This window comes from Leucopleurus acutus, assembly GCF_964270905.1.
Source record: "Leucopleurus acutus genome assembly, chromosome: 2".
Taxonomy (NCBI): domain Eukaryota; kingdom Metazoa; phylum Chordata; class Mammalia; order Artiodactyla; family Delphinidae; genus Leucopleurus; species Leucopleurus acutus.
In genome coordinates, this window is record NC_139143.1 from 95632616 (window position 1) to 95765380 (window position 132765).

The following is a 132765-nucleotide window of genomic DNA, read 5'->3' on the forward strand; positions in this document are numbered from 1 at the left end:
AATTCATTTGAGTTCTCTGAAGTTCTTTTCTTGAAATGACCTGTGCTAGGCAGTTATCAGCTTCTCCCTTTCAAGGTCACTTTCCTCTCCTGTTATTTTTGGAAAGAGGGAGTTTGTGTCTAGCCCATGCTGATGTGGATTCCAGTGTCCATTATGTGCTTCCCTCTCTGCCATGAACAACTGCTGACTTCACTGTTGGTCAGAGCCAGAATCTCCTCTAAGAGAAGTTTTCCATACTCCCCAAGGGGCCTGAGGGAAGGAGGAGGGTCTTGTGCCTTCCAATTATATTCCCTACTTTGTAAAGTCTTAGTTGTCTCTGAAAAAACACCCCCACCTATTCTCTCCATAAGAAGTGGTGGAGGGGAAGACAAAATCATTATTTTTTGTGTTACCTGCAAACTTCTAGGTCTCCTCCAGAAACACCAGTTCCTATACGACACACTGCAGTCCACCTACAGAGTATTTTCCTGGGCATGATTGACCCTCATAGTCAATATGGACACAGGACCAATTTCTAGCCCCCCTTTTCTGGGAAACAGTGATGCTAGTGAGTGTCAGATCTACCACCAATATTACCTTTTCTTTTGCAAGTGCAGCCTCCAAGACTTTAAGATAAGGGTCTCATTAAAATACCTGTGGGAGCAGGCACCTATCATAAGTGATTAAAGCAGGTGTAGTCTGTATCCACACATGTGTGGGCACATGTTCCCTGGACCATGTTGCCACACCATAAATCCCAAATCAGTTAAGCTCAAAACTTAGTGGCTTACAAAACAGCTATTTATTTAGCTCATAGATCTTAAATTTGGTAATTTAGGCTGTGTTCAACTAGGTGGGTTTTTTTTTTTTTTGGAAGAATTATTACTTTTTTTTAAATTGAAAAACCACGTTGTTTTTATGGTCTGAACTGGTCTTGGCTGGAATGGCTCAGGCATCTTCAGTCAGCTAGTGGGTTGGGTTGGGGTGGACTGGTTTGTCATGGCCTCAGCTTGGCTGACTGAGGTCTCTTTGCATGAGAACTTGCATTCTTCAACTGGCTAGTTTACATGGTTGTGGTCTCATTGTTACTAGAAAGCAAGAGAGAAATCTCCAATAGACACTTTTTAAGTCTCTGCTTGAATCTTATTTACTGTTGTTCCATTGGCCTAAGCAAGTCAAATGACCAAACCCAGAGTTAGAATGGTAGGGAATTATCCAAGTGGATACAGGGAGGCAAAAATAAACTGGAGGATATTACCGCAATAACCTACCATACAAGCTCAATATTCCTGTGTTTAAGAGAAGCTAAACTTACAGGTGTGTGTATGTGTGTGTGTGTGTGTGCACGTGCTTTGATAGCACAATTGGATCAAAGGGTTCCATGTTCGTATTAAGGTTTGATGGAATAGAGGTGGGTTGTCATTTCATTCTGGACACCGGACTATCTTGTTTCTTCTTCTACTTTTTGTATAAACACTATACTCATCTCCTTAAAGGTTAGGGCTTATATATTTAATTGGTCTTTCTTATAGTATAGAAAAGAGATAGAGGTGGAGCTTTTTCCGCTAGCTCCTATATGGACAATAAATATTTCTGGTGAATCTTTGTGATTTTTTTTTTCTGTCCCCTTTTCTACATGTGCTTTATTCAAGGGTAATTTGGCCGTTTCTATTTATCTCTATATTTTAAAAATCTTACTTATAAGCTTCTGGGAACTTATCTTTTAGCTGTAAATTGGTTGGAACTTCCAACTTCATCATCTCTTTCAAAACATAGATCAGTGGGCAGTCAAGGTTCTACCCTGTATTGATCGCAAGTAAAGGGGAAGCGGGGAGTTCAATGTTGAGGTCACACATTCTCTTGTGAACTTGTTCTGAAAGTGAACTCATTCTGCAATGAAACCTGACAAATACTGGTTTTATTCTGGTAGGCCATGGACTCAGGTAAATACTAGGATTTTTATACTATGACATATATAAAAGTAAGGACAGATATTGGGGGTAAATAGCAGTCTTTGCCATACATCTGCCCTTTTGGCCATTCAAATATCTGTGCAAACCCTTCTTTTATGTTTAGAACCACTTATTATCTTCCTGGAAATTGACTCCAAAGTCCCTTCAATTACTGCCTGCAGCTCAAAGGCCAAGGTTTTTGGGTGGTACACAGTCCTCGTGATTATGCCCTAAGTTGACCCCCATGGCCTGATAACCTATAAACTACAAGGCAAGTTATTTTCATCTCCCCCAGTAAAAATTCCCTTTGGAAAAATAAAAGAATGGGAAACATTACAAAGTTCATATCCTGTTGACTATGAATTACAGACTCCCTCCTTGGCAGGGTGTGAGTTCTTTGGTTAGTTCACCTGCCAGCCCCTAGTTCTCTCTGATAGGAATCTCTTGTCCATTTCAGAGAAGAAGCAGAGTGTGTGGTTAATGTGTGTATCCAGACCAGACCGTGTTTATTCTGATCTTTGCTTTTTTGTGACCTTGGGTAGGTTACTTACCTTCTTCAGGCTTCAGTTGCCTTGTTGGTAAATGTGAGGACTCAGTGTGTGAATTGATATGCTTAAAACACTTAGAAGAGTGCCTGGCCCATGATATGCATGCCATATTCCTGACTGCTGTCTCGGAGCCTTCTCTTGCCCATTTCCTTCATGACCGCGTCTGAAGCAGGCTGTGGAGAGTCTACACTTCCAGTGGGCTGTGCAGTATTTGTAGCTTTTTTTTTTTAACGTGTACAGCATTATTATTTCTACTTCTGTATACACTACAGTGTGCTTACCACCAAAAGTTTAGTTTCCATCCATCACCATGTAGCTTGTTTCTTGATGGTGCACTTTTGGGGGGTGAGGAGTTGTTTTAAGATTTGAAAAATCACAGAATTTTCAGGCTGAGCTAGAGTGCTTTAGAAATACAAATTCCCCAAAGCATGGCAGGGATAGAAATATATGAACAGAATCCAAATTTAAAGTAAGATGATGCTAATAATTGTCAGGCTGAGAAATCACACAACCCAAGAAGATGATGTTCATTTTCTGTTTTACCCCACTGTACCTGCTCTGGGGTGGTCAGTGGAGTTGGATCTCTCTCTCTCTCCTCTCTCCTCTCTCTCTTACACACACACACACACACACACACACACACACACACACACAATCTCTGCCTGCTTTTATTTGCCTTAATTTTGCAGACAATCTTCTTCATCTGATCAAGTCGATTTCTGCTGGAATCCCCAAAGTAATATCTTCCCAGTGGAAGGAATACTTATCTCACATGATAACTCTATGTCAATTGCAAGAAAGACCCTCGTGGCCTCATGAGGGTCATGTGCTAATCCTGGTATCAGTCATTGTTTCTAGGGAATGAGGCTCCAAAATTTTTCTGGGCCTAAATAATGTACCCATCACTGAGACCAGAAGTGGGAGAGGGAGCACTAACAAGGTTTGCCTCTCTTGAAGGAAGTGGAGGTAGGGGAAGGGTGAATTCCTAGGGAAGGAGTTTGGAGCTGAAAAAATCTAATATAACTCATGATATTGTTGTGAATGCTTGTTGAACTATAGTATATAAATACTATATATAAAACGAAAACAAAAACACTAATTTGAAAAGATACATGCACTCCAGTGTTCATAGCAGCATTATTTACTATTGCCAAGATATGGAAACAACCTAAGTGTCCATCAACAGATGAATGGATAAAGAAGATGTGGTATATATATACACAATGGAATACGTAATAAAGAATAAAATTTTGCCATTTGCAGCAACATGGATGGACTTGGAGGGCATTATGCTATGTGAAATAAGTCCAACAGAGAAAGGCAAATACTGTATGATATCACTTATTATATGTGGAATCTAAAAAATGCAACAAACTAGTGGATATAACAAAAAAGAAGTGGACTCACAATTATAGAGAACAAACTAATGCTTACCAGTTGGGGGTGAGGGAACAAAAAAGGGGTAGGAGAGTGGAGATACAAACTATTGGCTTAAGGATATATTGTGCAACACAGGAAATATAGCCAATATTTCACAACTGTAAATGGAAACCTTTAAACATTATATTAAAAAATTAAAAATATTTTAAAAATTTAAAAAGTAAAGAATTATGGAGAGCAATCAATGAAATACCTTCTAACTACACTTAATATATGCAAAAAATAAAAATTATAAAAATACAAAGCCTATAAGTTATATAATCATGCTGGTCTATAAAGTTAATTAATATAGTCTATCCAATTATAAATAAAAATGTACCTCTAGAATTCTGAAAGTAAGCACGTATTTTAGCTGTTCCTCCAGAGGGTCATTTGTTCATTTATTAACAGCAGAGTCAATAACACAATGCTTTAAATAAACATGTATCAATAGGCCTTACAATCATGCTTATATTGGTATCAAGTACCGTAGTCCAGTAGTGCCACACATGGTGCTCTGGTGTGGTAAGGCATGTCATAAATAATTTGACAGAATAATAGTTAAAATACTGAAGGTAGTGACTATGTACTGCTTTAATATAATTGAAGACTCAAGAGTTTTCCTATTTTACCCTTATAGTCCTTTTCATTTCAAATGTTTTCTTGAGCAGAAAATAATTTTCATAGCTACAATTAGCATGATGAGAATTGTGCAGATCCAGTGCAGGTCCTTTGGTTGTGTCTTGGATGGTGAAGAACCATGTTGAGAATTGCCCTTCTGGCTACATTCATTCATCATAATGGTCTTTGAACTCATCACACAACTTACTTTCCTCTTTTATGCTATTGCTCAAGCTTTTCTTCTGCCTCCAATGGCTCTTCCACTTCCCTTACTTCCTCATCTAGCTTCCTGTAGGATTGTTACTCAAATGTTACCTCTTCTGTGAAGCCTTTTTATCCCACCAGGAGCTATCACTTCCTCTCTGCTTGCTTTATGAATACTCTTAATTTCACTCTCATTCATTCAACATCCATTTGAATGCCTAGAGTGATATTCAAGCCACATAGACTCATAATTTGAATATGTTTCAGTCATTCCAGCAGGAATGCAGAGGTTTACATACAAGGACCATTTCTTAATTATCTTTGTACTCCCAGAACTTAGTGCAGAGGTGAGCACAGAGTAGGCATTCAATAAATTCATGAACTAAAAAAAAAAAGAACATAGTGTGTCATGGACTATGAGAATCATATATGAAGGCTATAGGTGAGACTAATCAAAGCAAGAAGGAGGAAAAGGAGAAGCAGTAGAGAGTACACTGTAAATCTCAAAAAAGCACATACCTTCTGGAGCCAAAGAGCAAATTGTTCCATTGTTCTGGCATAAGTTGCCAGCAGCCATTTCCCAGTAGACAAGGGTGCCAGGATCCTTTGTCCCCAATGCATTTTACATTAGTTATCACATCCTAATCTTTAGTTTCCATCAGTAAAGCCATTAACTGCTTTTAAAATTGGCTACAAAGTGGATATTAAAGCCCGTGCACCACAATGAAGAGTAGGCCCCGCTCGCTGCAACTAGAGAAAGCAACGAAGACCCAACGCAGCCAAAACTAAATAAAAAATAAATAAATTTATAAACAAAAAAACATGCAGCAGTGTTAATTATATTTATCATGTTGTTACATGATATTTTTATCATTATATTACATCCCTAGTACTTATTTATCTTGTAACTGAAAGTGTATCTTTTGACCACCTTCATCGAATTCCCGCATCCCCCTACCCCTTACCTCTGGTAACCATAAATCTGACCTCTATTTCTATGAGTTTTTTATTTGTTCATTTATTTTTGAAGTATAATTGACCTACAACACTATGTTAGTTCCTGGTGCACAACATAGTGATTTGATATTTCTATATATTACAAAATGACCAGCAACGATAAATCTAGTTACCATGTTTCACCACACAAAAATATTACATTATTATTGACAATATTTCTCACTCTGTACATTTCATCCTTGTGACTCATTTATTTTGTAACTAGAAGTTTGTACCTCTTAATCTTCCTTACATTTTTCACTCATTCCCCTATCCCCCTCCCCTCTGGCAAACACCTATTTGTTCTCTGTACCTATGACTCTGTTTCTATTTTGTTATGTTTGTTCATTTCTTTTGTTTTATAGATTACACATATAAATGAAATAATATTATATTTGTCTTTCTCTGACTTATTTCACTTAGCATAATACCCTCTAGGTCCTTCCATGTTGTTGCAAATAGCAAGATTTCATTGTTTTTTATGGCTGAGTAATATTCCATTTTTTATATATATATATATATATATATATATATATATATAAAATATTTTCTTTATTCTTTCATCTATCAGTGGATACTTAGGTTGCTTCAACATCTTGGCTATTGTAAATAATGCTGCAATGAACATGGGGTACATATATCTTTTTGAATTAGTGTTATTGTTTTCTTTGGATAAATACCCAGGAGTGGAATTGCTGGATCATAAGGAAGTTCTAATTTTAATTTTTTGAGGAACGTCCATACTGTTTTCTATAGTGGCTGCACCAATTTACATTCCCACCAACAGTGCACAGGGTTCCCTTTTCTCCATATCCTCTCCAACACTTGTTATTTGTTGCCTTTTTTATAATAGGCATTCTGACAGGTGTGAGGTGATATCTCATTGTGGTTTTCATTTGCATTTCCCCGACGATTAGTGATGTTGAGCACATTTTCATGTGTCTATTGACCATCTGTACATCTTTTGGAAAAATGTCTATTCAGGTCCTCTGCCCATTTTAAAAATCGAGTTGTTTGTTTTCTGATGTTGAGTTCTATGAGTTCTTTGTATATTTTGGATTTTAACTCCTTACCAAATATATGGTTTGCAAATATCTTCTCCCATTTAGTAGGTGGCTCTTTTGTTTTGTTGATAGTTTCCTTTGCTGTGTAAAAACTTTTCAGTTTAACGTAGTCCTATTTTTTTGGTTTGTTTTTGTTTTTGTTTCCCTTGCCTGAGGAGACATATCTGAATAAATACTGCTAAGAACAATGTCAAACATCATACTGCCTATGTTTTCTTCTAGTAGCTTTATGGTTTCAGGTCTTACATTAAGTCTTTAATCCATTTTGAGTTTATATTTATATATGGTATGAGAAAGTAGTCCAGTTTGATTCCTTTGTACATAGCTGTCTATTTTTCCCAGCACCATTAATTGAAGAGCCTGTTTTTTCTCCACTGTATAATCTTGCCTCCTTGTCATAGATTAAGTGACCATAAAAGTGCGGGTTTATTTTTGAGTGCTCTATTCTGTTCCATTGATCAATGTGTCTGTTTTTGTGCCAATACCATCAAACGATTACTGTAGCTTTGTAGTATAGTTTGAAATCAGGGTGCATGATATCTTCAGCTTTGTTGTTCTTTCTCCAGATTGTTTTGGTTATTTGGGGTCTTTTGTGTTTCCACACAAATTTTAGAATTATTTTTTCTAGTTCTTTGAAAAATGCCATTGGTATTTTGATAAGGATTGCATCGAATCTCTAGATAGTCTTGGGTAGTGTGGTCTTTTTAACAATACTGATTCTTCCAGTCCATGACCTCGGTATACCTTTACCTTTGTTTGTGTTGCCTTCAATTTCTTTCATCAGTGTCATACAGTTCTCTGAGTACAGATCTTTTACCTCCTTGGTTAGATTTATTCCTAGGTATTTTTTCTTCTTGATGCAATTGTAAATGGGATTGATTCTTAATTTCTCTTTCTGATACTTTGTTGTTAGTGTATAGAAATGCTACAGATTTCTGTATATTAAATTTGTATCCCGCTACTTTACTGAATTTATTTATTGGTTCTAATGATTTTTTAATGGCATTGTTGGGATTTTCTATATATGGTATCATGTCATCTGTAAACAGGGACAGTTTTATTTTTTCCTTTGCAATTTGGACTCTTTTTATTTATTCTTCTAATATGATTGCTGGGGCTAGGACTTCCAATACTATGCTGAATCAAGATGGTGAGTAGAGGCACCCTTGTCTTGTTCATTTTAGAGGAAAAGATTTCAGCTTTTCCTGATTGAGTATGATATTGGCTGAAGATTTGTCATAAATGGCCTTTATTATGTTGAGGTATGTTCCTTCTATATCCACTTGGTTGAGAGTTTTTAATCATAAATGGATGTTGAATTTTGTCAAAATCTTTTTCTGCATCTATTGAGATGAACATATGATCTTTATTCTTCAATTTGTCAATGTGGTGTATCACACTGACTGAGTTGCAAATATTGAACCATACTTGCATCCATGGAATAAATCCCACTTGGTCATAGTGGATGATTCTTTTAATTTATTGTTGGATTTGGTTTGCTAATATTTTGTTGAGGAGTTTTGCATCTCTGTTCATCAATGATATTGGCCTGTAACTTTCTTTTTTTGTGGCATCTTTGTCTGGTTTAGGATCAGGTGATGCTTGCCGCATGGAATGAGTTTGGAAGCATACTTTCAGCTTCAGTTTTTAAAAAGAGTTTGACAAGGGTAGGCATTAACTCTTCTTTAAATGGTTGGAAGAATTCACCTGTGAAGCCAACTGGTCCTGGACTTGTGTCTGTTTGAAAAATTTTTTTCTTATTCAATTTTCATACAGGTAATTGGTATTTCTTTCTGATTCAGTTTTAGGAGATTGTATGTTTCTAGGAATTTATCCATTTTTTCTAGGTTTGTCCATTTTATTGATATATAATTGTTTATAGAAATCTCTTATGATCCTTTGTTTTCCTGTGGTGTCAGTTGTAACTTTTCATCTTTTGTTTCTAATTTCTTTTATTTAGTTCCTGTCTCTTTTTTTCTTGTTGAATCTGGCTAAAGGTTTATAAATTTTGTTTAACTTTTCAAAGAACCAGCTCTTAGTTTTATTGATTGTTTCTATTGTTTTTTGTCTTTATTTCATTTATTTCTGCTTTTATCTTTATTATTTATGTCCTTCTACTAACTTTGGGTTTGGTTGTTCTTCTTTCTCTAGTTCCTTTAGGTGTAGGGTTAGATTTTCCTTGTTTTCTAAGGTAAGCTCATATTGGTATAAACTTCCCTCTTAGAGATGTTTTTGCTGCATCCCATGGATTTAGGATCATTGTGTTTCTGTTTTCCTTTGTTCTCTAGATATTTTTTGATTTCCTCTTTGATTTCTTCAGTGACCCACTGGTTGTTTAGTAGTATATTGTTTAGTCTCTCTGCGTTTGTGTTTTATGCAGTTTTTTTTTCTCATAGGTGATTCCTAGTTTCATTTTGTTGTGGTCAGAAAAGATACTTGATATGATTTCAATTTTAAGTTTATTGAGACTTATTTTGTAGCCTAGCATGTGATCTATCCTGGAGAATGTTCATGTGCACTTGAAAAGAATGTGTATTCTGTTTCATATGGATTGAATATCTGTCTATCTATCTATCTATCTATCTACCTACCTATCTCTCTATCTATCTACCTATCTTATATATATATCTATTATATATATAAAAATTCATCTGATCTAATGTGTTGTTTAAGGCCAGTGTTTCCTCATTGAATCTGTCTGGATGATCTTGACATTGATGTAAGTCAGGTGTTGCAGTCCCCTTCTATGATTGTGTTACTGTCAATTTCTCCCTTTATATTTGTTAATATTTGCTGTATGTATTTAGGTGCTCCAATGTTGGGTGCATATATATTTATAATTGTTATATCTTCTTCCTGGATTGATCTTCTCATCATTATGTAATGTCCTTCTTTGTTATCATCTTCATTTTAAAGTCTATTTTGTCTGATATAAGTACTGATACTCCAGCTTTCTTTTCATTTCCATTTGCATGGAATCTTTTTCCATCCCATCACTTTCATTTTGTATGTGTCTTTAGATCTGAAGTGAGTCTCTTGTAGGCCACATATGTATGGGTCTTGTTTTTGTATCCATTCAGTCACTCTATGTCTTTTGATTAGAGCATTTAGTGCATTTACATTAGAAGAAATTATTGATATGTATGTATTTATTGCCATTTTGTTAATTGTTTTGGGGTTGTTTTTGTAGTTCTTGTTCCTTTCTTTTTCTTTTGCTCTCTTCCCTTGTGATTTGATAACTACCTTTAAGTTATGTTTGGATTTCTTTCTTTTTGTGTGTATGTGTATCTATTATAGACCTTCAGATTTTGGATTGTGGTACCAATGGATTGTGGTACCAAAGTAATTTATATATATATATATATAATAATTTATATATATATATATATGTAACATATATATAATATATATATTTGTAATATATATATAACATCTATGGAAAAAACCAAATGAACTTTTTGACCAGCCATATATATATATATATTTTTTATATATATAAAACAACCCTATATATATAAAACATAAGTAATATATATTATATATAAACATAAGTTATATGTATAAAACAACCCTATATATGATATATATAAAACATAAGTAATATATATTCTCTCTCTATATATGTATGCAATTATTTTAAGTTAACGATCTCTTTTTTTTTTTAATTTTTGGCTGCATTGGGTCTTTGTTGCTGTGCATGGGCTTTCTCTAGTTGTGGCAAGCAGGGGCTAGTCTTCATTGCAGTGCTCAGGCTTCTCATTGTGGTGGCTTCTCTTGTTGAGGAGCACGAGCTCTAGGCATGCAGGCTTGGTCCTGGGACCAAAGCTAGCCCACTGGTAGCTGCAGCCAAGTCCTTGTGCAGCTGGCTGCAGGGCCTGGGTGTTATGGATCTAGTGGCAGCCACTGCTGGGTAGTTATGGGTTCTGGGGCAGCTTTATGGGGAGCCTGGGGGAGCTCAGGGCTGGTGCTGGTCTGCTGGTGTGTGGGGCTGAGTTCCCACGTGGCTGGCTCCTCAGCCTGTGTGGTTCTGGGACTGGTATCCACTGGCTAGTGGGCAGGTAAGCCCCTGGCACTAATTGGCTAGAGGAAGAACTCCAAAGCTAGTACCAGTGTCCTCATGGTAGAAGGAGCTCCACCAAATGGCTGCTGCTAGTGTCTGTGTCCACAGGGGGAGTCCCAGTTCGCTCCTGCCTCCCCAGGAGGCTCTCCAAGATCAACAAGTGGGTCAGACCCAGAATCCTTTCTAATTACTGTCTCTGCAGTGGGTCTCAGAGTGTGTGAGATTTTGCATGTGTTTTATAAGAGTGGAGTCTCTGCTTCCTACAGTCCTCTGATTCTCCTGTAAGCAAGTCCCACTGGCCTTCAAAGCCAGACATTCCGAGGGCTTGGCTTCCTGGTTACAGGATCCCCAGTCTGGGGAGCTCAATGTGGGCCTCGAACCCCTCACTTTTTGGGGGAGAATCTCTACAGTTGTGATTATCTTCCTGTTTGTGGGTCACCTTCATGGGTGTGTGAGTCTTGACTATACCACATCTCTGCTCCTCCTACCCATCTCATTGTGGTTCCTTCTTTATATTGTTAAATGTGGAAAATCTTTGCAACTAGTTTTCAGGTCATTCTCATCAATAGTTACTCTGTAAATAATTGTAATTTTGGTGTGCTCATGGGATGAGGTGAGCTCAGACTCAGAGTAGAGCTCCTACTCTACCATCTTAGCCACTCCCCCAATAGAGGATTTTACTTTTGAGCACTTTTCCTGTTTGAAGTAAGCCCAATAGCTGAATTTGCAACACACTGTTATCAGTAATCATCTGGAACAGGTTCTTCCCATGCAGAAATGCTGCCTCCAGGGAATTAAAAACTGTTATTGCTCTGGGACCTCAAAACTTCAACCAATATAATTAGGACATATCTGGAAAGAAAGATGCAAAGCATTATCAATTCAGATGTATGTGGGTTGGTAGTGGTGGATGTAGGTATGTATTTTTCTATGTCGTTTCATCAGCGGTCTCTACTAACACATAGTGCATTGATTTTATTGAACTGAGTTGTCTCTGCACTTGAGTCATTCCTTCTTTCTTTTCTGCTGCATTTGTCTAATGGAAGAAATAGATTATTTTTGTCAAAGGGAAGGGAGTTGCAGGTTAACCCCAATTCACCTCCATCCTCATCCCCTGCCTTGTCAGCCACTGTTCCTGCCTCAGTATCACTTCTATTCATGTTCTGGCCTTTGATCTCAACTATTCAAAGCAAAGATCTTGAGTTAGAGATATAATTTCTGGAAAGTTCTCAATACTGAGATACAACAAAATGCAAGTTATCTTGAATCACCTGAAATTCATCAGCAGGAATCAGCCTGCTGGAACAACATATGAGGTATTGGTAAAGCCAGAGCTAGAAAATTCTATCTGCTCCTGGATTCTAGAAAATAACACCCAACAGAAACTACTCCACAAGTTAAAGTCTGTTCTGCCTTGACTATCACTGTGGAATGGGGACATGATTTATTAATATGTGACTGTTCCCTCACCTTTTACTGGCACCCCTCTGTCTCTACTACCCTAAATAAAGATCTTACCTGCCCATTTATCATATCTTCTGTGACAGAGAATTGGAGGACTGGGAAGAGAAGGAGAGAGAGAACAAGTCCAGAAAGGTAGGAAGATAGATGATAGTATTTAGATAGAAAGAGCTGGGAGGTAACATGGAAGTGAGAAGGGATAGTAACTGTGGAGGGTGGAGGTGAAGATAGAGCTCTGTCGAGGAAGATGTTCCAGAGCAACATCCCTGGAGGGGAACGTATGATGGAGATTTTGAGAAATGTTACCTACGCTTACAAATTCTAATTTTTAATGTTCTTCAAGAGCTATAAGTAGAGATTGGAATTCCCCTTTATTTATCATTGGCAGCTGTAATGTGCTTTTTTTTCATTTTTAAAAATTTTACTGAAGTATAGTTAATTTACAATGTTGTATTAATTTGTTTTGTACAGCAAAGTGACTCAGTTATACACACACACACACACACACACACACACACACACACACATATATATCCTTTTTCATATTCTTTTCCATTATGGTTTATCACAGGGTACTGAATATAGTTCCCTGTGCTATATAGTAGGACATTGTTGTTTATCCATCCTATATATCACAGTTTGCATCTGCTAATCCCAAACTCCCAATCCATCCATCCCCCAACCCCTTCTCCTCCTTGGCAACCACAAGTCTGTTCTCTATATCTGTGAGTCTGTTTCTGTTTCATAGATAAGTTCATTTGTGTTATATTTTAGATTCCACATATAAGTGATATCATATGGTATTTGTCTTTCTCTTTCTGACTTACTTCACTTAGTATGATAATCTCTAGGTCCATCCATGTTGCTGCAAATGGCGTTATTTCATTATTTTTATGGCTGAGTAATATTTCATTTTGTATATATACACCACATCTTCTTTATCCATTCATCTGTCAATGGACATTTAGGTTGTTTTCATGTCTTGGCTATTGTAAATAGTGCTGCTATGAACATAGGGGTGCATGTATCTTTTCAAGTTATAGTTTTGTCTGGATATATGCCCAGGAGTGGGATTGCTGGATCATATGGCAACTTTATTTTTAGTTTTTTGAGGAACCTCCATACTGTTCTCCATATAGCTGCACCAATTTACATTCCTACCAACAGTGTAAGAGGGTTCCCTTTTCTCCACACCCTCTCCAGCAAATTGTCTTCATTTTTTCCCTCAAAATACAAAAGTAACACACTAAAAGCATAACATAAATATTCCGTAATGTGGCCGATAGAATTTGCTATAGTTTCTGTCCACTGATTCTAAAGTCAGCAAACACTGCTTGGACCCAGAGATGTGCCAGACAGAGAAGAACCCAGAAATAAAGCACATGGCCCTGGTAAAAACTGAATTCATGAAGACAATGGCCACTTGGGATGCTAGCTTATATTTTGGTTACACTTGTTATACTTAAAACAGGTTCTAGATATTTCTTTCTATTTAACTATTCCTCACGATGTCATCTCTGGTCAAATATCACTAATTCATAAATATTGATCAAAATCTCAGTTTATGTAAATAAAATTTTCCCTGATCTCTGACATTTTTCTCCCTTTCCTGTGCCTACTGTCCCACTCCCTATGAAGAGGTACAGCACTTGGTATCTCTGATAATGCATTACACAGTGCATTGGATTTTATCCATTTGCATGTATATCTCCACAACTAGATTATGATCTCCTAGAGGAAAGAGGCTGTGTTATTTTTCTCTTTAAATCACCAGATCTTAGGTGTCTTGCAGATAAGTACTTAGCAGACATCTGTTGTACTGCCAAATTAATGAAAATACAAGTGAGATAAATGCTGTTACAGTGAATTCTGCCTGAGAGTTTCAGGAAAGAAGAAAGTATCACAGAGGAAATTAACTTTGGGCCTTGAAGTATAAGTAGGAACTCATCAGGTAGGGAAAGTAAAAAGGCATCTCATGCAGAAAAACAGCATAAGAACAACACAGAGGCTTGGAAGAGTTTGTGCCATTGTAGATCAGTGGGGACTCTGAATTGGCTGGAGCACACAGTACCTGGAAAGGATAGCAGGGAATGAGACTGCCAGGTGGGTTGGATCAGATGGGCAGGGCCTTGCTAAAAGTCTGGACTTTATTATCTAATCGATGGGAAACACAGTGGGTTTAGAAGAAGAGAGAGAATGATCAGAACATTGTTTGAGGAAGAGAGGTCTGCTGGCAGGGCCCCTCTGCTCCACAGCCCTCAGTTGGGGTTCCTCAGGTTCCCGTACCTGGTGGAGACACAACTCCAGAGAGATGCATTCTTCATTCCTGGTAGAGCTTCTGCCTTAGGACCCTAGCCATTTTCCTAGCTCATGGTCATGGCTGAGAGACCTAAACAGAAGTGAAAGACCCCAAAGCCCAGAATTTAGAGCCAACCCAAATCAGGGAGCTCTCAGCTTCCCTATTTCTTAGTTCCACTGTGACTCTTCACTTTACTATCCAAAAGTCACAGGAACCACAAAAACAGCTCCCCACAGTCCTGTTGGCATGTTGACCAAGGCCTCCTTCCCTGTCCCTCTCACAGTCAAAGACATGGCAAAAGGATTTTATCTTCTTGAGTTTTGACACATAATGAGTTCTCTGAACTTGGCCACAGCTGGTGAGGGGTTGACAACACAATAGGCTGCCCAGGGACCTTGGGAATGGGACAAGTGTGGAGCTGGATGCAGGCTCTGCAGCTGGATTCTGGTACAATGCCTTGTGCAGCTGTTCTACTGTCACAGGGATAACGAGACCCCTCTCAGCTCAGATCTTACACAGAGTGACGGGCCCCAGGTCTTTGTGTGGGGACTGTATTAGAGATGGGGAGGATGCTGCTTTGGGCTGGTAAGTAACACAGACCCACTCCCCTCTTCTCCTCTAAATCCAGAGAATCCTCTTCATCAAGGCATCAGAAAGCAGGGATCCAGCCCCTAGCTTCAATACAAAAAGGCTCTGTTTGGATTTTTCTATTGTCATTTCTCTCTTGTCCTGGCATGTGCCATCTCATCAAGCCCCTGCTTTGTTAGGCTATGGCTTTCTCTCTCTCTTGCGTATGCTCAGGGCCCAGAATGAAAAGAGTGACATCCTCTGTGCATTGATAGAAAGTGCTAAAGCAGCAAAGAACTGCATTTCAAAGTCTAAGCAGGTGTGTCCCAGAAAGTCATCCATTCCCTGCATGTCTCTGGCTCCCCTGGGTGAAATGATTGTGCCTCAGAGCCATCCCTACGGACATATTGGGTGTTTCTTCCATTTTCTTTCCTCTTTCCTTCTCTCTTTCATCCCATTAATGATGTGCCACTTTGTTGCCTAAGTACAAGGAGGAGGCGAGTAGGGAGGGGGAAATATGGCTCCAAGGGAGTAGGAGATATCTGGAATGAGATTGGGGGATCTAGGTCAGGGCAGATTCATATTCCTATTCTAATCACACCACTCATTCAATCAATAAGTATTTATTAAGAAGTTACTATAGGACAGGTACTGGGCCATTTTTTAACCAAAAAGCAAATCTCAATATTATCAGACAGTATTTGACTCCCGTTCAATCCCTTGTGTTTTTAGAGCTCTTTCACATTCATTAATTTTATGGCATGAAAACCTAGAGTTGACAAAGGTCACAGTATTACTCCGTCTCTGACAAGGGAGTGAAGACTTAGTCCAGGGTAGTGAATCTACTTGCCTGAGTGCTTGCCCTGAGCCCAAGCCCAAGCAGGGCCTGCATAATGGTCTCCTAGAGACAGGGCATCTAAGCCAAGGCACTGCTTCTATAGCTTCCAATCCAAGTCCCATTTCCTCTCTCTCTCCAATATTTTACTTAATAGAATAATTTTTACAACTCCTAGTCTCCTTCATCCATCACCTCTCTCACCACCCATTTGTTGCCCAATGAGCCCTTCTGTAAAGGAAGAACTAATGCTACCCTCAGTGCTCAGATCCATGAGCTGGCACCATCCCACTCCCAAAGAGCCTTGGAAGGCTGTGGTCCATGAACACCTGAGGATGCTGAACACCACCAGGGGGAACAGTTCATCCAACAGGATCTGGGGTGTCCTGGGCATCAGTGAGAATGCAGAGCTGTTCAGCTGTTGCCCTCACTGAACATTCAGCTGAGTTAAGACAAGAGCAGAGGGCTTCCCTGGTGGCGCAGGGTTGAGAGTCCGCCTGCTGTTGCAGGGGACACGGGTTCATGCCGCAGTCTGGGAAGATCCCACATGCTGCAGAGCAGCTGGGCCCGTGAGCCATGGCCGCTGAGCCTGCGCGTCCGGAGCCTGTGCTCCGCAATGGGAGAGGCCACAACAGTGAGAGGCCCGCGTACTGAATAAAAAAAAAAAAAGAAAGAAAGACAAGAGCAGATAAGTTGGATCTTGGCTTAAGGTCATTGTCGAAAGGTGAGAATCCAGTCCATTGGAACCTTGATGAATACGCCAGGTAGATGGGCTAATGGTTTAATTAACACGCATTGGGAGAGACCTTCAAGTTGGTGGAAGAATAAGACGTGGAGATCACCTTCCTCCCCACAAATACATCAGAAATACATCTACGTGTGGAACAACTCCTACAGAACACCTACTGAATGCTGGCAGAAGACCTCAGACTTCCCAAAAGGCAAGAAACTCCCCACGTACCTGGGTAGGCCAAAAGAAAAAACAAAGACAAAAGAATAGTAACGGGACCTGCACCACTGGGAGGGAACTGTGAAGGAGGAAAAGTTTCCACACACTAGGAAGCCCCTTCACTGGCAGACACGGTGGGTGGCTGGGGGTAAGCTTCGGAGCCATGGAGGAAAGTGCAGCAACAGGGGTGCAGAGGGCAAAGCGGAGAGATTCCTGAACAGAGGATCAGTGCTGACCAACACTCACCAGCCTGAGAGGCTTATCTGCTCACCCACCAGGGCTGGTAGGGGCTGGGAACTGAGGCTCTGGCTTCGGAGGTCAGATCCCAAGGAGAGGGCTGAAGCTGGCTGCATGAGGACAGCCTGAAGGGGGCTAATGCACCACTGCTAGCTGGGAGGGAGTCCGGGAAAAAGTCCACCTCTGGACCTGCCTCAGAGGCAAGGGACCATGGTTTCAGGGTGTGCAAGGAGAGGGGATTCAGAGGATCGCCTAAACGAGCTTCAGAGACGGGCGTGAGCTGTAGCTATCAGCACGGACACTAGAGACAGACATGAAACACTAAGGCTGCTGCTTCAGCCACCAAGAAGCCTGTGCGCAAGCATGGGTCACTATCCACACCTCCCCTCCCGGGAACCTGTGTAGCCCACCACTGCCAGGGTCCCGTGATCCAGGGACTACTTCCCCAGGAAACACACAGCTCACCTCAGGCTGTTGCAACGTCATGCTGGCCTCTGCTGTCGCAGGCTTGCCCCGCATTCCATAACCCTCCCTACCCCCAGCCTGAGTGAGCCAGAGCCCCCTAATCAGCTGCTACTTTAACCCATCCTGTCTGAGTGAAGAACAGACGCCCTCAGGTGACCTACACAAAGAGGTGGGGTCAAAGCCAATGCTGGACCCCAGAAGCTGTGCAAACAAAGAAGAGAAAGGGAAATCTCTCCCAGCAGCCTCAGAAGCAGAGGCTTAAATCTCCGTAATCAACTTGATGTACCCTGCATCTGTGGAATACCTGAATAGACAACGAATCATCCCAAAATTGAGGCAGTGGACTTTGGGAGCAACAATATATATATATTATTCCTTTTTCTCTTTTTGTGAGTGTGTATGTGCATGCTTCTTTGTGTGATTTTGTCTGTATAGCTTTGCTTTTACCATTTTTCCTAGGTTTCTGTCTTTTTTTTTTTTTAATATAGTTTTTAACGCTTGTTATCATTGGTGGATTTGTTTCTAGGTTACGTTGCTCTCTTCTCTCTTTCATTTTTTTTTCTTTTTTAAATTACTTTTTAATTTAATTGTTTCAATTTTTAATAATTATTTTTTATTTTAATTATTTTATTTTTTCATTCTTTCTTTTTTTCTTCTGAGCCATTTGGCTGACAGTGTCTTGGTGCTCTGGCTGGGTGTCAGGCCTGTGCCTCTGAGGTGGGAGAGCTGAGTTCAAGACACTAGAGAACTCCCAGCTCCATCTAATATCAAATGGTGAAGGCTCTCCCAGAGATCTCCGTCTCAACGCTAAGATCCAGCACCACTCAATGACCAGCAAACTACAGTGCTGGACACCCTATGCCAAACAACTAGCAAGACAGGAACACAACCCCACTCATTAGCAGAGAGGTGGCCTAAAATCATAATAAGGTCACAGGCACCCCAAAACACACCACCAGGCATGGTCCTGCCCACCAGAAAGACAAGATCCAGCCTCATACACTAGAACACAGGCACTAGTCCCCTCCACCAGGAAACCTACACAACCCACTGAACCAACCTTAGCCGCTGGGGGCAGACACTAAAAGCAACAGGAACTATGAACATGCAGCCTGTGAAAAAGAGACCCCAAATACAGTAAGTTAACCAAAAGGAGAAGACAGAGAAACACACAGCAGATGAAGGAACAAGGTAAAAAGCTACAAGACCAAACATATGAAGAGGAAATAGGCAGTCTATCTGAAAAAGAATTCAGAGTAATGATAGTAAAGATGATCCAAAATCTTGGAAATAGAATGGAGAAAATAAAAGAAACGTTTAACAAGGACCTAGAAGAACTAAAGAGCAAACAAACAATGATGAACAATATGATAAATGAACTTAAAAATTCTCTAGAAGGAATCAGTAGCAGAATAACTGAGGCAGAAGAATGGATAAGTGACCTGGAAGATAAAATAGTGGAAATAACTACCACAGAGAAGAATAAAGAAAAAACAATGAAAAGAATTTATGACGGTCTCAGAGACCTCTGAGAAAACATTAAACTCACCAACATTTGAATTATAGGGGTCCCAGAAGAAGAGAAAAATAAAGGGACTGAGAAAATATTTGAAGAGATTATAGTTGAAAACTTCCCTAATATGGGAAAAGAAATAGTCAATCAAGTCCAGGAAGAACAGAGAGTCCCATACAGGATAAATCCAAGGAGAAACACAGCAACACACATATTAATCAAACTATCAAAAATTAAATAAAAACAGGGATTCCCTGGTGGTGCAGTGGTTGAGAGTCTGCCTACCGATGCAGGGGACATGGGTTCGTGCCCGCTCTGGGAAGATCCCACATGTCACGGAGTGGCTGGGCCCATGAGCCATGGCCGCTGAGCCTGTGCTCCACAACAGGAGAGGCCACAACAGTGAGAAGCCCGTGTACTGCAAAAAAAAAAAAAAAAAAATTAAATAAAAACAAAAAATATTAAAAGCAGCAAGGGAAAAACAACAAGTAACATACAAGGGAATGCCTATAAGGTTAACAGCTGGTCTTTCAGCAGAAATTCTACAAGCCAGAAAGGAGTGGCAGGACATATTTAAAGCGATGAAAGGGAAAAACTTACAACCAAGATTACTCTACCCAGCAAGGATCTCATTCAGATTCAATGGAGAAATTAAAACCTTTACAGAAAAGCAAAAGCTAAGGGAATACAGCACCACCAAACCTGCTTTACAACCAATGCTAAAGGAACTTCCCTAGGCAGGAAACACAAGAGAAGGAAAACACCTACAATAACAAACCCAAAACAATTAATAAAGTGATAATAGGAACATATATAATGATAATTGCCTTAAATGTAAATGGATTAAATGCTCCAACCAAAAGACCTAGAGTGGCTGAATGGATACAAAAACAAGATGCATGTATATGCTGTCTACAGGAGACCAGCTTCAGACCTGGGGACACATACAGACTGAAAATGAGGGGATGGAAAAAGATATTTCATGCAAATGGAAATTAAAAGAAAGCTGGAGTAACAATTCTCATATCAGACAAAATAGACTTTAAAATAAAGACTATTACAAGAGACAAAGAAGGAAACTACATAATAATCAAGGGATCAATCCAAGAAGAAGATATAATGATTGTAAATATTTATGCACCCCACATAGGAGCACCTCAATACATAAGGCAAATGCTAACAGCCATAAAAGGGGAAATTGACAGTAACACAATCATAGTAGGTGACTTTAACATCACACTTTCACCAATGGACAGATCATCCAAAATGAAAATAAATAAGGAAACACAAGCTTTAAATGATACATTAAACAAGATGGACTTAATTGATATTTATAGGACATTCCATCCAAAAACAACAAAATACACTTTCTTCTCAAATGCTAATGGAACATTCTCCAGGATAGATCATATCTTCGTTCACAAATCAAGCCTTGTTAAATTTAAGAGAATTGAAATTGTATCAAGTATCTTTCCGACCACAATGCTATGAGACTAGATATCAATTACTGAAAAAAGATCTGTAAAAAATACAAACACATGGAGGCTAAACAATACCCTACTTAATAACCAAGAGATCACTGAAGAAATCAAAGAGGAAATCAAAAAATACCTAGAAACAAATGACAATGAAAACACAATGACCCAAAACCTATGGGATGCAGAAAAAGCAGCTCTAAGAGGGAAGTTTATAGCAATATTTTCCTACTTCAAGAAAGAAGAAGCATCTCAAATAAACAACCAAACCTTACACCTAAAGTAATTAGAGAAAGAAGAAGAAAAAAACCCCAAAGTTAGCAGAAGGAAAGGAATCATAAAGATCAGATGAGAAATAAATGCAAAAGAAATGAAGGAAACAGTAGCAAAGATCAATAAAACTAGAAGCTGGTTTTTTGAGAAGATAAAATTGATAAACCATTAGCCAGACTCATCAAGAAAAAAGGGAGAAGACTCAAATCAATAGAATTAGAAATGAAAAAGGAGAAGTAACAACTGAAACTGCAGAAATACAAACGATCATGAGAGATTAATACAAGCAACTGTATGCCAATAAAATGGACAACCTGGAAGAAATGGACAAATTCTTAGAAAAGTACAACCTTCCAAGACTGAACCAGGAAGAAATAGAAAATATAAACAGACCAATCACAGGCACTGAAATTGAGACTGTGATTAAAAATCTTCCAACAAACAAAAGCCTAGGACCAGATGGCTTCATAGGCAACTTCTATCAAACATTTAGAGAAGAGATAACACCTATCCTTCTCAAACTCTTCCAAAATATAGCAGAGGGAGGAGCACTACAAAACTCATTCTATGTGGCCACCATCACCCTGATACCAAAACCAGACAAAGATGTCACAAAGAAAGAAAACTAGAAGCCAATATCACTGATGAACATAGATGCAAAACTTCTCAACAAAACACTAGCAAATAGAATCCAACAGCACATTAAAAGGATCATACACCATGATCAGTTGGGGTTTATCCCAGGAATGCAAAGATTCTTCAATATACACAAATCAATCAATGTGATACACCGTATTAACAAATTGTAGGATAAAAACCATATTGATCATCTCAACAGATGAAGAAAATGCTTTCAACAAAATTCAACACCTATTTATGATAAAAACACTCCAGAAAGTAGGCACAGGGAAATTACCTCGACATAATAAAGGCCATATATGACAAACCCACAGCCAACATCATGCTCAATGGTGAAAAACTGAAACCATTTCCACTAAGATGAGGAACAAGACAAGGTTGCCCACTCTCACCACTATTATTCAACATAGTTTTGGAAGTTTTAGCCACAGCAATCAGAGAAGAAAAAGAAATAAAAAGAATCCAAATTGGAAAAGAAGAAGTAAAACTGTCACTGTTTGCAGATGACATGATACTATACATAGAGAATCCTAAAGATGCTACCAGAAAACTACTAGAGCTAATCAATGAATTTGGTAAAGTTGCAGGATACAAAATTAATGCACAGAAATCTCTTGCATTCCTATATACTAATGATGAAAAATCTGAAAGAGAAATTAAGGAAACACTCACATTTACCATTGTAACAAAAAGAATAAAATACCTAGGAATAAACCTATCTAGGGAGACAAAAGACCTGTATCCAGAAAACTATAACACTCTGATGAAAGTAATTAAAGATGATACAAAAAGATGGAGAGATATACCATGTTCATGGATTGGAAGAATCAACATTGTGAAAATAACTATACTACCCAAAGCAATCTACAGATTCAATGCAATCACTATCAAACCACCAATGGCATTTTTCATAGAACTAGAACAAAAAATTTCACAAATTGCTAGGAAACATAAAAGCCCCTGAATAGCCAAAGCAATCTTGACAAAGAAAAATGGAGCTGGAGGAATCAGGCTCCCTGACTTCAGACTATACTACAAAGCTATAGTAATCAAGACAGTATGGTACTGGCCAGAAACAGAAATATAGATCAATGCAACAGGGTAGAAAGCCCAGAGATAAACCCACACACATATGGTCACCTTATCTTTGATAAAGGAGGCAAGAATATACAGTGGAGAAAAGACAGCCTCTTCAATAAGTGGTGCTGGGAAAACTGAACAGCTACATGTTAAAGAATGAAATTAGAACATTCCCTAACACCATACGCAAAAATAAACTGAAAATGGATTGAAGTCCTAAATGTAAGGCCAGACACTATAAAAGTCTTAGAGGAAAACATAGGCAGAACACTCTATGACAAAAATCACAGCAAGATCCTTTTTGACCCACCTCCTAGAGAAATGGAAATAAAAACAGAAATAAACAAATGGGACCTAATGAAACTTAAAAGCTTTTGCACAGCAAAGGAAACCATAAACAAGATGAAAATACAACCCTCAGAGTGGGAGAAAATATTTGCAAATGAAGCAACTGACAAAAGGTTAATCTCCAAAGTTTACAAGCAGCTCATGCAGCTCAATATCACAAAAACATACAACCCAATCCAAAAATGGGCAGAAGACCTAAATAAACATTTCTCCAAAGAAGATATACAGATTGCCAACAAACAGATGAAAGAATGCTCAACATCATTAATCATTAGAGAAATGCAAATTAACACTACAATGTGATATCTCTTACCAGTCAGAGTGGCCATCATCAAAAAATCTAGAAACAATAAATGCTGGAGAGGGTGTGGAGAAAAGGGAACCCTCTTGCACTGTTGGTGGGAATGTAAATTGATACAGCCACTGTAGAGAACATTATGGAGGTTCCTTAGAAAACTAAAAATAGAACAACCATATGACCCAGCAATCCCACTACTGGCCATATACCCTGAGAAAACCATAATTCAAAAAGAGTCATGTACCACAATGTTCATTGGAGCTCTATTTACATTAGCCAGGACATGGAAGCAACCTAAGTGTCCATAGACAGATGAATGGATAAAGAAGATATGGCACATATATACAATGGAATATTACTCAGCCATAAAAGGATACGAAATTGAGTTTTTTGTAGTGAGGTAGATGGAACTAGAGCCTGTCATACAGAGTGATGTAAATCAGAGAGAGAAAAACAAATACTGTATATGCTAACACATATATATGGAATCTAAAAAAAAAATGGTTCTGAAGAACCTAGGGGCATGACATGAATAAAGACACAGACGTAGAGAATGGACTTGAGGACACGGGGAGGGGGAAGGGTAAGGTGGGACGAAATGAGAGAGTGACATGGACATATATACACTACCAGATATAAAATCGATAGCTAGTGGGAAGCAGATGCATAGCACAGTGAGATCTGCTCTGTGCTTTTGACCACCTAGAGGGGTGGGATAGGGAGAGTGAGAGGGAGAGGCAACAGGGAGGAGATATGGTGATATATGTATATGTATAGCTGATTCACTTTGTTATACAGCAAAAACTAACACACCATTGTAAAGCAATTATACTCCAATAAAGATGTTAAGAAAAAAAACAACAATAAACATTTATTTGATTCTCACTATAATGTCACTTCTGTAATGTTAGATAATGTCACTTCAGTTATCTAATACTCACAATATATTTTGAAGTGGGTTTTAATCTCCGCATTTCTGTCCATAAGCAAATTGATATTAGGAGTCGTGTGACAAGGTATCCAGCATCCTGCAGCTGGAAGGAGAAGAGCCAGGCTTCAAGCACAGCAGTATCTGCTCAGAGCCCATGCTCTTTCCACTCACCACTCACTAGGTAGTGGGGAACCCAGGTCCAGGATCCCCTCCTCCCCAGGGTGGCTTAGGCACATGTTGTGAAGAAGAAGATCTGTGCAGGACTCACCAGGAGCTGACTGTTCATTGTTAGTTACCCAGCAGGGCAACAGGTCTGTAGCTTCCCCGGGAAGCCCGGAGCTGAGTCATGTATTTATTGCCTTTTTACAGGTCTGGCTGTGTTGCTGCAGCTGCAGCTTGGTAAGCATCATGAGTGTCTTTCCTTTTGACAGAGGAGTTTCCACCATCGGCAAACTTACATATTTGAAAATCTGAGAGAGCTGGAATCTCCACCTCCTATAAGACACTTAAAATTGTTACAAAGAAGAAAGAGAGAAAGGAAAGAAGGAAGGAAGGAAGGAAGAAAAAAAGAGAGAGCTTCCTCAACTCTACCTCCTACACCCCCGTATCCACATTCCTATGAACTAGAGATGGGAATGAGAGTGCTGAGGCTCACGATGACCCTTGTCAGGGTAAGGAATTAAGAGAGCAGTACAATGGGTTAGTTTAGAGTGGACCAGTCTTCAACTCCATAGAAATTAGAACTCTTCAAGGAAGGTGGTCCACTTTATCCTGTATTTGTTCTGACTCCATTCCCAGGCCTTTGAGAGGGGAATTTTAGCTTGTAGTCTTACCTCAGCAATCTGGGCCTTTCTCATGTCTTCCTCACACCCCCAGTGTACACAGCTCATCTATGTCTTCACCACTATGGTGTTGGGGCCCAGGGCAGGCCACCCCAAAACATGCCTCAATGGCATATTGACTATTTTGAATTAAATTTGCTTAAGAAATGGCTGCTGCAAGAGGAACACTTTGACCCTCCTTTCTGTCTCCCTGAAAGCAGGAAATAAATCTCTCATGTGAAAGGGCCACTCTCTGCATCTGGAGGTAGAAGGACACCCTTATCCCCAGAGACAAGGAATTCAGGACCAAGAAGTCTGCATGAACAAATTTTGTTACTTCTTCATTAGTCTGCTACCCCAAGTGCTCACCCCTTTGTTTTTTTAAATCTTCACAAGTAAATGTTTCTTTGTTTAAAAATGATATATAAACAGTCTTATTTGGTCACTTTGGGGGTCTGATTTCTTTGAAACCTCCATGTTTATGAATTAATTTTTTTGTTTACTCCTGTTAATATGTAGTCTGTCAATTTAATTATTAGACCAGCCAAAAGAATTCAAGAGGGGTAAAGGGGAAATTTCCCTTCTCCAAGAATGGTTCAAGATCAAGATGTCTCCCAGTGGAGTGATGATGCCATTTACCCTGTGTTCCAGGCCCTCAAGCAGCAGTGAGTACCTTGTCCTGGAATATCTGGGAGAGTCCTAGGACAGACATTCTGGGTGGACTTGAAACTCAAAGCTAGTTTTGGGAGCCATCTCCCAACTCAGGGCTAAATTATGCAATACGGACAGGGTGGCTCTGGTGGAGACAGGAATGAAAATGACAAGCCACTGTGACACAAATCAAAATGACTTCCCTTTCCTCAGCAGTAATTTTGCATGCCACAATAACTGGCTTCATTGCTCTAATCTTCTCTTTCCCTTTCCTTAACCTTACTTCTGTGAAAATTAATAAAGACAAACTTCTTTTAAAATGGAATTGAGATGCCAGAAGGGGGAGTTCTCACACAGTACCCCTCAAGGTCAATAACAGGAAGGACAGTCGCTTAGAGACCCCAACAGGAAGAATCATCATCAGGAAAGAATCGTCAGTTATAGGACTCAACAGGAAAGATGTACTTGCATCTCCTACAGGAAATGGACTACCCCAGCTACCTGGCCTATGAGAACCCATCATCTCTCTGAACTCCCACTTTCCTCCTTTCCTTCAAAACAACCCCTCCCAACTTCCTCCTTTTTACTCTGTAAAATAACTTTCCTCTCCTTTGTTTGTTAGATTTCCCTTGGCTTTTGCTATAGCCTGCATATCCAAAATTGTAATTCTTTGCTGTTCCTGAATAAACCCATTTTGCTTGGAAAGTAACTGGCTGTTTTATTTTTTAAGTTCACACCTGTAAATTAGAAGGCCCTGTAGTGCTCCATCACGTGTCCCTGTGAAGCTACTTAGCTGAAGGCAGTGAGCAAGGGAAAGTCCAGAATTTCCAGAGGGAATTAACAGGAAAGTAATCTCAGAGACTGATTGAAATTACCCTCAGTTAAAGAACTTTCTAAGTGAATTACCTTCCTACTGACATCAGGATGAGAGGAGTCAACCCAGTTTGGAAGATCCTCATTTTTTTCTGTTTTCAAATTGGTGAAGCAATTGATAATTTTGTGTGGTGATGTGGTAGTGGTGAGGATAACCTCTAGAGTCTCAGGGGTGCCTTTGGATAAATAGAGTTTATCCAGATCTAGGATAATAGGATGAAGAAAGGCAGAGAACTAGAGAAAGAGAACCAGCATGAAGGGTTACGCTGTGGAAGGAATCTGTCATATGACATACATATAGTATAAGTTTATTTGCAGTGCTTCCATTTATTTCAATAAGTATTTACTGAGTCCGTTATTATGTGCTTAGTACCATGATAGGTACTAAGGATAAGATAGATGCAAGATATCCAAGGAAGAAGGAGCTATAAGAGAAGATATCTTAATACAATGTCTCCTACTATGTCAACTAGAGCAAAGAAGATAAATAGGGGGATATTGCCAGCCTGGGGAATGCATGAAGGATATTAAATATTGTTGGGATAACCCAAGGATATTAGATATCTGTTAATTAGCATAGAGCCAGAGCCTTTCAAGACACTATAGGAGAGAAAACGTGAATGAAGCTTTTTGTCTGGTGGAGAAACAAACATGTATACACCCAGCTGAAAACTGCAATGGAGTGCCATGATGGAATACGTAAAATGTCGTCAGAAAATGATGAGAAAGCAATGGTAACTTCTGCTTGGGTGAAGGATTTAACGGTAGGTAACATTTAAAAAAGGCAGTGAATAATAAGTAGAAATTTGTCAGAGAAGAATGGGAAGGACATTGCAAGAGAATGGAACTCCTCGAGCAAAGGAATAGAGGTGCGAGTGTATAAAATGAGTGTTTGGGTGAACTCTGAGCAATCGAGTAGCTGTAAAACCATATCCTAAAGAGAGGAAAAGAGAAAGAGGGAGGGAAGAGTGATAATGAATATTTTGTGAAGGGAGATGTCATTTTTCTTTCCCTACTGCTGTATTATGATGCTCTTGCTGAAGGGATTTGGGAGTTAATGAGAGGACATGGAGTGTGACTGGTAAGTGGCTTCAAGAAGACCCTAAAGTTACTAAGGGATTGTTCATCTGCAAGCACCAAAAGGCCAGGTTAGCTATATTGACTGCCTTATAGGCTCTATAGGAGGATTTTTTTTTTTTGGTATCCCTTCATCTATCGCTACTATAGGAGGATTTTTATGATATCAGACTACCAGGAGCAGATGCTGGAGATGAAGATGGATTGCTCAGGACAGGGCTGCATGGGCTGGTGATGATTCCTCTGATATTTCTTGGAGCTTGGACTAGATCAAATCCATATGAGTGAAAGAAGGAAAGGGAACAGGTGATGGCATCTGAGTGCCACTCAAGATCATGCCTTCCCCAGGTTCACCTCCATGGTGGCCAAGACTGGCAACTGTAAGGTATTCATTGACTCAGTGATCACATACATCTGACTGGATGAGTTTGATGGCATTGACCTTGACTTTGAGTACCTGGGCCCCCAGAGCAGGGGAAAATATTCCAGACACTTTGGTTTCAAGCCTTAACTCATTCACATACACACACACACACACACACACACACACACACACACACACATACCTGGTAAACATACATTCCAGTCCACACAGGGAGATTTTTTCCCTACCAAATATTGTTATATTTTATATATATAAAGTTTTATTTTATATAAATTTATATTTATTTATGTATTTATATTTATTTATACTTGTATTTATATAAATTTATATTTAAATATAAAATTTTATATATTTAACTTAAAATTTGGTTCATGTATGAATACTATATCTTCCCTAAAATTATTATTATTGTAATCACCAATACTGTCCTATCTTTTCCAACAGGAAATGTTATCAGCTTCTTTTTTTAACAACTTTATTGGAGTATAATTGCTTTACAATGGTGTGTTAGTTTCTGCTTTATAACAAAGTGAATCAGCTATATATATACGTATATCCCCATATCTCCTCCCTCTTACGTCTCCCTCCCACGGTCCCTATCCCACCCCTCTAGGTGGTCACAAAGCACAGAGCTAATCTCCCTGTGCTATGTGGCTGCTTCCTACTAGCTATCTATTTTACATTTGGCAGTATATATAATACAATGGAATATTAGCCATAAAAAGAAACGAAATTGAGTTATTTGTAGTGAGGTGGATGGACCTAGAGTCTGTCATACAGAGTGAAGTAAGTCAGAAAGAGAAAAACAAATACTGTATGCTAACACATATATATGGAATCTAAAAAAAAAAAAGCTTCTGAAAAACATAGGGGCAGAACAGGAATAAAGATGCAGACCTACTAGAGAATGAACTTGAGGACACGGGGAAGGGGACGGGGAAGCTGGGATGAAGTGAGAGAGTGGCATGGACTTATATATACTGCCAAATGTTATCAGCTTTTGAGGCTGAGGCTCAAGCCATCCCTGTCTAATGATCTTGGCAGTTATGTCTGCAGGCAAAGGAGCTGTTGTTTTGTGTTATGAAATGGCCAAGATCAGAGCGTGAGTCAGGTAGCAATACCCGAAGACCTGAACAGCAAGTCTCATTCCAGGATGAAATTTAAACCTGAGGGACCCATGGATCTGCAATCAGACTAAACTTAACATAGTCTGTACATCTTTGCCTGGTGTTTGTGGGGTTCCCCTCCCCTTTCTCTTCCTCAAGTCTCTTGCCTGACAGCTGCTGTATGCTAACGACTCTTGTCTCCTGCTTAGGGCCTAGAGAGTGTTCCATGTGTCCTACATGACTTGAGGCTCTCCATGGGCTTGCATGAATGCATGTGGCCCAGCTACTGTACTGATCCAGGGAGAGGAAGGCTTGTTGCATCCACTGAAGGCATGCCACTAGTGAGAGCAGAAGAGGAGAGTTAGAGAAAGTTCTTTATTCTGAGTGCAATCAAGCTTACTGTCAATGCCCGCCTGAACAGTGATGGGGCAAGTTAGGTGTGTTGATAATTCCTCTGCTTGTATTTTCCCTAGGACCGTTCTGGGAAAATTTTTTTTACATTATAGCCTGACACTAGGCATGAAGAGGTGAAAGGGGTCTGGCTCCAGGGTATTCTTCCCAAGACTCCAGCAATAGCTAGTTCATCAGCCCCCTGATCTATCCACTGCATGAGAAACCAGAGGGGTCTCTGAGGTCATGGAGCATCATTATCTAGAGCTGAAGGAAGCCTACTTGGAATGGACCTGAATGGCACACTAGTTCATTGGAGATTTAAAGGAATAGAGAAGTTTTTTTCCTGGAAGAAATTCTGAGATCCAAGTTGACAGATAATCAAAGTGCTTTGCAGAGTGACTGTAGTTAATACAGTGTTGCATATTTTTAAGAGTTGCTAAGAGAGTAGATCTTAAAAGTTCTTATGGGACTTCCCTGGTGGAGCAGTGGTTAAGAATCTGCTGCCAATGCAGGGGACATGGGTTCAAGCTCTGGTCCAGGAAGATCTCACATGCCACAGAGCAAGTAAACCTGTGTGCCACAGCTACTGAGCCAGCACTCCAGAGCCTGTGAGCCACAACTACTGAAGCCCGTGAGCCTAGAGCCCATACTCCACAACAAAGAGTAGCCCCCACTCACTGCAACTAGAGAGAAAGCCTGCGTGCAGCAAGGAAGACCCAATACAGCCAAAAGTAAATAAATAATAAATTTTTTAAAATAATAATAACAGTTTGGTAATGATGTATAATAAAGTTAATCTAAAAAAATTAAAGTTCTCATCACAAGGAAAAAAATTGTAATGATGTAAGGTGATGGATATTAATGAAACTTACTTTGGAAATCATTTCATAGTGAATGCAAATATTGAATCATGTTGTATACCTGAAACGAATATAACATTCCATGTCAATTATTTTTTAAAATAAACTACTGAGTATTTTGTTGTTGTTGTTGTTGTTGTATGCGGGCCTCTCCCTGTTGTGGCCTCTCCCGTTGCGGAGCACAGGCTCCGGACTCGCAGGCTCAGCGGCCATGGCTCACAGGCCAAGCCGCTCCGCGGCATGTGGGATCTTCCCGGATCGGGACACGAACCTGTGTCCCCTGCATCAGCAGGCGGACTCTCAACCACTGCGCTACCAGGGAAGCCCTGCTGAGTATTTTTTTTAATTAATGAAACTACCATATGATCCAGCAAAAAAAAACCCCCAACAAAACAAAAATAAAGTGGGGTAGGGGAATCATGTACAATTACATCTGAGAGCACAGACTTGTTTTGTTGGTCCTGAATGAAAAGCTAGTGCCAACAGGAAGAAATTACAGGGAATCATTTTGCAGATCAATAAAACAATTAACTTTCTAGGGCCAGTTGTTAGATTGAGAGCCACATCATAATGGTATCAAATGCCTGATTAGGTGGTTAGCTCAAAAGTGTCCAGCAAAGGCTAAATGAACTTTTTAATGCTCTGGTGGGAACTTACATCAAACCAGTGGCTTTAAAACTTTTGAAAAAGCATTGTAACTCCTTCTCAAATGAAATATTTGTCAGATCTCTAATCAGAAAAGATATAAAATTGAAGGGATTCTGGTTGACATGGTTCATGCATCCTTGTCCAGGTTTCTAGGATTCTGTGGATCACCACTGGAAAACAAAACAAAAACCCACACCTCCAGATAATCCACTGGGTCCCTGAGAAACATCTCAGCTGCAGGGTCCCTGAGAAATGTCTCAGCTGCAGGTATAGCCATGGCCATGGCCCCTGTCTCAGCCATCATGACAATGACAGCTTCAGCGAACAACCCTTTTATGCCATTTCCCTCCTAGGCTCCTGGGCTTCATCATGTGATGACCTATGTTGTTCATGGAGGTTGGGACACTGGCACAGGACAAAACAGCCCCCTGCACAAGGATTCCACTGACCATGGAAATTTTGTCTATTTCAACACTGTAAAGTAGGAGCCATTGGTTAGGACTGGGAAGCAGAAATGGGGAAGAAGGTAGACAGGAACTGGATTTGAGCCTTAAGCTGAATATTCCCCCAGGAACTTGCCACAAGAATATTGGTGAGATGATGGAGTTCCTGATGAGAATCTCATTATGGGGTTCCCCACGTATGGACAGACCAAACACCTTACTTCTTCAAATGGTGGGCAGCACCCACCTCAGGACAGGGTCAATTGGGACCCACACCCAGGAGGCTGGCTTCCGATCTACCATGAGGTAACTCCTCCCAGGAGAGACTGCAGTGGAAACTCTGGTCAGTTAGGGAGTGAGATTAGATAAATTTGGGATCCTTTTGTTAATAAAATAACTCTTGTTGCATAATTGCTTATGTCTCTCCATATACCCCTATTGGAGATGAAAAACATTCCCCAGGAAGAGATGAATCACCTTGGAAATTGAAGTGGTCTTCCTATGTATAAGATAACCTTAGTTTGACTTATAGGAGTGGTAAGCTCATTTTAATAGTAAGAGTTTAAACCCAAGTAAAAATGCAAAGTTTTTTAATTTTTAGAATACAAAAGCTTTCAGGGAAATAACTCTTTTGTAAGCTCAATGTAATACTCAAGCTACTTCTGTTTAATAAGTATGTCTAAGATAACTTATTGGGCGCTTATATATATCAGGCAGTGTGCTGGACATTGGGAATATAGTTAAGACATAGTTTCTGCTCTCATGGAGCTCATAGTCCAAGTATAGGAAGCAAAAACACAAAGGAATAATTACAATAAAGTGTGATTTGTGCAACAGTAGAATTGTTCGCATGTGAACATCTAAGAAAAATATTCACCTTTCCTATTGACAACCCCATCACAATGATTTTGCTCACTTGGGTACCTCTGATTAGATATGCACATTTCTTTTTACCTCAAGCCACCATCTCATGGATTAAAGACCAGAAGCCCCCTTAAGACTACAAAGGAATGCATAGATTTGGTTTGACAATACTGAAAGCTATGGGCATAAGGTAAGTTTCAGCCCATGGACTTTAAGACTATTAACATTATCTCTGCCCTTGAAAAATTCACTTAGTGGGAAGAGCCCTAGTTAAGGTGACAGGAAATAACAATTACAGTTACAGCTTTGTTATGGTCTCACTGTGATGTTAAGCCAATAATTCCCATTATTAAGCCTGTTTCCTAATTTTTAAAACAAGGCCACTGGAATGGATAATTTCTGACTGCCTTTCCTATGTTCTTGGAACATAGGAAAGGCAGCTCAGAAACCAATGATTGAGATAGCCTTATACACCAGAGGGCAGACAGCAGAAACAAGAAAAACTACAGTCCTGCAGCCTGTGGAACAAAAACCACATTCACAGAAAGATAGACAAGATGAAAAGGCAGAAGGCTATGTACCAGATGAAGGAACAAGATAAACCCCCAGAAAAAACAACTAAATGAAGTGAAGATAGGCAACATTCCAGAAAAAGAATTCAGAATAATGATAGTGAAGATTATCCAGGACCTGGGAAAGAGAATGGAGGCAAAGATCGAGAAGATGTAAGAAATGTTTAACAAAGACCTAGAAGAATTAAAGAACAAACACCTAGAAGATTTAAAGAACAAACAAACAGAGATGAACAATAAAATAACTGAAATGAAAACTACACTAGAAGGAATCAATAGCAGAATAACTGAGGCAGAAGAATGGATAAGTGACCTGGAAGACAGAATGGTGGAATTCACTGCTGTGAAACAGAATGAAGAAAAAAGAATGAAAAGAAATGAAGACAGCATAAGAGACCTCTGGGACAACATTAAACGCAACAACATTCACATTATAAGTGTCCCAGAAGGAGAAGAGAGAGAGAAAGGACTAGAGAAAATACTTGAAGAGATTATAGTCAAAAATTTCTCTAACATGGGAAAGGAAATAGCCACCCAAGTCAAGGAAGCACAGAGAGCCCCATACAGGATAAACCCAGGGAGAAATATGCCAAGACACATAGTAATCAAATTGGCAAAAATTAAAGACAATGAAAAATTATTGAAAGCAGCAAGGGAAAAACGATAAATAACATACAAGGGAACATCCATAAGATTAACAGCTGATTTCTCAGCAGAAACACTACAAGACAGAAGGGGGTGGCATGATATACTTAATAGTGATGAAAGGGAAGAACCTACAACCAAGATTACTCTATCCAGCAAGGATCTCATTCAGATTCTATGGAGAAATCAAAAGCTTTACAGACAAGCAAAAGCCAAAAGAATTCAGCATCACCAAAACAGCTCTAAACATATGCTAAGGGAAATTCTGTAAGTGGGAAACACAAGAGAAGAAAAGGACCTGCAAAAACAAACCCATAACAATTAAGAAAATGGTCATAAGAACATACATATGGATAATTACCTTAAACGTGAATGGATTAAATGCTCCAACCAAAAGACACAGGCTTGCTGAATAGATACAAAAACAAGACCCATATATATGCTGTCTACAAGAGACCCACTTCAGACCTAGGGACACATACAAACTGAAAGTGAGGGGATGGAAAAAGATATTCCATGCAAATGAAAATTAAAAGAAAGCTGGAGTAGCAATACTCATATCAGATAAAATAGACTTTAAAATAAAGAATGTTACAACAGACAAGGAAGGACACTACATAATGATCAAGGGATCAATCCAAGAAGAAGATGTAACAATAATTATATATGCACCCAACTTGGAGCACCTCAGTACATAAGGCAACTGCTAACAGCTATAAAAGAGGAAATCAACAGTAACAAAATAATAGTGGGAGACTTTAACACCTCACTTACACCAATGGACAGATTATCCAAAATGGAAATAAATAAGGAAACAGAAGCTTTAAATGACACAACATATCAGATAGATTTAATTGATATTTATAGGACAATCCATCCCAAAACAACAGATTACACTTTCTTCTCAAATGCACACGAAAGAGGATAGATCACATCTTGGGTCAGAAATCAAGCCTCGGTAAATTTAAGAAAATTGAAATCATATCAAGCATCTTTTCTGACCACAACACTATGAGATTAGAAATGAATTACAGGGAAAAAAAACGTAAAAAACACAAACACATGAAGGCTAAAGAATATGTTACTAAATAACAAGAGATCACTGAAGAAATCAAAGAGGAAATCAAAAAATACCTGGAGACAAAAGACAATGAAAACATGATGATCTAAAACCTATGGGATGCAGCAGGAGCAGTTCTAAGAGGGAAGTTTATAGCTATAAAAGCCTACCTCAAGAAACAAGAAAAATCTCAAATAAACCATTTAACCTTACACCTAAGGGAACTAGAGAAAGAAGAACAAACAAAACCCAAAGTTAGCAGAAGGAAAGAAATAATAAAAATCAGAGTAGAAAGAAATGAAGTAGAAACAAAGAAAACAATAGCAAAGATCAATAAAACTAAAAGCTGGTTCTTTGAGAAGATAAACAAAATTGATGAACCATTAGCCAGACTCATCAAGAAAAAGAGGGAGAGGACTCAAATCCATAAAATTAAAAATGAAGAAGGAGAAGTTAGAAGAGACACCACAAAAATACAAAGCATCCTAAGAGACTACTACAAGAAACACTACGCCAATAAAATGGGCAACCTGGAAGAAACGGACAAATTCTTAGAACCATATAACCTTCCAAGACTGAACCAGGAAGAAACAGAAAATATGAACAGATCAATCACAAATAATGAAAATGAAACTGCAATTAAACATCTTCCAAAAAACAAAAGTCCAGGACCGGATGGCTTCACAGGTGAATTCTATCAAACATTTAGAGAAGAGCTAACACCCATCCTTCTCAAATTCTTCCAAAAAATTGTGGAGGAAGGAACACTCCCAAACACATTCTATGAGGCCACCATCACTCTGATAGCCACACCAGACAAAGATACTACAAAAAAAGAAAATTACAGACCAATATCACTGATGAATATAGATGCAAAAATCCTCAACAAAATACTAGCAAACAGAATCCAACAACACATTAAAAGGATCATACACCATGATCAAGTGGGATTTATCCTCAGGGATGCAAGGATTCTTCAATATACGCAAGTCAATCAATGTGATACACCATTTTAACAAATTGAAGAATAAAAACCATTTGATCATCTCAATAGATGCAGAAAAACTTTAGACAAAATTCAACACCCATTTATGATAAAAACTCTCCAGAAAGTGGGCATAGAGGGAACCTACCTCAACATAATAAAGGCCATATACAACAAACCCACAGCAAACATCATTCTCAAAGGTGAAAAACTGAAAGCATTTCCTCTAAGATCAGGAACAAGACAAGGATGTCCACTCTCACCACTATTATTCAACATAGTTTTGGAAGTCCTAGCCACAGCAATCAAAGAAGAAAAAGAAATAAAAGGAATCCAAATTGGAAATGAAGAAGTAAAACTGTCACTGTTTGCAGATGACATGATGCTATACATAGAGAATCCTAAAGATGCTACCAGAAAACTACTAGAGCTAATCAATGAATTTGGTAAATTTGCAGGATACAAAATTAATGCACAAAAATCACTTGCATTCCTATACACTAATGATGAAAAATCTGAAAGAGAAATTAAGGAAACACTCACATTTACCATTGCAACAAAAAGAATAAAATACCTAGGAATAAACCTATCTAGGGAGACAAAAGACCTGTATCTAGAAAACTATAACACACTGATGAAAGAAATTAAAGATGATACCAACAGATGGAGAGATATACCATGTTCTTGGATTGGAAGAATCAATATTGTGAAAATGACTATACTACCCAAAGCAATCTACAGATTCAATACAATCCGTATCAAATTACCAATGGCATTTTTTATGGAACTAGAACAAAAATCTTTAAATTTGTATGGAGACACAAAATACCCCGAATAGCCAAAGCAGTCTTGAGGGAATAAAATGGAGTGGGAGGAATCAGACTCCTTGACTTCAGACTATACTACAAAGCTACAGTAATCAAGGCAATATGGTACTGGCACAAAAACAGAAACATAGATCAATGGAACAGGATAGAAAGCTTAGAGATAAACCCACGCACCTATGGTCAACTAGTCTATGACAAAGGAGGCAAGGATATACAATGGAGAAAAGACAGTCTCTTCAATAAGTGGTGCTGGGAAAACTGACCAGCTACATGTAAAAGAATGAAATTAGAATACTCCCTAACACCATACAGAAAAATGAACTCAAAATGGATTCAAGACCTAAATGTAAGACCAGACACTATAAAACTCTTAGAGGAAAACATAGGAAGAACACTCTTTGACATAAATCTCAGCAATATCTTTTTTGATCCACCTCCTAGAGTAATGGAAATAAAAACAAAATAAACAAATGGGACCTAATGAAACTTCAAACCTTTTGCACAGCAAAGGAAACCATAAAGAAGACAAAAAGACAACTCTCAGAATGGGAGAAAATATTTGTGAACGAATCAACAGACAAACGATTAATCTCCAAAATATATAAACAGTTCATGCAGCTCAATATTAATGAAACAAACAAAGCAATGCATAAATGGGCAGAAGAGCTAAATAGACATTTCTCCAAAGAAGACGTACAGATGGCCAAGAAGCACACGAAAAGCTGCTCAACATCACTAATTATTAGAGATATTCAAATCAAAACTTCAATGAGGTATCACCTCACACCAGTTAGAATGGGGATCATCAGAAAATCTACAAACAAAAAATGCTGGAGATGGTATGGAGAAAAGGGAACCCTCTTGTACTGTTGGTGGGAATGTAAATTGATACAGCCACTATGGAGAACAGTATGGAGGTTCCTTAAACAACTACAAATAGAATTAACATATAATTCAGCTATCCCACTACTGGGCATATACCCAGAGAAATCCATAATTCAAAAAGACACATGTACCTCAATGTTAATTGCAGCACTATTTACAATAGCCAGGTCATGGAAGCAACCTAAATGCCCATTGACAGATGAATGGATAAAGAAGATGTGGTATATATATACAATGGAATATTACTCAGCCATAAAAAGGAACGAAATTGGGTCATTTGTTGAGACGTGGATGGATCTAGAGACTTTCATACAGAGTGAAGTAAGTCAGAAAGAGAAAAACAAATATCAGATATTAACACATGTATGTGGAACATAGAAAAATGGTACAGATGAACCGGTTTTCAGGGCAGAAGTTGAGACACAGATGTAGAGAACAAACGTATGGACACCAAATGGAGTAAGCTGCGGAGGGGGGTGTGGATGGTGGTGTGATGTATTGGACGATTGAGATTGACATGTATGCACTGATGTGTATAAAATTGATGGCTAATATGACCTGCTGTTTAAAAAAATAAATAAAATTAAATTTAAAAATTAAAAAAAAGAAATCAATGATTTACATATATGTCAGGATTCATGTTTATGTATTATATATAATTTATATAACACATATATAATATATATATATAATACATGAACATGAATCACTGACATTTACCTTCTTAGACATGTACACAGACACACATATACGCTAATACCCAAAAGACCTTTACAAATAAACACGCTCACTTCTTGTTCTTTGTAATCAAATCCAGGGGTTGTGGTAGAGAAGAAATTGAAACTGGAATATTTGTTTTTTCTTCACCAACTCCGACCAACTCTTTTATCTCTAACTGCATGTTCTGCCTTGCCTTTCTATCTCTGTTCTCCCTCCTTCGATAAGTTTAGAGAAGAGTAAGCAAAGGTAAGACAAAGGAAGATGAGATTGTCCTGGGGCAGCAGGAAGGAGGTTCTGAGTGTTCATACCACTTTGTTCATAAGAGAGGCAATAGAATTAAAGCTGCCAAGAGGAGGAACATTACCCCTTATATTGATGAACAGGGTAATGATGCCATGGGGGGGGGGTCACAGAGGGCCCAATAATTTTGCTGGCATAACTTTTAAGAAGGAGATGGTAAAGCTAACCATAATCAACCCTATTACCACTAATGCAAGTGTGTGAGAAGTGGGTAGCCTCAGTCTCTCAGACCTTGACGATTCATTGGTGACCAAAAGGGGACTTGATGGTTCCTGTAGGTGCATTTGCCAATAAAATCCTGGCCTCAGGACCATGTCTGCATGCTTGTTGGAGGCTGCTGGCACTCCATAAGCATAACTGAAGACAAAGCTCTCTCTGCTTAGAGAGTTCTTTTTTGAGATTATGACAATTTTTTTTTATTCCATTGAAAGAGAAGGAAACGTACATGTTACTGGTTATTTACAATGTGCTAGCTTTTTAACATATGTTATTCCATTTAATTCTTATAATAAGCCTAGAGGCTGGATTACATGAAGAATGCATGATGAATGTATGCTCAACAAATGGAAGTGCTATTATTATGAAATATATATTATAATTTTCATTTTCTAATAAGGAAATTGATGCTAAGAGAGGTAAATTTACTTTTGGAGGACATATAGTAAATGGTGTACTAGTATTTGGTTTACAGGTCTGAATAATTCCAAACTTATCCTCTATTCACCACACCTTAACAGACTCCCAGTTTGTAAGAACACTTGTCATTCCAAGAGCCTCTTGTATACAGTTCGGTTGGCTTCCTCTTTTGGAAAACAATATGGCTGTATATAACAGGAATTGTGTAAATATGTATACTCTTTAGCCTCCAATTTCAATTCTTGGGTATTTTTGGAAAGACAATATGATCAAAGCATTTATGTATTAAGGTATTTCTCAGAGTCTTGCTTATGATTGTAAAATATCACAAGAATGAATAATGGTGTATTAAATTATATTTCATAAACATGAAAAAGTATTTTAAATCATTAAAAATAAGTATAAAGATTAAGCAGAAACATGAGAAATGTTTATTTGTCATCCAAAGTGCAAACAAAGATAAAAAACAGGATTTTTATGCTGTGATGGTGACCTTGTAAATAATGATGGTGGGTGCATGAAGACTGTGATTAACATGCAAAAGTGATGAGTTACTTTACAGTGGTATGATGATGTTTTTCTTTATATTTTCTTTCTACAAAGGTATTGCATAATGCTTTCAATAATTTTATAGTGTTTTAAGAGACTTTGTGCTGGGTTGTTAGATGACAGTCATATCACAAGTGAAGTTTCTGAAAGCCAATGGATTTGACGGATGGTGCCATGGTTTGGGGTCTTGGCTTAGATGACTTCTTGGGAAACTTCTGCAGTGAGGGTTTATACCTTCTGATCTCCAAGCTCAAGTCTCTGCTGGGGCTTTAGACACCAGGTAATTAGAGAAACACCTCGAACCAAAAAAACTATACTTCCATACACATTGGTTCACTTACTGATTCTCTAGGAAGTAGAGGCACAAGGCATGATTCCTGCTGTGGGGATTTAAATTTATTTTTGCAGAGAAAAATTAAAAATTCTAGCAAGGATGACCATATGCTTTACTTCCCAACCTGGGATACTTTTTTTCCCCTTCTCTAAAAACAACTTTATTGAGGTATAGTTTACGTACCATGAACTTTACTCATTTTAACAATACAATTTTACAATTTCACTCATATTGCGATTCAAAGATTTTTGTAAAATTTACAGACCTGTCACCACAAATCAATTTTAGAACATTTTCATCATCCTAGAAAGATCTCTCAGGGAACTTTCCTGATGGTCCAGTGGGTAAGACTCCACGCTTCCACTGCAGCGGGTGTGGGTTTGATCCCTGGTCGGGAAACTGAGATCCCACATCCTGCGCAGTGTGGCAAAAAAAAAAAAAAAAAAAATCCCTCAAACAACCCATTTGCAGTCACTCCCCATTCCTGCTCAGCCCCAGGCAACACTAATCTGCTTTCTGTGTCTACAAATTTGTTTCTTCAGGATACTCATATGCATGGAATTGTAGTATTCATGTTGTAAATGTATCAGTACTGGGACATTTTTGAGTGAATAATAGTACAACCCTATAGAGTCCACAGAAACGTGGGATGGATGGTCATCCTATTTAGAGTAGGCCAGAGCCCATGAACCATTTCACCTAGGCATAGGACATTACAATTTAAATGATGTACCATGAGTGTCAGTACCTTGAACATCGAGACAACTTATGGTTTCTAACATTCAATAATTTCTTATCTGAGAGTTTGAGATGGGCTTTTGAGGTAAATTATTGAACAAAACCCTAGAAAATATGCACTTTTCCATCTGTCAGTATGTTATATACAAAATTACTGCCTTGCTATGGTGAACTTGAGACTAATTCATTTTGCCTATCAAGAAACAGCTATTGCTGTGTAACCCAGCAAAGAAACTAAATACCAAATATTTCAAGACTATATATTTTCTCCAGTCTATCTAGTGAAAGGAATAAAACTAGCATTCTTTTCACTTTGAGCAAAGAATCCTGTGGTAATCTGCAACTCTGCTCTAATCTTTGGTGAAAAGCGTCCTCCTACCTCTAATCTGGATTGATTTGGATTTAAGAAGAGAAGACTTTTCTAATTTTGTATGTTTAGGGTATTGATCCCTCTACTATTCTAGTGAAGAGCTCACTTTAGACTTATCTGAATGTGGAATCAGTATGTTGTTTTCTTTCCAGAGATTACCGTTGATAAAAAGATGATTCAAATTATAATAAACTAAAAGGTCTAGATGAACAAGTTGTAGGGAAACATGAACTAATCAAATTGACATAAAAAGAGGTAGAAAACTTAAACAGACCAATAACCTTGGAAGATGTTGAAAGTGCTATTAAAAATTTCCCCCAAAGCTACCAGGCCCAGACAGTCCTCAAACATTTAAGAAAGAATTAAGAACTTCCAGAGCCTAAAAAAATCTTTTCAATTTATTTACATTTCAACTAAACCTGATAGAGATAAAGAATAAGCATATATGTATTGAGCATCTATTATTTCCCAGGATTCTGCTAGGCCCTGGGGATCAGAAGCAAATAAAGTATATAAATTTCTTTTCTTCATGGCTTTTCTAATCCATCAGAATAAATCATATACCTATATGGGAAAACTCAACATTATAAATTTGTCATTTTTCACATAGTAATTTCTAAATGTATCACAATGTAAAAATCCCAGAGCTGTGTGTGTATGTGTGTGTGTTTTAATTGGATAAACTGATTATCAGGTTAATCAAGAAAAATACACTAGTGAAAGTGGTCAAGAAAATATTTCTTTAAAAATTTGGAATAAGGCTTCCAAATTGCCTTTCAGTGATTCTTGCCTCCTTGTCTTCATGCCCGTGTATCATCCCCTCCCACACTGATAAGACTGGCCTGTGTAACCAATAAGGACACTGTGGATACGTTGGAGTGGGACTTCCGTCATGCTCTTTCTTGGTTCATTTACCCTGGGAGTATCAGCTGATATTCCCCCAGGCCCACAGGGAGGTACTGAGACCTCCTGCCAACAGCCAGCACCAGCTTGCCAGCCATGTGAGTGAGTCATTTTAGGAATGGATCCTTCAGACTCAGTCAAGCCTTCAGTAACTGTTCCAGTCAACATCTTGACTGCAACCTGCAGTCCTCATCAGAGAACCCAATCCAGAACCACTCAGCCAAAGCTGCTCCTGAATTATAGACTCTATATGAAATAATACATATTTCTTATTGTTTTAAGTGGCTAAGTTTGGAGATAATTTGTTATACAGCAATAGATAACGAATAGAGTCAGGAATAGCTTGGTTGTTGATATTTGTCCATGAGATTGCCCAACACCAAAACTGTTGAAGAAGAGACATCCATTTATTCAACCAACTTGTATCAAGTGCCTAGTCTGTGTCAACTTCCAGGGATCCAAAGATGAACTCGAGAAGACTTAAAGGAGGCTAGATACACTGAAGAAATTCTTGGCTCAACCTGAGGACCTGCTTTAAGGCCAAGGCTGGCAGCTGCCCCTCCACCTGTGCCAACTCTTAACTGCCCGGTTGGCTTAGGGCCAGGTTTGAGAGATATGGCTGCTGGCAGTGGCAAATCTATGGCCTTGGGGCATCAGGTGAGATAAAACAAGCCCTGACCTCTGTAACTCCTGCCCGCCTTGTAGCACTGACTACTCTCCCAGGAACACCTCTCCCTCCTTCCCCCACACCTCTAAACCTCATCTGTTTTTCCTAAGAAGTCAAGCTCTAGCAAAAATAGGACACAATGTTCCTTGTACCCTAATACCACCATCCCTCCAAGAATGAGGAGGAGGAGACGGAGATACAAGGTCGATGTTTCTCTGGCAGCAGCTGCTTTCTTTCCATCTCTCCCCTGGGCTGGAATAAGAGGGGAGAGCTGGCAGCTGCAGCATCCTATGTCTGCCCCTGTCCTTTCCCTCCAGAACTATGACAGTAAAATCACTAGGGGACAAGGGGGAGAAGATGAGCAGAGCTAACTCTTCCCTGAACCAGGTTCCTTCCAGGACCTTGCCACTGGCCTTAAATGGTCCTATAGGAGGAAAATTACATGCCTTAAATGAATACTCAATATCGCAAATAACCGCCCCCTGCAATGTGTTTTCCTGGTTCTGGGCCCTTACCTTGGGACCCTCACTCCAGCATTGTGCCCTTCATTCCTTCCCTGGGCTTCCACATCCCCAGGGAGACTTGGCCTCAGTATAAAGCTAAGGCTTCCATTTGTAAGCAGTTCTTTCAAAGTAGCCAGGCCTGGGCTAGTGAGGGAACTCTCCTGGGATTCTCTTCCCCTTAGAGTCTCATGAATCTGGGATGAAATGGGATGGGTGGAGATATGAATGTGACAGTCTCGGGCATCTGTGATCATAACGTGGCAGCTGTGCTGTTATCAGAATGATAAAAGGGGTCTCCTCTTTACATAAGGACTGCGCCAAGAGGCTGCCCAAGGTGGCCAATGTGTAGGCGTGGTGGGGAGGATGCTGCTCTGGGCTTGTGAGTCTCCTACTCTTTTTGCCCTTCTTCCTTCCCACAGGTCATGGGGTGTCCCTGGGAATGGGGAGGAGGGCAGGCTTCTGTTTCAGTGAGGCTTCTACATGCCGCCCTCCCCCTCCCCCACCCCAATGCCTTGGGCTCTGAAAGGCCACTGATAAATCCAAAGGCCTTTGGGCCCTTGACATCCTGGAAGTCTCCTGGGTAGCAGCAGGTCCTAACTGGGAAACCCATTTGAGGACTCCTTGTTTCTGTATTTTGTTTCTTTGTTTGTTTCAGGCTTGGCTCTTCTGCTGCAGGTACAGCTAGGTAAGGAGTAACACAGCTTCCTGTCCACACTCCAGTTTTCCTGATCATTACTCCTTTTTCCCTCCTTCCTTCCAACTCTGCATTTCCTTCTCTTTTCGTGACGTCAGGACTAGAGAACCCCAGTGTGGGTTGGGGCACAGGCTGCTGTGGTCCCAGCAGCCGTCAGCATCCCAGACTGATCCTGATCCACTGCCTCCTTAGGCTCCAACAATGGCTGCCCTTGCCCTGTTGAGATGCCTTCTGGGTCCAAGCCAGCTACATCCCTCACAACTACACGGTCCGCTGGGCCATAGCAGCCCTGGCCCTACTGCAGAGAAAGAGTAGCCAGAGCGGGTGCTCTACTGAGGCTGGGGCACGCACTGGGGCAGTGGTGGGAAACCGGTCTGAGTCCCAGGCAGTTTCAATCTGCTTCCTCCACCTTGTTTTGAGGATTAGCAAGTGTGTGTACACTCTTCAAGAGTGGAGTCTAGGCTTCTTATAGCTCCTTGCCAGTCCCACTAGTTTTCAAAGCACCTAAGGGGACTTATCCTCCTGGTGTTGGACCCCAGGGCTGGGACGTCCAATATGTGGCCCACCAGGGAGGATCTCTGAGCCCACATAATCCTCCTCCTCTTCTGTGTCCCCTCCCAGGGGTGCAGGTCCTGACCTGATCACTTCTCTTCCCTTCCTACCCGATTACACGTGGATCTTTCTTACAGCTTTGGTTGTATAAAAGTCATTCTGCCAGTCTCCAGTTTGTTTTCAGTGAGAATTGCTCCACATGTAGTTGTGTTTTTGGTATGTTCATGGTGGGAGGTGAGCTCCACGTCCTCTCACTCCGTCATATTGATCTCCCCTCTGAGGGTGTATAAACATGTGTTTATAGACTATAAAACTGCTGACTATGGCAGAGGATCTAAATTTTCTAGATATTAAGACACCTTCAAATACAGGATTCAGAAAATATTTAATAGCATATTCTTTGTGGTGTCAGAAGTGCCTCATTAAATGTACTCACAGATTGTAAATCACATCTTAATTTGGGAGCAGTAAATATAAAAAACAAACATCATAGAATCAAAGAAATATAGTTATCTAAACCACTGCCCTTGAAAGATCTCACTACAAAAGAAAATGTACATGTACCTTTGATCTTATGAATAAGTAGAAAAATACTATTCAATGGGTATACCAAAGAAAAAAAAGTTTAAATTAAAAATCCATTAATTAACATTAACATTTTTGAGTTCATCTTAACTGTAAAAATACAACAAGGGTTATTATAAAATGCAAATTAAAAATTAATATTAGAATGGTGTGGGGAGGATTCCTGGATCTGTGATGTTAATACAGACAAACTCTCTGCCTAGATTCACCACCATGGTCTCCACAGCTGTCAAAAGCAAAATCTTCATCTGTCCTGTCATTGACTTCCTTTGTCAACATGGATTTGATGACATTGACTTGGATATAGAATATCCAGGGATATAGAATATCCCAGGGAATATCCCTCCCACCTGAGGACAAACAGTGATTTACCATCTTGATTAAGGTGGGAATGAAGCACTAGCTCTGTGTCCTCTTGTAGGGAGGCTGGTACCTTAGTAGATTTTCTGTAAGAGTTGCATTTCCTGGGGATAGCAAAGGATGCTGCCCTCGGAAGTACACTAGTGAAGGTGTTTGTGGTTTGCAGGCAACAGAAACAGACTAGCTAACTCAAGCCAAAAGAGGATTTATTGAAAGGATACTGGTATCTGAAGGAACCCAAGGAGGACATTCTTGAGTTGAGGAGGTGGAACCGTTTGTTATATCATTTGTTCAGTAAGTATTTATTAAGCATCTACTGTGATCCAGACGTTGTGCTTTTCACTAGAGATAGAGCAGTGAACAAGACAAGCATGATCTCTGCTCTTGTGGGGTTACAGCATAGTGGAGGATACAGAGGGGGAAAGAAAAAAAGAAAAGAAAGAAAAATAAAGTGAAAAAAGAAAAAATCAAATAATTGCAAATGGTGATAATAGCAGTGATAGCAGCAAATAGGATGGTCGGGACAGGGGGCCTTCCCAGAGGAAGTGATATTTAAGCTGCAATATGAAGAGTTAAAAGGAGCCAGGCATACAAAAGATAGGAAGAAGAATTTTCTAAGGAAGTGGTAACAGCATTAGCAAAGGACTGAAGGCAGGAAAGAGGCATGGCTATTAAAAATTGAGAGACTAGAGCTTTAAAAGGGAGAGTGAAGTCACAGCAGGCAAGATAGCTCCTAGACTCTCTGCCAGGAGTTCCTAGGCTTTTTCTTTAGAATTGTCATAAAGTGTGACTTGGATTCAAGGACTGTTAGTGTCCTTGTACCTCTTTGGTCCAAGTTACACCTTGCCAGAACCTATCCCTATATTTCAGGGGTTATTTCCAGAAATAAGGGAATTGCTATAAGCTGGAAAGCAGCCCCAAATGTACATACTATTGGACAGAGATAATGAAGACAACCGCAACAATTCACCCTTTGTTCTCTCCAGGAAATGCTACAGGCTTTTGAAGAAGCAGATAAGGAAACAGGATACCCAAGACTACTGATCACAGCAGCTGTATCTGCTGGCAAAGGGACCATTGACACAGGATATGAAATTGCAGAGGTTGGGAAGTGAGTGTGATGAACTTCCCAGGGCCCCCAAATCCTAGAGCAGAGATTTATAAACTTTTTGGTGGAGAGCATCCCAAGTAGTTATGTAAAAATAATGTTGAGAAAGCTGGTACCTTCAATTGCCAAAGAAGTTTGGGGAATTAATGGCTTCGGGATAAAGAGCTGACTCCTTTAAATTGCCACTATGATGGGTGTTGGGGAAAAGAGGAACAAGATTCAAGACCTTGGCAAATCCTTATATGTAATAGAAATTCTCATTTGCAGTTCCTTTTGGAAAAGGTTGTAAAATCAGGAGAACTATTATTGACAAAGCTACTCATTTGTGCTTACCATGGCCCTGGAGATGTGTATTTCTAAAACACACTCTTCTAACAACATATCTTCCCCTCTTCTCTGGGTTTGCCCTTAATCTTTCAAGGAAGTAAAGGAGACTTTCTGTCTAGCCCTATGGGAGTCACAGAAGATAATCTGCTCCCTGGAGACACCAAGGAAGCCACATTAGTGGGGCCATACGGACATCTACTTGACATCATGAATTTCCACAGCTACCATTTCTTGCTCTTAAATTGTCTATAAGAAAATGCTCCCAGGATCTTGATGGCTCAAAATCTCTTGTTCCAGGCTCCTTGATCCCATCAGTGTGATGACCTGTGACTTCCATGGTGTCTGGGGCACATATACAGGACACAACATTTTCCTGCATGTAGGAAACAAGGATGGAGGTGACATGTGTTATTGCAACTGTGTAAGAAAGAAAAGACTCAAATCATATGCAGAAGGGAGATGGGGAAGGGATTGGGAGTCTTGGTTGTTGGAAAACAGGGTTTCTCTTTGGGGGACAATTAGCTAGACTTTGTTGATCATATGGAACAAACACTGGTGAGGAATAATGTCTGTGTCGCCTTCTGCAGGAATATGCCATGAAGCCCTGGAGAGACAGTGGGGTCCCTTCGGAGAAGCTCATCATGGGTTTCCCCACCTATGGGAGGACTTTCCGGCTCAGCACTTCTGACACCTCAGTCTGTGCCCAGTCTCTGGAGCAGGGTCATCTGGTCCTTATACAGGTGAGGCTGGTTTCTGGGCTTACTATGAGGTAACTAACACAGCTAATTCAGACTAAAATGCCCTGGGGAAAATTCTTCCACTCTCCAAGTCATCTTGCTACCCTTCTGCTCTTGAGATCCTATATCCATCCCAGCTTTCACAGATCTGACAGCTCTGAGCATAGCAGCCTGTGGAAAGGCAGGTTGATGGCTGTGTAATACTTTTCACTTAAAAAAATCAATCTGAATTTCCTTTTTGGGTTTTGAAGTGTATGGCACCATCTTTGCCACAGCCCAAAGCAATACTGAATTTTAGTACGCCCACGTAAATAGGTGGAGAAGGATTTCAACAGACTAGCCTGGGGATGGCAAATATTTTGATCTCCCTGCCAATCTGAATTGATTGATTTTACTCAAATTCTATGCTGAAAATCTAGGGAATGATTAGCAGTGTTTGCTAAAGACTAGAGTGTTTGTGGAAGAATGATCTCAGCACATATGGTCATGCTTACCATTTCTCAACCTCTGGGTACAGAATTAGAATTTCACTTGTTTGTAGCCTGTTTTCATAGAAATTTGTGTTCATTTTATGAAACAAAATCACTTTTGAGAGAAATATGTGAAATTAATGTAGATATTTCATAACGTCCTCTTTTCTATCACCCTCCCATTTCTTACTATTTTTCTCCCATTTAAGTCCTTTTTCTTCCAATATATGACATAATCTGTGATGTGTTCAATGTTGCCTTCTTCATTCCCCGCATAGATCTGCATATTCCTAAATAAAGCCACAAATGCCTGGACTGAAGACCAAAAAGTCCTATATGCTTATAAAAACACTGAATGGTTTGGTTATGACAATATTGAAAGCTATGGATATAAGGCATGAACAGTGTAAAAAAATTACAATTCTAGCTTTGAATCTTAAGCTCATCAGGAGCCCATTTCACTAAGATCTATGGTTTCAAAGTTTTAAATATGCACAAAGTGGAGTAGACACCAGGCAATGTCTAGATAAGTACTTCGAATGTGGCTCCTATGAGGTCTGACCTTGACACACCTACAGTAACTTGTGAGACTTCAGGGCATCATTACAACTGGGAGTGGAGGACAGATACAATCCATTAGCCTCCCTGGGGAGCCCTTCTCATACTTCAGCCAGGCCCAAGGAGCCAGTAGATGAGTTTATTTTGATTCCTGCTGTATCCCCAGTGCTTGCCACTACCTGATCCATGGTAGGAACTCAATATGATGATGACTGACAGACTAAATAGATGATGTAATGGGAAAGGAGGATTTTTAATTTATATATTTATTTATTTATTTGGCTGCGTGTGGTCTTAGTGGTGGCAGGCAGGCTCCTTAGTTGCAGCTCCAGGGCTCCTTAGTTGCAGCACACCGGCTCCTTAGTTGGAGCACGTGGGCTCCTTAGTTGCAGCTCGCCGGCTCCCTAGTTGCGGCACGTGGGCTCCTCAGTTGTGGCAGGCAAACTCTTAGTTGCGGCATGTATGTGGGATCTAGTTCCCTGACCAGGGATCGAACCCAGGCCCCCTGCATTGGGAGTGCAGAGTCCTATCCACTGTGCCACCAGAGAAGTCCCTGAAAGGGGCGATTTTTGACTCTGTGAGTTTTACATGAATATGGGAAAGGCAATCAAATCAGGACATTCTCACTCCATGCCAGGGAACTCAGACACTTGGAAGAGCTCCTTTTCAGTTATTGTATTCTTCAACTCTGTTTGGTTGTTCTTTATATTTTCTAACTCTTTGTTAGAAACTTCTTGTAACTTCTCACTCTGTGCATCCATTCTTTTCTCAAGTTCTTGAAACATCTTTACAGTCATTACTTTGAACTCTTTCTCAGGTAGACTGGCTCTCTCCACTTCACTTTGCTGTTCTTCTGGGGTTTTATCTTGTTCTTTCATCTGAAAATATTCCTCTGCCATCTCATTTTGTCTAAACTTCTATTTGTATTTTTATGTATGTGGAAGGTTAGTTATATTTCTCAGCCTTGGAGAAGTGGCCCTCTGTAGGGGATGTCTTATGTATCCCAGGAGTACACTCCCCTCTCATCTCCCAAGGACCGGGGACCAGCTGGTCCCAGGGTGGGTTCTGAACTGTGTTTGAAGACTCAGTTCCACAGGCTGCAGGACTGTAGTTTCCTTGTTTCTGGTGTCTGCCCCCTGGTGGGTGAGGCTGGTCTAGAGGTTTGTGCAGGCTTCCTGGTGGGAGGGGTCAGTACCTGCCCACTGGTGGGTGGAGCTGGGAGTCTTGGCCCTCCGGTGGGTAAGGCCATGTCAAGGGGCATGTCTAGAGGTCGCTGTGGGCTCAGGAAGTCTTTTGACAGCCTGTCTGCTGATGGATGGGGCTGTATCCCCATCCAGTTTGTTGTTTGGCCTGAGGCGTCCCAGCACTGGAGCCTAGAGGCTGTTGGATGGGGCCAGGTCTTGGTGCTAATGACCCAAGCAAGATGTCAGCCTCCAGCAAGAGTTCATGCAGATGAACACTCCCCAAAATTTTCACCACCAGGGTCTATGTCCCCAGGATGAGCTGCCCCTGCCCCCCCCAGGAGAACCTCAAATACCAGCAGGTAGGTCATGCCCAGGCTCCTATGAAGTTACTGCCTTTGCTCTGAGACCTGGTGTGTGTGAGATTTTGTGTGCACCCTTTAAGTGAGGTCTCTGTTTCCCCCAGTCCTGTGGAGCTCCTGCAGTTAAGCCCCACTGGCCTTCAAAGCCAGATGCTCTGGGGGCTCTTCTTGATGCCGGACCTGCAGGCTGGGAGCCTGATGTGTGGTTCAGAACTCTTACACCTGTGGAAAAACTTCTGTGATATTATTCTTCAGTTTGTGGGTCACCCACCCAGGGTGTATGGGATTTGATTATAACATGAGTGTGCCCCTCCTACTGTCTTGTTGTGGTTACTTCTTTATGTCTTTGGATGTAGAATATTTTTTGGTAGTTTCCAGTCTTTTTTTATCGATGGTTGTTCAGCAGTTAGTCGTGGTTTTGGTGTGCTTATGAGAAGAGGTGAGCTCAAGGTCCTTCTACTCTGCCATCTTGTCCAGGAATTGGAAGAGCTCCTAAAACATTATTTATTCTGCCTTAAGAATCCTCTACATACAGCAAGCCCAAATACAAGGCCAAGCAAGCCATCCAAATCCGTGATATGTGTAGACCAACAGTCTCCTATCACCAGGACTAGTGGTAGAAAACATAAAACTCGTGCCTGGGAATTAGAGCTAAAGGGCAGGGACCCACAAGTATTTCAGTAAAGTAAAGCCACCCCCCTGAGCACTCAGTAGAAACCCCCCTGACCCATCTACATGTATATACAACAAACCAGCACACGGAGAGAGAGATCTCTGAACTAATCTTTATGCTGTTATATAGTAGTTATGAGCCCCTTGCCCCTCCCTGTGCCCCATGCTGGCAGACAGGCAGGCCAGAGCAATGCAGAAGGACAAGAGCAGCTCTGTCCTCAATCCTGGAGAGTCTGTGGTCAGGAGGAACACGTGAAGGTAGTCACAGCTTTTCAGTTGTAATACAGGCTTAGGTAGGCCACAAGGTTCCGATGCTTTCTAAAGTCTTTGTCTGTGGGCAGCTGCAATGGAAGAATGCTGTCTAGGTTAATATTAGAATGAGAACCCTCTGCCTCTGGTCTTCTTGGCTGTGCAAAATAGAACTGTATGTTAGAGCTGTTGTGGCCTAGCTGAATCCCAACCCATAGGATCCTAGCCTTAGTGAGTCTCTCAACATTGCTATGTACATCTACTCTTTGTCATCTTACTCTAGGATATATCATAGGAATTATTTTCTCTTGATAACTACCCAAGTATAGGTGGTAAATTTCTTGAAAACAAAGATTATGTGTTTAGTTCTTGAATGTTACCCAACGGCCCTATCACAATTATGTTAATTCATTTGGCATTTAATAAATACTTGTAGAATTAATCCAAAGTTCCACTAGGGGAAAAAAGGGCACTTCTGGAATTATGATAGCTGACACGGATTGAGTATTTATTATGTTACAGGTACGGTGCTAAACACTTTTCTACGACCTCTCAATCTTCACAACTTTATCAGATTGAGTCTATTATTACATCCATTTTAAAGACAAGCAAACCGAGACTTAGAAAAGTTAGAGGACACACAGCAAGCAAATATAAAAGTTAGAAGACACACAGCAAGCAAATATGGAATTCGTATTTGAACCCACTCAATCTGTTCCTGGTATCCATGTTCTTGCCAGAATGATCTACAGCCGTTTGTAGATCAAGTATTGTAATGGAAAGAGCAGTGGCTTAGGAGTCACAGCTACAAGCTGCTTAATCCATCTGGGCTTCAGTTTACTCCTCAATCATAGAGGAGAATTATCTTGGACTACCATAAAAGATTGTTTGATGTTTAAGTAAGAAAATGTGACTTTTGTTCAGCACACACACCTTTAAAAGTCAAGTGAAATTGTGTAACTCTCCAAAAAGATCCCCATATCCATATACACACAAAATTGTGCAAGTAATTTCAGGGGAACAAGGACTTCTTGAAGCTTATTCACGGACTCCTGGTTAAGAATCACTGATACATGTGGAAGTATTAAATACAGGGCTCCACAGAAGTCCAATCTTATTACCTCAGCTTTCAGGGTTCTTTTCTGTAGACATGGAATCTGGGCCCAGTCTGGAGATCCAAATTTCATTGGCCAGGTGACTTTTTTGGGTGCCTTTATCTCTGGGTTATATGTGTCAGGGCTAGAAATAAAAATATAAAATATTATGTTGAATGAGTTAGTGACCATATACAAACCTCATCAGTACCACATGTGCACCTGAGCTAGTCCTCACTCCTTTGGAAAAGGCAACAGACTGATTAGATCTTAATGTCAGGCAAGCATAGTGTTCCTTTGCCTGCTAGTGTATTTCTAAATAGGTGTTAGTGTTCAAGATTTCTAGTCTTGACATGCAGTGAGGGTAAAAATTGACTCTAGTTTAAAATATTTCTGAACCTCAGTATTCTTAGCTGAGAGACCAAAAGATCCCAGAAATGGTGGATGATAAAAGAGATCTTCCACAGTGATGCTTAAGTTCTGCCCATGATGTGAAATTTTCTGACAATGGGATATTTTGTATTGCCTTTGTTCATAACACTTTGTCTTTTGGTGTAGACTCTTTGCTGTGGAAATAACACATAGAGTGGTCATGGGAATCAAGATTTAACACTTCTACTTCTTTACTGAAACCTTGAGAGAGTTATACTCACTCTCTGATCCTTGGAATGCTCACCAGTAAAAGAAAGACCTTGACCCTGTGCCTTACAATTCCGCATACTCTGAATGGCTTCCTAAAGCACTTAGAACGCATTCCTTGGTCTACTAGGCCTATATACTCTAGCCCCTCCTCCTCCTCTGTTCTCATTTCCTCCTTGCCCACTACACTGTAGCCATACTAGCCTTTTTTCTTTTTTCCTCACACCAAATTCTTCCCAATTTACAGCCTTTGTACTTGCAGCTCCTCCTGCCTGGGAAGCTCTAGGCCTAGGTCTTCACAGGGCCATTTTAGTCTTATCACTGTGATTTCAGATCAGGTGTCATTTCCATAGAAAGACCTATCTTGACAGTCCTTGCCAAAATAGATTCCAGCCATCATTCCATATCATATCATCTTGTTTGGTTTTATTAAGCACATCACTAGGTCACTATACTTCCTGATGTGCTCATGACAGCCCTAGCTTATGGCTACAGTCTTGGTATAATTATTAATAAGATCCTCTTTCACTCTCGGAAGTGACACACTAGCTAATAAATTATATGGTCACTCTCCTTATTACCACTGATATTTTCTTGTTTATTTGCTTCTCACCTGTCTGGACTCTAGAGTGTAAGCTCCAAGAAATCAGGAACCTTGCATGGTGGGTTTAGTGCAAAATCTTCAGAGCCTACAAAACTGCTTGGCCATTTATAAATATTTATTGAATGAATCACTATCCTCTATAATAATTTTGTAATTCTAGAGATCTGGAAGGCAAGAGGTTGAATCTTTAAAGATAGATAGTTCCTTATTTAGAGGGCATAGTTGGGATGTAACCCCCTTTTGTACTTCCTTTCCTATTGTTGAAGTGCACCAGAAAGAGGGGCACTTACCCAGGATAACAAGTGTCCTTAGAGTATGTCCTAAATCGAGGCAACAAGGCATTAAATGGAGCAAAATTTTGTTTGTGTGTTTGCTCCTGAGGACCGACTGTTTGGTACATGCCTGGGTAAGGTGTCATATCCTATTTCCAAGAAAAAGATCAATAGTTTAGAGGGTAATATATATACATGTAAAGCCTTCTAAGTAGAAAAAACAACATCATCCTCTCCCTGTTCATGTTATCAGCTATGATTGAACCACCTCAAGCTATAGAAATAGACCTACAATAAGTAGAAAACCAAGATAATGGTATGGTTCAGCTACCTAAAGGTACCTAATGCTTAGGTTGTAGAAATAAACCTATGGTGGGTAGAGAGCCAAGGTAACTATTGCAGCTACTACCCCCACCATGCCACCATCCCACTCAGAGATTCTTTTAGAGCCAGTATCCCTCTCGAGCTTAATTGTCAAGAAAATGTCCAACAAGAGGTTAGGAGCTTATACTGAAGACTTGAAGTCCAATCACACAAAAGGGTGAAGAAGTTCGATTTTATTTTTAACTGACAAGATAATATGATGCATATAAACAAAGCTTCCGGTACTTTAACATCAGGTATCTCAGGGCTGAAGCCCTGCCTTGGTACCATTCCTTCTGAGAATTATTTTCCACTCTCCCAGGACACTCACACATACACATTTGCAATGTTAATATCTAAGCTTTTCATATAGGCTTCTTAGTAGCTTTCTTCTAAATGACATTTTTTCTTGAATTTCAGGGCATGTCCTTTAGGTAACCTCTAGCTTTGCTCCCCAATGCAAATACATGCAGCATCATGGATCACACTAAACTCTAAGTACATTCAGCCATTTCTAACCTTGCTGATTGGCTTAAACCTCACGGCTGTTCTGGCTCCCAAAGCATATCCTTTTGTACTGGTCGGGATCTTAGAGAGGTTGTATGCCAAGCCATACCTCTTCCGGTAGTATATAGAAAACAAAGAAAAAACATACATAGAGAACATTATAGTTATTAAAACAGAGCGAACTTAGAGTATTCCTGAATCTTCTCTGCCACAGTTGCTCTTTCTTTCTTGATTCCTCTGCATCAAGACCATACAAGCAATTACATAAGTAACCCAGGCAACTCTACAAAGGAATGTGGCTGGATAGGTAGAGTGAATGACATTTCTATGCATTCCAGTGAATCCAGTTTTCTAAGGCCCACAGAGCTGAATCTGCTCTCATGCAATTGTCAGTCTGATTATATGATTTCATAAACTGACCTACCAGCACAGCCACAGTCCAGGTTTGGATTAAGGGGAGCTATTGATTCCTTTGTAGGTGGGAATGGTGTGGGAACTATACTGGGGGCCGCATAAGGCCAAGGCTTGCATCTGGTGGGGATTCAAAGGCGAGCAATGCAAGCAATGCAATTTCTGATATTGGCCCTGACAGCTGGTTGCAGAGGACCAGGTCACTTTCTCATGTTGGGACCCTGAAGGTCACAAATCTCACAGGGCTTTTCTTCCAGGAAACTCAAGCACCCTTAGATAGTCTGGGAACTGAGACCTACTTAAAGGAAAGTGAATACTCACATCTTCTGCTATGTAACATCCAGGCCCTCTGTGGGGCACTCCCCTAAGAGGGAGAAACTTGTTCCCCAACAAGTTTGGGGGGTGGAAGTGAGGAAAGAGCTTCCTCCGTTGACATGTTCCAAAGGAGCAGTTAACCAGCGTCTCTGGAGAGCAAGAAAGAGGAGAAACTCCACATGAGGGAAGGCCCCATGGTGTAAGTGAGAGCCTGGAGGCAGGTGGGGTGTGGGGAGGGGGAGCAGAGACCTGGGCAGACAGTACTCTGAACAAAACCGTGACCAATCCAAGGAGGGGGGTGAACAAATTTCCCTCCTTTCCCCCTCTTTCCCAGTCTCCCCACTCTTCCTCCTGCCTCTACTCTTGACTCATCCCTCCTCACCTGCTTTGTTGAAGCACATTGTGCCGGTGCCACTAAGACCAGCGTTTGTGTATTGCGTTGCCTAGGAAACAGAAGCTGGCCGGCAGCTCCAGCTCTGTTGCTCCTTGAGGGGAGTGGCTCCTAGTACACATGCGCGGCAAGTGCCGCGGAGCTGCCCCGGAGCTGTCCCGGAGCCACGTTGGGTGGGAACATGCACCTCCAGGGCCAGGAGCCCAGGAGAGTGTGAACTAGCAAAAACAAAGTGACTGTATGTGTACCAAGGATATGAGGGACATAAAAAGGCTGAGGAATTACTTCCGACTGAGGGATATTGACGAAACATGAAAATCTAATGCAACACGTATTCCTGAATGAATGAGATAAGAAAGATGTGTTGTTGTGACAATTGCCAAATTTGAATAGGGTCTGTGGATTTAATGATAGTGTTTATCACTGTTGATTTTCACGTTGGTAGGGGTGTATGGTCATAATGTTTGAGAGAATCTCTGGGAGATTAACAGTAGAGTTTTTAGGATGGTTGGGGAATCATGACAGAAAAATTATCTATACGTGGGGCGGGGGTGGGGGCGGGGGGAGGGAGAGAGAAGTAACATTTAACAGTAAGAAATAGAACCTAATTTTAAAAATGGGTAAAAATTTGAATGGGCACCTCAGAGAAAATAATGTCCAATCTGTACTACCTGTATCTTTCCGTTTCTTCCCATTTTGCTTTCCTTGTTTTGAATGTCAAGCTCAGCAATGGAGACTCTGGAATTTAAAAAAAAAAAACAAAACATCATTTGGGTGTTGGCAGACATTGCATGGAAGGTAAGAGTGGGACATTAAAGGTTGAGCCTCTCTGGCAGTTGAGCTTGAACACTACTTATTCAGGACAGCTATGTGGAGGGTTTTTGAACTTAGCCAGTCACTGAGAAGACACTGAATTATTCAACATATTTTTTACGATTCTGTAAGACATTTATTCAAATTGTTCAACCAATATTTATTAGTGTCCAAATAACAGAGAAGATTTAACCATACTGGACTGTATGCTATGCAGATCATTGTGGAGATTCATCTTTGTTTGCAATGTTTTCTTACTGGAAGCAGGATAATGGATTTTACTAGCCATTCCATCTTTCTCTGTCTTTTTCTAGAAGCTTTCCCCACCTAATTTTCTGGACTGTTAGTAGGACATCAGTAATGCCAGAATAAAGTCAAATGGCTTGATAGTTAGTTAAACCTTCTAAAGATGCAGACTTTGCTTTTATAGGAAAAACTTAATTTGTTAGTTTATTGACAATGGACTACTTGAATCCTAGAAGTGAATTGCTGTCTTGGAATAATCCAAGCTTGTTTTCCTCACCCTCTTCCCCACTCCCAACAGGTGCTGTTGAATTGTGGGAGCTGGATGAGAATGAGACACTCATTGTCAGCAAGTTCTGCAAGTATAAGCATTATGACATCATATCTACAGTCAGTGTGCTGAGCTCTGGCACACAAGCTGTCAGTGGTAGGAAAGACTTCTGGTGAGTCCCTGCTCCCATTGAGTCTCTAGGCCTCCTTTGTGTGTCTTTAGTGTCATACTGGCCTCATTAAGTAATGTTTTGGACTTATTATAAGAACCCAGTGACTAATTATGGCATGTCTATAAGGTTTCCTTAGAGATTTTGCAATCTACTGTAAAAACAGGCTGTATCAGATGTCCAGTAGACAAAGACATAAGATGTGTCTGTTAAAGGAATTTCTTGTTTGAACACATGTTTTTAGGTAGACAGTGTAGGTCAACATTAAGTTTCTGTTTCCTTTTGCTTCTTAGCATCAAGGTTTTGGACCTTGCTCAGCAAATGGTTCTGAATTCATACCGAGGTGAGTGCATGCTCTTTCTTTATCAGTCCTAGCCTTGGCTGTTTTGTTTTTAGATGGTACTAGGAATCCACCTGGAAGAGGCTTTCCTTGGCTAGAGTCAAAGGTGAAGGTGCCAGATGCCCAGTCACTTTGACACAAGTGACAAAATTGTTTTCTTCCCACTAAAGTTCTGCTGACCCCATTTCACGCAGAGGGTCCCAAGAGGAAGGGCTGATTCCTGGGTGGGTCATTTACATTTCCTGGATGGGTGAACAAAGGGGCCAGAGTTGTTGTCTTCATGCTTTGTTTTGAAACTTGCCCGTGACTCACGTCTGGAAAGGGCAGGAGGCTGATGGGTAGATGTAGGTTGTGAGGGTCAAGGATGAGGACAGGACTGCTTTAGCAGGGCTTGGGAAACTGAATAAAGGTGCTCCTGGGATTTCAAGTGACTTCACCTGAGAAGCTTCAGCTCAGAACTGGGCTTGGAGTCTTGTTCCAGACCCCTCTTCTTCCCTTTGCAGGCTGCAGTGCCTCTGGCTACCTTCCCGCCTCCCTGGCTTGGCATCCTCAGAAGAGTGAAGTCTTTGTCTTTGGTAAGGCAGCATGTTGAACTGTGTGTTGACTCTGGGGAGGGGAGTTTGAGTGAGAGAGCTGACCCCATAATTCGAGACTCTGGCTGCTCAGTCTCATCAGCACACCTGGGTGCAAGGTGAATTATATTAATGGGGGTGTAGGGAGGTGGGATGATCCAAAAGTGGTTTTAGTTTAGCTTTGGAGAACATGATGATTTTTGTCCTAGTAGATTTGATTCCTGACTGTTTGCTGTGGCTCTTGTATTCATGGCTAGAAGTCAGTGGGCCAGAAAGCAAGTGGATTGTTACATGGGGAATACGGTTGTATAGTAGGGACAGTTGTGTTAACGGTGATATGGCTGGGTATATGGTGACATAGTTTGTGATAACAATTATGTCATCCATTAATTTAATTTCCACAACCCCCAAATGACCAGTTATTCCTACTTTACCAAAATGGAAACTGATGCTCAGAGTGGTTAACTTGTTCATGATGGAGGGCATTCAAATCCAGATCTGGCTGAGTCCAAAGCTCTTGCTTGTAACCTCTGTGATGTACTCTCTCTTTCCTTCAGGTGATGAGAATGGGGCTGTCTCCCTTGTGGACACCAAGAGTGCAAGCTGTGCCCTCAGCTCAGCTGTGCACTCCCAGTGTGTCACTGGGCTGGTGTTCTCCCCGCACAGGTTCTGTTCTTTGTCATCAAGGGCCTGGTGGGTATGAATAGGAAGAATGAGGGGAGATCCTTGTGTTGACGTAGCATTAGCTGATTGGGTATCTCCTTAAAGCAGGCACTGTTGTAGCTGAGGTTTTGGAATGTGAAAGATCTCTTAAGACTGTAGTCCATTTTTGGGGTTGTATGGTCTCTGACTGCAAATGGCTAAAATATGGTCTTGTTCCTGCTTGACATCCAAAATGATTAATATTGTGGGCTTGTAGTGCTGTGTGGTTGGAAAGCCTGTGTTTCTGGCTATTTGCCAAAGCTACAGGGAGGGACCAGATGGGATGTTTAGTTGCCAGGATGGCTTTCAACCCTAGCTTCCCTCCATTTCCTTTATCTTTCCTTGGAACTTGTACTATAGACTTGAGTGGTAGCCAGACTTTAACCCCCAGTGGGGATCAAGCCACCTTCTCTGATCATTTTAGAATGGGCTTTGGGGATTACCCAGTCAGGTTTTGTCTTGAGACCCATGGGCCTTACCTTTCTCAACCTTCTTCTTCTCTCTTAATGCTCCCCTCCTGGTCTCTGTTAGTGAAGACTGCTCACTTGCTGTGTTTGACTCAGGCTTTTCTGAGCTGTAAGTGTGATGTAGAACCCTGTGATCAGGAATTAGGGAGGGGAGCAGCAAATCGCTGGGTCCTTTTTCTCTTCTGAAAAATATTGTCTCTTTCAAGGGGACTGGGTGATTGAAGCAAGCAAACTGTTGACTGTCTCCCTGTTCTGGGGGGCTGACTCAAAACCAGCTCTGTCCCTGGTAGAGGAGGAATGTGGTGGTGGGTGTGAATTCTAAGTCTGATATTCCAGGGGTCAGTGCTGTCCAGAAGTGTGATTTCAATGTTGCAGCTGCACCCTGAGTCAGCTCCCCAGAGCCAGCTCTGCCCACCAGTACACCTACAGCAGCTGTTGCTAAGCTTCACTTTCAGCCAGCTTGGAGGGTAGTCCCACCTACCAGCACACCCACAACTGTCATAGAACCACCACAACAGGAAGGCCCATGCAAGGTACACCTCTAGAGTGCCTGGCTTTGGTGACCAGAAGTGATTGCTCTCTGGTCCCCATAGGAATTCTTCTACATAAAGCCACTCCTTCAAGACTGGGAGATGTAGGTGATCTATCTAATATATAGAAACAAACAGAGAGTTAGAAAAAATGAGGAGAAAAAATGAGAGTTAAAAAAAATATGTTCCAACGAAAGAACAAGACTAAACCTCAAAAGAGTAATTGAACAAAATGGAGATATGTAATCTACTGATAAGGAGTTCAAAGTAATGGTCATAGAGTAATGATCATAGAGTATGAAAGGGTGAACACAGTGAGAATTTCAACAAAGAGATAGAAAATATATAAAAGAACAAATCGGGAAGAATACAATAACTGAAGTAAAAAATACACTAGATGGAATCAACATCAGATTAGGTGACAGAGAAGAAGAGATCAGTAATCTGAAAGACATAGCAATGGAAACCATACAATTGGAACAGCAAAAAGAAAAAATAATTTTTAAAATGAGGAGAGTTTAACAAATTTTGGGAACAACATTACATTGTAGTAACATTCATGTTATAAGAGTCTGAGAAGGAGGAGTGAGGGAAAGGGACAGAAAGCTTATTTGAAGAAATGATAGCAGAAAACTTCCCTAACCTGGTGAAGAAAACAGACATCCAAGACCAGAAAGCACAAAGAGTCCCAAGCAAGATGAACTAGAAGAGACCCACACCAAGACATAATTAAAATGTCTAAAAGTTAAAGATAAAATAAATCTTAAAAGAAGCAAGAGAAAATCAACTAGTTACAGGAAAGAGAACCCCATAAGACTATCAGCTGATTTTTCAGCAGAAAGTTTACAGGCCAGAAGGGAATGGCATGATATATTAAAGGTGCTGAAAGAAAAAAAAAAGCAAGAATACTCTACCTAGCAAAGTTATCATTCATAACTGAGGGAGAGAAAAGAGTTTCCCAGATAAGCAACTGTAAAAGAAGTTCATCACCAGTAAATTGGCCCTGTAAGGAATGTTAAGGGATTTCTTCAAATGGAAAAGAAAAGGCCACAACTAGATACAAAAAAATTATGAAAGAAAACTCTCACTGGTAAATGGAAACATAAAGTAAAAGGCAGTGGATCAAGCACCTATAGCTAGTATGAAGGCTAAAGACAAAAGTAGTAAAATAATCTACATCTAAAATGATTAGTTAAGGGTATGCAAAATAAAAATATGTAAAATATGACACCAAAACTATGATTCTCCCACAAAAACAGACACATAGCTCAATGGACCAGAATAGAGAGCTGAGAAATAAATCCATGCTCATATGGTCAATTAAGCTATGACAAAGGAGGCAAGAATACAGAATGGGGGAGAAAAGAGAGTCTCCTCAATAAATGGTGTTGGGAATATTGCACAGCTATATGTGAAAGAATGAATTGGGCCACACTATCTTACAGCATAAACAAAGCGGAGTTCAAATTTGTTTCAAACACTTGAAGGTAAGAATGTAAGACCTGGAACCATAAAACTCCTAGAAGAAAGCATAGGCAGTCAGATCTTTGACTTAGATCTTAGCAATATTGTTTTGGATCTATCTCCTCAGGCAAGGACAACAAAATGGGGGGCAGGAAGAAAGAAAGGAAGAAAGAAAGAAAGGAAGGAAGAAACAAAGAAAGAAAGAAAGAAAGAAAGAAAAGAGAGAAAGAAACAAAAGAGAGAAAAAAAGAAAAATGGAGCTATAGCAAATTAAAAAGCTTTTGCAAGGAGAAAGAAACCAGCAACAAAACAGAAAGGCAACCTATGGAATGGGAGAAGACACTTGCAAATCATATATTCAATAAGGGGTTAATATCTAGAAAAATAAAGCACTCATATAACTTAATATCAAAAAACCCAAACAACTGGATTAAAAATGAACAGAAGACCTGAAATACATTTTTCCAAATGTAAATAAATAAATAAATATGGCCACCAGACACCTGAAAAAATGCTCAACATCACTAATCATCAGGAAAATGCAAATCAAAACTACAATGAAATAACACCTCACACCTATCAGAATGACTATTATCAAAAACCAAAACATAAGCAGGACAGCTCCATGTAAAAGAATGAAATCAGAACACTCCCTAACACCATACACAAAAATAAACTAAAAATGGACTAAAGACCTAAATATAAGGCCAGACACTATAAAAGTCTTAGAGGAAAACATAGGCAGAACACTCTATGACATAAATCACAGCAAGATCCTTTTTGACCCACCTCTTAGAGAAATGGAAACAAAAACAAAAATAAACAAATGGAACCTAATGAAACTTAAAAGCTTTTGCACAACAAAGGAAACCATAAACAAGATGAAAAGGCAACCCTCAGAATGGGAGAAAATATTTGCAAATGAAGCAACTGACAAAAGTTTAATCTCCAAAATTTAAAAGGAGCTCATGCAGCTCAATATCAAAAAAACAAACAACTCAATCCAAAAATGGGCAGAAGACCTAAACAGACATTTCTCCAAAGAAGATATACAGATTGCCAACAAACACATGAAAGAATGCTCAACATCATTACATCATTAATCATTAGAGAAATGCAAATCAAAACTACAATGAGATATCATCTCACACCGGTCAGAATGGCCATCATCAAAAAATCAACAAACAATAAATGCTTGAGAGGGTGTGGAGAAAAGGGAACCCTCTCACACTGTTGGTGGGAATGTAAATTGATACAGCCACTATGGAGAACAGTACAGAAGTTCCTTAAAAAACTAAAAACAGAACTACCATACAACCCAGCAATCCCACTACTGGGCATATACCCTGAGAAAACCATAATGCCAAGAGTCATGTACCACAATGTTCATTGCAGCTCTATTTACAATAGCCAGGACATGGAAGCAACCTAAGTGTCCATCGACAGATGAATGGATAAAGAAGATGTGGCACATATATACAACGAAATTTTACTCAGCCATAAAAAGAAATGAAATTGAGTTATTTGTAGTGAGGTGGATGGACCTAGAGTCTGTCCTACAGAGTGAAGTAAGTCAGAAAGAGAAAAACAAATACTGTATGCTAACACATATATATGGAATCTAAAAAATAAATAAATAAAAGTGGTCATGAAGAAACTAGGGGCAAGATGGGAATAAAGGCACAGACCTGTTAGGGAATGGACATATATACACTGCCTGTGTTTCAAGACTATTCTACAACATGCTCATTGATTGTAAGTTGCCTTACAGGCTTTCCTTTGAATTCCTGTTTTGATTGATTTAGCCAGAGCTGGTGTCTGTTGTTTGCAACCCCACAACTCCAACAATTACTTGGTCAGTGGGGAAAATGCTGCATGTTCTGTGAGGTTGGAAGTGAATAGAAGCTGTTGTCAGAGTTATGGTAATCTTTCTGTGAAGTCATCACTGTCATCAGGAATAACAGTCCCTCTTCATTGGTTTCTGTGAAGGGTATTGTCTTTCTTGTTCTGACCCTGCTCTTCTGACTGCAAACCCCCAAGAGTCTTTCTGGGCCCCATGCACTCTGGTGTGCCACCAAAGGTTGGGCAGCTGCTCATTAACATACACTTTAATAACAGTGTAGCCTGCGTAGTTGGCTGTCTAATAACTATTCTCCCTCCTTCCTCCATAATTACCAACAGGACTTTGATTTTGTTCAGGTATGGGTGGCCATGTCCTTTAGAGAAGAAACACATCAACAGCTTGGGTCCTGGATGATTCTGCTAAACAACTGAATTAAGCAGTGCTGATTAAGCCATCTCTTCTGGACTTCTTTTAATGAGTGTAAATAAGTTTTCATTTTGGTTAAATTGCTTCTAGTTGAGTGTTCTGTTGCACCTAAAAAATGCAAATAGTTAATAGTCATTATATTTTTGAGTACTTACCCTTTAAACGCTCTATTTAAAGTAAGACTTTTAATAATCTGAACACTCAGAAAGATAATTATTAATATTTTAACATTATAGGTGGGAAAACAGACTCATAAAGATTAAGCAACATGATCCAAGATTATATGGTCTGTCAGTCAGGGTCCTAAGGAAAACAGGTGGTATACTCAAATTAATATAATGTGAGGAGGGTTCATTTACAAAGAGAGTAACTACAGAGTTTGGGGAGTGGTGTAGGGGAATCATAGAGCTGGTGTAGGAAGCCAGGGCTAGAAGAGTGGAGCTGTTACAGGGAGAGGTTACCTGAAACTGGAAGAAGAGATAGTCAGGTCAAGCAGTCTTCCTTGAGAGGAGCAGTGAACCTCGAAGGAGGGTTATGGTCATCTTGATGTGACCTCACAGGGAGTGATCCTTACCCTGACCTCACTCTCCTTCCTCCATCTACTCTTCTGTCAGGCAGAGCCCACTGAGCTATTGGATGTAGTCCAAACAGACTAACTTGCAGGGGCAGAGAGCAAGGTGGAGAAAGATAGGGAGGTAGAGGGACAATTGGAAAATATCTGTTGTGGTCCAGCCTGTTTGCCCCCTACTGTCCTCTCTTGTCTGAAATGCAGGTCAAATGTCATGACCTCAACACAAGAGATGCCCAAAGTTCCATCAGCTATTTATCATCATGGGATGATGTTCATTTGTTCATAACTTCACTTTAAACCTAAACAATTAGCCATCAACAGTGCCCTCATATAAAATAACAGGAGGGAAATGGGAAGATAAAAACAAGTAATATAAAATATAGCTGTTACAATCCCTACTTCTATAACTGGCCACAATGGCCAGTTGCCTCTTTCTAAGCCAGAGTGTGCTCCTTGGCTGTGCTTTTTCTTAGCTCATTCATTCCAAAGGCAGACTCTTTAATTATTGGTTCTGGGGCTACAAAGATAAATCAATCACTTATCCTCACTAAAAGAGTTCACTTTGCAATAGTTGAAACAGTTGTTTAATTTTAAATCTAGGGTAATAAGGGGTAAGTATATATGTGATCTCAGGTTTGTGATGGCATTAAAAGAACAAGAACAATAATGAAAGCAACTCTGCTTTAACTGGGTTTTCTTTCACCCTTGGGATTATTAATTATCAATAATGGATAATTCTTTGCTGTTGGAGGCTGTCTTGTGCCTTGTAGGGTGTTTAGCACCATCCCTGTCTTCTACCCACTAGGTACTAGTAGCACCCTGTCCCCATCGTGACAAGCAAAAACGTCTCCAGACATTGCCAAGTGTCCCATGGGGGTGATTTATTGCCCAGTAGAAAACCACTGGCTTAAAAGGTAAAGAAAGAGGTCATTGCGTGTATGTGCAATAACATATTTATCTGTCTCCAAGTAATGGTCATTTAGTTAGTTGGGAATTCTCTTTTTTGTTGTTGTTACAAATAAACCTGCAGTGAACATACTCTCTTTGTGTACTTGGGCAGATATGTCTGCATGGTAAATTTCTAAAAGTGAACTTGCTGGGTTATAAAATGCGTTTAGGATTGTGGTGTTCTCAAAATGTTTTCTAAGGAGATTGAATGAATAGTGTTACCTTTACGACTTTATTAAAATATTCTTTTTTGAATTGCCTCAAGTTTTACACTTAAATAATATCTAAGAAATCATGGGGTTTTTGGATAATTACATTTTCTAACACATTAAAAATAAGCACATAAATATTAAAATTAAAAAATCCTAATGTTCAGCCAAAAATCATCTTTTATATTAAATATTGGGAAACAATGTTCTAGTCTATCTCCTTCAATTTAGAGATGTGGTAAAGCTATTTCAAGTTTACACTGATCTGGAGTCAACGCTCTTTGTGTTCTTGTGTTATTCAACCAGTTGCTTTTGTTCGAGTCATACTTCTCCAATTCTTCCGCATGAGAATCATGAAAAGTTTGGTCAAATGCTTTGTTAAACCCACAGCCCTTCACGTCTGTGATCTTGCCTTCATCTAGTTGAGTGTGTAGAATGTGGAAGAGGTTGTGCTGCAGTGGGGATTTCTTCAGCAAGCCAACTAAAAGGTATTGTACGTGCCTCTTCTCATTTCGTGAGAACAGACTGAGCATTGGGAAGGAGTGTTTTCCAAGCACTGGGTGGGTGTGTGAAAATACAAAGCAACGGTCATACTTTTGACAGCAGGAACCCAAGGAGGAGGATTGGGAGCGAGCAGTGCGACGTGGCACAGTGACTTTCAACCTGACCCTCACTCAGCATTTCACTGTTCATCATCTCCTACACACAGAGGCTTAGTTGCCAATTCTTTGGCACAGTCATCCCTGAATGAAGCAGACGTCACTCCTGGGCATCCATTGTTATATCTTGCCATTCTTCTCAGCATCATTAGTCACTTTTGAAAGTATGGAAGAGGGAGGTCTGGGATCCAGCCTTGCCCACTGCAGCAGACTAGGAGCCCAGAACACTGAGCCAGGTTCAAGTGAAGGAGGTTCAGTTGGCAGGCAGATCTGGCCCTGTGATGGGTACAGCATGAACAGCTGGTGCCCCTGGCAGGAGTCTGGGTGGAAGGGCACAAACCTCGTGGGAAATCTTAGTGATGTGGTATCTGGGGAGCAGGAGGTGGGGTGAAGGGAGGCTTAGAAGCAGAGAGAAACAGGCATTCACATCAGGGTGGTCTTAAAAGACAGGCAGTAAGGCCCCAGGAGCCTGGCAAGAATGAGTCAGGACCCAGGCCCTAGGAACCAACTGTGGTGCCTACAGTTATAAACCAGGAAGAGCAATCAAAGCAGAGACCCAGAAACAAGACTTAAGGCACATGGGCTGGGAATTAGGAAACAAGTAAGAGCTTGGTCACTAGAGTTAGAAACCGCACCAGGGGTAATCTACCAATGGTGCGAGATGTTGCCAAATCTGATCTAGCACTGCATTCAGGGACTTAATTATCTCCTGATTCTGGTTAATATTAGCTCAAGGTATGGAGGGTGGCATTGAACATGCAGGTGGGACATAATGACAGTGCAGAGCAGGAACTGAATCTCAATCCTGTTTAGAAACAAAACTCATGTGATTTCCACTGCACTCATCCAAGAGATACAAGAGAGAGACACACACTAGCTCTGGAGGATGTGATCCATGTGCTCACTAGACTAGAAGCTCCTTGAGCAGAAACTATGTCTTCATCACCACAAACATAGGGTGGCTATCAGGGCCTGGCCTGTGCTCAGTGAATATTCATTGAATACATAAAGGAAGGCAAAGAGGGCTGAACAAATGGAGACACAGCCTCTGTTGGATGGGGTATTCCCTCAAGCTTTCCCAAGTTTCAGTGAAATATCCTTGCCTTAAACATTCTATACCATTGTTTATACTTATTGTTTTTATTCCATGATATGCAAGCAACCTGCTGATACAAATGAAACTTTCCTAGTTTCTTCATATTGGAAATGAAGTGAATTCAACCACTAGCCATTGTTATTTGCCAGTGTCATTTATTATATTGATATCTGGTTAGCACCTCAATGGCGTGTGGATTAGGTGAGCTGTGTGAGTCTCCAAGAGGATGGGCATAGTGGATATACTGAGAACATCCAGTTTCTGGTCCCCCATGATTGAGGTTCAGACCCTGAAATATGGGAATTCTCATGGTCTGAGAGCCTCTGTAGCAGACAAAAAAGCTGATGGATCATTGGAGTATAGACTTATGTTATTTATCCTTCATAAATTGTTGTACCCTTCATATTATTGCTGTATTATTGTTGTATATTTTAAAAATCCAGGTGTCCAGAATTGGGTTCATTATATTCCTTAGGTTCATGACACCTCTCATGACAGTGTCACCATTGGCTCATATACTGGCTCAAACATTGTTGACTCAAACAAAAATTCAGATTTTTGTTTTCTCTTGAGAAATTGAAGCATCCTCCAAAAGATTGGTTCTATTTCACTGCAAGGCAGAAATTAGTGGCTACTCAGTGCTGTCCCTGTTCATACCAATCTCTGCTGCCTCCTCATGTTAGTTGAAGTGTATCACTGAGCTTGAACTGTTATTCTTCCAATTAAGTGGAAAGTGAACTATTCTATTGTGTCCACTACACTGATTTACATTACCTGCCTGTCAGCATTTGAGTTTGAGAACCCTGCTCTCGGGGAAACTCTTATGGTATCACTAATACCTGCTACCATTGACTGAGCCCTTACTATATGCAAAGCACTCAGCTAACAGTTTTTCACACATTATCTCTCTTTTTTTTAACATCTTTATTGGAGTATGATTGCTTTACAATGTTGTGCTAGTTTCTGCTGTATAACAAAGTGAATCAGCTATATGTATGCATATATCCCCACATCCCCTCCCTCTTGCATCTCCCTCCCACCCTCCCCATCCCACCCCTCTAGGTGGTCACAAAGCACCGAGCTGATCTACCCTTGTGATGCTGCTGCTTCCCACTAGCTATCTATTTTACATTTGGTAGTGTGTATATGTCAATGTTGGGACGAAGTGACACATTATCTCTTTAATATGTATAAAACCCTATGAGGTAAGTTCAAGTGTTATCTCCATTTTACAAGTGTGGAAGCTGGAGCTCAAAGAGCCAAGTAACTGTCCAAGATGATAAAACTTCTACTTTTCTTTTTATATAAATTTATTTATTTATTTAATTTTTATTTTTGGCTGCGTTGGGTCTTCGTTGCTGCGCACGGGCTTTCTCTAGCTGTGGCGAGCAGGGGCTGCTCTTTGTTGCAGTGCGCAGGCTTCTCATTGCAGTGGCTTCTCTTGTTGTGGAGCACGGGCTCTAGGTGCGTGGGCTTCAGTAGTTGTGGCACGCGGGCTTAGTAGTTGTGGCTTATGGGCTCTAGAGCGCAGGCTCAGTAGTTGTGGCGCACGGGCTTAGTTGCTCCGCGGCATGTGGGATCTTCCCGGACCAGGGCTTGAACCTGAGTCCCCTGCATTGGCAGGCAGATTCTCAACCACTGTGCCACTAGGGAAGCCCTAAAACTTCTAATTTTTGACACTAGGATTCAGACTTTGGCCTGCCTGAGTCCATGTCTGGTGCTTTTTAACTTTACATTACACAGCTTTCCTAAACCACTAATCTTAAAACAATAGAATTACTGCTGCCCTTCAGTGTTTCTTCCTCATACTCAGTCCACATGGGGCTGAATTCCAGGAAGAGGGCTGAGCACTGCCCTGCCCTCGCCAGGGCCCATGGTGGATACCCACTCTGTGCCAGTGTCAGAGGGAGTTGTTGCTTTATTGGATCTGAGAGCTATAGCTCTGCTGGGTGGGAAGACAGGAGATGCTGGGGTCACTGTGACTCTGGGGCAGCTGCCCATTAATCATTGTCCCTGGTTTTGTGTGTATTTAGCTGGGCTATCCCAGTGTTGTCCCAGGGTCATACCTGGGGAAGTGCATATAAAGGGGTTCCATGTCTAAGTCTACAGCTCTCACAACATGGAGATGGGGAAGCTGTTGCTATGGGGTGGTGACTGTGGTGGGTTCCAGCCCTGCAATGTCTCTCAGTCCAGGGGTGCCAGGCTTCATAAACTTGTCTCTCTGGTGCCTGAGAAGCATCCTGGGACTCAGGGGCCTGGATTAGGTAGAGGTAGGACAGGACACAGTGAAGGGCCAGAGGGGCCGAGGGAGGAGAGATCAGAGCAGTGGTGGTGCTCTGGCTACACGTTAAACATTTTTATGCCTGGCATCCACCTCAGACCTATTCAATCAGAATCTCTGGGGGAGGACCCAAGATAACACGACTTTTATTTTACTTATTTATTTATTTATTGAAACATCTTTATTGGAGTATAATTCCTTTACAATGATGTGTTAGTTTCTGCTTTATAACAAAGTGAATCAGCTATACATACACATATGTCCCCATATCTCTTCCCTCTTGCGTCTCCCTCCCTCCCACCCTCCCTATCCCACCCTCTAGGTGGTCACAAAGCACCGAGCTGCTCTCCCTGTGCTATGTGGCTGCTTCCCTTTAGCTATCTATTTTACATTTGGTAGTGTATATATGTCCATGCCACTCTCTCACTTTGTCCCAGCTTAGCCTTCCCCCTCCCTGTATCCTCAAGTCCATTCTCTAGTAGGTCTGTGTCTTTATTTCCATCTTGCCCCTAGGTTCTTCATGACCTTTTTATTTTTGATTCCATATATATGTGTTAGTATATGGTATTTGTTTTTCTCTTTCTGACCTACTTCACTCTATATGACAGGCTCTAGGTCCATCCACCTCACGACAAATAACTCAATATCGTTTCTTTTTATGGCTGAGTAATATTCCATTGTATATATGTGCCACATCTTCTTTATCCATTCATCTGTCCATGGACACTTAGGTTGCTTCCATGTCCTGGCTATTGTAAATAGTGCTGCAATGAACATTGTGGTACATGACTCTTTTTGAATGATGGTTTTCTCAGGGTATATGGCCAGTAGTGGGATTGCTGGGTCGTATGGTAGTTCTATTTTTAGTTTTTTTTTTCTTTTTTTGCAGTATGAGGGCCTCTCACTGTTGTGGCCTCTCCCGTTGCGGAGCACAGGCTCCGGATGCGCAGGCTCCGGATGCGCAGGTTCAGCGGCCATGGCTCACGGGCCCAGCTGCTCTGTGGCATGTGGGATCTTCCTGGACCGGGGCACGAACCCGTGGCTCCTGCATTGGCAGGCGGACTCTCAACCACTGTGCCACCTGGGAAGCCCTATTTTTAGTTTTTTAAGGAACCTCTATACTGTTCTCCATAGTGGCTGTATCAATTTACATTCCCACCAACAGTGCAAGAGGGTTCCCTTTTCTCCACACCCTCTCAAGCATTTATTGTTTGTATATTTTTTGATGATGGCCATTCTGACCAGTGTGAGATGGTATCACATTGTAGTTTTGATTGGCGTTTTTCTAATGATTAATGATGTTGAGCATTCTTTCATGTGTTTGTTGGCAATCTATATATCTTTTTTGGAGAAATGTCTATTTAGGTCTTTTGCCCATCTTTGGATCGGGTTGGTTGTTTTTTGTTTTTGTTTTTGTTTTAGTATTATTGAGCTGCATGAGCTCCTTTTAAATTTTGGAGATTAATCTTTTGTCAGTTGCTTCATTTGCAAATATTTTCTCCCATTCTGAGGGTTGTCTTTTCGTCTTGTTTATGGTTTCCTTTGCTGTGCAAAAGCTTTTAAATTTCATTAGGTCCCATTTGTTTATTTTTGTTTCCATTTCTCTAGGAGGTGGGTCAAAAAGGATCTTGCTGTGATTTATGTCATAGAGTGTTCTGCTATGTTTTCCTCTAAGAGTTTTATAGTGTCTGGCCTTACATTTAGGTGTTTAATCCATTTTGAGTTTATTTTTGTGTATGGTGTTAGGGAGTGTTCTGATTTCATTCTTTTACATGTAGCTGTCCAGTTTTCCCAGCACCACTTATTGAAGAGGCTGTCTTTTCTCCACTGTACATTCTTGCCTCCTTTATCGAAGATAAGGTGACCATACATGCATGGGTTTATCTCTGGACTTTCTATCTTGCTCCATTGATCTATATTTCTGTTTTTGTGCCAGTACCCATACTGTCTGACTATTGTAGCTTTGTAGTATAGTCTGATGTCTGGGAGCCTGATTTCTCCAGCTCCATTTTTCTTTCTCAAGATTGCTTTGGCTATTCGGGGTCTTTTGTGTTTCCATACAAATTGTGGAATTTTTTGTTCTAGTTCTGTGAAAATTGCTATTGGTAGTTTGATAGGGATTGCAGTGAATCTGTAGATGGCTTTGGGTAGTAGAGTCATTTTCACAATGTTGATTCTTCCAGTCCAAGAACATGGTATATCTCTCCAACTATCTGTATCATCTTCAACTTCTTTCATCAGTGTCTTACAATTTTCTGCATACAGGTCTTTTTTCTCCTTAGGTAGATTTATTCCTAGATATTTTATTATTTTTGTTGCAATGGTAAATGCCAGTGTTTTCTTAATTTCAGTTTCAGATTTTTCATCATTAGTGTATAGGAATGCCAGAGATTTCTGTGCATTGATTTTGTATCCTGCTACTTTACCAAATTCATTGATTAGCTCTAGTAGTTTCTTGGTAGCATCTTTAGGACTCTCTATGTATAGTATCATGTCATCTGCAAACAGTGACAGCTTTACTTCTTCTTTTCTAATTTGGATTCCTTTTATTTCTTTTTCTTCTCTGATTGCTGTGGTTAAAACTTGCAAAACTATGTTGAATAATAGGATAACACTACTTTTAAATTAGCATCCAGGGTTGAGAACCACTGACCTTGAGCTTTTGCTGGGACTTCTAAATGTCATGGTTGTCCCTGTGCAAAGCATGTGTGTATATATGTGGTGTTTACTGAAGTGATGTTTATTTTTTTAGGTAGATCTGGCTTCGTCTGCTCAGGGTAGAGAAGAGGAAAGAGGGAAGGGTGTGTCTGTCTCCCTTTGTGTTAGTTTGTGGATGTACTCAGAACTGGAGGGTGTGCTGGGATTTGTCACTCTGGGTGTGCCTGTGAATCTCTGTGTGATTCCTCCTTTGTGTCCTGCAGGGCTGGTTCTTGTGCTGAAACACCACAATGGTAAGGACCCTGTGCGGTCCTCTCCAGAGCCAGGGAGAGTGTCCACCTGAGAAGTGCTCCAGGTCAAGTGCCCCTGCAGCCCCGCCCTGCCCTGGCTCCGTGTCAGGAATCGCTGACCTAATGCAGTTCAGCAGAGGATTTTCAGTCACCTGCTGTTTGGCTCACTCTCTGTGCCAGGATCCAGACTCGAGGAACCATTCTGACCAGGGTTTCACAAGGTATTATTCCCCCCGCCCCCGGGGACCCCAGCACTGGGGGAGGGACCTGCCTTCAGTGTAGCTCTGGGGTGTGAGTTGGGGGGGTGTTACTGTGGCCTTGCCTCTTGAGCTGTGTCCACGCTGCTCTGTGGAAGCTGAGCTCCATCCCCACCTTGGTTTCTGCCAACAAATGCCTGCTCTCCCCTGCCAGGTGCTGCCCACAAACTGGTGTGTTATTTCACCAACTGGGCCTTTAGTCGGCCCAGCCCTGCTTCGATCCTGCCCCGGGACCTGGACCCCTTTCTCTGCACCCACCTGGTATTTGCCTTTGCCTCAATGAACAACAATCAGATTGTTCCCAAGGATTCCCAGGATGAGAAAATCCTCTACCCAGAGTTCAACCAGCTCAAGGAGAGGTGTGTTCCCTTTGGATGTGGGGTTGTATTTTACAAATGGAAGAGAGTTAATCCTTTTCTGCTGTGAGTCGTCCACTTTCCTCTGATTCTTGTGTCCTAACCTCCTGTCCAGGGTGCTCCAGGGCTTCCCTGCCTTGGGAGCTCCCCACTGACCAGCACTCTCAGCTCGTCCTTGCCTCCTTGCCTTCGTGGCTGCTGTGGCCCCTGCTTGGAATGCCCTCCTCTCTCTTCTCTGCCTGGCATCCCCCAACTCACCCTTCAAGCCCCGTGTTGAGGATTCTATGTGTTAATGCTGTTCAAGCGCTTCAGAGAGGGCTGTGCATCACAAATGCTTCACAAATGCTAGTGTTTCTGTTACCATCTATCACCTGCAAATGAGTCCCCCAAGGGAAGGGCCAGTGTCTGTGATATCTTTGTTCCCCAGTGGCTGGGTCAGTGCCCGGCAGAGAGCTGGTGCTCAGTACTCCCTCCCCAGGACTCCTGGGCTCTCCTGTCCAGGGGGTGGTCTGTCACTGCATGCATGGTTATAGAAGGGTGGGGAGAATCCATGTCACTAGATTACAAGCTCTGGAGAGGAGAGCAGGGAGCTTATTCTCTGTTCACTGTTGTATCTCAAGCACCTAAAGCAGTCAGTGGCAAATAATAATTGTTCAATAAACGTTTGTTGACTAAGAAAGTGAGTGAAGAGAAATTTTAGGCGGTTTTTTCTTTTCCTTTTTATGGGACTGTCATGGGAGTGGGGAGTTTGGGGGCCTTTGGGCAGCCTTGGCGTTCCTGGGTGTGATGACTTTTGTGTGGGCTGGTTGTTCTCCCTCTTTTCCTTCTTCCCTTCTTGGGTTCTACTGGGCTCTGCTCTTTTCTTCCTTAGGTTCCCCCACCTGTCTCCCCCTTTCCGTTCCTGTCCTCCCATCCCCCCAACTTCCCACTCACCAAATGAATGAATGAGAACACAGCTCACAGACTCTGTCCTGCATCACAGGAACAAGGAGGTGAAAACACTGCTGTCCATCGGGGGTTGGAACTTTGGCACATCAAGGTGAGACTGTGCTGTCAGGTCTTCTCTCTGGGGTGGGGGCGGTGTATGGGGGAGGAGCAGGCAGGCCAGAGGTGAGGACAGAGTGGGGAGCCAGCTGGGCTGTGGGGAGACACGCTAGTACTCCCCCGAGTCCTGACCTGGCCCTGGAGTCCAGGGTCCCCTGACCTCTCCTCCATGGTGAGTGAGGGGAGACAAGGCAGGTCCAGGAGGTGGTGGGAAAGGGGCTGGGGGGATATGAGGGGAAAATGGGGTGCTCACAGTTGTCCCCTCAATGCTTCAGAAGAGGCAGGGCTTTTGCCTCAGAGAGGGGAGGAGTCTCGTTTAGGACATGGATAAACCCCAAGCCTCCCAGGGCCTGGGTTTCCTCGCTTTATAAATGGAGCCAGTGGTATCAACCTGAAAGGATGGGAGGAAAGAAGGTGATATAAGCCAGATGCTCAGCTGAGCACCTGGGCACATGATCTGTGTCCAGTGCATGGTGGCTACTCTTCGTTACCCTCCACTAGGCAGTGTGGAGGTGACAAACTGCCTTCATGTTCTCTGAAGAAACTTTTCCCCTATTTCATGGCTGAGGCCAAGGGTAGAGAGTTGCCTCCCTTCCTGCCTTAGAGGAAGGAGCTGTAGGAGAGGGGCACCTGGAAGCCTGAGAGTGGGGGAATGTGAGGAAGCACCTGGCACAGAACCCAGGAGCAATGCAGGGAGGATGCAGGGAGCTGGGTGAGAACTGGCTCTGCCTGACCCCAGGCCTCGCCTCTCCCTGGGCCACGACTTCTTGAACATTCGCTGTGTACAAACGCTGGCCAGAGGCTTTGCATGCATTATCTCATGGTTACTTGGGAGAGGCTTACAAAGTGGCTGTTTACGTTCTAAATTTGCAGAGAAAAGCAGGAATGCGAGCTTAAGAAACGTACCATATTTCACACAGGTGACCATGAGAGATGGCCCAGCTATGGGTGGAAACCAGATAATGGAACTAGGCCTGCCTAAGTCTGAATCTGGTTAATTTTCTAATCATTGTACTCAGGACTAGTCCCAAATTGCTTAAAGTTCAACTCCGATAAGTACCAAGTTTTCCAATAGTGTCTTCACTGTGGAAGAGAAAGCACTAGAAAAAAAAATAAAACAATCAAACAGCCAAAGAACAAAAGAGCAAAGAGTACAGAACTCCTAGTCTGAGCATGGCCCTCCTGTGCCACGTTAGCTCAGAGATCTTTCTGGAAATGCTGGCCCTTAGCTCATGTTCCCTCCGCTAATCTGTTCAGGCAGAGAAAGTCAGTGCCAGGACAGGGTGTCAGGACTGAGTTGTTACCCACGAGGAAACAGCAGAGGGACAGTGCGTGGCTAGGGGCGGACCATGTTTTCAGAGGCCAAGCTGGCCTGAGCCTGCTCTCTCCACCCCAGGCTGTGTGCTTGTTTCCATCTGGCAGGGGAAGTTGTGGTTTGCAAATCCTCCCTGGAGCCTGAAGTCCCCATTCCTGGGTATTGGAGCCCCGTGCTGGGAGGCTCTGAGAGTTTCAGAGACCTGCCTTCCTTTCCTCAGTCACATCCACTGTCCCCTCCATGGGGTGCGAACCAAGGGGTCTTGTAAGGGAGGCTGAGGTTGTGCAGAAAACACTCCTGGCCTCACCTCTGGTCTCCCTGCAGGTTCACCACGATGCTGTCCACATTCGCCAACCGGCAGAAGTTTGTCACTTCAGTGGTAGCCCTCCTGAGGACACATGGCTTTGATGGTCTGGACCTCTTCTTCTTGTACCCTGGACTCAGAGGCAGCCCCAGGCATGACCGCTGGACCTTTGTCTTCTTACTTGAAGTAAGGCCAGCCTGGCAGCTCCCGAATCCAGAAATGATTCTACTTTGATCATATCTGGGCTCAGGGCACAGGGGAAGCCTAAGGCCGGGGACAAGGGCAAGACAGCGGTAACAGAAGGTTGTTTGCTGCCATCACCTGCAGGTGTTGGACAAAGAGCTGCCTAGCAAGATCCCTATGGCGGCTCTTTCTCTCTGTCACATCCAGGCCTTGGCCCAGCCCTCCAGCCTGAGTGATGCCTTCTCTGTGCAGCTCCTGGACTCCCTCAGGTGGGCTGTCTGAACTCTGCTCCTGGGCCTGCTGCCAGCCTTCTGTTCAATGACTTACCACATTGGCTCACGTCCAGCTCTTTCCATCGCACTGCTCTGTCAGTTCATCTTTACAGAATCCTGGTCAGGAGAAAGGGGCTGTATGGTGCAGTGGTTAACAGTCTAGACTTTGGTGTCAGATATACCTGACTCTCAAGTCCTGATCTAAGACTGGGTGACTTCCCAGAAACCTGTGAAAGAGTAATAATAATAGGATCTACCTAGTAGTTCCTGTGAAGATTAAGCAAGTAATGAATGTTAAAATGTAGCTTAGCTTGGAATACTAGTATTAAATAAATATTAGCTTTGTTTATATTAATACCCAAGAGTTTATTAACTGGAGCAAGAAAACAAAAATAGAACTGAGTTAGACAATCATACCTTGAATTCACAAAGCACATATCCTTTCATAAAAGAAAAATTCATAGGGTTTCAACCCACTTGCATTTTTCTCCCTAATATCCCCTTGTCACCCTGTACTCCATCCTTTGTTGTGTAGATGCCATTCGATTCTGGCTACCAAGTGCTCTTTGTGTCTGCAGGTTGACTTTCTTAAGGAGAACAATTTTGGTGCGGTCGTGATTTGGGCCATTGATCTGGATGACTTCTTAAGCTCCTTCTGCAATAAGGGCAAATATTCACTCACAATCAAGCTGAAGTCACTCCTGGGCTTGTCCTCAGGTGCATCACTACTAAGTTCACCACATTGTTCTAAAGATGATGTAGGTCAAGCTGCAAGAATGGCAACTGCAGAGGGGCAAGAGTGCATGGAGGTGGCCACAGAGCATCATGTGAAAAAGGGACAGATTTACAGGAAGAGGTTTTTTAGAAATACTTTTTTCAACCAAGAGGCCAGTCTAAGTTCAGTAGCTATGTGGGCAAAGATTTGAATATACCTTATACCCTAGAGGTGGGCCTTTCTTCTCAGGAAAATTTTGTCTGGGAGGAAGAATCTGATATCTTGAAAGTGAGTCTGATGCATGTGCTGACATTTTCTCTAAACTAGACAGCTCCCCTGTCAGTGCAGTGCACCATATCCTAACTTAGACATAAGCAGGCCAGCTTAGCCACTACCCACCTGCCTTAGTTACGGCTTTTGTCTTTGGGTGCTAGTGGGGAGGGTTGGAGGTAGGTCTTGAAAAAGAGCAGGCACAAAGGCTCACATTGCTGATTGGTCCATGACTCAGCAGTGTGAGGAGAGAAACCCCTGCTCTTCACATGCTTTGTATGTTCCTTGGTTAAGCATCCCTGGGGTAAGGCTAAAGATGGAGGTAGAGAAGTAGAAGATATAAGGGTTCTGTATGTCTCTATTCTCAGGATATTGACAGAATAATTGATTTTTTTAAATTGTAAAACCTGTTAAGAGATGATTATAAAAAGATGGGCTCAAATTGTAGAGTGAGGGAGTAAGAGGCAGCAAATTCTAGTGGTGGAGAGGGTTCTAGTAATATAGTAAAATGAAATATAAAATGTCTGAATTGCCAGGGGGAGAAAAAGGGGATAAAAAGTAATGTTGAAAGGAAACAAGCAAAAATAAAATATAAGAAACAAAACATAACAAGATGAAAAATCTAAGTATAATACGGCTAACAAGATGACAAAATGCAGATGTATTACTTATGACAGAAATATGGATAAGCCTCCTCTACGAAAACACAAGTATTAATTAGTCCCCCACATAAAATCCTTGGTCTAATCACGGTAGGGTTGGGTTCACTTCTCCCTGAGTAGAAACGTAGCATAAGCCCAGGGCTGACATCCTGCTAGGACTCCAGTGGCCCTTGTTCTCCCTTCCTCCTTGCTTTGGACATCTGTCCCCTTGTAACATTCTTCCCAACCATAGCTTGGGAACTCTCACAGGGCTCAAGTTCTTGGAGAACAAAACTGATATAAGAGGAGATCTATAGCTTTTGCTTCTAGGTTCAAAAACAGCTTATGATGATGTTCTGAAATGGCCTTTTTGTTCTTTTAGAATGCACTCCACCAGCCACCAAGACCTGGTACAACCCACCAGTGACACCCGGAAATGAAGTTTCCTGTGCCAGTATCGGTGGAGACAACCCACCAGGGACACCGGAAGTGAAGGTTTCTGTGCCAATATCAGTGGAGACAACCCACCAGTGACACCCAGAAGTGAAGGTTTCTGTGCCAGTATCGGTGGAGACAACCCACCAGTGACACCCGGAAGTGAAGGTTTCTGTGCCAATATCAGTGGAGACAGCGGCAGTGGTGGAGAAGGTGGTGGTGATGGAGGAAGTTGTGGAGGTGACGGTGATGGGGGCAGTGGAGGAGATGAAGGTTTCTGCACTGGTAAAGCAGATGGCATTTATAGCAATCCTAAAGACACCACCAAGTTCCACCAGTGTGTTGGAGGCAAGACCTTCCACTCCCAGTGTGCTCAGGGTCTGGTGTTCCACCAGAACTGCAAGTGTCGTAATTGGCCTTCAATTTAAAATGTTGGAAAAATTCTACTTTGTCGCAAATTCTCTTGTGCTGCATGTCAAACTTAATCTTCCAATACTCCATGTAGTCTACATATTATATCAATTTATCTGTCAATTTGGAAGCCCTACCTTACTAAAACAGAATTATAATTAGGTTTTACTCCATTAAGATCTAAAAAAACTGTAAACCCCTTGAACAAAATCCATATGTAAAATAAATGACACTGTATGCTTTATGTTTTGTACTCATTTGTATTTTTTCTTAAGTACTTGTATATACAATTAAGCATTTCAAGGGACCCTGGAGGTTAACTGAAGCTATAGTAAAATTTTTACTTTTTGTCAAATCAGATTACTATTTTAGAAAGGGGAGTTGCCTTCCCTGGCAAAAGCCTTGAGAGTATGAACCAAAAAACAGTGTGAAAGATGTTCTCTCATCCCTGTCAATATCCTCCAAAGAAGGGGCCCAAGACCCTAAGTCAGAAAAAATAATGAATGCTAAATTACCACCTCTGGAAAAAGCAGCATGTGTGTGGATCCAGAGGAGAAAAGGGAGGGAGGTGTGCAAAAGCGGTGAGAAATGTTAATCTTGATTTATCTCAAGTCATAAAAATACTTCTTGACAAGATAAGAGAAATCTTTAAATGATCAGATTAAAGGAAGTAAAAGTTTTTAGACTGAGGTATATTTAACATTATCTCAATATTCTAATTTGATTTCCAGTGGACTTGTCTTTCACCATTTTCCTTCAGAAGATCTTGGCCCCTAAGGAATTAGGCCTCTCAGCATCATACTCCCAATAGGTTTCAACTCCTAGTGCTTCTTTCACCAGCTAACACTTATCATACGCTGACCCTGAAGAGTACATCAGGCTACAGCTTTTTGAGGCACTAGCAGCATCTCACTCTTTGGTATCCAGACACATGAAGACTTGCCATCGGTCTGATAATTACTAAGAAGGCTAAGTAGGCACAAAAGGACCTTCCCATTAAAAGATAAGGTAGACTATACTTAATGCCCTTTCTGAAGGAACCATACTTGAGTTATTTCAGTTTGTGCTGGAAGGAAAAGGCCTGTCTCCCAGGCCAGTGTCTAGATAAGTACATTGAATGTGGCTGCTGTGAGTTCTGACCTTAACACACCTAGAGTAACTTGTAAGGCTTCAGGGCATCATTCAAACTGGGAGTGGGGAACAGATCCAATCCATTAGCCTCCCTGGGGAGTCCTTCTCGTATTTCAGTCCAGGCTCAAGAAGCCAGTAAGTGAGTTTATTTTGATTCTTGCTGTATCCCCAGTGTTTGTCACTCTGCCTGATGCATGGTAGGAACTCAATATGATGATGACTGAAAGACTAAATAGATGATGTGATGGGAAAGGGGGGATATTTTGATTCTGTGAGTTTTACACAAATCTGGGAAAGGCAATCAAATCAGGACCTCCCCAATCCATTCTGGGGAACTCAGACACTTGGAAGAGCTCCTAAAACCTAAACATTAACACTGCCTTTAAGTATCCTCTGCTTCTAGCAAGCCCAAATACAAGGCCAAGCAAGCCATCCAAATCCTTGATATGTGTAGACTAACAGTCACCTATCACGAGGGCTAGTGGTATAAAACATAAAACTCGTGCCTGGGAATTAGAGCTAGAGGGCAGGGACCCACAAGTATTTCAGTAAAGTGAAGCCACCCCACTGAACACTCAGTAGAAACCCCCTTGACCCATCTACATGTATATACAACAAACCAGCACATGGAGAGAGAGCCCTCTGAACTAGTCTTTATGCTGTCATATAGTAGTTATGAGTCCCTTGCCCCTCCCTGTGCCCCATGCTGGCAGACAGGCGGGCCAGAGCAATGCAGAAGGACAAGAGCAGCTCTGTCCTCAATCCTGGAGAGTCTGTGGTCAGGAGGAACACGTGAAGGTAGTCACAGCTTTTCAGTTGTAATACAGGCTTAGGTAGGCCACAAGGTTCCGATGCTTTCTAAAGTCTTTGTCTGTGGGCAGCTGCAGTGAAAGAATATTTTCTAGGTCAATATTCGAATGAGAACCCTCTGCCTCTAGTCTTCCTGGCTGTGCAAAACAGAACTGTACGTTATAGCTGTTGTGGCCTAGCTGAACCCCAACTGCATAGTAACCTAGCCCTAGTGAGTCTCTCAACATTGCTTTGCACATGTACTCTTTGTCATCTTACTCTGGAATATATCATTCTAGGAATTATTTTCTACTTGGTAAATTGTCAAGTATAGCTGGTAAACTTCTTGAAAATGAAGATTATGTGTTTAATACTTGAATGTTACCCATAGGCACAATGATGTTAATATGTTTGGCGTTTAATAAATATTTGTAGAATTAATCCAAAGTTACACTAGGGGAAAAAAGGCACCTCCTGAATTATGATAGCTGACATGGATTGAGAGCATTTATTATGTTACAGGTACTGTGCTAAATGCTTTTCTACAATATCTCAATCTTTACTACTTTATCAGATTGAGTCTATTATTATATCCATTTTAAAGATAAGCAAACTGAGGCTTAGAGTAGTTAGAGGACTTGCACAGGATCACAAAGCAAGCAAATATGGAACTAGTATTTGAATCCAGGCAGTCTGTCCCTGAAATTCACGTTCTTGCCAGAATGATCCACAGCCCCTTGATGATCTAATAAGCAAGTGGTGTGATGGAAAGAACACTGGCTTAGGACTCACAAGACCTAGATTCAAGTTGAGTAACTTCTACAAGCCACTTAATTCCTCTGAGCCTCAGTTTTCTCCTCAGTCATAGAGGGATAAGTATCTCGGACTACTATAGATTACTTGAGAACTAAATAAGAAAATGTGACTTGTTTGCTCACACGCACATTTAAAAATCAAGTGAAATTGTGTAACTCTCCAAAAAGATCCCCATATGCATATACACACAAAACTGTGCAAGTAATTTCAGGGGGACAATGATTTCTTGAAGCTTATTCACAGACTCCTGGTTAAGAATCACTGATATACATGGAAGTGTTAGGTAAAGAGCTCCATAGAAGTCCAATCCTATTACCTCTGCTCTCAGTGTTCTTTTCTGTAGACATGGAACCTGAGCCCAGTCTGGAGATCCAAATTTCATTGGCCAGGTGACTTTTTTGGGTGGCTTTATCTCTGGGTTGTATGTGGTGGGGCTAGAAACAAAAACACAAAACAACATATGTAATGAGTTAGTGGTCATATATGAATTTCTACCTCTGATCTAGAGTCCCAACTTTTTGGGGAAAGGCAGCCAACTGATTAAAAAAAGATTCCTTTACCTTTTAATGTATTTCTAACTAAGTTTTAGCGTTCAAGATATCTAGTCTTGACAAAGTAAAAATCAACTTATTTTAAAATATTTCCGGAACTTCAGTATCCTTAGCTGAGAGACCATAAGTTCCCAGAAATGGTGGGTAATAAAAGACAGCTAACACAGTGATGCATAAGTACTGCTCATGATATAAAATTGAGGATAAAAGTGCAGTGCTAATTTAAAGTTATCAGTAATCTAGGGACAGCAAAGCAGAACCAGGTGAAATTTCTTGATAATGGGATTATTTAATAATTGCCTTTGTTCATAACACTTTGTCTTTTGGTGTAGACTCTTTGCTGTGGAAATAACACATAGAATGGACGAGGGAATCAAGATTCAACATCTCCACTTCCTTACTACAACCTTGAGAAAGTTACACTCACTCTCTGATCCTTGGATTTCCCACCAGTAAAAGAAAGACCTTGTGGCTGTATCAATTTACATTCCCACCAACAGTGCAAGAGTGTTCCCTTTTCTCCACACCCTCTCCAGCATTTATTGTTTCTAGAATTTTTGATGATGGCCATTCTGACCTGTGTGAGATGATATCTCATTGTAGTTTTGATTTGCATTTCTCTAATGATTAATGATGTAATGATGTTGAGCATTCTTTCATGTGTTTGTTGGCAATCTGTATATCTTCTTTGGAGAAATGTCTATTTAGGTCTTCTGCCCATTTTTGGATTGGATTGTTTTATTGTTATTGAGCTGCCTGTAAATCTTAGCAATTAATCCTTTGTCAGTTGCTTCATTTGCAAATATTTTCTCCCATTCTGAGGGTTGGTGGAATGTAAATTGATACAGCCACTATGGATAACAGTATGGAGGTTCCTTAAAAAACTACAAATAGAACTACCATACGACCCAGCAATCTCACTACTGGTCATATACCCTGAGAAAACCATAATTCAAAAAGAATCATGTACCAAAATGTTCATTGCAGCTCTATTTACAATAGCCAGGACATGGAAGCAACCTAAGTGTCCATCATCAAATGAATGGATAAAAAAGATGTGGCACATATATACAACGAAATTTTACTCAGCCATAAAAAGAAATGAAATTGAGTTATTTGTAGTGAGGTGGATGGACCTAGAGTCTGTCATACAGAGTGAAGTAAGTCAGAAAGAAAAAAACAAATACTGTATGCTACCACATATATATGGAATCTAAGAAAAAAAAAAGGTCATGAAGAACCTAGGGGTAAGACAGGAATAAAGACACAGACCTACTAGAGAATGAACTTGAGAAAATGGGGAGGGGGAAGGGTAAGCTGTGACAAAGTGAGAGAGTGGCATGGACATATATACACTACCAAATGTAAAATAGATAGCTAGTAGGAAGCAGCCGCATAGCACAGGGAGATCAGCTCGGTGGTTTGTGACCACCTAGAGGTGTGGGATAGGGAGGGTGGGAGGGAGGGAGATGCAAGAGGGAAGAGATATGGGAACGTGTGTATGTGTATAGCTGATTCACTTTGTTATAGAGCAGAAACTAACACACCATTGTAAAGCAATTATACTCCAATAAAGATGTTAAAAAAATAAATAAATAAATAAAATTAAATTAAAAAAAGAAAGAACATCCTTGACCCTTTGCCCTACAATTCCACACATTCTGAAAGCCTTCCTAAAGCACTTAGAATGCCTCCCTTGGTCTACTAGGCCTACATATTCTAGCCCCACCCCTCCTCCTATGTTTTCATTTCCTCCTTGCTCACTGCACTCTAGCCAAACTAATTTTCTTTCTTTTTTCCTCACACCAAATTCCTTCCCAGCTTATAGCATTCGCACTTGCTATTCCTCCTCTCTGAGAAGCTCTGGGCCCAGATCTTCACAGGGCCAGCTCAGTCTTGTCATTGTGATTTCAGATAGTGTCATTTCCCCAAAAAGACCTATCTGGACAATCCTTGCCAAAGTAGATTCCAGTGCACCACTCTGTATGATATCATCATCCTGTTTGATTTTATTCAGCACATCACCAGGTCACCAGACTTCCTGATGCACCCATGACAGCCCTAGTTTATGGCTACCATCTTGGTATAATTGACACCCTTTCATTCTGAGAAATGTCACTGTCTGACTAACAAATAATATGGTCACTCTCCTTAATACCATTGATATTTTCTTGTTTATTTGCTTCTCATTGTTTGGACTCTAGAATATAAGCTCTAGAATATAAGAATAAGAATATAAGAATCTAGAATATAAGACATTAGGAATCTTGTGTGATGGGTTTAATGCAAAATCTCTGAACCCTACAAATCTGCCTGGCCATTTATAAATATTTATTGAATGAATCACTATACTCTACAATTTTATAATTCTAGAGACCTGGAAGGCAAGAGGTTGAATCTTTAAAGATAGATGATTTCTAATTTAGAGGGCATGGTTGGGATGAAACCCCTTTTTGTACTTCCTTTCCTATTGCTATTTGTTGAAGTGCACCAGAAAAAGGGACACATACCCAGGATAACAAGAGTCCTTTAAGTATGTCCTAAATCGAGGCAGCAAAGAATTAAATGGAGCAAAATTGTGTTTGTGTTTTTGCTCTCGAGGATTGACTGTCTGGTACATGCCTGGGTAAGGTGTCATATCCTGTTTCCAAGAAAAAGACCAATATGTTAGAGGGTGATATATATATATATATACACATACATACACACACACACACACACACATGAAAAGCCTTCTAAGTAGAGAAAACAAAATCATCTTTTTCCTGTTCATGTATCAGCTATGGTTTAGAAACAAGCCTATAGTAGGTAGAAAACTAAGATAAGGGTATGGTTCAGCTACTTAAATGCACCTAGGCTTAGGGTGTAGAAATAAACCTATGGTGGGTTGACAGCCAAGGTAACTATTGCAGCTACTACCCCCACTACCCCACCATCCCACCATGCCAACATCCCACTCAGAAATTCTTTTAGAGCCAGTATCCCTCTCCTTGAGCTTAATTGTCAAGAAAATGTCCAACAAGAGATTAGGAGCCTATACTGAAGACTTGAAGTCCAATCACACAAAAGGGTGAAGAAGTTCGATTTTATTTTTAACTGACAAGATAATATGATGCATATAAACAAAGCTTCCAGTATTTTAACATCAGGTGTCTCAAGACTGAAGCCTTGCCTTGGTACCATTCATTCTGAGAATTGTTATCTACTCTCCCAGGATACTCACACACACATTTGAAATGCTAACATCCAAGCTTTTCTGATAGGCTTCTTAGTAGCTTTTGCCCAAATGACTTTTTTTCTTGAATTTCAGGGCATATTCTTTACATAACCTCCAGCTTTGCTCCCCAGTGCAAATACACACAGCAATACGGATCACACTAAAATCTAAGCACATTCAGCCATTTCTCACCTTGTTAATTGGCTTAAACCTCACGGCTGTTCTGGCTCCCAAAGCATATCCTTTTATACTGGTCGGGACCTTAGAGAGGTTGTATGCCAAGCCATACCTCTTCCGGTAGTATATAGAAAACAAAGAAAAAACATACATAGAGAACATTATAGTTATTAAAACAGAGCGAACTTAGAGTATTCCTGAATCTTCTCTGCCACAGTTGCTCTTTCTTGATTTCTCTGCATCAAGACCATACAAGCAATTACATAAGTAACCCAGGCAACTCTACAAAGGAATGTGCCTGGATAGGTAGAGTGAATGACATTTCTCTACTTCCAGTGAATCCACTCCTCTGAGCCCCACAGAGATGAATCTGCTGTAATGCAACTGTCAGTCTGATTATATGATTTCATAAACTGACCTACCAGCACAGCCACAGTCCAGATTTGGACTAAGGGGAGCTATTGAGTCACTTGCCTTTGGAGGTAGGAATGGAGTCTCTTTTGGTGAGGACTGTACTGGGGACCGCATGAGGCCAAGGCTTGCGTTTGGTGGGAGGCAAAAAGGGAGCAGCTGTCCTTTGATTTCTGATATTGGCCCTGACAGCTGGTTTCAGAGGGCATTTTCTCATGTTGGGACCCTGAAGGTCACAAATCCCATAGAGTTTTTCTTCCAGGAAACTTGGGTATCCTTAGATACCTTGAGACCCACCTAAGGGAAGGTGAATACTCACATCTTCTGCTATGTAACATCCAGGCCCTCTGTTGGGCTCTCCCCTAAAAGGGAGAAACTTGTTCCTCAACAAGCTTGGGGGACAGGAGTGAGGAAAGACCTTCCTCTGTTGACATGTTCCAAAGGAGTAGTTAACCAGCGGCTCTGAAGATCAAGAAAGAGGAGAAACTCCACATGAGGGAAGACCCCTGGTCTAAGTGAGAGCTCGGGGGTGGGTGGGGTGTAGGGAGGCGCGGCAAAGCTCTTAAGAGCAGGCCCAGCTCTTAACAAAAACCAGATCAACTCCATGTAAGGGGGTGAAGCGCATTTTCCTTCCCTTCGCCCTTCTTCTTTCACAGCCTCTCTACTCTTCCTCTTACCTCTACTCTTGACTCCTCCATTACAGCCCTCCTTACCTGCTTTATTGAAGCACATCTCAGCAGTGCCACCAGGGCCAGAGTTTGTGTACTGCATTGCCTAGGAAACAGAGGCGGGGCTGGGCATCCCCAGCTACCAAGCTCCCAGAAAGGAGCGGCTCTGAGCTAGCCTACTAAGCAAGTGGGGAATCCTGCAGAGCCACCCTTGGGGCAGGAACTGCACCTCCAAGTCCAGGAGCCTAGGGGAGTGAAAATTCTGCAGCTGGGCAAGAGGTAGGGGGTTTGCTGGATCTGAGGTTGTAGGCTGAAAAGCTTTGGAAGCTGGGCCACCAGAAATGCACTGCTGAGGAAGGAGGGACCCCCATGTTCAGGATGCCCTGAAATTCAGGCTACTAGGTTCAGGGATGTAGGAAAACACAGCCTCTGCAGTGGTGGCCTATGGGGGTGGGATTCCTGGGAAATGCCCAGAAGAGAGGAGTTGGGGACCTAATGGAGCCCAGAAAGTTCTGTATTAGGCCTCTCTTAGACACATTTTCCCTTTTCTTCAAGCAATTCCCATCAGGTTACCCCCTTCTACCCCTAAGTGGTGCTCGAGGCTTTAAAAGGTCTGGAATCCTTAGGGGAAGAGTAAGAGTGCAGTGGAATCACAGAAGTGCTTAATAGTTTAAATTTGGGGATAGTTACTTAAGTCACAGTTTCTTCATCTCTAAATTGGGAATAATAATTCCTCTTTATAGGGTTGTTGAGAAGATTAAGATAACAGGATTAAAGCAGTTCATTGCCTGGTGCTTGGTAGGTGACAATACAAGAGGCTATTATTACTGAAATAGTATCTAGCTAGCTTAGGAGCACTCCCATCCTAACCCAAGAAGAAATATCAGAGTGTATGATGACTTCTTTACCTTTGTCCTAGATATTAACACTAACTTGTTATCACTTGATTTTAGGATAACTTTAGGAGTTGTCAGGTGTGAGAGGCAACAGGATGCAGTGTGATTGGTACATTCTACCTTTGGCTTCTAAGGATGATCTTGGGATCCACACATACCCAAGGCTAGCACAGTCTACAGGGATGATTTTATAGCTCTAATATAGGGGTTCCAAAAGAGGTAATACTGAGTCCTAGAGGATATTTTGGAAACTTGTAGAAGTGTTTTGCTTGTTAAAAATTACTGAGGTAATGCTCCTGGTCAATGGGCCAGGGAGGCTGGATACCTGTAGCTCATTGCCCAGTTACACAGTGAATTGTGTCAAGTCGTATGTAACATTCAAATGTCTTCCTGGCCTCTACAAAAATAACTGATTGTATCTGACATATATAGCAACATTGAAGAAGGTTTTTTTTTTTTTAAACCAAATAATGCAGAAAGCCCAGTAATATAGGAGGTCTTATGAGAAACAAAGCTTAATTGGAATAAAAATATGGTCTCAACATTATTGCACAATTTGCTTCAAGCCTCCTTTCCACTCAAAATATAATTACAGTAAAAATTATGGCAAACAAAATAAAGAGATGCAGTATTAATTTGATAATTTTTACTTTCTTTAATATTTTAAGGAATATTAACATTTTTAATACTCACAGTGTTTTTTGAAAATTAGTGTTTACATTATTAGTGACATGAAACATGTCTCACAAAGTACTTTGAAATTATGGCAACATATTCCCTCATTGGTAGATTGGTTTGCTTCAAGATAATCCTCCAGGTGAGAAGAGATAGAAAAAACAGACTCAATAAAGCGTATATATTTCAAGACATCAGAGATATACCAAAGAAGAAAGAACCTGCAGGACCAAGATCCCGGAGAAAGGGGTAGCCCAAAGTGGTGAGCCCAACAGTTGATGCTCCTGTTCCCTTTGAACATTCACTAATTAAAAAGTTGACTGACATAAAAAGGAACGAAATTGGGTCATTTGTAGAGATGTGGATGGGTTTAGAGACTGTCATACAGAGTGAGGTAAGTCAGAAAGAGAAAAGCAAATGTCGTATATTAACACATATATGTGGAACGTAGAAAAATGGTACAGGTGAACCAGTTTTCAGGGCAGAAATAGAGACACAGATGCAGAGAATAAATATATGGACACCAAGGGGGAAATGCGGTGGGGTGGGGAGTGGGGGTGGTATGATGAATTGGGAGATTGGGATTGACATATATAGACTAATATGCATAAAATAGATAATTAATAAGAACCTGTTGTATAAAAATATAAATTAAAAAAATAAATAAAATAAATTAAAAAAATAATAATTTTTTAAAAACCTGGTGGAGAAACAGAGGATTTGAGCAGAAACTTGAGCAGACGGTCTCTGAAAGATGGGGAACAAAAATTAGGCTGACCATGGGGGAGAGGAGACTGGAAAACACCCTGGACTTTTAGTTAGAACTCTAAAGAAATACACCTCAGGAATAAAAGTAAGTAAGAACTAGAGCAGCTCTCAAAAAATTCTGAAATTCAGCTTTGTATCGACTCAGTCCCCAGTTGCATTAAGATGATCTATTTCTACCCTTACTGCATACCAGAAACAAAAGTAATTCATCTATTAGCATAACATCATCTGAGCCTCAAATAATTTTTATAATTTTTTTATGCAAAATGTTTGGCATTCAATATAAAACAACCACTCCTACAAAAAAGAAAAAAGAGAAAAAAGAAAAAAAGTAGAAATAAACCCAAAGGAAATCCAGAGATTAGTGTGGACTTTAAAATCAAGTGCGGACTTTAAAATACCCATACTTGGCTTCAGATTTTAGAAGAAAGCTGAAGATTGCAGCATGAACATAGGAAGCAAAAGAAAGCAAGGAAATTTGTGATCATGAAGCAAATTCTTGGTTTCTGAGGTAAGAAGCTAAAAGAAAAAGATAGATTAGACCCTAAAAACAAAACCAATAGAGATCCCAGTGTACTCAGGGAAAGATAAAATTTCCCCATCAGTCTTTATGTTTATGTTACTCATATAACACACAACAGAGCCCACCTTCATCCAGACTGATCAAATGTATCAACTTTTCATTAAAGCCAATCCAGACATAGTACAGTCAAAGATAGACTGTCTATATGTTATGTATATCTCCTGTATTACTCTTTGTGGAATGGTAAAATTCAGAAGCTAAGCAGAATTTCAGGTAGCTCCAAGGATTGTCAAGAATCATTGAATCTTTAAATGATGGATTACTTTGAATGATGATAATGTGCAAAGGAAACTTTGCAGATGACCACTTAGAACAGAAGAATAGTTAGACAAAGTTTTATATGTAGCCACTTTGGATGAAGACCTTAAAGAATTCAGCAGTTCTTGTCATGTACATTTCTAACCATAGTGATAGCATAAAGAGGATGCCTGATATTTATGGAGACTATCTGTTACAGATTTATGAGATAATTATCTGCTTTCCTCATTTGACTATGTATGAGGCCATTGTAAGAATTATGATTCTAGGGAACCACTTGCTTTCTTTCAGTGGTCTAATTGAATGGGGATAAGTAGACTCAACATTTTGTATAATGTTTTAAATAGATTTTTGTCTCATTTCACATATATACAATGGAATATTACTCAACCATAAAAAGAAACGAAATTGAGTTATTTGTAGTGAGGTGGATGGACCTAGAGTCTGTCATACAGAGTGAAGTAAGTCAGAAAGAGAAATACAAATACCGTATGCTAACACATATATATGGAATCTAAGAAAAAAAATGTCATGAAGAACCTAGGGGTAAGACAGGAATAAAGACACAGACCTACTAGAGAATGGACTTGAGGATATGGGGAGGGGGAAGGGTAAGCTGTGACAAAGTGAGAGAGTGGCATGGACATATATACACTACCAAACGTAAAATAGATAGCTAGTGGGAAGCAGCCACATAGCACAGGGAGATCAACTCAGTGCTTTGTGACCATCTAGAGGTGTGGGATAGGGAGGGTGGGAAGGAGGGAGCCACAAGAGGGAAGAGATATGGGAACATATGTATATGTATAACTGATTCACTTTGTTATAAAGCAGAAACTAACACACCATTGTAAAGCAATTATACTCCAATAAAGATGTTAAAAAAATAAAAAAATAAAAATGTATTGGATTTAACAGTAATATGTCAATATACAGCAAATGGTAAAAGCTGATAATTGTATTTAAGAGACTAAATGAAAAGATGGAGAATTTTAGAAGTAAAAAAAGAAGCAAATAAAAATTGTAGAAATTAAAAGTGCTGTCACCAAAAGTAATAACTGAATGCGTGAAGAACAGAAGATTATAAAAGGTGAAAAAAATTAATGAAATGGAAAATAAATCAAAAGAATATACTCAGACTGAAGCTTGGAGAGGCAAAGACAGAATATACAGAGGCAGATGAGAAACAATGAAAAGTTCTAACACAGATGTATTTGGAGTTCCACAAGGAATGGAGAGAAAAAGAATGTGGCAGATGCAAGAGTTGAAGAGATAATGGTTAAGAATATTTCTGAACTGATGAAAAACATTGAACCAGAGATTAACAAATGCTACAATCTTAAGCAAGACAAATACAAGGAAAACTTCATTTGGTCATATAGTAAAACTGATGAAAACCTAAAAAGAAAGATTTGAAATTGGCCAGATAAAAAAGGCAGGTTACTTTTAAAGAAGCAACAAGAAGCCTGGAGGGTAACTCTTCAATAGAAAAAAAGAGAAGCCAGGAGACAATAGAATTGTATTTTTAAGTGCTAAAGAAATAACAGTAAAAGGATGGAATATATATCCCATATGAAAACTAACAGAAACAAAGTTAATGTATGCGTACCAAAAGTATGAGGGACATAGAAAGGCTGAGGAATTACTTCAGACTGAGGGATGCTGATAAACATAATGTAATGCAACATTTATTCCTGGATAGGATCCTGAATGAGATAGGAAAAATACGTAGTTGGGACAGTTGGCAAATTTGAATAGGGTCTGTGGATTTAATGATAGTGTTTATCAGTGTTGATTTTCAGATTGGTACGGTTGTATGATCATAATTTATGAGAGAATCTCTGGGAGAGTAACAGTAGAGTTTTTAGGGAGAAGGGGGAATCATTTCAGAAAAAATATGTATATATGGAAAGAGAGAGAGAGAGAAGTAACATTTAACAGTTGAGGAATTTGGGTGAGGGGGGTAAGGAGATTCTTTGTACTGTTTTTGTAGCTTTTCTTTAAATTTGAAACTTTCAAAATAATAATTTAAAAAAATATATGTATCAGGTATCATTATAAGAGTGAACAACAAAGCCAAGATATGGGAGAAGATATAAGCAAAAAAGCATCTGAACCTGCAATATGCAATAAAGTATCCACTACCCACATGTAGCTATTGAGCACTTGAAATGTGGTTAGTCCAAATTGGGATGTATATAAGTGAAAAATGCACACTAGATTTTAAAAACTTAGAATGAAAACAAAGTGTACAAATTATGTCTTTAATAATGTTATATTGGTTACATGTTGAACCGATGATATTTAGATATAATTGGTTAAATAAAACATACAGTAAAATTAACTTCATATGCCACTTTTTACCCTTTTTAATGTAGCTATTGGAAAGTTTAAAATTAAGCACATTTTTTCAAATCGTATTTCCATTGGATAGTGCTGATCTAGAAGATATAAAGCTCTCTTACAGATGAATAAGGAAAAACAACCTAATTTTAAAAATTGGGAAAAGACTTGAATGCGCACCACAGAAAAAAGAACATTCAAATGACCAGTAAACATATAAAAAGTGCTCAACGTCAGTAGTCAAAAGGAAATGAAAATCATAATGACATACCCACCTGATGGCTAAAACTATAAAGATGGAGAATAGTGCTAATGATGTGAAATAACTGGAAAGCTTTAATGCACTTTTAATAAAAGGGTAAATTGATACATTCACTTTGGAGAACTGATAGTATTTACTGAAGCTGGGCATAGACATCTCTGTGACCTAATAATTTCTACTCCTTGATATCTACTTAGCAGCAATGAGTACAGTTGTGTTCCAAAAACATGTATTGATACAAGAACATTGAAAGCAATGTTACCCATAATAGTCCCCAAACTGGAAAAAGTGAACGTCCATTAGCATTAAAACGGAACCTTCAAGATGGCGGAGGAGTAAGACATGGAGATCACCTTCCTCCCCCAAAATACGTCAGAAATACATCGACATGTGGAACAACTCCTACAGAACACCTACTGAACGCTAGCAGAAGACCTCAGACTTCCCAAAAGGCAAGAAACTCCCTACGTACCTGGGTAGGGAAAAGAAAAAAGAAAAACCAGAGACAAAAAAATAGGGACAGGACCTGCACCTCTGGGAGGGAGCTGTGAAGGAGGAAAGGTTTCCAGACACTAGGAAGCCCCTTCACTGGCAGAGCCAGGGGGTGGGTGGGAAGCTTCGGAGCCATGGAGGAGAGCGCAGCAACAGGGGTGCAGAGGGCAAAGTGGAGAGATTCCCGCACAGAGGATCGGTGCCGACGGGCACTCACCAGCCTGAGAGGCTTGTCTGCTCACCTGCCGGGGCGGGTGGGGGCTGGGAGCTGAGGCTCAGGCTTCGGAGGTCAGATCTCAGGGAGACGACTGAGGTTGGCTGCGTCAACACAGACTGAAGGGGACTAGTGCACCACTGCTAGCCGGGAGGGAGTCCGGGAAAAAGTAAGGACCTGCCTAAGAGGCAAGAGAACATTGTTTCCCGGTGCACGAGGAGAGGGGATTCAGAGCACTGCCTAAATGAGCTCCAGAGATGGGCATGAGCGACGGCTATCAGCGCAGACACCAGAGAAGGGCCTGAAACACTAAAGCTGCTGCTGCAGCCACCAAGAAACCTATGTGCAAGCACAGGTCACTATCCACACCTCCCCTCCTGGGAGCCTGTGCTGCCTGCCACTGCCAGGGTCCCGTGGTCCAGGAACAACTTCCCTGGGAGAACACACGGCACGCCTCAGACTGTTGCAATGTCATGTTAGCTTCTGCCACCGCAGGCTTGCCCCGCATTCCATACCCCTCCCTCCCCTCTGCCTGAGGGAGCCAGAGCCCCCTAATCAGCCACTACTTTAACTCCATCCTCTCTGGGCAGGAAAAAGACGCCATCAGGCAACCTACACACATAGGCAGGGCCAAATTCAAAGTTGAACCCCAGGAGCTGTGCGAACAAAGAACAGAAAGGGAAATTTCTCCCAGCAGCCTCAGGAGCAGCAAATTAAATCTCCAGAGTCAACCTGATGTACCCTGCATCTGTGGAAAACCTGAATAGAAAATGAATCATCCCAATATCGAGGTGGTGGACTTTGGCAGCAACTGTAGACTTGGGGTTTGCTTTCGGCATCTAGTTTGTTTCTGGTTTGATATTTATCTTAGTTTATTATTTAGAGGTTATTATCACTGGTAGAATTGTTTATTGATTTAGTTGCTCTCTTCCTTTATTTTTTTAATATATAAATATATATATATATTTCCTCTTTCTCTTTTTGGGAGTGTGTATGTGCATGCTTCTTTGTGTGATGTTGTCCATATAACTTTCCTTTTACCATTTGTCTTAGGGTTCTACCTGTCCTTTTATTTGTTGTGTTTTTTTTTGGTATACTTTTTAGCACTTGTTATTGGTGGATTTGTTTTATATTTTGGTTTTGTTGCTCTCTTCTTTCTTTATTATTTTAAATGACTTTTTAATATTTTTATTTTTAATAGTTTTTTCTTTATGTTATAACATTCTTTTCTTTCTTTCCTTCTTTCTTTTTCTTTCTTTTCTTTCTTTCTTTCTTTCTTTCTTTCTTTCTTTCTTTCTTTCTTTCTTTCTTTCTTTCTTTCTTTCTTTCTTTCTTTTTCTCTCCCTTTTCTTCTGAGCCATATGGCTCACAGGTCCTTGGTACTCTGGCTAGGTGTCAGGCCTCTGCTTCTGCGGTGGGAGAGCCGAGTTCGGGACATTGGTCCACCAGAGACCTCCTGCTCCACGTAATATCAAATGGTGAAAGACGTCCCAGAGATCTCCATCTCAATGCTAAGACCCAGCTCCACTCAACAACCAGCAAGCTAGAGTGCCAAACAACTTGCAAGGCAGGAACACAACACCACCCATTAGCAGAGAGGCTGCCTAAAATCATAATAAGGTCACAGACACCCCAAAACACATCACTGGACATGGTCCTGCCCATCAGAAAGACAAGATCCAGCCTCATCCACCAGAACACAGGCACCAGTCCACTCCATCAGAAGCTTACCCAACCTACTGAACCAACCTTAGCCAGTGGGGGCAGACACCAAAAACAACGGGAACTACAAATGTGCAGCCTGTGAAAAGGAGACCCCAAACAGAGTAAGTTAAGCAAAATAGGAGACAGAGAAACACACAGAAGATGAAGAAGCAAGGTAAAATCCCATCAGACCAAACAAATGAAGAGGAAATAGGCAGTCAACCTGAAAAATAATTCAGAGTAATGATAGTAAAGATGATCCACAATCTTGGAAAAAGAAGGGAGAAAATAAAAGAAACGTTTAACAAGGACCTAGAAGAACTAAAGAGCAAACAAACAATGATGAACAACACAATAAATGAAATAAAAAATTCTCTAGAAGGAATCAATAGCAGAATAACTGATGTATAAGAACAGATAAGTCACCTGGAAGATAAAATAGTGGAAATGACTACCACAGAGCAGAATAAAGAAAAAAGAATGAAAAGAATACAGGATAGAGCAGAAGCAAGAACTACAATCCTGAAGCCTGTGGAACAAAAACCACATTCACAGAAAGATAGACAAGATGAAAAGGCAGAGGGCTATCTACCAGATGAAGGAACAAGATAAAACTGCAGAAAAACCAACTAAATGAAGTAGAGATAGGCAACCTTCCAGAAAAGGAATTCAGAATAATGATAGTGAAGATGATCCAGGACCTCGGAAAAAGAATGGAGGCAAAGATCGAGAAGTTGCAAGAAATGTTTAACAAAGACCTAGAAGAATTAAAGAACAAACAGAGAGAGATGAACAATACAATAACTGAAATGAAAACTGCACTAGAAATAATCAATAGCAGAATAACTGAGGCAGAAGAATGGATAAGTGACCTGGAAGACAGAATGGTGAAATTCACTGCTGTGGAACAGATTAAAGAAAAAAGAATGAAAAGAAATGAAGACAGCCTAAGAGACCTCTGGGACAACATTAAATGCAACAACATTCGCATTATAGGGGTCCCAGAAGGAGAAGAGAGAGAGAAAGGACCAGAGAAAATATTTGAAGAGATTATAGACGAAAACTTCCCTAACATGGGAAAGGAAATAGCCACACAAGTCCAGGAAGTGCAGCGAGTCCCATACAGGATAAACCCAAGGAGAAACACACTGAGACACATAGTAATCAAATAGGCAAAAGTTAAAGACAACGAAAAATTATTGAAAGCAGCAAGGGAAAAACGACAAATAACATACAAGGGAACTCCCATAAGGTTAACAGCTGATTTCTCAGCACAAACTCTACAAGCCAGAAGGGAGTGGCATGACATATTTAAAGTGAAGAAAGGGAAGAACTTACAACCAAGATTACTCTACCCAGCAAGGATCTCATTCAGATTTGATGGAGAAATCAAAAGCTTTACAGACAAGCAAAAGCTAAGAGAATTCAGCACCACCAAACCAGCTCTACAACAAATGCTAAAGGAACTTCTCTAAGTGGGAAACACAAGAGAAGAAAAGGACCTACAAAAACAAACCCAAAACAGTTAAGAAAATAGTCATAGGAACATACATATCAATAATAACCTTAAATGTGAATGGATTAAATGGTCCAACCAAAAGTCCAGGACCAGATGGCTTCACAGGTGAATTCTATCAAACATTTAGAGAAGAGCTAACACCGCTTCTCCTCAAACTCTTTCAAAATATTGCAAAGGAAGGAACACTCCCAAACACATTCTATGAGGCCACCATCACCCTGAAAGCCACACCAGAAAAAGATACTACAAAAAAAGAAAATTACAGACCAATATCACCAATGAATATACATGCAAAAATCCTCAACAGAATACTAGCAAACAGAATCCAACAAGACATTAAAAGGATCATATGCCACGACCAAGTGGGATTTATCCCAGGGATGTGAGGATTCTTTAATATACACAAATCAATCAATGTGATACACAGCAGTAACAAACTTAAGGATAAAAGCCATGTGATCATCTCAATAGATGCAGAAAAAGCTTTCAACAAAATTCAACACCATTTATGATAAAAAAAAAAACACTCCAGAAAGTAGGTATAGAGGGACCTTACTTCAACATAATAAAGGCCATATATGAAAAACCCACAGCCAACATAGTTCTCAATGGTGAAAACTGAAACCCTTTCCTATAAGATCAGGAACAAGAAAATGTTGTCCATTCTCACCACTATTATTCAACGTGGTTTTGGAAGTTTTAGCCACAGCAATCAGAGAAGAAAAAGAAATAAAAGGAATCCAAATCGGATATGAAGAATTAAAGTTGTCACTGTTTGCAGATGACATGACACTACACATAGAAAATCCTAAATATGGTACCAGAAAACTGCTAGTGGTAATCAATGAATTTGGTAAAGTAGCAGTATACAAAATTAATGCACAGAAGTCTATTGCATTCCTATACACGAATGATGAAACATCTGAAAGAGAAATTAAGGAAACACTCCCATTTACCATTGCAACAAAAAGGATAAAATACCTAGGAATAAACCTACCTAAGGAGACAAAATACTTGTATGCAGAAAACTATGACACTGATGAAGGAAATTAAAGATGATACAAAGAGATTGAGAGATATTCCACGTTCTTGGATTAGAAGAATCAACATTGTGAAAATTACTATACTCCCCAAAGCAATCTACAGGTGCAATGCAATCCCTATCAAACTACCAATGGCATTTTTCACAGAGCTAGAACAAAACATTTCACAATTTATATGGAAACACAAAAGACCTTGAATAGCCAAAGCAATCTTGAGAAAGAAAAATGGAGCTGGAGGAGTCAGGCTCCTGGAATTCAGAGTATACTACAAAGCTACAATAATCAAGACAGTATGGTACTGACACAAAAACAGAAATATAGATGAATGGAACAGGATAGAAATCCCAGAGATAAACCCATGTATATATGATCTCCTTATTTTTGATAAAGGAGGCAAGGATATATAATGGAGAAAAGTCAGCCTCTTCATTAAGTAGTGCTGGGAAAACTGGACAGCTACATGTAAAAGGATGAAATTAGAACACTCCCTAACACCTTACACAAAAATAAACTCAAAATGGATTAGAGACCTAAATGTAAGGCCAGACACTATAATACTCTTAAAGAAAAACATAGACAGAACACTCTATGACATAAATCACAGCAAGATCCTTTTTGACCCACCTCTTGGAGAAATGGAAATAAAAACAAAACTAAACAAATGGGACCTAATGAAACTTAAAAGCTTTTGCACAACAAAGGAAAACATAAACAAGATGAAAAGACAACCATCAGAATGGGAGAAAATATTTGCAAATGAAGCAACTGACAAAGGATTAATCTCCAAAATTTATAAGCATCTCATGCAGCTCTATATCAAAAAAATAATCCAATCTAAAAATGGGCTGAAGACCTAAATCAACTCTTTTCCAAAGAAGATATACAGATTACCAACAAACACATGAAAGGATGCTCAACATCACTAATCATTAGAGAAATGAAAATCAAAACTACAATGAGGTATCCCCTCACACAAGTCAGAATTGCCATCATCAAAAAATCTACAAACAATAAATTCTGGAGAGGGTGTGGAGAAAAAGGAACCCTCTTGCACTGTTGGTGGGAATGTAAATTGATACAGCCACTATGGAGAACAGTATGGAGGTTCCTTAAAAAACTAAAAATAGACCTACCATACAACCCAGCAATCCCACTACTGGGCATATATCCTGAGAAAACCATAATTTAAAGAGTCATGTACAAAAATGTTCATTGCAGCTCTATTTACAATAGCCAGGACATGGAAGCAACCTAAGTGTCCATCATCAGATGAATGGATAAAGAAGATGTGACACATATATACAATGGAATATTACTCAGCCATAAAAAGAAATGAAATTGAGTTATTTGTGGTGAGGTGGATGGACCTAGAGTCTGTCATACAGAATGAAATAAGTCAGAAAGAGAAAAACAAATAACATATGCTAATACATATATATGGAAACTAAAAAAAAAAAAAAAGTGGTTATGAAGTACCTAGGTGCAGCACAGAAATAAAGACACAGACGTAGAGAGTGGACTTGAGGACACAGGGAGGGGAAAGGGTAAGTTGGGACGAAGTGAGAGAGTGGCATGGACTTATATATACTACCAAATGTAAAGTAGATAGCTAGTGGGAAGCAGCCACATAGCACAGGGAGATCAGCTCAGTGCTCTGTGACCACCTGGTGGGGTGGGATAGGGAGGTCCAGAGGGAGATGCAAGTGGGAGTAGTAATGGGGATATATGCATATGTATAGCTGATTCACTGAGTTATAAAGCAGAAACTAACACACCATTGTAAAGCAATGATACTCAATAAAGATGTTAAAAATAATAATAAAAGGGGTTCTATTGAAAAGATTTTTTTAAAAGTTAAATAAAAAGGTATTCATTATTTTACTTTATGTTGTAGATTCCACATATAAGTGATGACATACAGTATTTGTCTGTCTCTGTCTGACTTATCGCACTTACCATAATAACCCCCAACTCCATCCATGTTGTTGCAAATAACAACAATAATAATAACAATAGCAGTTGTTGCTTCTCATGGTTGAATAGTATTCCATTGTGTGTATGTGTGTGTATATATATAATATATATATATATATATATATATATATATATCTCACATCTTCTTTATCCATTCATATGTTGATGGACACTTAGGTTGCTTCCATACCTTGGCTATTGTAAATAATTCTGCTATGAACATTGGGATGCATGTATCTCTTCAAATTAGTGTTTTTGTTTTCTTTGGATATATACACAGAAGTGGAATTACTGGATCATATGGTAGTCCTATTTTTAGCTTTAAAAGAACTTCTATACTCTTTTCCATAGTGGCTGCACCAATTACACTCTCACCAACAGTGTACAAGTGTTCCCTTTTCTCCATATCCTCACCAACATTTGTTATTTGTGGTCTTTTTGATGACAGTCTTTCTGACAGATGTGAGGTGAACTCTCACTGTGGTTTTCATTTGCAGTTCTCTGATGATTAGCAACATTGGGCATCTCTTCATGTGCCTGTTGGCCATCTACATGTCTTCTTTGGAAAAATATCTCTTCAGGTCTTCTCCCCTTTTTCTAATAGGGCTGGGGTTTTTTGATGTTGAATTGTATGAGCTGTTTATATATGATGGATATTAACCCCTTACTAGTCATATTATTTGGAATATTTTCTTCCATTCAGTATGTTACCTTTTCATTTTGTTAATGATATCCTTTGCTGTGCAAAAGTTTTTAGATTTCATAAGGTCCCATTTGTTTATTTTTGCTTTTGTTTACTTCACCTTAGGAGACAAAGCCAAAAAAGTATTACTACTATTTATGCCAAAGTGTGTTCCACCTTTGCTTTCTTCTAGGAGATTCATGATTTCAGGCCTTACATTTAGGTCTTTAATCCATTTTAAGTTTATTTTTGTACATGGTGTGAAAAATGTTCTAATTTCATTCTTTTACATGTAGCTGTCCAGTTTTCTCAGCATCACTTATTGAAGAGATTGTCTTTTCTCCATTGTATATTCTTGGGTCCTGTGTCATAGATTAATTGACCATACATGTGTGGGTTTCTTTCTGAGCTCTCTATTCTGTTCCATTGGGCATGTGTCTGTTTTTGTGCCTGATCATACTGTTTTGATCACTGTAGCTTTGTAGTATAGTCTGAAGCCAGGGAGCTTGTTACCTCCAGCTCTGTTCTTTCCCAAGATTGTTTGGAGTATTCAGGGTCTTTTGTGTTTCCATACAATTTTTTTTTTTTTTTTGTGGTACACGGGACTCTCAGTGTTGTGGCCTCTCCCATTGTGGAGCACAGGCTCCGGATGCACAGGCTCAGTGGCCATGGCTCACGGACCTAGCCGCTCCATGGCATGTGGGATCTTCCTGAACTGGGACACGAACCCATGTCCCCTGCATTGGCAGGCGGACTCTCAACCACTGTGTCACCAGGGAAGCCCCTCCATACAAATTTTTAAATTATTTTTTCTAGTTTTGTGAAAATTGCCCTTGGTTTTTTGATAGGGATTACATTGAATCTGTAGATTGCCTTGGGTAGTATGGACGTTTTAACAATATTAATCATTCCAATCCATGAACATGGTGTATCTTTCCATCTGTCTGTTTCATCTTCAATTTCTTTCATCAGTGTCTTATAGTTTTCCAAGTACAGGTCCTTTATGTCCTTTAGTAGGTTTATTCCTAGGTATTTTATTCTTTTTGATATAATTGTTAATGGAATTTTTTCCTTAATTTTTCTTTTTGATAGTTTGCTGTTTGTGTATAGAAATGCAATAGATTTCTGTATATTAATTTTGTCTCCTGCAACTTTACCAAATCATTGATGAGCTCTAGTTTTCTGGTGGCATCTTTAGGATTTTTTATGTATAGTATCATGTCATCTGCAAACAGTAAGAGTTTTACTTCTTTTCCAATTTGGATTCCTTTTATTTCGTTTTCTTCTCTGATTGCTGTGGCTAGAACATCCAATATGATGTTGAATAATAGTGGTGAGAATGGACATCCTGGTCTTGTTCCTGATCTTAGAGTAAATGCTTTCAGCTTTTCACCATTGAGTATGATATTAGCTGTAGGTTTGTCATATATGGCCTTTATTACACTAAGATATGTTCTCTCTATGCCCACTTTCTGGAGAGTTTTTATCATAAATGGATGTTGAATTTTGTCAAAAGATTTTTCTGCACCTATTGAGAAGATCATATGGTTTTTATTCTTCAGTTTGTTCATGTGGTGTATCACATTGATTGATTCGTGGATACTGAAAAATCCTTGCATCCCTGGGATAAAACCCACTTGATCACAGTGTATGATCCTTTTAATGTATTGTCAGATTCAGTTTGCTAATATTTTGCTGAGGATTTTTGCATGTATGTTCATTGGTGATATTGGCCTGTAATTTTCTTTTTTTGTGATATGTTTGCCTGGTCTTGGTATCAGAGGGATGCTGGACTCATAGAATGAGTTTAGAAGCATTCCTTCCTCTGTAATTATTTTGGAATAGTTTGAGAAGGATAATTATTAACCCATCCCCAAATATTTGGTAAAATTCACCTGTGAAGCCATTTGATCTTGGACTTTTGTTTTTTGGGAGTTTTTACATTACTGGTTCAATTTCATTAATGGTAATTGGTTTGTTCATACTTTCTATTTTTTCCTGGTTCAGCCTTCAGAGATTGGGAGATTGTACATTTCTAGGAATTTGTCCATTTCTTCTAGATTGTCCATTGTATTGGCATATGGTTGCTTGTAGTAGTCTCTTATGCTCCTTTGTATTTCTGTGGTGTCAGTTGTCGTTTCTTTTTCCCATCTAATTTTATTGATTTGGGCCCTCTCTTTTTGTCTTGATGAGTCTGGCTATCAATTTTGTTTATCTTTTCAAAGTACCAGCTCTTAGCTTCATTGATCTTTCCTATTTTTTTTAAATTAATTTATTTATTTTTGGCTGTGTTAGGTCTAAGTTTCTGTGCGTGGGCTTTCTCCAGCTGCGGCGAGCGGGGGCCACGCCCCATCGCGGTGTGCGGGCCTCTCACCGTCACAACCTCTCTTGTTGTGGAGCACAAGCTCCAGACGCGCAGGCTCAGTAGCCGTGGCTCACGGGCCCAGCCGCTCCGCGGCACGTGGGATCCTCCCAGACCAGGGCTTGAACCCGTGTCCCCTGCATCGGCAGGCAGACTCCCAACCACTGTGCCACCAGGGAAGCCCGATCTTTCCTATTTTTAAGTCTCTGTTTCATTTATTTCTTCTCTGATCTTTATGACTTCTATCCTCCTGCTATCTTTGGGATTTTTTTGCTCTTCTTTTCTAGTTCCTTTAGGTGTAAGTTTAGGTTGTTCATTTGAGATTTTTTGTTTGTTTCCTGAGGTTATCTTGTATCACTATAAACTTCCCTCTTGGAATTGCTTTTGCTGTGTCCCATAGATTTTGAATTGTGTTTTCATGTTCATTCGTCTCTGGGTATTATTTTTTATTTCCTCTTTGATTTCTTCAGTGATCCTTTGGTTGTTTAATAGCATATCGTATAGCCTCCACGTGTTTATGTTTTTGTCCAGTTTTTTCTTGTTGATTTTTAGTTTCATTGCACTGTGTTTGGAAAAGATGCTTGATATGATTTTAATTTTCTTAAATTTATCAAGGTTTGTTTTGTAGCCTAGCATATGATCTGTCCTGGAGAATATTCCATTTGCACTTGAAAAACATGTGTTTTCTGCTGCTTTTAGAGGAGATATTCTTTATACATCCATTAAGTTCATCTGGTCTAATGTGTTAATTAGGTCCCATGTTTCCTTATTGATTTTCTGTCTGAATTATCTGTCCATTGATGTAAATGGGGTGTTACAAGTTCCTATTATTATTGTTTTACTGTCAATTTCTCCCTTTATGTCTGTTAATATTTGTTTTATGTATTTAGGGGATCCTATGCTGGGTGCATATATATTTACAATTGTTATGTCTTCTTCTTAGAAGAAGACACCATTGTGTGGGGCCTGGTCTTGGGTCCTCTGATGGGCAGAGCCATGTCCGGGGTGGCTATAGGCTCAGGGGATCTTAAGGCAGTCTTTCTGCTGGTGGTTGGGGTTGTGTCCCCACTTAGTTACTTGGCCCAAGTCAACCCAGTACTGGTGCCTACAAGCCGGTGAGTGTGGGCGGGCTGGGTCCTGAGGCTAATTAGCTAGGAGGAGAATTCCAAAATGGTGCTTGCCAGCACCAGTGTCCACGTAGTAGAATGAGCACCCCAAAATGCTGCTGCCAATGTCTAGGTCCCCAGGGTGAGCTTCAGTTCTCTCCTGTGTCTCCCAGAGGCTCTCCAAGATCAGTAGGTAGGTCTGACCCAGGGTCCTTTCAAATTACTGCTTCTCCCTTGGTCCTGAAGCATGTGAGATTTATGTGAGCCCTTTAAGAATGGAGTCTCTATTTCCCACAATGCTCTGAGTCTCTTGAAAGTAAGCCCTGCTGGCATTCAAAGCCAAATGTTCTATGGGCTTGTCTTCTTGGTGCAGGACTCCCAGGCTGTGGAACCTGTTGTGGGTCTCAGACCCCTCTCTCCTTGGGAAGAAACTCTGCATTTGTAATTATTCTCCTGTTTGTAGGTCACTCACCCAGGGGTATCAGTCTTGACTATACTGCAACTCCACCCCTCCTACCCATCTCATTGTAGTTCCTCCTTTATATCTTTAGTTGTAGAAGATCTTTTCTGGTAAGCCCTTTTCTTTTTCATTGATAGCTGTTCTGTAAATTGTTGTAATTTTCATGTGCCCATGAAAGAAGGTGAGCTCAGGGTATTTCTACTCCTCCATCTTGGCTAACTCTCCCTATTTCTTGAACTGGATACTGCTTAAACAAATGAGTTCACCTTGAATATTTCATTAATCTGTTCAGTTATGATTTAGACCTTTTTTGGTATGTAAGATAGACCAATAAAATAGCTTATTTTTAAAAATCTGGCACATTAACATTATTTACTCACTTCTTTTCAAGAATAACATAGTCACACCCACTTCACTTTTTTTTTTTTTACTTCAGTGATTTGTAATTTGAGTATTATCCTTCTTCTAACTAAAGCTATTTACCTTCTTCTGTTACCAGAAACCAGTAAGTCTAGAGTGTTATTAATTCTCCTAACATTAGTTTTTGTTCTGATGTCCACTTATAACACTGCTCTTTTACTTTCCTAAACTACTTGTATGAAACGACATTTAACCTTCTCTCTTAATTCTAGACTTACTCATTATTCATTTTATGGTGCAAGAGCCTGACTACTCTATTCTTCTAAAGTAGTTGTATCTGAGCATTTATATATTGCAATATTATTATTTTATTAGGAATTATTTTTCCTCCTTTACAATTATAGCATTATATTAGTAGATTATGCTATCCATGAAGTTAATCTTAGGATAATAAAGGGAGAGTTACAAAATAATTTGTTACTCAAAGCAGGACTTGGGTCTAAACAGAATTGAGAACCTCTGATCAAAATAATAGGGATTCTGCTGGAGGATGGATGTGTCTTGAGAAGGGAAACAAAGGAGAGGATAATAGACTTTCTAAATCCCACTTTCCTGACTTCCTTAAACACCACTCTCTTTCATTTATTGGTAGAAGAATAAACACAGGCTTTGAAGCCCCTCAGAACTGGTTTCTAATAGGTACAGGTCTGTTATTTACTAGCTACATGACCTTGTGGAAGTTACTTAAACCACCTAAGCCTTGGTTCATCTATAAAATAGCACTAATCATTTCTTGCTTCTTAGGGTTGCCATGAGAATTTAGGAGATAACACAGACAAATCTTGCACAGCAAGTGACTAACCTATAATTGACATTGAACAAATATTAATGCACTTCCAATCTACCAACTCCATACCCAGGACTATAGCTAACTCCAAGGGTACCTTTGTGCAAATTTTAAAATTGTATGCTTTCATCTGGATGGGTGTCACTCCCAGTCAAGGCTCATGACTTGGTGAGTGGAGCACTGCGCCTATCCCCACGAGGATCAAGGTCCTTCCCCTACCTCTCTCCAATTAGACTCTAATACTGAAGGAATGAGTTTTCATACATGTGCTAGAGTCCAAGAATATGATTAACATGATCAAAGTCCCAAAGGAATGGCTGGGTGATCTGTAGCATAATTTTGTTTCCCTTCATGTTCCTGGATAGACCAGATGGCATGAGCTTTGAAGATCTCTGAGAAGCTCTGAACCAGAACTCTCTATCAAAGGGACTTTTAAAAACCCTGACTCTCTTGTATACCATCTCCATGAGTGACTACTCTTACAAGTGGACTTTAACCAAGAATTTGATGGGTGTAACTCAGACTGGCTGCTAAGCAACAGCCCCTCCCAGCTTGAAGTCATTGTGACATTGTTTTCTACAAGGCAACATTATGATGTAGAAGGAGCCAGAAAAGCCCAACTTTGAAAATAAGCTCTGCTAACTATTAACTTCATAATCTTGGGCAAATTTTCCTCACAATATCTCAGTTTCTTCACCTGTAGCACAAGGACAATATTCACCATGTAGGAGATAACTTATATAAAGTCCAATGCTTGGCTTACTCAACTTGTTCATCATTTCCCTTCCTGCCCTCATTGATTTACTCATTCAACAGGTACTTATTAAACTCTTATAATATGTCAGGTACTGCTCTAGGCTTTGGGAATATAGCAGTGAACAGAAATCCTTGTTCTTCTAGAGGTTAATTCTAGCAGGGGAGGCAATAAAAATGGTAAATACATAAAATGTATGGGATGTCAGGTATTGATTTTGCCAAGGAAAAACAAAGGAATCACAGACAGGGAAGAAGGGAAAAGGGAGTTTCATGGCCAGAAAGGGGCCTACTGAGAAGGTGGCTTCAAGGAAAGGCCTACAGGAAGTGAGGCAGAAAGTCAAATGGAAATCTTGGGAAAGAGTATTCTAGCTTGTGCAAAAGCCCTGAGGCAGTAACATACCTGGACTACTGGAGAAACAGCAAAGACACCAACGTAGTTGAAATAGAGGTAGTGAGAAGTGTTTTCAACATTTCTTTTAAGGCAGGTTTAGTGGTGATGAACTCCCTCAGGTTTTGTTTGTCTAGGAAAGCCTTTATTTCTTCATTATAATTAAGTATAAATTTGCTGGGAAGAGTATTCTCAGCTGATAGTTTTTAATTTTTCAATATTATGAGTATGTCATCCCACTTTCTCCTGGGCTGTAGAGTTTCTGCTAAGGAATCTACTGATAGTCTAATGGGGGCTCCTTGTAGGTTACTGTCTTTATTTTTCCCCTGGCTGCCTTTAAAATTCTTTCTTTGTCATTCACTTTTTTTTGTGGTACGTGGGCCTCTCACTGTTGTGGCCTCTCCCGTTGCGGAGCACAGGCTCCAGACGCGCAGGCTCAGCGGCCATGACTCACGGGCCCAGCCACTCCACGGCACGTGGGATCTTCCCGGACCAGGGCACGAACCCATGTCCCCTGCATCGGCAGGCGGACTCTCAACCACTGCGCCACCAGGGAAGCCCTGTCATTGACTTTTGACAGTTTTAATATAATGTGTCTTGGAAAAGGTCTTCTTGCACTGAGATAATTATGTGTTCTCTTATCTTTGTGAACTTGTATACCCTGTTCCTTCCCAGGCTTGGGAGTTCTAACCTATTATTTCTTTAAATAAACTCTCTGTTCCTTTCTCCCTCTCTTCTCCTTCTGGGATACCCATTAGGCTTATGTCGCCTTTCCTAATGGAATTGGGTAGTTCTCATAGAATTTATTCGTTTAAAAAAATCGTAGTTCTCTTTTCTCTCCTACCTGAATCATTCGTAGATTTTGAACCTACTAGCTCTCTTTTCCTTATGGTCTGCTCTATTTCCAATGCTTTTAATGCTTTCTTCATCTAATTTATTGAGTTCTTCAGCTCCAGAATTTCTGTTTTGTTCTTCTTTAGAGTTTCAGTCTCTTCAGTAAAGCATTCCTTCTGTTCATTAATTTTATTCCTGAGCTCATTGAACTGTCTTTCTGAGTTTTCTTGTAGCTCATTGAGTTCTTTCATAACAGATATTTTCAATTCTCTATCAGTTAGTTCACACTCTTTCATGACTTTAAGTTTGGTTTCCTGAGAATTGCCGTTTTCTTTTTGTGATACCATATTACCATGGTTTTTCATGGTGCTTAATGAGTTGTTCCTCTGCTGGCACTTTTGAAGTAGCAAACACCTTTTTTAATTAGGTAAAACTCTTTTCACTTTGATTTTAACAATTCAACATGTTGGTTATTAGAGGCCTTTTTAAAAATTTTTCCAGTAGGTAGTGCTATAGCACAGTTTTTGTTTCTCTTACCTGAAATGTCTCTGGCTATATTTGAAAATTGACTTTCCACCCTCCACTGCCTCTGCCAGAGGTGTCACTTATGCCCTTGCTGCTTTGCCTCCAGAATCTCTGGTGCCTTGCTGTTGTCAATGTTGCCATTGTTGCTAGGGTCACTGCCAAGGGCATCAGGATGGTGGGCACCTCCACTGGGTCCAGGGATGCTTGGGTGGTGGGCAACTCTGCCACAGCAAGGGCAGAAGGAGGGTGGGGTGGGAAGGGGGTCATGGGTGCCTTTGATGCATCTGGGATTGTCAGATGCAAGAGTGCCAGAGTCCAGGCACCACCAGAACTGGAGGGACTGAGGTCATGGGCCTTGCCACTGCTGATGCCTGGTTCCCTGTGTCTGGGGTATTGCTGCAGTCTGGAGGCCTACTTTGTGTGTGCTGCCTCCCCTATTACTACTGGGTCCTCTGGAACTGTTGGCTCAGTACTGTCGTGGCCACGGAGTCCAGATTGCAAGTACCACCTCTGCTGTTCTCCCAATTCCACCTCCTCTATTTGTTCCAGTCTACTTATCTTCAGATGTACAGATGTGTGGATCTCTCCAGAATCCTAGTGTGTTGGACCAGAGGAACCTTTGTTGAGTTATGAACGTTTTACTCATTGTAGATTGAAGAGGAGAGACCAACAGACTGTCTCATACTACCATGATATTGACATCACCGCTGATCTTCTTTTTCCCAACATGCCATGTTCATTCCACCTCAAGGACTTTGTACTTGCTGCACCTCTGCACTTTTCCCAGATCTCAGAATGACTGATTCCTCTCTAATATCAAGGATCATCTCATATGGGATCTCTCCAGAGATGCCTTCCTGGACTGCTCAAACTAAAATAGGCTCCTCCCTTGGTCACTTTCTATCACTGATTCACTTTCCTCATTTCTTTTTCTTTCTTTTTTTTTTTTTTTTTTGCTAATTTATTGCTTAACACTCCCATCAGCAAAATATAATCCCCATAAGGGTGAACTCTTTATGTTATTCACCACTATGTCTTTAGTACCTAGAACATTATCTGGCACATAATAATCAAGAAATGTTGTGGGCTCATGAATGAATAGTCATTACCCAGAAAGCTGCATGTGCCTCATCATTACCACCAGTGCTTCCATCTACCATGAGAACACTGAGATCTGTGTCAAAGGAGGCAGTAACACATAGTAGTTAGGACTGTGACCTCTTTTGGATCTGGCTCTGCAACTTATTAGCTGTGAGATGTTGGGCAGGTTATTCAGTTTCTTGGGTTAATGTTATCTTCCTCACAAAGTTGCTGAGAGAATTAAATAACAAAACACATGTAAAACACTTAAAATGGAGTTTGACATACAGTAAGCATGCCAGAAAATAGGAGCCATTATATTCTTATTACTTAGGATTCTTTCAGTTGAAAATAAAAGAAACAAACTTAAGCCAGCTTATGTAGCAAAGAGGAGGTTATTACATAGTTATAGGGGTGTTTCACAGAACCCAAAGGCAGAAATGCATCTGGGCCTCAGGAAGGAGCTAGAATGAAGAGTTGGAAAGCTATTGATAAATGTTCTCTCTGCATCTTTCATCGTGGCTTTTCTCCATTGCTCCCCTTTAGTCTTCTTGCTCTGCATCCAGGGCAACTTTCCCTTCTCTTCAGTTTCTCACTACAGATCCTAAGCTTATATATTATAGGCAAAGCCAGTCTCAGGGACTGTTCGCCATTCCTTGTTCTCTGTTGCAGATTCCAAGGGGTGATAATCTGATAAGCCCTCTTGAATCTGACGTCTACGCCAGTCAATCAGCCAAGCCAGGGGAGGAGATAATGCAGTAAAACCACAGCTGCTAGTGACCACAGCTATGGTTTCAAGGAAAGGACCTCTGCTTTCACTCCTGAGAGAGGCAGACATCCCCAAAGGAGCCCACTGCAAAGACCTTCCCAATGGTGCCAATTCAGGGGAGCTGGACCAGCTCTGGGACCTCAGCAGACACGGAAAGAATGTCCTGGCCTTCTGTTCCTTGAGCAAGCCAAACAGGCCTGTGCCCCCGAGTCTCCCAGAATCACTTTGGTTCCCTACTGAGAACAGTCACCAAGATGCAGACCTATCTTCTTCATGTCCTCATCCCATGCCAACACCAAACATTCAGATGTTTCCTCCTGACAGCATCCAACCTTTATGCAGATCAACCTAAGCCAGTAGAAGGCTTGTGGGTTTGTTGGTGTCATCACTTCCTCACACACTCTCTTCTGCCACTCCACCCCCATGCACAACCTGTATTTTCAAATCTAGAAGGGTCTCCACCCAAATCACTTAAAACCAAGGACACTCATGTTTTGACTGATGGATTTTATTGCAGAACTCTAGGTAGGAGCAAGGTGTGCTGAACAAAGGAGACTGTTCAGCACACTAGGGAATGGAGACACAGGTCAGATTTATGCCAGCTTGCAGCACTGACAGCTGGTGTCAAAGACAAGCCCAGCCGGGCAATACTGCTCGTATGTGATTCCATTTGCGCAGTTCACGAAGGCATTTCTGTTATTTGCCACAGGGTAGAGGCCATTGGCTTTGCCGGCACAGTATCCACTACCCACAGAGCTGCTACTCCCACTTCCACTTCCACTCCCACTTCCGGTACGACTGTTGGGCTCACTGGGCTGAGTGGAGGTGGTGCAACCTGAAACAGCATGAAGAGCGTACTAGTGGACCTGGCAGAAGCTCTCAGATTCACCTAGAGGTGAAGAACTAGCAGACCTGGGGTGAGGTCTGGAGGTGGAGTGCAGTTCGCTCTGGGTCCCTGTAACTGAGGAGCTCACAAGATAACTCCATCTTAGGAATTAGGAACAGCTATAATTTCAAGCCAGCCCAGTTTTAAATTTTAAAAGTTCTCTCTTATGATGTTAAAATCATTTTTAAAAAATTTTACTGAGCACCCAGTATATGCGAAATGCTTTTCTAGGATCTGGTTATAAGCGGTAAGCAAATAAGCTGTAAGAGAAAATCTGGACAAATTTTAGGGAATTGGTACTTCCTCTGAATTATAGATTAGAAATATTTCAGTACTGCTTAGGGTTTTTTGTTCAATCTCCCCAAGCAGGCTGAAGGAGACTTTTAATAAGGGGTTCATAGAAAAACAAATGCTTATATTGAAGGTCAGCCTAATTTCTTGAGGCTTTTCCACACCTTTAAGAATTAGTAGACCTGGAAAACCCACCCAGTAGGCCTGGTTTCTCATAAGAACATAAAATTCCTGATGTGGACATTCAAGGGTAAGGAAAGAATATAGCACTTCTCTCTCAGGCAGGCAAGAACAGTGAGGTAAAATGGGAAGAGACTCCTGGGGCAAAGGGGAAAGATGTTAGGCTGTCTTTTGAGTTGGAAAAGGAGCATTTATACACCATGGGCATCCCCCAGCTGTCACTTACTTGCACTCTTCAGGCCAAGAACATCCTTCAAGGTGTTGATCAGGGGGAACTTGCCCTGGTTACAGAATGTGCCTGTGAAGTCATCCATGTCAATGGCCCAGACCATGGCACCTCCAAAATTGTTCTGTTTAAGCCACTCAGCCTGTTTAAGGATAGAGGACACCAGCAGTCATTTTATTTCGGGGAACTCAGGGCTGAGCTCACAGCACATTGGAGGGGCTGACCTTACCTTGATATTAAAGCTCTTGACGTTGTCATAGCCAACCCACTTATTGCCCTCATAGGTGTAGGGCACGTACTGAGAGGCATCCCATGCCTGAGTGGCTCCATCTTTCAGGAAGGTGCAGATCTTTAAAAAGTCAAGAGATTCAAATCCTTTAAGTATGACTCCCCAAAAAGAGAAAACATACAATTTCCTCTTTGATTTTTTTTTTTCTGTCATGCCTGCAATAGGGGATTTCCTCAGATTTCTAATTATGGGTTTTTGTTTGCAGTAAATAAGATCAAGTTGTTTTTGAAATACTCAGATGTTATCCCTATTTTTAGTGCTTGATTTTGAGAACCCATGTTAGTATGGGAGATACAGTTATTTAATTCCCTTAAGTGCTAATATAAATGACCTTAAGTATGTAGTCTGTTGTTTGAAGGGATACTGCACACTACAAATGTTCTTCATACTGGATTAGCTAAATGAATAGGTTACTTAAACACCTGAAGCATTTGGAGTAACATCTCTGTTACAGTAGGTAAGTAGTGGACAAAATGAACATTCAAGCTTTACACAGATTCTAGCCCTAAGGCTACTGAGCAGCACAGGGCATGAAATTCACAGAATTTCAACTGTAAAGCCCAGGCTACCTACCTCATAGTAGGCCAGGAACCCAGCCTGCCTGGTGTAGGGCCCAGCAGGACCAGCACCAGAAGTGGGGGCACCAATGCCATTGTTGGAAGGGTTGCTTAGGATGTAGTCGTGTCCATAGGCAGGGAATCCAACGATGAGCTTCTCAGCTGGGGCCCCATTGTTCTTCCAGTAGTTCATGACATAATCCTGAAAATGTAGCAGGTGAGTTAGAGGCCCACCCAGCTGATGACCCATTGCTTAGTTATGCTAGTCCACTGTCCTAAAAGGTAAAATTGAATGATGCTAATAACAGATAGATTAGTTGGTATTTTTGGAAATATTTTGGTGAGGTTATAGTTAATGAAATATGATCAGCCACTTAAGAAGAGAGTTGCCCAAATGAGACTTTTGCAGAATTTATATTTCTTTTGTCTCTGAATCTCCATGTGATTTACAACATCTCTGGTCTGAACCTGCATCTGTGTGGGTACTCACCACATTGAGGTAAGCATTGTTGCCAGTGTCAGTTGGGTATTTGTAGAGGGGGCTGTTCTCTCCAGTGTAGCCCTCCCATGGGCCATAGAAGTCATAAGTCATGACATGGATGTAGTCTAGGTACCTGAGGTGGGATAAAGCGTTTAAAAGCATTTCCAATTGTTATTTCCCACACCTGTGCAGACAAAAGATACCACTTCCAATGCCTCTTAAACAAAGTCCCTGAGTGGCAAGACAGACTAAGGACAAGTCTGCTTTGCAAAACTGATACCTATAGGAGTTTGAGGATAAGGTGAGTCACTCACTGGGACAGCTGAGGAATCTCATAGCCAGACTGGATGTTGGAGATGCCAGCAGCTACTGCAGCAGTGACCAGCAGCCTGGGCTTGTTGGTTTGGATGGCCTCCTGCTCAAAAGCTTCACGCATTTCCTATAGAATAATCAAGTATAGTAGGACATCTATGAAACTGATTTCACCTCCTTAAATATTAATAAATATATGTTTGTATAATGCTTTTCTTTTTCAGAGTGCTTTCACTTATTTTATCTTTAGTTTCTGCATATCCCTATAAAGTCGACAGAATTGATGGTATTCATTTTATAGCTAATATGCATAGAAGTTAGACAATTTCACCAAAGTCTCACAGCAAGTTAGTATCCAGGTCATGACGAGAACCCAGGTTCCAGATGACCAGTCAGAGCTTTACTTATATCACTACACTTTGAAGTTATACTTGCTACAGTAACCTATATCCAGCTTTTAGCAATATAGAGATTTGCTTCCCTTTGTCCAGTAAATGAGCTACTTTATAGGACTGACATCCCATCAAATGAAATGCTGAATTGGCCAGTGAGGAAGGTGGTAACAGCCAGGTGATAGGTTCCCGTTCAATGCTAGAGGTTAATCCACTGTTATTTTGTGACTCTAATCTTACCCGGAGCACTGGATTCAGTTTTTTTTTTTTTTTTTTGCTGTACGCAGGCCTCTCACTGTTGTGGCCTCTCCCATTGCAGAGCACAGGCTCCGGATGCGCAGGCTCAACGGCCATGGCTCACGGGCTCAGCCACTCCACGGCATGTGGGATCTTCCCAGACCAGGGCACGAACCAGCGCCCCCTGCATCGGCAGGCGGACTCTCAACCACTGCGCCACCAGGGAATCCATGGATTTAGTTTTTATAACTGCATTATTAGGGTGTACCAGAGTGTGTTCCAGTGAAGAGTGGGTCTGAAAATTGTTGTATGGGTACTTGTTAAAGGAACTAGGTTATTTAACGGGAAGGAGAAAAATTATAGGCAAGATATAGCTGTCTTCAAATATCGAAGTAATATATTGCAAAAGGTGCAGCTTTATTCTATGTTACTTCAGTGGGCAGAGCTAGAACCACTAATTGGAAGTTATTAATTATGACTGGACGCATGTATTGACTAAGAATACAGATGTTCTTTTTGATCTCTAGAGCTGTTCAACAAGTAAGTAGGTTTATTTTTCAACCAGTGAATTACTTAATATTGAAACTATTGGAGGCTGCCTGACAATCTGGTATACCAGATGGTATAGGAAACAACCCTGTCTTGGGGGAGAGTAAATCTAAAAGCCATCCTTGGCTTTTCTCATTCCATTCATTTTTCCTTGGTGATCTCTTAGTTATCTACCTTTGCTGATGACGTCAATACAGTATATCAAATCAAGTCCTTTGTTCTGAACTCCAGCTTGGCATTCACCCAATATCTATTCATCCAGTGTCTATTAGGCAAAACTATAGGATGTCCTACAGATTCCTCTTACTCAGCATGTTCAAAGACAAATTAATGAACCCTTTTTCTTGCTCCAAATCTACCTTTTTTTCCTGTATTTACCATCTTAGTTAACAGGACCATAGTCAAACTAGTTCTCAAGGTCAGAAAACTGGAAGTTCTCTCTTTTTCCACTTCCAATTGATCTCCAAATCCTATTGATTCTACCCTCCTAATATCTCTTATATACTTCCTTTTTCTGTTCTCACTGTTAGGGTATTCGTTCAGACCCTCAGCATCTCTTGCTCGATTTATTGCAATAGCCTCCTAACTCTATCCCTGACTCCTTACCTTCTAATTCATCCGCCGTGGTTAAAGCCAGAGTGATCCTTCTAAAACATGAGCTTTGTCATATCTTTCCATTACTTAAAAATCCTTCAAAGTTGCCTTGAATGTAATGTCCAAATTACTTAACATAATATACAAATCCTACATGATCTGATTCTTGTCTCTGGTGCAGCCTCATAATCCATTACTCACATACCTGCTCACACATATCTACATGTCTTCATTTGTGCAATCCCATCGTCACTTAATTGGTTAACACCACTTTTAAGACTAAGCTCTTCTTGATCCTGCCCCAGAGCAGAATTAGGTACCTTCTCTCTGTGCTACTTTTGCACTCTGAATACCTCTATCATGACATTTACCTAAGTGTACTGTAATTGTTGGTTATTTTTCAGGCTTCCACCTAAGATGGTGTAGTTTTTAAAGCCAAGGATTGTGTCTTATTCTTATCTTTAGCCTGACACTTAATGCAGTGTCTGGGATGGTGTAAGTGCTTAGTGATAATAGGCAGTCTAGTATAAAGGTTAGAAGCAATGGGCTCTGTAGTCAGACTACTTGGGTAGTTATGACACCTATTAGTTGTGTGATATTAGGCAAGTTACTTAAACCCGCTATATATTAGCTTCCTCGTCTGTAAAATAGAGGTTATGGTACTTACAGTACCTATATCATAGAGTAGATATGAAGATGAAATGAGTTATGATTCTAAAAACAGCTTGTAGAATTGTGCCTGACACAGAGCACACATCATAATATTATTATTATTAAATGCTGTTGAATGTAGGCATGATATCTAAGAATCTTTGCAATGTAAAGTTTCCAAAATTCTAAATTCCAGTTTAGTTTCACTCTGGAACCACCAGGTTCTCCTTGAAAAGAACAGGCTTTGAATTTTCTTGGGCTAAACACTGCCACCTCCCTCCTCACCTGCACCAGGACAGTGAAGAGATGCTTGTCCTGAGAAGGGCTTCCACGAGAGCCAGGGTACTCCCAATCGAAGTCCAGCCCATCAAATCCATACTGACGCAGGAATTTGATGACTGAAGAAATGAAAGTCTTGCGATTCTCTGGAGTGGAAACCATGGCAGTGAAACTGAAGGAGATCCAAAGAAGGCAGGGTGAGGCCTTGGTAGTCCCAACACCTTGTAGCGAAGTCAAACTCCTATATTTCTGCCTCAGAGCTTTACACTAAGACCCACATCCCAGATAAAACTATGTTCCTGGCTTTCTCCTGTGCTTGCTTTGTAATCACTGCTCTGTCAGCCATGGTACCTCAGTGTTCTCTTTGTTTTGTTATCCACCCAACTCTGATCTTTCTCCCAAATTGTACCTGTTGCTTTGAACACCTGGCTACCTTGGCCCACTGTGTTGTCTCTCCAAATAGTCCCTGATGTTTGTATACCCTCAAAAAATTCTTCTTGTTTATTTGCATGACTTTCTCTTCCTTTCTCTCAGAAGGTAAATAGAAGTGCTACAACACTCTCCTCAGGGGTTGTACTTCAGAAACATTTTGAGAAGAGGTTGTTTTGAAATCTCAGCAACTAAGCTTCTGTGAATGTAGTCCCAGAATATCCAACTAAATGTAAATGTACAAAATAAATGGTGTTCTAATTAATACTGAGATTCTGGTGTAGTAATTTATTTAAGTAGCATATTTGTTTAATGTATATCCTTAATATCCTGTCTTAAGATGTGAAATCTGAAGGGACATAGGTCACATTGGGCTAACTTGTTTTCTGTAACAAATGAACACCAGGCTCTCTCGTAGAGGACTTACGGGGCAGTTCCAAAATTCCAACCTCCAATGGCCAGGAGAGTTTTCAGCTGGCTGTTCCTTTAAAGCAAAGGATAGAAAAGAAAAACTTCAAAATCTATGAGTCCCTCAATTTAAAATAACATTGCTTCGATATTGGGCCTGGTCAGAAACTTTGATGTTGCCTTGATAAAATATTCTGTATAATAATTTTCCTTCACTACTGAACACTTTATAAAAATTATTTGTGTTATCATTATGAATGCACTCAGAGTTCTTTAGAAAAATCTAAATTAAGCAACCGGGTTTTTTAAAAATTGGAATGTATTGGCAATTCTTACATTCTACTCTATCAGATGAAATGGTAAATATTGCTTGAACATAATTACTTTCTCAGACTTTATGATAATGAATATAAATCAGTTGGCTTAAAATCATACACATTTTCTGGAATAGTGGTTCTCAAACATCAGTTTATATAAGAATGAAGTACAAGGACCAGAGTTGGAGGACAACATTAAAATTCCAGGTTTTTAACCCCTTTCTCAGAGATTGTGATTCAGTTGGATTAGGGATTGAGATTTTTATCAAGTGACTCATGTGATTTTGTTGCATGGTCAATGGATCACACTTTGAGAAATACCACTCTGAAGTGGTTTATTTCTTCTTAGGTATCATAACTCAAGTTCTAGTGGCTGCATTCAAGATACTGCCACTACTGAAGGTAGCAATGGCCTGTAGCCTTACTTCTCCTGGATGTAACTAACTGAACAAATTAGAAATTAAAAGATACCAGGGTTTTTGTTTGTTTTGTTTCATTTTTACACAGAACAGAACTCTATTAAAATACAGCAAACTCTTCTGATTTCTTGGGCTCTGTTATGTCTAATCTTCGGTACCTCTGCCTCCTGTTCTCTGATGCAAGTAGCTAAGATGGTTTGCAGTTTCCTGAGTCATAAAAAAGATAATTACAGTGAAAGGAAGATACAGAACTATTTTTTAATACTAGCTAGAGCAGGCAACGTGCTACGTTACCTATATCCTCGATACTTAAAGCGTAGCTCCTGGACCAGAAGCATCAGCATCATAGGGAAGCTTGTTAGAAATAACAGAGTCTTGGTTCCCACCTCAGACTCACTGAACCTGAACTGCAGAGATACCAACTTAGATATCTTCCCGTTCTCTTACTTGTTTTTCAGGCTATTGAAAGATTGGTAGAGAGTCACATCATTCCATTCAATGGTGGCGATCTCGTTGTTTCTCATCCCAGCAAAGGCATAAATCAGGTGAGTACAGAGGCAGGGGTCGATGTCGTCAGGCTTGAAACTTCCCAGGCCTGGTCGGTACTGGGACCAGTTGGTGAAGTAGCACATCAGCTGGTAGGCAGAACCTGAGAGTAATAAGAAGTAAGAAAAATGGCCTGACTTAGGTGCCACTGAAATGTGCTGTAAGTTTTAGCCCTGCTTCTGTTTCCCTCCCTTTGCCTCAGATACCTGATCTCTGTGTAAGGGTGGTTAATAGGAACAATCTTGCAAATGATTTCAAAGCTTCTAACTTGGGAACTAGTCACTGACTTTCAAGTTGGTTATTTTTAACTTTGACAGATTCACTTTGGGATCTTGGTGAAGCCTAGGAACCACTGAAGAAAAAATGCCCAGTAGTCCTATGAAGCCCAGTGAATACCAACTTACAACTCTCAGGTGGTCATGCTGAAGAGAATAACAGTGGCAGCCAATACAAAATAACAGTTTCTCCCAACATCAAATCCATCTGTCTGTAAAGAAGACAGTAGCTTTCTTTCCTAGCATAGCTTATCTATCTCTTGATATGCTTTTATTTTTATTTATTTATTTTTTGGGTGGTACGCGGACCTCTCACAGTTGTGGCCTCTTCCGTTGCAGAGCACAGGCTCCAGACGCGCAGGCTCAGTGGCCATGGCTCACGGGCCTAACCGCTCCGCAGCATGTGGGATCTTCCCGGACCGGGGCACAAACCCATGTCCCCTGCATCGGCAGGCGGACTCTCAACCACTGCGCCACCAGGGAAGCCCTTGATATGCTTTTTAAAAAGTAATATTAGAATATAAAAAAATCACATTTAATACATTATGCAGACAATTGCATTATGAGTAATTTATAAAGATTTTAGGTTTATTGTAGGAAAAAATTATGTCAAGAATATAATACAGAGTCCATGACTTACCTAGCTGAGCATTCAGCAGAAGGGCCAGACCTAGAGAGAAAGAAAACACATGTATTCTGAACCAATTGTCTATATCTTGTAGAATATAATTCTGAGGCCTTCGGTACCATCCTATGGGTCATAGGTTTTTATAGCCCAAGTGGCACTTAGGGGTTATGCCAAAGAGTAGGCTTTTCAGTGAAGGCACCAATAAATCTGTACTTCCCTTCTCTTAGTCAAAAATGAGCATGGCTCTCTCTTCTTCCTTCTTCCATGTCAGTAACAAATGTTACGGAAGACAGAGTTGGAAGTCTACTACCTATGGGAGATCTATGTACTGAAACTACCCAAAATTTACTCTACTCAATGACTACACACCCATCCATGCTTCACCACCCTTAACTGGGATGAATACAGCTTCACACACAAAGCATCCTCTAAATCAGTGAATTCAGTATCTCTTGGGGCCTTCAAGTTTTTTTATACCAACTTTAAGAGCTCTTACGGTAGAAGAGAACTAGAAACTGTTAGGCAAGGCTCCAGATGCTGTTCCCTGGCTTCTACCAGGACACTTTTGACCTAATTGCTTTATAAATTGAGCTAGAGGTTTCATTTGGAAAAGGTTCTGAAGCTATAAAAAGTTTGTAAATCTCAGCTCTAGAGCAACTAATAAGCTATGGATATAAATTGGCTCTAAACAATGTACTGAATCAACCCTTTTAAATGATTGAATTATAACTGATATTTTTATAATACATCAGCAACTCAGTAAGGGATTAAAGACAGTAAGGGATTAAAGAGAAATAAGGGATTAAAGACAGTAAGGGATTAGTAAGACAGTAAGGGATTAAAGAGAAATTAAAGAGTAAGACAGAAATTAAAGAGTAAGACAGTAAGGGATTAAAGAGAAATAATTCTGAAAACAGTAGATCAAAGATAACTTGCATAACTCTGTCTCAGTTCTCACTGATTTTCATCTCTGAAAAAGATAGACCAAAAACACAAACATGTAAATTAAAATAAAATCAATTAAAATGAGGTGGTGCAGGAAGATGAATAGAGAAATGGGAACAACCCAACAAGGAATGGGAGTGTAAGACAAGCATTGGAAGAAAACTAGCCTTTCTTTTAGTACCATGCTTGTGGCATCAACAAAGGTAGAAATGCTGCCAGAGTCAATTGAGATTAAAAGAATCAGAAGTAGACTCATTTGTGTATGTCTGGATTCTCTTGGAAATTTGAAATAATGAAAGAACAATAGAAAAGCATAGAGGTGTGTGTGAAGACTATTTCATGCCTGTCAGATGCAGAGAGAAAAATAAATCAGGTAAGAACAAGGCTTTATCTCCAATTACAGACTCACCTGTGAGAATAAGCTTTGCCATGGTTGCCATTGGCTCTGGTCTAGCAGAGCCTGGATTTTCTTTTTATACCATCTGAGTACCAGGTTATCACAAAGGATATCTTCCAAGTGGAGAGCATTTAACCCAAATGTGTATATAGCTAATCAGTAAGTCAACAGATCTCCTCCCCTACAAACACCACTTTGTGTACCTCCAACCTGCACTCCCCTCACCACCACCTTCTCTGCTCAATAAGGACAAAATGTCATGGCTCCTAACAGGGTGGTAGAGACCATCACCATGAAAAGCACCGGCTTATTAGCTTTTTTGGCAGTTCTCAGGGCTGATAAGCATCTGTTTAAACATTGTGGTTTTCATGAGGTGGACATTTTGTGCCTGGCATCAAAGCATGTTTTTATTGGAAAATAAACAGTAAAAACCCTTGGCAGGTATTAGCTGTTCTTAAAACTTTTCTTAACCCTCAGAATGGGAGAAAATATTTGCAAATGAAGCAACTGACAAAGGATTAATCTCCAAAATCTACAAGCAGATCATGCAGCTCAATAACAAAAAAACAAACAACCCAATCCAAAAATGGGCAGAAGACCTAAATAGACATTTCTCCAAAGAAGATATACAGATTGCCAACAAACACATGAAAGAATGCTCAACATCATTAAGCATTAGAGAAAAACAAATCAAAACTACAATGAGATATCATCTCACACCAGTCAGAATGGCCATCATAAAAAATTTGCGAACAATAAATGCTGGAGACGGTGTGGAGAAAAGGGAACCCTCTTGCACTGTTTGTGGGAATGTAAATTCGTACAGCCACTATGGAGAAGAGTATGGAGGTTACTTAAAAAGCTAAAAATAGAACTACCATATGACCCAGAAAACCCACTACTGGGCATATACCCTAAGAAAACTATAATTCAAAAAGAGTCATGTACCACAATGTTCATTGCAACACTATTTACAGTAGCCAGGACATGGAAGCAACCTAAGTGTTCATCATTGGATGAATGGATAAAGATGTGACACATATATACAATGGAATATTACTCAGCCATAAAAAGAAATGAAATTGAGTTATTTGTAGTGAGGTGGATGGACCTAGAGTCTGTCATACAGAGTGAAGTAAGTCAGAAAGAGAAAAACAAATACCATATACTAACATGTATATATGGAATAAAAATAAATGGTTCTGATGAACCTAGGGCCAGGACAGGAGTAAAGATGCAGACGTAGAGAATGGACTTAAGGACATGGGAAGGGGGAAGGGTAAGCTGGGATGAAGTGAGAGAGTAGCACTGACACATATACACTATCAAATATAAAATAGATAGCTAGTTGGAAGCAGCTGCATAACACAGGGAGATCAGCTCGGTGCTTTGTGACCACCTAGAGTGGTGGGATAGGGAGGATGGGGGGGAGACTCAAGAGCAAGGGGATATGGAGATATATGTATACATGTAACTGATTCACTTTGTTATGCAGCAGAAACTAACACAGCATTGTAAAGCAGTCATACTCCAATAAGGATGTTAAAAATTTTTTTTAAATAAAAAAGAATCACAGATTACCATAACAAATATGATAACAATGAAAAAGTTTGAATATTGGGAGAATTTTTAAAATGTAAGACAGAGACCCAATGTAAAAGAATGTTATTGGAAAAATGGTTCCGACAGACTTGTTCAACAGACTTGCCATAAACTTTCAATTTGTAAAAAACGCAGTATCTGCAAAGTGAAATAAAACAAAGTGCAATAAAATGAGGTATAAGTCTTCTGTGGCCTCATTTTCCTTTTAAATGTAGTGTATATATATCCCCAATTCCCTGGGTCTGAGAGGGGGGCTTTAATGGCTCCTATTGCCTCATAGCATCTTTTCTTCTTCACCTGTCAGCAAGACTCCACAATCTGGCCTGAACTCACATTTCTAGCCTTGCCTACTGCTTGCCCCTCAGTATACACCTTGGGTATTAAATTATACTATTCCCCATTATGAGATCCAAACCAGTCTCACCTCTATGCTTTTTCTGAAGCCATTCTCTCTATCTAGAATTTAGAATATATTCCTCCTGTATCCATTGCCATCATTAAAGGCACAGCTCAAATGATTTCTGCCATGATACCTTCCCCAATCATCACAGCTGGAAGTGAGCATCTTTGCTCCCTGGCATTTTTTATTTTATTTTATTTTTTTGTGGTACGCGGGCCTCTCACCGTTGTGGCCTCTCCCGTTGCAGAGCACAGGCTCCGGACGCACAGGCTCAGTGGCCATGGCTCACGGGCCTAGCTTCTCCGCGGCATGTGGGATCTTCCCTGACCAGGGCACGAACCCGTGTCCCCTGCATCGGCAGGCGAACTCTCAACCACTGCGCCACCAGGGAAACCCGCTCCCTGACATTTTATTTGCACCTTTCAGATAATTCATTGCTTATTTTATGGACCATTTGGGAAGAAGTGTGGAACTAGTAGAAGGGCCACACAGATTGAGGTTCGAGTGCTTTCTACCACTGCTCAGATGTTGGAAATTTGGAAAATTCCTTCAGATTCCTAGTTTGTAAAAGTGGGACATAAATGCTTACTTTTCAAAGCCGTTCTCAGCATTAAACAAAATATATGTAAAAAATCAAGTGCACGATGAGCACTCCACAAATGATAATTGTCATTATAGAATATTGCACATGTGCCTTATCTTCCTTGCTTGAGTTAATGCTCCTTAAGAACACCAACCAAACCATTGTTGCTTCCCATATCACACCTAAAATCTACTTCCTATGCAAAATAGGCCACATGGATAAACACTCACTGAATACCAAAGGAATTAATTTTAGTAAGAGTAACTATTATGCATATTTTATATACAAGAACTGGTTGGCCCAAGGGCAGACTTTTGGGCAGGGATGTTCTGATCTCTTTCAAATCACATGCTGTAGAAGGCTGTCCAGACATACCACCTGCCTTAGTACAAGCACTAGGAAGTGCAGGATGGATTTTAGCTGAGCCTTTTTGCAGTCTGAGAAGGGTTCCTGTAAAACTCATAGCCATAAGAGTGAGGCACTGAGGTAGTGTGCACACCAGGTACACCTGGATGAAAGGCAAGTATGGTTTCTCTCATCTTGTACTCCAGCCCTCCCAGATCATCATTAGTTCCTACTATGTCTCCCGAGCTATGTTTTGGAATGCTCAAAGCATTCTTCTCCCTTAAAAGTAAAACAGGTGAGCTAGGGAGTTCTAGCAGTGTAGCATATGAAGCATTTTGCTGGTGCCTGTGGGTCTGGACTCAGTCCTATCTCTGATTTATTTTGGGTTTCCAATCTGTAGAATGGCATTGAGGTCCTGACCCTGTTCTTACTACCAGATCTTAAGTCTCTCAGGTGAGTTTAAGAAAGCTCACAACCATCTGTGCTAGTTCAGCTGGTTTGTTTGAAAGTCTCCCAACTCTACTGTGGGCTCCTGGAAAGCCCTATAGGGCTATTAATATTCCTTTTTTCTGGCCTCTTTTTCAACAGTAAGGACAGACCCCAGCCTATGATTCTAGAGCAGCGGTATGCTGCCCACACCTCTCAAAGGACAGTAAGAACTGGGATTACAGCAGTGATGGGGACAGGGTGAGGGAGGAGGGTGAGACTGGACTTGGAACTAATAAGCTGAGGGGCTTGGGAAAGTCACTTAATCTCTCTGGCTTCCTATCTCATGTATTAGTAGGAAACGATTTCCAGAAACAGATTAACATGCTATTACTCTCTCTTTCCCCTGTGCCTTCACACCTGATGCTAGAATATCTAACAACACTTTTGAATAGAATAAATGTCCAGATTCTCAAATTTCCTATGTACTCTCTGCTAGAATTCGTCTGCCTGAAAACTAGTCTACAGTCTGAAGATTTTCCTCCTTGCTTCACTTTTCACAATTGTTATTTCTTCAATGGGGAGAGAAAACAATATAAATCAGGCAGGTCAAAAAAGATTGTAGATTTAGCTCTTTCTCTTCAATGAGGCAGCCAATAAGAAGATGTAGAGATACAGATCTTTGTGAGACCCTGATGGGGTCTTTGCTCTTGAGGTTGAGCCCAGTGACCATGTCAAAGATGTCAAAGGAATGTCAAAGGCAAAATTCAGGACAAGGAGGGCATCCCACCTAGCCAGCACCTTCCGATTTTCATGGGTAAGCAGCTGGAGGGTGGCTATACTCACTCAGACTATAACATCCAGGAAAAATCCACCCTGAACTTGGTGCTGCACCTACCAGGTGGCATTACTGAGGCTTCCTCCCACAAGCTAGACCAGAAATACAACTTTGACGAGATAAGCTCTGCCAAGAGTTTCCCTCACCTGCACCCCTATGCTGTCAAATGTTACAAGCCACACCAACAACATGCACCCGAAGAAGAAGGTCAAATATAGTCCCTCCTGCTCTTCAGGGTCATACCCCCATGGTCCTGGGAGTGTCAATAAAGTTTCCCTTTAGTTGACTGGAGCAGTGAAAAAAAAAAAAAAGATTGTAGATTTAAACCTAAATATACTAGTAATTACAGTAAATGTAAATGGGCTAAATACTCTAGGCATAAGTCAAAGATTGGCAATTTATTTTCTTGTTTAAATACTGCTTAAGTGTATGCTGCTTACAAGATACATACCACAAAGCTACAGCAAGATTGAAGTAAAAGGTTGGGAAAAATATACCATGTAAACACTAGCCAAAAGAAAGTTGATGTAGCTATACTGATATTAGACAAAGCAGGTTTTAAGATAAGAAGTATTCCTTGAGATAAAGAAGGGCATTTTGTAATAATAAGGGGTTGATCCAACAAGAATATATCAAAATTCAGTCTCTATAATATGTACATTGACAAAACCAAAAGGAGAAACAGACAACTTCAAAATCACAGAGGGAGATTTTAAAGTACCTCTCCACAGCAAGAAGAAAAAGAAAAGTCAGTGTCTAGATCTGAGAAGATGATTAATAAATTTGACCTAATTGACATGCATAAAATACTGTATCCACAGTTGCACAATCATTCTTTTCAAGTGCACAAGAAGGATTGAGGAGGGTAGGGGCCCTTGTTTCCAGAGAGTTCCCATCACTTAAAGCACACACAAAGAAGAAATACTCTGATAAAGAGGCAGAATCTAACAGGTAGTACTCATAGATGTATACACAGAAATCTGAGAGTGTTGCCATAGTAATGAGCATATGGGAAACCAGGGTAGTGGTATTAAAAGAAGGCATTCTTCCAGTAAAATGTGAGTCACAAGTTGGAAGAAATAAAGGGAGGAGGTACAGTTCCCATCCCTTATAACCTTGTGGACAGATACCGTACTTACAGTAAAAAACCATGGGAATGCACCTGCATTGAACTATTTATTCATTAATGTTCATTTATTTATTTAATAATGACCTAGTGGGGCTTCCCTGGTGGCGCAGTGGTTGAGAGTCCGCCTGCCGATGCAGGGGACACGGGTTCTTGCCCCGGTCTGGGAGGATCCCGCGTGCGTCTGTGCCCGTGAGCCATGGCCGCTGAGCCTGCGCGTCCGGAGCCTGTGCTCCGCAACGGGAGAGGCCACAACAGTGAGAGTCCTGCATACCGCAAAAAAAATACAAATAAACTACAGGGACCCTCCCACACCCACCGTCCCAATCTCCTGCCCTTTCTGTAATGCTGCCCAGAGGAAACATGGCACAGATAGGTAAATAAGTGGAAAATTATGATCTGGTGAATTAAGTGCTACAGGACAAGTTGGTCCAGAGTAACCACTAGAGCCAAGCAAAAAGGAGTTCAGCTTGAGGAGCGGGCAGCTATGCACCTGGGGTTAAAGATTCCAAAGAAAATGGTCAGAGGTAAGTGGAAGGACTCAAAAAATGTATTTGGAAAAGATCATATTGAGAATATCCTGCATTTAGTATTGAGATACAATAAAGACAATGGAGAGACAGGGGACAAGGGAAGCCTAGCAATGTGATAATGCAAAAATTCACCACTAAAAAAAATAAAATAGCTCTGATCTGCTGATGATATGTGTCTGAGAAAGTGAAAAAAGTGAAGTACAAAAGAGTCTGCTTCTGACATTGTGCTGAAATAGGAAGTTTTATTATATCAAGTAAAAGTTTATACACTATGTTTGGTTGTACATTATATAAAATAAACAGGAAGGTAGCCTCATAAAAAAAAAGTATGCTTCTGTACATATCAAAGATAAGAAACCGATTATGATGGATTGTTCTGGAAAATGGGACTACAGAACATGTGTGGACCATTGTAAAAACAGTCACTCGGCTTTTTAGCTCTTTGCTTCAGGAGATAGAGATACGTACCCCACCCTTTGAATCTGAGCTGGCCTTGTTATTTGCTTTGATAGAAAGCAGCAAGAGGGATGACATTGTGTGAGTTCCTGGTCTAGTATTGAAGAGGCTGTGCGGCTTTTGCTCTCACAGTCTTAGAGTGCTGAGACTGCCATCTGAGCAGAGTGAGCCTGAGGGAGGATGAGAAGCATGTGGCCAGTCACCCTAATGGCCCTAGCTGAGAGCCAGGCAACCCCAGGAGCAGTGTCAGCCAGTTGACTGCCAGCTGACCATAGAGGCATGCTTCAGGCCAACCAAGACCAGTAGAAGGAGTGCCCAGCTCACCCTAGCCCAAATTGCTGATCTACAGAATTGCAAACTAAATTTATTGTTGCTGGTTTTTTTTAATTTAAATTTTTAAAATTGTGATAGAAAACACATGCTGTAATATTTATCTTCTTAACCATTTTTAAGGGTCCAGTTCAGTAGTGTTTACTATAATCACATGGCTGTGTAACAGCTCTCTAGAACTTTTTCATCATCCTAAGCTGAAACTCTATACCTGCTGAACAACAACTCCCCATTTCCCAGTAAGCACCGTCTACTTTCTGTATCCATGCTTGTGACTACTCTAGATACCTCCTGTAAGTAGAATCATATAGTATTTGTCATGTTGTGATGGGTTTATTTCACTCAGCAAAGTTCATCCATGGCATAGCATGTAAAATTGTCACTATTATAAGCCACTGTATTTGGGGGAGGTTTATTATGCAGCAAAAGTTAATTGATATAAAAAGGGTAGTCTCAAAGGGTCTGATTCATTAAGTCTGGGGTGAAGACTTGAAATCTAGTGAAAATATTAGATATTAACTGGAGGAAATAGCAAGAGAAAAGATTTTGGAGCCAAACCACAAGCCACACAAGAGCCTTAGGGACCAAGGTAAGTCCTGTGAGACTTATCCTCTAGGCCAGTGTTCCCTAAACTGCCCTTCAGAGTTATGTCAATGAGTGCTGTGTTCATGATAAAAGGAGTTCTTTGGTTGAAGGTGTTGGGAAAATGCTGCATCTGAGAAGCATCTCTTGGAAAATCACAATTCTCATGGTATTGAAAGCCCCAAGAAGTCCTCTATGCTTAACCTGGCATTTCCCAAATACGTTTAATTCATGAATTTTTTTTCCCAAGTTTTCCACATTACTGTCCTACAGAACACACCAAGAAGGGGATACAGTAGACAGTGTTTCCCAAATTATTAAATATGAAATCTTTTTGTCATGCATACTTGATATTTATAGTTTATATATAGTTTTATATGGTATATAGTTTAAGTAACACTGCAGCTGTGTTAAGTAGAAATAGATACCTCTAAAATTTTTAACAGCTACATTTAGAAAACCGGTGACGTTAATTTAATAATATTTTATTTAATCTAATTTATCTATGATAACATTTCATCATGTGACTACTCATTTATACAATTAATATAAAAGTTATTGAGATATTTTACTTTTTTTCCCTTTAGTGAGTCATCAAAAGCTGGTGTGTATCTCATACTTAAATATGCATTTCAGTTTGGATGAGCCATGTTTCAAGTGCTCAGTAGCTGCCTGTGACTAGTGGCTACTGTTTTGGACAGCCCAGCTCCAGAGAGCCCAGCAGAGAACTCAGATTTGGCTCTTATGTTATAGGCTCCCCAGAGTTTTGCTTTGATTGACATGCATTTTGGACTTAGGACCTCCCTTTCTTTTGAGGGATGCTATAGGGAACATCCATTTATAAAATATGCCTTGTGTGTACTGGGAGGATGTTCATCCTCACATTATACAGTGTTCTCTTTAGGAAAATCCTGGGGAGAAGTCTATTTCTCTTCTTAGAATCTAAACTAGTTGGATCTGTCTTGTTGGTTTGCTCTGATCTTCTGGATATATTGTGTAACTAATTTCTTTTCCTATTTTTTACTGGCTACCTGAAATGTAGAATCAAATTTGTGGCCCACACATAGTATGCATATAGGATACATTTCCCAAATGTGTTTCATTTATTACCAGCTTGCAAAATGCTGGTGTTATTTAGAACATGTTTTGCAAACTGCTGCAGCTGATGGAACAGCAACCTGTCAGATCCAAATGATAGCTCTGATAGTGATGTTTGAGAAAAAAAAAATGGTGATGGAGTGAGGAACTAGAGACAGCAGGACAAGAGTGGAGCAGGTGAGTGTCAATGTGTAGGAATAACGAGCAAGGTCTGGGCACCTGGTCCCACAGACTTGCCTGCCTCCCATCTGGGCTCTCAGAGCTTCCAGCCAGGAGGTTTTAAAGACCCAGGGCGTGGCCCACCTGCTCCTTGTTGCTGGGAATGGTGGCCACCGCTCCTGGCTAGACTGTGGTGGCCCAGGTCGGCTGGTGGGAAGGGAACTCCCGCAGCCAGCGCCAAGAGGCCTTAGGAGTCCAGGCGGCCTGCGCTTGAGAGGGTCCTCACTTCCCTCACGATTTTCCCGGGGCAGAACCCAACATGGAATGCTCCTTCTAGCCAGGAATCCAGCCTTGGATTCTGGCCTTGACAGCTCAAGCCAACTCAGGACGCCCCTACAGAGGTTCTGAAAAAAAAAAAAAAAAAAAGTCAATCTTTAGCAATGGATCACACAGCCTGTGGGTGTGGATGAAGGGCGCAGGTAGCTGCGAGAATTGTGAAGTGCAGGAGGTGTAGATCACTGACACCTCCAGCGCGCTGCCACTTGACCTTCAATTGTCTCCTTCCAGGAACAGGGATGGGGATTTCCTCATTGGGCTCACTCCTCCCTGTGGCTTCCCGTCCAGTCCAGCCGTGACAGCAAACCGGCTCTCTTCATCACCCTAAGAGATTCTGGCTCCTCTGCCCTTAACTTCTGCTCTGAGCTCGACAACCCTCGCGAAGGAGGGGGGAGGGGCGTGGAAGATAGGGGGAGGGGACGGGGGTAGAAGAGGGGACAGAGTGCCGAGGGGCCAGCAAGTGCGCTTGCCGGGGGAAGCGGCTTGGGGTCGCTCTGGCTGGGATCCAGTGCCCCCGCGGGAGGGAAAAGAGGGACAGTCGCTGTCTCGGACCCGCAAGCGGGGCAGATCACTCCGTGCAAGTGATGAGGATGCTGGTGGTTCCTAGCGACATGGCTCAAGGACAGCCCCGCTGGTTGGGTCACCACCTGCCAGCATACTCCAACCACCCCGCTCCCCCTTCGAGGTCCCTGCCCCACCGGGAGAGCGATCAGACAGTCAGGGGCAGCATGACTCAGATTCCTGGATGGGGTGTGCTGAAGTCAGAGGAGCGGGTCCTAAAACACTGGGTACTGCCCCCTGACCCGCTCCACTTCACTTTCCCCTCAGTTCTGAGTATGATCCAGAGACTGGAGCCCGGGCTGTAAATGAGGAGTGGCCTCCGGGTGTGGATGGGCCAGAGGGCAGCACGGAGTGTGGGTTAAGACGGAAGCCACACTACCAGCTTTGAAATGCATTTTCCAGTCCTTTGACCTTAGGCAAGTCTCTCAGCCTCTCTGCGCAGGCGTCCTGTAAAGTGGGAATAATCACCATGACTACCACAGGGGGGTCCTAATGAAAATCCAGTGAGTGGATGTTCATTAGAGTGCTGAGGACAGGGCTGTTCATAGGGTGCTACATAAATGTTGGTTAAATAAATAAAGCAGCAGGAAGGAACCTGGAGCGAGGACTGGGGGAATATGGAGGGTGACTTCCTTCTTGGCAGAGGCAGGACAATGAGATAAGGAGCCATGAGGGTGTGTGGACTCCCAGGATAAAGACAGCAATCCAGACACATGTGCAAAAGGCTAAAGTGCAAGCCACAGGGATCACAGGGAGATGGGGAAACCCTGGGCCAGAGATGTTGTAATGGCTCTGAAATAAGTTCAAGTTAAGTTCAAGTTTTCTCTTTGTAGTTAGTTTACAAAATGGCTGGGTCAGCACTTTGTGCAAATCTGGGGTCTTCTTTTCTGCGGATGTATGAGTACATTCAGTATATAATGGAATATCTGATCAACAATTCTGAGTCCTTTCACATAATTTATCATCCAAACCCAGACACGTTTGAGTGAAAGGGGCATTAGAAATATGTAATTTTTGAAATGTTTATTTTTGATTGATGTTATGTTATACAAATGGACTTACCAAATAGTTCTGTTAAAATTTTTTTCAAAAAATTATTTTTCTAAAAAGTAAATATATATATGCCCAGTAAATCAAAATTTTAAATTCTGAATGATTATTCTTGCTCCATATTCACAAACTTCAATCAATGTCTTAGCCATATTTCTAGTAAGATGTCACTGGCATTTTTCTGAAGAATAAAGGTTTTTCAATGTGGTTTTACTATTGAAAAATTTTTTTATAATGTTGCCTGAAATCTTCAAAATTGCTTTTCATGGTTAATCATTTCAAAGATGCTGATACCTTTGGTGTTACTTTGCTAGGGCTGCCATAAAAGAACAGAAATTTATTTCCTCACAGTTCTAGAGGCTGGAAATCTGAGATCAAGGTGTCTGCTGGGTTGGCTTCTCCTGAGGCCTCTCTCTGTGGCTTGTAGATGTCCATCATTTCCATGTGTCTTTACACAGTCTTCCCTCTGTTTGTGTGTGTGCGTGCATGTGTGTGTGTGTGTGTGTGTGCACGCGTGCGTGTGTCTGTATCCTAATCTTCTCTTCTTATAAGGACACCAATCATACTGAATTAGGGGCTACCCTAATGACCTCATTTTACCTCAGTTACCTTCTTAAAGGCCCTGTCTCCAAATACAGTCACATTCTGACGTACTCAGGGTTAGTACTTCAACGTATGCATTTTAGAGGGACACAATTCAGTCCATAAAACTTCTGTTGATTTTTCTTTGTGGGCCAGACAGTTTTTAATTGAGAAAAACTCTCTCTGCAGATGCTCAGAGGAAATTCTGCTAAATCGGGGATATTCTCAATTCTACTTTTTTCTATTAAAATGTTTAAATATTTTAACTCAAATATTTTCACAGATGTTATCTTTTTGCTTCCATCCAGAGAAGCTTTCTTCAACAAATATCTTCATTACTCCTTTGAATGTTTCCCCAAATTTAGATGCTGCAAGATTGTATGCCTCTTCAGTTTCTTTCTAATCTAATATAGCAATAAATATATCCAATTAAAAATTGTAGCTAAAAATAGTGGCTCAATCAAAATATTCTTCCTACAAATTGAAATATTTGAAAATGCAGTTTTAAAATTTCAAAACTGTATGTCATATACATTTGAGCACTTCTCATTTAATTTGTTAGATGCCTCTTTCAGAGTCTTCCTATTTGCAAAATTCATTTTTTAAATAATATTAACTTATTAAAACTTCAAAAGTTAAAGTGCTTTAGAGTTTCTTCACTGAATACTTTGATAAAATATTTATAATCGTTTTGGAATAAAATGCAATCAAAACGTAGAAGATATCTAAAATTTTTTTTAAAAGTTCAGTATCACTGTGGAACACTTTGAATTAAGACATAATTCTTCAATGGTCCAAACATTGCTAAAATCCAACAGACAATAGGCAGCAAAGAGAGGAAACTTGTACTGACACATTGATGTATATTTTCTTGTACTCAGCGTCAGCATTGTCCAAAAATTATAGATCAGTTACTCTAGGTATATAAAAATATTTGAAAATTTTACAACTTTTATTTTGAATGATAGAATGTCACTTTTTTTTAACACATTAATGAGTGACTTGTGACCTACAGCTAATTCCCAGCATATTTCTGCTCTGTAGGTTTTTTAATTTAGAAAGAATATTTTTTTACATAATGTTGTGTTCCATTGATATTTAAATTCATCACCACAAATACTATCATTGCAAAAATAACTTTCAATGTTGAAATTTTTAACCGAATTTACAGCAACATTTACAATAATGTCAGATGTTTCACCTTTGATGAAATGAACCGCCAAAAACTTTACTTTGATTTCATGAACTGAGTGAAAAAAATTCAACTATTACTAGAATTATCTTATGTGACTTTCTATTTAAAGCACCTGATGACAGCGATATAAATTTGGCATTACTTAAAAGCTTGTGAAGCAAACAGAGCTTCACTTTTATAAATATGTGTGCGTGCACACACACACACACACACACACACAGATTAGAAAAAGAGAGAAATGAACTTGGCACATCTATTCTAATATCTGCCTAAATGAAATTTATGTTTCACCAAGTGATATAAAACACCTTTGGCAACTACCTTTGTTAAATCAGCATCTTTAAGTAAAATTCTCTTAAAATAGTTAGTAATTTAGACATAGATGCTCATGCTTGCTCAGCAGATTTGTGACCTCTGGTTTTCATGCAATACCCAACAGCCCCATGGTAGATAGTGAATGTCAACTAACATCTAATGCAAGTTACACATTCAGCTCAACTTTCTTGGAAAATGGAAATTCAGTACTTAATTTTTCATTATATAGTCATTTTAATTGTATATAGCTTATTGCTGACAAAAGCATTTACTTGAAAAATAGAAAGTGTTGTCAGACAATAAAATAAGTGGTTGTAGATTTATGCCACACAATAAATGACAAACCCTGTAGCAAGAGCATTCAGACTACTCTTTATAAGTTCGGTGGTCCGATTGCTTGGTTTCTCTTTCCCTGTTCATATTACACATAATTCTAACCTATATTTTCCCACATTTCCCACTGATCCCACCCTTGGTGGCCTGATGACTTTGTGATTCTTGCAGGCCGTGGTTTAGGCCACAACACAGTAGGTGGCCCACCAAGGAGCAGCAGTGTCAATACCTCCCCCATCAGCCTTGCAGACCAAGAGGAGATAGCTGTCCTTAGCCACTTCCATCCAAGCACACGTCCGTTTCTCAGTGAGCATCTGCAGGCAGTCGCGAGAGGCTATAATTTAAGATTTGTCAGAAAAGAATCAGGAAAAGAGAGACAGGTTATTACCAGTGAACATTTACATTTAACCATGTGTTAAAGTAAGAATGCTGTGTACAGACCATGGCAGAAATTGGAAGTAGTATAAAGTAGAGGTGTGTCAAATCTATTCCAGATAACTTTGATACAACTAGTAAAAAAGAAAACAAAACAAAAAAAACTTTTAATAAAATTCTTAAACCAGTAAAATTGCTAAATGAATGGGAAGCTGGGACAATAGTTAACAACCAGGACTACCTCAGGCAAACTGAGATGGGTAGAAACTCTGCTCATATTCCAGCTGATGAGATGGGAGGGAAAGAAATTAACTTCTGCTTGTTGTTTGTATTGGTTTTGTCAAAATAGCATAATCTC

The 132765-nt window shown here is 40.5% G+C and overlaps 4 protein-coding genes across 4 annotated transcripts; 1 reads left to right on the top strand and 3 right to left on the bottom strand.

Moving 5' to 3' along the window:
• Positions 1–27262: 27262 nt before the first annotated feature.
• On the top strand, positions 27263–77922 carry LOC309974296 (acidic mammalian chitinase-like; the record flags this gene model as incomplete). Its single annotated transcript, XM_082858887.1, is given in 8 exon segments — positions 27263–27322; positions 46206–46330; positions 46952–47075; positions 47242–47353; positions 47356–47423; positions 48140–48256; positions 76341–76479; positions 77771–77922. Coding segments are annotated over 8 exon segments (897 nt in total).
• Positions 50907–55489, bottom strand: LOC309978291 (ciliary microtubule-associated protein 3-like; the record flags this gene model as incomplete). The annotated part of the gene is made up of 6 exons (XM_082864701.1): positions 50907–50975; positions 52005–52122; positions 53511–53641; positions 54375–54473; positions 55095–55237; positions 55471–55489. The coding sequence occupies 6 exons, from the start codon at positions 55487–55489 to the stop codon at positions 50907–50909; spliced, it is 579 nt and encodes a 192-aa protein (XP_082720827.1).
• Positions 77923–80177: 2255 nt separating the features above from the next.
• LOC309957514 (ciliary microtubule-associated protein 3-like) lies at positions 80178–86058 on the bottom strand (the record flags this gene model as incomplete). Its single annotated transcript, XM_082832795.1, has 6 exons — positions 80178–80246; positions 81287–81404; positions 84032–84162; positions 84931–85029; positions 85646–85788; positions 86040–86058. 6 exons carry the CDS (start codon positions 86056–86058, stop codon positions 80178–80180), a joined length of 579 nt encoding a protein of 192 aa, XP_082688921.1.
• A 23328-nt stretch (positions 86059–109386) lies between these two features.
• On the bottom strand, positions 109387–119275 carry LOC309957288 (acidic mammalian chitinase-like). Its single transcript, XM_082832467.1, has 11 exons — positions 119195–119275; positions 117853–117882; positions 116839–117040; positions 115675–115731; positions 114825–114990; positions 112119–112243; positions 111814–111937; positions 111340–111525; positions 110707–110826; positions 110478–110619; positions 109387–109729 (listed from the first exon to the last, which is right to left on the bottom strand). Exons 1-11 carry the CDS (start codon positions 119223–119225, stop codon positions 109488–109490), a joined length of 1425 nt encoding a protein of 474 aa, XP_082688593.1. The 5' UTR covers positions 119226–119275; the 3' UTR covers positions 109387–109487.
• Positions 119276–132765: the final 13490 nt, after the last annotated feature.

Excerpts from the sequence above, each read along its gene's own strand:
- LOC309957288 (XM_082832467.1), bottom strand. The coding sequence starts at position 119,225 with ATGGCAACCATGGCAAAGCTTATTCTCACAG. Across the intron at positions 117,883-119,194 it reads GGCAAAGCTTATTCTCACAG|GTCTGGCCCTTCTGCTGAAT; the intron begins GTGAGTCTGTAA and ends CTTTCTCTCTAG. Across the intron at positions 117,041-117,852 it reads TCTGCTGAATGCTCAGCTAG|GTTCTGCCTACCAGCTGATG; the intron begins GTAAGTCATGGA and ends TATTACTCTCAG.